Source organism: Lepisosteus oculatus, chromosome 14 (assembly GCF_040954835.1).
Source record: "Lepisosteus oculatus isolate fLepOcu1 chromosome 14, fLepOcu1.hap2, whole genome shotgun sequence".
Lineage (NCBI taxonomy): Eukaryota > Metazoa > Chordata > Actinopteri > Semionotiformes > Lepisosteidae > Lepisosteus > Lepisosteus oculatus.
The window spans coordinates 23732909-23876740 of record NC_090709.1 but is presented as its reverse complement, the minus strand read 5'-3'; the positions used below and the strand labels follow the sequence as shown (position 1 = coordinate 23876740).

The 143832-nt window shown below is 45.4% G+C and overlaps 2 protein-coding genes, 3 long non-coding RNA genes, 8 other non-coding genes and 1 pseudogene across 16 annotated transcripts; 10 read left to right on the top strand and 4 right to left on the bottom strand.

Annotated features, from left to right (window-relative positions):
* Positions 1-8069: 8069 nt before the first annotated feature.
* On the top strand, positions 8070-16617 carry LOC138243101 (uncharacterized). 2 transcript variants are annotated; one of them, XR_011191954.1, is made up of 5 exons: positions 8070-8624; positions 9120-9276; positions 12498-12769; positions 13267-13423; positions 13829-16617. It is a non-coding gene; the product is annotated as an uncharacterized lncRNA (long non-coding RNA). The 2 variants fall into 2 exon arrangements; XR_011191955.1 differs by lacking the exons at positions 12498-12769; positions 13267-13423; positions 13829-16617 and adding an exon at positions 9682-11081.
* Positions 16618-40514: 23897 nt separating this feature from the next.
* Positions 40515-54243, top strand: LOC138243171 (class I histocompatibility antigen, F10 alpha chain-like). The gene is made up of 7 exons (XM_069198688.1): positions 40515-40990; positions 50002-50237; positions 50415-50615; positions 51889-52167; positions 52283-52392; positions 52679-52734; positions 53782-54243. The coding sequence occupies exons 2-6, from the start codon at positions 50096-50098 to the stop codon at positions 52691-52693; spliced, it is 747 nt and encodes a 248-aa protein (XP_069054789.1). The 5' UTR covers positions 40515-40990; positions 50002-50095; the 3' UTR covers positions 52694-52734; positions 53782-54243.
* On the bottom strand, positions 54224-56818 carry LOC138243172 (uncharacterized). Of its 2 annotated transcripts, none has more exons than XR_011192019.1 (2): positions 56534-56818; positions 54224-54505 (listed from the first exon to the last, which is right to left on the bottom strand). It is a non-coding gene; the product is annotated as an uncharacterized lncRNA (long non-coding RNA). The 2 variants fall into 2 exon arrangements; XR_011192018.1 differs by having other exon boundaries at positions 56577-56818.
* A 27-nt stretch (positions 56819-56845) lies between these two features.
* Positions 56846-60239, bottom strand: LOC138243244 (uncharacterized). 2 transcript variants are annotated; one of them, XR_011192065.1, is made up of 6 exons: positions 60130-60239; positions 59046-59113; positions 58784-58863; positions 58482-58544; positions 57781-57873; positions 56846-56933 (listed from the first exon to the last, which is right to left on the bottom strand). It is a non-coding gene; the product is annotated as an uncharacterized lncRNA (long non-coding RNA). The 2 variants fall into 2 exon arrangements; XR_011192064.1 differs by lacking the exon at positions 60130-60239 and having other exon boundaries at positions 59046-59379.
* A 23180-nt stretch (positions 60240-83419) lies between these two features.
* On the bottom strand, positions 83420-83491 carry trnaa-ugc (transfer RNA alanine (anticodon UGC)). Its single transcript has one exon. It is a non-coding gene; the product is annotated as a tRNA-Ala (tRNA).
* Positions 83492-94293: 10802 nt separating this feature from the next.
* Positions 94294-94412, top strand: LOC138244163 (5S ribosomal RNA). Its single transcript, XR_011192777.1, has one exon. It is a non-coding gene; the product is annotated as a 5S ribosomal RNA (ribosomal RNA).
* Positions 94413-100317: 5905 nt separating this feature from the next.
* On the top strand, positions 100318-100436 carry LOC138217244 (5S ribosomal RNA). The gene has a single exon (XR_011180956.1). It is a non-coding gene; the product is annotated as a 5S ribosomal RNA (ribosomal RNA).
* Positions 100437-100973: 537 nt separating this feature from the next.
* On the top strand, positions 100974-101092 carry LOC138244161 (5S ribosomal RNA). Its single transcript, XR_011192775.1, has one exon. It is a non-coding gene; the product is annotated as a 5S ribosomal RNA (ribosomal RNA).
* A 537-nt stretch (positions 101093-101629) lies between these two features.
* Positions 101630-101748, top strand: LOC138217726 (5S ribosomal RNA; annotated as a pseudogene).
* A 537-nt stretch (positions 101749-102285) lies between these two features.
* On the top strand, positions 102286-102404 carry LOC138216669 (5S ribosomal RNA). Its single transcript, XR_011180381.1, has one exon. It is a non-coding gene; the product is annotated as a 5S ribosomal RNA (ribosomal RNA).
* Positions 102405-114628: 12224 nt separating this feature from the next.
* On the top strand, positions 114629-114700 carry trnae-uuc (transfer RNA glutamic acid (anticodon UUC)). The gene has a single exon. It is a non-coding gene; the product is annotated as a tRNA-Glu (tRNA).
* Positions 114701-115145: 445 nt separating this feature from the next.
* On the top strand, positions 115146-115218 carry trnav-cac (transfer RNA valine (anticodon CAC)). The gene has a single exon. It is a non-coding gene; the product is annotated as a tRNA-Val (tRNA).
* Positions 115219-119702: 4484 nt separating this feature from the next.
* LOC138243108 (oocyte zinc finger protein XlCOF22-like) lies at positions 119703-129495 on the top strand. The gene is made up of 2 exons (XM_069198618.1): positions 119703-120334; positions 127304-129495. Exons 1-2 carry the CDS (start codon positions 119947-119949, stop codon positions 128638-128640), a joined length of 1725 nt encoding a protein of 574 aa, XP_069054719.1. The 5' UTR covers positions 119703-119946; the 3' UTR covers positions 128641-129495.
* Positions 129496-134648: 5153 nt separating this feature from the next.
* Positions 134649-134706, bottom strand: LOC138243735 (U7 small nuclear RNA). Its single transcript, XR_011192353.1, has one exon. It is a non-coding gene; the product is annotated as a U7 small nuclear RNA (small nuclear RNA).
* Positions 134707-143832: the final 9126 nt, after the last annotated feature.

The window sequence follows — 143832 nt, the reverse complement described above, 5'->3', positions numbered from 1 at the left end:
ACCGCCAGCAGCTCGCGACGGGTCACGCAGTAGTTCCGTTCAGCCCTAGTCAAAGCCCGACTATAGTAGGCCACTACGCGCTCCCCATCCGGCCCCTCCTGCGCCAACACCGCGCCCACCCCCGAGTCACTCGCGTCGGTATCGAGAACATACGGCAACCGCGGGTCGGGGTAGGCCAGCACGGGGGCCCCCACCAGAGCTTCACGCAACCGGCTGAAGGCAGTCTCACAGCCCGAGTCCCAGTCGAAACGGCGGCCCTTGTCGGTGAGGGGTTGAGCCTCAGGCCAGCACGGCGGATGCAGTCCAGCACCGCCTGGAGGTTCGTCAAGGCCTGGTCGAAGCCCCGGGCATGAACCAGCAGATCGTCCAGATACAGCACACACTGGTTCCGCGGGACAGATGCCAGCACCCTCTCCATCAGCCTCTCGAACGTCGCCGGGGCATTGCACAGGCCAAAAGGAATGACAGTAAACTGCCAGAGGCCCTGGCCGATAGAAAAGGCTGTCTTCGGGCGAGCATCGGGAGCAAGCGGTACCTGCCAGTAGCCGCAGCGGAGGTCCAGGGAGCTGAACCAGGTCGACCCGGTGATGTAGTCTAGGGCGTCATCTATCCTCGGCAGGGGGTAGGAATCTTTCCGGGTGACCTCGTTCAGCTTGCGGTAGTTGACGCAGAACCTCCACGAGCCGTCTTTTTTTTTTACCAGTACAGCTGGCGCCGACCACGGGCTCGCGGAGGGCTCAATCACCCCCGCTGCGGCCATCTCCCGGATCTTTTCCTCGGCGGCGGTCCGCTTGGCGTGAACCATGCGTCCCGGTGGGATGCGGATGGGCCGAGCGTCGCCGGTGTTGATCTCGTGTTGGACCAGGGCAGTGCGGGTGCAGTCCTCATCTATCGCCGCAAAGAGATCCTCGTTCTGGGCGAGTAGCGCCTGGAGCCGCTGCCGCTGGTCCTGATCGAGGCCCTCGCAGCTCCGCTGCTAGAGATCCTCAATGGCGCGCCTCGCTTCCATGCAACGCTCGGCTCCCGCCGCCGCCGCCTTGTCTGGCCCCCCGGCTGACTCGGGAGCAGGATCCAGCACGCTCGCTCCCCGGCTCACAGGCCTAGTCTGCCCCGGCGACTGCCGCCGCCGCCGCCGCCACTGCCTCTTTTTCTCCCAGCTCCGGCAAGCCCGCGTCCCTCGGCCTTCGCCGGGCCTGCCCTCCACCAGGTGAAGTCGCTCCCCCTGCCACACCAACTCCTGCCGGCTCAAGTCCAAACTGGTCCCCACTCGCTGCAGTACGTCCAGCCCCAGAATGCAGTCCTCCTGGATGGGTGCAAGGTAGCAGGGGTGGCACACCGTCGCTGCACCTAGACGGAAGGCAAGCACCCGTTTCCCCCGGACTGCGGCGAGCTGTCCCGTCACGGTCCTTAGCCGCAGGCCGGAGGCCTCCCATCCTGGGGGGTTGGTGCCCTCGGTGTCGGGGAGGACGCCCGGCCGGAGTAAGGTTACCGATGAACCGGCGTCGAGTAGGGCCAGGCAGGGTTGGTCCTCGATTCAGCAGTGGAGGTACAGGCCCCGGCTACAGCCGACTCGCCCCACGGTGACGTGAGGGGCGCCGGTCTTAATAGCGCTCTCCGGAGCGGGGGGTGAGGTGTTCGAGTGGCGGCCTTCCACACGCTGAGTCGCCCCGTGCCCGTTTCCCGACGCCGATCGAGGAGTGCGAGGTTCGGGTGCCCGGCAGAACCTGGCTCAGAGTTCCCTCTTCCTGCAGCGGTCGCAAAGCAGCGTGTGGGGCTGTTCCGCAGGGGTCGCTGCAAGGTCTGGCTCCTCTTCCCCCTCGCTGGACTCCTCCGTCGCCGCCTCGGTCAGCCAGCAGTGTCTGCTGGCGCTTCCAGCCACCCTGAACACGGCCTCAGCCAAGGCCTGCTCCAGCGATGCACTTGGTGCCGCAGCTCCTCGGGTGAGAGGGCCTTGAGAAAGGCCTGGAGAGCCATCTCCCCCTGCGCCTCCCGGGGAAAAGTTGGGTATCCTCGGCGGGCGAGGAACGCGACATCAGCGGCAACCGGGCCCAGTCGCTCTCCTGGTCGGCGCCGCCGCAGGGCCAGCCTCTCCCGCATCAAGTCCGGCGCCTCCTCCACACCGAAACGCAGCTGGAGAGCCGCCGCCAGCGCCGTGTATTCGCCTCTGTCCTCCTCCGGGACGTCCAGGAGCACCTGGCAGGCCACTCCTTCCATCTCTGCCCGGCACCAGCCATTCGTCCAGGCCGCGAGCTGGGAAAACAAAAGGTATTTCTTGGTATGAATCCCAACACTTCATAAGCGGTGTTCGAGGATTTCTCGCTTCAGATAAAGCTGTCAATACATCACAGATTTTTACTCAATCAATATCAGCAGTGTTATCGCTACCGAACACTAAATATAGATCCTGGCAATACTTCGTGAGATCTTCGTAAGAAAATCCAAAAAAGTACAGAAGCAATAAACGCTTTTTTTGGATCAAGAAGAGGATAATTATGAGACTCAAAATATCCCTGTCTTTTCTTTTTTCGAGGACAAATGGATTATTGAGGTGTAAAGATGGGTTCAAAACCAAAATCATCTGCTATTGCTGCTGTTTCTTTGATAGTTTCTTCAAATCCTTCAATTGATCATTGATATAGAGGAATAATATTATACAAATTGTGTTTTTCTGTGAATTGTAATTTTATTGTAATTACATCTTCGTTTACAGATGTCTTGCATGTATCACAAGGTATAATAGTCGCCGTGTGTCCTCAGCTAAAATGTTTTAAAAAGTACGACAAAAGTACAATATGCTTAACAACATTTATGGTTATATCTATATTAAAATGAAGGTAAATATACCAAGATATTAAAAAACAATTGTACAGTCCTAATCTCATAATGCTTGTGAAGTTTTCCAATAAATCCGAACTGTAATTTTGAAATATTATTGCTGAGAATGCGAAGAGAATACAAAGATCAAAATCAATGAGTGAAAATACAAAAGTAGTTCATTAAACTGAGTTTCTTCCCTGAAATGATTTGATTTGCTTGCAAAGTACTAAGCAGCTTTGAACGGATCACGGGAATCAAATATACAGATGGGTTCAGAGTGTGCTTTCCAACTTTTGTGTAACATTTTCCTTTGATAGGGCAGAGTTGTCTTCACAATCTGGGTTACATAAAAAGGAGTGACGTCAGTACAAAACAGCTTTCCTTCTTGGGGAACAACGGTTGTGTTCCATATTTCTAACTATTTTGGTTTCAAGATCTCAATTTAGTGTGAAACATAAAACCACCCTTTTGGTTAACAACCGAGCCACAAAGACTCATGTACATCTTAACACTCCTCGGTCTCAGTGAAAGTAATACACTCCGTAAAATTTCCAGAGATTCATTTATTTTTAAAGGAAAATCACCAACAGCGGCCGAGATCTACTGGAGTTTTTCATTCTATACTGCGATTTCTGAAGGGTACCCTGTGAAAATATGAGTTTTGACGAGAAGGGATGGACATATAAGGCTTGGGGAATTAAACTTTAAGGTGAAGACTGCGGGTTCAGCAGCAGCAGAACCTGATCAGTATCAGTTGACTCCGATATACTTTGAAAATTAACTTCGGGATTTAGAGTCAGACATGCTACCGTTGCACCATGGGGTACTTAATTAAAAAAAATAGAAAAACAGTCAGTGTTCCTGGATCTGTTATCAAGAACAACACCTGCACAAGAGCTGTGCAGGAAGAATAAAATATGGTCTGAGATGAAGAGACTCTCTTCGGAAGAGCGGCGCTCTTCACAGGAGAATTTTTTGTGAAGCTGATTTGTCTCCTTTGGGGAATTCAAAACAGCTGAGAGCTGTGACCTTGTGGCACAAAGGTAGCATTTCTGACTCCACATCAGAAGGCTGTGTGTTCAAATTATGTCGAGGTCTGCTTTTAGTTTTTCAGGTTCTGCTCGTCCTGAACACGGAATTCACACCATGTAGTTGAGTTCTATCTGTACACCACATAGATAATCTAAACAAAATAGAGCCCTACTGGACATACAGTTAGGATCTCCCACAGCGAATACCCTTGAACACAAGAGAGAAGGCACAGTTCACATCTGCGAAACATCACATCCGTCTTTGGAGACAGCTACATCAGAGAATGGAATCCCGGAAGTTTCAAATAATTTCTTTTAATACAGGTTCAAGCAAACCTGAAAGTTAGGGAGTTTCTGGATACTTTTGTTTTATTAAAAAGTGTCTGAAGCCTGAAAATGTAATTTGAAAAAAAAACGCTATTGGACATTAGCAGGTACTTTTTGTAACGATTTGCTATTTCATGCTGGAAAACAAAGGAAACAGACCCAATGTTTGCTTTCAGGTGCGGTTCATTACATAATAGACATCTATTACTGAGGAGCTTGAATAAAATTTACATGAGCCAGGTAGATGTCGAACCTACAATCTTATGATCCAACATCAGATGCGTTATTTATTAAACTGCTGGTATTTCACATAACCTGAATTCCCCAGCCCGTGGTCGGCGCCAGCTGTACTGGTAAAAAAAAAAGACGGCTCGTGGAGGTTCTGCGTCAACTACCGCAAGCTGAACGAGGTCACCCGGAAAGATTCCTACCCCCTGCCGAGGATAGATGACGCCCTAGACTACATCACCGGGTCGACCTGGTTCAGCTCCCTGGACCTCCGTGTGCTCAGCGTTGCTACTAGTAATATACCGCCCCGTCTAAAATTTCAAAGTGAGAAACGTGTGTTTTCTGATTTTTTATGATCATTATATTTTTTAAAATATAATCTCTTTAAATCAGACAAAGGCTTTATGTTCCGCACTGAAATTCCAATTGATTGAGAATTCAAAGAAAGACTGTTTTCTTCCACAACACCGTATAATTATCACATCTACCAGACTCTCCAACTTCTCCAGACCTTGCTGGGTGAGCATTCGCTCCGATAAATTAGGTCACGTATCATGTTAAATCACTTCTTCTCAACACAACATTTCCTGGTACACGTTTTCTCTATGAAAAAAAGACATTTTTCCCTTGCATGATTTCTCGTTTTTTATCAAAGCGTACAGAAAGAAAAAAGAAGAAGAAATAGTGTTGCAAAAGAACTCTGTCGCCCTTGGGAAATGTCAAACGCATTGGACATGAAAAATGCCCAATAAAAGCCATTTCTCTTCGTTTCTTAGTGTCGGGGCTGCTACTGTATGTAAAAGAGGCAATTTGCTCTGAGAGCAGGTTCAACACTTTCTGAACGCAGATGTCTCAGAGCAGTGTGTCCAAGTAGCTGTAAAAGGTGACAGTCATCCTGTCACTGTAGCTTAGTTGGTTAAAGCGCTTCTCAATTAAACAAAAGAACCTATGCTCAAATCCCAGCTGTGTATTTCTTCCTATCTTGTAGTACAGAACGTACCATTTTGGGCAATCACAAAGGGCTTGACTTCGTTAAATGCATGTGTTCATTTCCTTTCTGGAAAACTTGTTTTTGATTAAATTCACACAGCTTGCGAAACATGAAATTCAGTTTTTGGTTATCAGTGCAGAAGAAATATTACCGGCTGGCAAAAAGAACGGTAAGATATTTTTTTTTTGATTCGAGAAAATACTCCACCAGTCAGTCTCTGTGGCACAATCGGTTAGCGTGTTCGGCTGTTATCCAAAAGGTTGGTGGTTCAAGTCCACCCAGGGTCGGGTTTCTTTTGCGATGTAAACATTGTTTTCGCATAGGTCGATTGGATTTCTCAGCTAAATCACAGCCATTTTAATATTTGTAGGAAATGCGATTGTTCAACACGTGTCAAAAATGTCCAATAATGCCCAACATCGCAACTCCCCAGAAAACCATATTCACCCAAGAAAAATGATCGTCGAATCGTCATTTATACTCCCGTCACATCCTCTGCTGAAATATTTTAAAAATACAATGCAGATTTGTTTGAGAACTTGACAAGCATTGTTTTGTTAGCACTGTGCAGTTGGATTTTGATATTTTGACATATTTACCTTAATTTTAAACTGTAAATACTGTACAAACTATTGTAATTGTGTTGTAATATTAAAATATGTTAGCTGAGGATGCAAAGGGGTGAAAGGGAAAGGTCAGAGGGTACAGTAACAACAAGGTTAGGATTGGTGGAGGTGGTAGGGGTGTTGATGGTTTTTCTCTGTAGAGGATGATTGAGTTTTTTATCGTTCTCTGAAGTGAGAAACTGGAAGAGTTGGGAGTTGAGAGATCTGATGAGGTTAGTTATAAAAGGAAGTTGATGTGGAGCTGTTAGCTGTAAGAATTCCTTAATGTCTTTGATGTTGTCATCAAAGATAAACTGCAGTAAGCAAAGATAAAAAGAAAATTATCTTTGCATACTGCCCTGTCTTTCTAACAACTGAAGAAGGCATGGAATAACCTTTTACTTGTTCCTTTGCAGCCTACGCATGCCGACGCAGCTACAGTATAGTTCTGCAAGTCCATCTAAAATAACTTTGTTAATATATGCAGGTGATAAATTAACGTGTCTGAGTATCTTTTCCAGCTTTACTGAATTACATCAACTTGCCCACCGAGGATAAGCGTACCTCCGTTGCCCGAGTAACGTGACGCCTGTGAATGACGTGTAAAGAGCGCATTCTATACCTAGTGGAGACGGACAACGTTTCCAGCGCTGGGTTTCAGGGGCTTTCCCAACCTCTCCTCGACCTTTAAACGCCTTACATAGTAAATTTACATTATCCTGTAATATGAATTTCCCTAACAGAAAAAAAAATGTAACAGAAGAAACTCTCGTAAGGTTAAATTCCCCCCCCCCACGATTACAACCTCCGATTAAACTGCTGCCTGACCGGTGTACGCGTCGCCAGTCCGCTCCGGCTCCGCAGGAGACGGGCTGTCAAACCCGAGACGGGAATCCGGGTCCGGGCTGCCCCACGGGTGAGTGAACCGCCGTCCTCTCCGGGTTTAGTCCGGACGGAAGCTCAGTAGTACCTAGTGCCCTGTTCACTAACTGCTGTAGGGTACGAGAGGTCGGCGGTGACTAAACACTCCGCCTGCAGGGAGAGGGACGGGACGGAGACGGTTATTCTCTTCTGGCAGTTTATTTTAACTGTCACATTTCCACCGTCTCTCTCTCTCTTTCATTTTCGTCCTGCTCTCTCCCGTTTCCTCGTCACATGGCCGCCGCATGGCCAGTCAGAGAACAAGGAAACGCGTGTATCATCATCGTAAACCTGTTCAGAGACGGAAGTAGAGAGCTCTCTTTAACTTAAAAATATTTTAAACTGCATAACCGAATAAAACAATGACAACGGCCCAGGGCATAAACGCGCACCAGTTTCTGACGCGTAGGCGGACTTCAGAGGCGCCTGACTCCTTTTGTCGTTGAACCGACTTCTGTCTTCATTACTTCGGAGTTTCACTCCTACTTCGTATCAGAAATAAATAACTTTCCACACGACTTTACAGGAAGCTGGAAACAACAGGTTCGAGAAGTGATATTTACATGTCTCTATATATAATACTTTCCGTACAAATAAAAGGTATAGATGTCTGGGGGAGGCTCAGTGGTTGTTATTCCTGCCCTGGGATCAGTTCAGAACCTGGGGTGCTGTCTGTGTGGAGTTCTGAACTGTGTTTGTGGGGGTTTCCTCCTGGTGCTCCAGTTTCCTCCCAGTCCAGAGACAGGCTAGGGGGTTAATTGACTTCTTGGTGTGTGTGTATGTGTGTGTCCTGTGATGGACTGGTGCTCCGTCCAGGGTGTGTGTGTGTCCTGTGATGGACTGGTGCCCTGTCCAGGGTGTATGTGTGTGTGTGTATGTGTGTGTGTGTGTGTGTGTCCTGTGATGGACTGGTGTCCTGTCCAGGGTGTGTGAGTGTGTGTGTCCTGTGATGGACTGGTGTCCTGTCCAGGTGTGTGTGTGTGTGTGTGTGTGTGTGTGTGTCCTGTGATGGACTGGTGCCCTGTCCAGGGTATGTGTGTGTGTGTGTGTGTGTGTGTGTCCTGTGATGGACTGGTGTCCTGTCCAGGGTGTGTGAGTGTGTGTGTCCTGTGATGGACTGGTGCCCTGTCTAGGGTGTGTGTGTGCGTGTCCTGTGATGGACTGCTGTCCTGTCCAGGGTGAACCCTGCCTTGTGCCTGTTGCTTGCTGGGATAGACTCCAGCTCCCCCCTGTGACCCTGGACTGGATACAGCTGTTAGAAAATGGATGTCACTGTCCCCGGTCTCTTTGTGTGTGTCAGTGTCCCAGGTCTCTCTATGTGTGTCACTGTCCCCAGTCTCTGTGTGTGTGTGTCACTGTCCTTGGTCTCTCTGTGTGTGTCACTGTCCCTGGTCTCTCTGTCTGTGTCAGTGTCCTCGGTCTCTCTCTCCAGATGCGCTCCAGAGGTGGCAAGGCTGTAGACTGGAGGATGATGGGAGTGTGGCTCTGTTTGATCACTACAGCTTCAATGGACAAGACTTCCTGTCCTTTGAGGTGGACAACATGACCTGGAGAGCAAGTTCCCTGGAGGCAGAGGGCACTCAAAGGGACTGGAACCAGAACAAGATTAAAAACCAGTATACCAGATTCTTCCTGGAGACTGACTGTATGGAAACACTGAAGAGATTCCTGCAGTACAGAAAGAAACACAAAAACCACACAAAGGTGAGACAGAGAGATATCAGATACAATATGAGACAAATGCACCTAGAAGCTCTACACAAGAAGTTCCCCCATGTGCAGAGGAGTGGGTGGCACAGTGCAGTTTCTGGGGTGCTGTCTGTGTGGAGTTTGCATGTTCACCTCATGTTTGTGTGGGTTTCCTCCCACTTGCTGGTGGGTAAATTGGCTTATGGGAAATTGGCTCGTGTGTGAGTGTGTGTCTGTGTCTGTGTGAATGTGAAGCTTGTGTGATCCTGTGTGAATAGGACGTGTCTGCAGTGCTCCAGTTCTACTGTGATCTCCTTTCTTAGCCTGAGGAACAGACAAAGAGAAAATGTGTTTGATTTGTATAATTGTCTAATACTGACATGTTTTGGTTGTAAAGGTTTGCAGAAAGGAGCCACACAATATTTTGTCTGTGCAGCGATGTCGCCTCACCTTGCACAGTGTCCACACTAATTCTCAGTGTGTTAACATTGCTTCCGGTCTCCCTCTCAGTCTCTCCTCAGGTGTTTGTCTCTTCCGAGCATCTGGGAGACACACAGAGCTGTTCCCTGTCCTGTCTGGTCACTGGGGATCTGAGAGAGTAAGATCGAGGAATACAGCTGTACTGTCACTCATCACAGCTCCAACCACAGCGTCACGCTGAGCTGGGGTAAGTGTCTGGAGCAGATCAGTGTGTGTTATACTATATCACACACGGGGGTGAGAGTGGAGCAGATCAGTGTGTATTATACTGTATCACACACTGGGGTGAGTCTGGAGCAGATCAGTGTGTATTATACTGTATCACATACAGGGGTGATACAGGAGCAGATCAGTGTGTATTATACTATATCACACACGGGTGAGTCTGGAGCAGATCAGTGTGTATTATACTGTATCACACACTGGGGTGAGTCTGGAGCAGATCAGTGTGTATTATACTGTATCACACACAGGTGAGTCTGGAGCAGATCAGTGTGTATTATACTGTATCACACACTAGGGTGATAACAGAGTCACATTATTTTTGTTATGCAGCAGGTAACGTCTGAAACTTTTCTTGTCTCTATAACAGATTATGCCGCATGTCTGAACTCTAACCACCTGGATTCCAGACTGCATGTCAGGGTGATTCTGGCACTTCTGTGTGTGATGGCAGCAGGGGCTGTAGTCATCTTGCACCAGAAGAAGCTGTGCTGTGTGCCATTTTTACCACTGTCTTCACAAAGTCTTTTCACAGACCCCAGCTTGCTCTCCATGAGACACACAGACAGGGAGAGAAGCTGGGGGTCAGAGTGCAGGGTCAGCCATTGTACAGCACCCCTGGAGCAGTTGGGGTTAAGGGCCTTGCTCAGGGGCCCAAAGGAGTAGGATTCCTCTGCCGGCCGCAGATTTTTAAAAAAGATTTTAAGATTTTTAAAGTACGCAGGCTGGATAGCCAGTAGCCATATCACCCTGCAACTCGCAACTGGTCAGTACTTGGATGGGAGACCTCCTGGGAAAGCTGAGGTACTGCTGGGAGAGGTGTTAGTGTGGCCAGCAGGGGGCGCTCACCCTGCAGTCTGTGTGGGTCCTAATGCCCCAGTATAGTGATGGGGACACTAGACTGTAAACAGGTGCCGTCCTTCGGATGAGACGTAAAACCGAGGTCCTGACTCTCTGTGGTCATCAACAATCCCAGGGTGTTTCTCGAAAAGAGTAGGGGTGTTTCCCCAGTGTCCTGGTCTAATCCCCCCCTGGTCTTTACCAGTCACAGCCTCCTAATTATCCCCATCTCTGAACTGGCTTCATCCCTCTGCTCTCCTTCCCACTGAGAGCTGCTGTGTGCTGAGCGGACTGGAGCATCATCCAGGTGGGGCTGGAGGGGATTCCCATTAACCTGTAAAGTGCTTTGAGTGGAGTGTCCAGAAAAGCACTATATAAATGTAAGGGATTATTATTAATTTTTATTATTAAGCTGTTTAAGATGGCAACACACTTCAGGCGCATGGAACATGAATGCTGGACACGAATATTAATAAGCTTCCAATGACAACACCACAGAGCAAGAACACGTTTGAGCTGAAAGATGTATATTTCACATTGAAACCGCAGGAAGTCTGATTACAGTGTAATTATGTGGTGAATGTTTCTACCACCCTGGGGGTGTCAAAGCATGGTGTTGTAGTCCTAGATGGTGATGCATTTTTTAAAACTCTGTTTGCTTTTGGACATCCACTTTGTAGGAAGAGATTTAGTTCGAGTTTGCTTTTTATTTTATTTTATAGAAATTGGCCTGTCTCATTATTGTCCAGTGCTTCAGGTTAAGGAGCTAGAATTGTGTTAAGGAGCCTCTGAGACTCCTTATTTGATATATATGGAGTACCTGGGGGACAGCTCTGTGGCTCAGTGGTTTTGCTTGGCTGCCTCGTACTGCAGAGGCCCCGGGTTTAATTCCAGACCCAGAGTGCTGTCGGGGTGGAGTCTGCATATTCTTCCGGGCTTAGTCCGGACGGAAGCTCAGTAGTACCTAGTGCCCTGTTCACTAACTGCTGTAGGGTACGAGAGGTCGGCGGTGACTAAACACTCCGCCTGCAGGGAGAGGGACGGGACGGAGACGGTTATTCTCTTCTGGCAGTTTATTTTAACTGTCACATTTCCACCGTCTCTCTCTCTCTTTCATTTTCGTCCTGCTCTCTCCCGTTTCCTCGTCACATGGCCGCCGCATGGCCAGTCAGAGAACAAGGAAACGCGTGTATCATCATCGTAAACCTGTTCAGAGACGGAAGTAGAGAGCTCTCTTTAACTTAAAAATATTTTAAACTGCATAACCGAATAAAACAATGACAACGGCCCAGGGCATAAACGCGCACCAGTTTCTGACGCGTAGGTGGACTTCAGAGGCGCCTGACTCCTTTTGTCGTTGAACCGACTTCTGTCTTCATTACTTCGGAGTTTCACTCCTACTTCGTATCAGAAATAAATAACTTTCCACACGACTTTACAGGAAGCTGGAAACAACAGGTTCGAGAAGTGATATTTACATGTCTCTATATATAATACTTTCCGTACAAATAAAAGGTATAGATGTCTGGGGGAGGCTCAGTGGTTGTTATTCCTGCCCTGGGATCAGTTCAGAACCTGGGGTGCTGTCTGTGTGGAGTTCTGAACTGTGTTTGTGGGGGTTTCCTCCTGGTGCTCCAGTTTCCTCCCAGTCCAGAGACAGGCTAGGGGGTTAATTGACTTCTTGGTGTGTGTGTATATGTGTGTGTCCTGTGATGGACTGGTGCTCCGTCCAGGGTGTGTGTGTGTCCTGTGATGGACTGGTGCCCTGTCCAGGGTGTATGTGTGTGTGTGTATGTGTGTGTGTGTGTGTGTGTGTCCTGTGATGGACTGGTGTCCTGTCCAGGGTGTGTGAGTGTGTGTGTCCTGTGATGGACTGGTGTCCTGTCCAGGGTGTGTGTGTGTGTGTGTGTGTGTGTCCTGTGATGGACTGGTGCCCTGTCCAGGGTATGTGTGTGTGTGTGTGTGTGTGTGTGTCCTGTGATGGACTGGTGTCCTGTCCAGGGTGTGTGAGTGTGTGTGTCCTGTGATGGACTGGTGCCCTGTCTAGGGTGTGTGTGTGCGTGTCCTGTGATGGACTGCTGTCCTGTCCAGGGTGAACCCTGCCTTGTGCCTGTTGCTTGCTGGGATAGACTCCAGCTCCCCCCTGTGACCCTGGACTGGATACAGCTGTTAGAAAATGGATGTCACTGTCCCCGGTCTCTTTGTGTGTGTCAGTGTCCCAGGTCTCTCTATGTGTGTCACTGTCCCCAGTCTCTGTGTGTGTGTGTCACTGTCCTTGGTCTCTCTGTGTGTGTCACTGTCCCTGGTCTCTCTGTCTGTGTCAGTGTCCTCGGTCTCTCTCTCCAGATGCGCTCCAGAGGTGGCAAGGCTGTAGACTGGAGGATGATGGGAGTGTGGCTCTGTTTGATCACTACAGCTTCAATGGACAAGACTTCCTGTCCTTTGAGGTGGACAACATGACCTGGAGAGCAAGTTCCCTGGAGGCAGAGGGCACTCAAAGGGACTGGAACCAGAACAAGATTAAAAACCAGTATACCAGATTCTTCCTGGAGACTGACTGTATGGAAACACTGAAGAGATTCCTGCAGTACAGAAAGAAACACAAAAACCACACAAAGGTGAGACAGAGAGATATCAGATACAATATGAGACAAATGCACCTAGAAGCTCTACACAAGAAGTTCCCCCATGTGCAGAGGAGTGGGTGGCACAGTGCAGTTTCTGGGGTGCTGTCTGTGTGGAGTTTGCATGTTCACCTCATGTTTGTGTGGGTTTCCTCCCACTTGCTGGTGGGTAAATTGGCTTATGGGAAATTGGCTCGTGTGTGAGTGTGTGTCTGTGTCTGTGTGAATGTGAAGCTTGTGTGATCCTGTGTGAATAGGACGTGTCTGCAGTGCTCCAGTTCTACTGTGATCTCCTTTCTTAGCCTGAGGAACAGACAAAGAGAAAATGTGTTTGATTTGTATAATTGTGTCTAATACTGACATGTTTTGGTTGTAAAGGTTTGCAGAAAGGAGCCACACAATATTTTGTCTGTGCAGCGATGTCGCCTCACCTTGCACAGTGTCCACACTAATTCTCAGTGTGTTAACATTGCTTCCGGTCTCCCTCTCAGTCTCTCCTCAGGTGTTTGTCTCTTCCGAGCATCTGGGAGACACACAGAGCTGTTCCCTGTCCTGTCTGGTCACTGGGGATCTGAGAGAGTAAGATCGAGGAATACAGCTGTACTGTCACTCATCACAGCTCCAACCACAGCGTCACGCTGAGCTGGGGTAAGTGTCTGGAGCAGATCAGTGTGTGTTATACTATATCACACACGGGGGTGAGAGTGGAGCAGATCAGTGTGTATTATACTGTATCACACACTGGGGTGAGTCTGGAGCAGATCAGTGTGTATTATACTGTATCACATACAGGGGTGATACAGGAGCAGATCAGTGTGTATTATACTATATCACACACGGGTGAGTCTGGAGCAGATCAGTGTGTATTATACTGTATCACACACTGGGGTGAGTCTGGAGCAGATCAGTGTGTATTATACTGTATCACACACAGGTGAGTCTGGAGCAGATCAGTGTGTATTATACTGTATCACACACTAGGGTGATAACAGAGTCACATTATTTTTGTTATGCAGCAGGTAACGTCTGAAACTTTTCTTGTCTCTATAACAGATTATGCCGCATGTCTGAACTCTAACCACCTGGATTCCAGACTGCATGTCAGGGTGATTCTGGCACTTCTGTGTGTGATGGCAGCAGGGGCTGTAGTCATCTTGCACCAGAAGAAGCTGTGCTGTGTGCCATTTTTACCACTGTCTTCACAAAGTCTTTTCACAGACCCCAGCTTGCTCTCCATGAGACACACAGACAGGGAGAGAAGCTGGGGGTCAGAGTGCAGGGTCAGCCATTGTACAGCACCCCTGGAGCAGTTGGGGTTAAGGGCCTTGCTCAGGGGCCCAAAGGAGTAGGATTCCTCTGCCGGCCGCAGATTTTTAAAAAAGATTTTAAGATTTTTAAAGTACGCAGGCTGGATAGCCAGTAGCCATATCACCCTGCAACTCGCAACTGGTCAGTACTTGGATGGGAGACCTCCTGGGAAAGCTGAGGTACTGCTGGGAGAGGTGTTAGTGTGGCCAGCAGGGGGCGCTCACCCTGCAGTCTGTGTGGGTCCTAATGCCCCAGTATAGTGATGGGGACACTAGACTGTAAACAGGTGCCGTCCTTCGGATGAGACGTAAAACCGAGGTCCTGACTCTCTGTGGTCATCAACAATCCCAGGGTGTTTCTCGAAAAGAGTAGGGGTGTTTCCCCAGTGTCCTGGTCTAATCCCCCCCTGGTCTTTACCAGTCACAGCCTCCTAATTATCCCCATCTCTGAACTGGCTTCATCCCTCTGCTCTCCTTCCCACTGAGAGCTGCTGTGTGCTGAGCGGACTGGAGCATCATCCAGGTGGGGCTGGAGGGGATTCCCATTAACCTGTAAAGTGCTTTGAGTGGAGTGTCCAGAAAAGCACTATATAAATGTAAGGGATTATTATTAATTTTTATTATTAAGCTGTTTAAGATGGCAACACACTTCAGGCGCATGGAACATGAATGCTGGACACGAATATTAATAAGCTTCCAATGACAACACCACAGAGCAAGAACACGTTTGAGCTGAAAGATGTATATTTCACATTGAAACCGCAGGAAGTCTGATTACAGTGTAATTATGTGGTGAATGTTTCTACCACCCTGGGGGTGTCAAAGCATGGTGTTGTAGTCCTAGATGGTGATGCATTTTTTAAAACTCTGTTTGCTTTTGGACATCCACTTTGTAGGAAGAGATTTAGTTCGAGTTTGCTTTTTATTTTATTTTATAGAAATTGGCCTGTCTCATTATTGTCCAGTGCTTCAGGTTAAGGAGCTAGAATTGTGTTAAGGAGCCTCTGAGACTCCTTATTTGATATATATGGAGTACCTGGGGGACAGCTCTGTGGCTCAGTGGTTTTGCTTGGCTGCCTCGTACTGCAGAGGCCCCGGGTTCAATTCCAGACCCAGAGTGCTGTCGGGGTGGAGTCTGCATATTCTTCCGTGTGTGTGTGTGTCCCTTATTGGACTAGCAGGGTACACCACTATCCATCCTGGATGCATGCACATGATCTCACAAAAGACTTGAACGCGGGTGCCTTGTGCTTCCATTGGATGACAGAGGAGCTACGACCACGATGATTACACAGTCCCTAGTTTGGATGATGTCTTACGCTCATGAAAGTCGACTGCAGTTCCAGATATTGAGCAGGTATATTCAAGATTTATACAACCCTGACAGCCTCGATCCTTTCTTGACAGCCTTGTTAGGAACGAAGGCAATTACTGCTATGTTTAATTACTCTGGTGACCGACACCAAGCTGCATGGTCACTATAATCCACTATTTATTCCATACATGCCAGCGTGATTAAGTAGCACTATAACCCTGAGTATGCACAGATATATACAGTATGTCTCCTTCAAGAAGTTCCTTGAAGTATGTTCCTTTTAAATCATTAATACTACACTTTCTTATATTGATTAAATGAAATGGTCTGAGACACATGTTTGAAAAGTTTAAAATAGGCATGAGGGCGTTATCTACAATACAGTATTTCTAAATGTAAGAATGTGAGAGTTGTGTGGACCTTATCTTTTTTTTACCTTGTTTAGTCTTTTTTTTGGTCAAGTGCAATTGTATTACAGTATGTAGCCCCTGACGGTGTTATTGGTGTTATATGTTATATGTACTCTTGTTTGTACGGTATAAATTTTTGCTGTTGCAATAAAAAAAAACGAAAGTCGTGCATAGCAACGGTCACTAAGGAAGTGCGGCTTAATCCCGGAATTCCGGTGTCCGTGCAGTAGAGGGAGACACTCCCTCCGCTCTCACAGTGGATCAGCTGTCACCCTGCTCACAAGGGGGTGGAGGGGATCCCCATTAACCTGTAAAGAGCTTTGAGTGGAGAGTCCACAAAAGCGCTATATAAGTGTAAGCAATTATTATTATTTATAACAAATCAAATTACTTAAGAACATATGAAACGTTAATGATACCAATAGACAATTCAGCTTATTAGAGCTCAGTGTTTGTTCTGTACACATGTACTTATAATACATGGAATAATTTACAAAGATCCCACTACGTCCCCCTGTGTAGAATAGATGTTCATAATCTGTTTAGTCTATTGTTAGTCTCTAAACTGTCAAAATTGAAAATCTGACGTTTAATCATATTCCACTTACTGTAAGTCCACCTGTTCTGATCTGTGGTTTCAATGTCATCAACCATCAACTAACCAATCATTTTTATTCTCCTTAAAACTTTTGAAATCCAACTTTTGAGCAGCTGGTCAGAAAGTCAAGTTGCCCAGTAAGGCTGATCGAATGTTCCCTTCCAAACATACGTGAGAGGAAAAATACACCAGTGATTGCCAAAGCAAACAATTCTCAAAAAGTATTTCCTTGGACCTGAATACTACTACTACATTTAAATGTGATAATATATATATATATTCATTAAACAACTCTCAATGCATTTTCACTGTACTGAGACCAGACCTTGATGTTTAAACAGAGAACCACTCATAGAGAAAATATTATACTATATCCATATATATTGAACCTTAATATAAATGCTACGGTATTTGAAGCTTGCATTATTCTTAGACGTCGGTCTGTCGCCAGTGGCCAGTCGCCAGTGTTTCACAGAGGAATCCTGTGCAGACTGATCCTCCGACACTCAGTCTCCCATAGGGTGGCACTGCCCTGTGGAGCAAAGACATCACCGATGAAGTTCCTGGCGTTCAGAATGCGCGTCGCCAAGGCTGTGCTGCTTAAGCATCTCACCATCTTCCTCCTTGTCTTTCGAGAACACCACGCCATTGTCCTCCTGGCCCCAGCGCAGGCTGGTGTTGCCCAGCTCGGTGTGCCTGGACAGCTCTCTCGTCACCTGTGGAGGGGACAGTACCACAGCAGCCCGGGTCAGAAATCAGGGCCCGGTACGTCTTCCTGAACGAGAGCCGCGGTCTTGTCGCGGCAGGGAGGACGCGATCGCCGGGCGAAACAGGGAAGCAGCAGCAGACAGCGCCTGTGGTGGGTGATAGTGGTCTGTAGTGGGAGGTGGCAGCTGGAGTGAGCGCTCTGGAAAACGTGGGACGTAGTGGGATTCAAAGTTGCAGAATGAAGCAGGGAGGCAGCCAGATAGGTGATGTCGAAAGCAAGCAAAGCCCGGAGCCGATAGATACCCAAGCGAAGCAGCTAAGAGAAGAAGTCGAGGCGAGAAATCTTCGACGCCAAGGAGCAAACACAAGGGCAATCCAAGAGCAAGGTCGAGGGAAATGGGGTCAAAGAATCAAGGAAAACTTGACTAAGGAACACCAAGGCTCAAGCCTGAACTCCCTAACACTGAGCGAGTGGAGGGCTGACTGTGAGCAGGTGGAACTGATCTTCCACCCAATTGCACTGTCACGGCAACCAGGTGACTGACAGGTGGCCACGTCGGTTGCTGTGGTTACTCGGAAGGGTCTTTGAGCAATCCAACGTGAGCAGGCATGATAAAATAAACAAAGCCAGCAAGGGAAAGGTCAGTGCTTCAATATAACTGCAACTATGATCTCCAGTATTCTCTCTCTTATATTCTAGTTTAAAGCCCTTATTAACTCTATAACTCTACCCTGCACTTTTGGGCCTATTCATATGCTCCCTTAATTCAAAATGCCAAAAGGAAGATAATAGTAATTTCTTCTGTTTGTTTTGTATTGTGTTTATTAATCACTTCCACTCCCCAGTTTATAAATACTCCCAGTCTGTCCACAGCTCTGCGCTAATCTTCTCTTGCTCCCCTCCCTCCATCCTATCTTGACCCTTGCAACTGCCTCCCTGGCTCATTCTTCACAAATGATTTCCCCAGCCAGGTGAGGTAACACTACAATAATAAGTACACTATCCCTTTATATTCATCTGATTGTTTCCTGAATTCCTAAAATGCTGCTTTTTAACCAAAAAAAATCCCCAATAATGATTCATATTGGTAGGAACCCACTGCGTGCAATGTGTGACAACCATTATGATTGAGTGTATTTCTGATTTTTGTATAACAAAGCAATGTGTGGCTCATTATGCATAGCATTGACTGGATGATCTTTTTTGTCTACTGCAGCTCCAACAGTATGATTTGCTTAGTTTCTTCTTTACGAGGAGCCTGGAATATCGCAAGCCACCTATGCACACTGACACAATCTAGTAGTCGATTTCCTATACCTGGACCAGAAGCCACTCTTTAACATCTGGGTCATTAGGATTCACTTCCGAGTCCATTAATATCCTTACTCTCAGCACCACTCTCTTCCCTGTGGAGGAAAGGATGAAAACAGCATAGAAGACAAAAAAAGAGGCAAACCCCATTCTGAAGTAGCATTAGGTGATTCACCCTGCCTGGTCTGAGGGACAGTTATATGGTCAAGGACGTCAAAACATCACTTACAATATTACAAAAGACTGGTGCTCTGAAGGTGGCTCCAGAGTCTATCCCAGCAAGCAACAGGTGCAAGGCAGGGTTAACCCTGGCAGTAATGCCAGTCCGTCACAGGGCACACACCACAGCTCATTTTCCCAGGAGCCGATTCAAAACCTACCAGCATGTCTTCGTACTGCAGGAGAAAACCCACGCAAAGACAAGGAGAACATTCAAACTCCATGCAGACAACAGCCCAGATACTGAACCCAGAGCTCAGGCACTACGAGGCAGCAATGCTAACCACTGCACCCAGTGCACCCTGGGACCGACTCTGGGCCACCACAAGTGCGAACTGGACAAGCGGTCGTGGAATAGCAAAGTGAAGGCGATGTTCCCCGCAAGGTTACCCCCATAAGGCTGTCGAAGTGGCACCGCGATAACTTACCACTGTAGCAGAAGAAAGCGTAGGTGGTGTTGCAATTATAGTCATTCCAGGAGCCTCTCGCACTCCCCTGAAGATTCACGGCGCCACAGCTCTCGATGCAGCCATAATTGTTGGGCTTGCCCACGTGCCAGGGGCGGAAAGTGGAGACGTCCCCATCGGACCACTTCCAGGGCTCGGTGAACAGTCCGATCCAGACCTCCCTGCCTCCGGCCGTAACTCTTACTAACTCATTCTCGCTCTGGCTCCTCACCCGGGTCAGGTCGGTGTAATGTTCTCTGCAAAACGTCAGGGCTTCTGTCCAGTTCTTGGCCTCAGCCACCAGGAAGTATTGATCGGCTGCGCCTTCCCCCCCTGAAGAAGTGAACCCCAGTCAGTAGTCGGGTTGAGGGTCGCGGAGCAGCCTCGGCAAGCAACAGGCAGGATACCACCTGGATGGGACGCCAGTCCACTGCACGGAGGCACAAGCACCGCATACAGTCACACCAGGGCCAAACATTCCCAGCAGCCAATTCACTCACCAGAGCGTCTTTGGACTGTGGGAGGACACTGGAGCACCTGGAGGAAACCCCCACGCACAAGGGGAGAACATGCAAACTCCACCTCGCCACCCCAGGATTTGAACCCAGGGCCCCGGTGCCGCCATCCCATCAGCCCAAGAGCCACTCAAAGGATTCAATTCCGAGAACAATGGGGAATTTCATAAGGAGGAATTACTCCCAAGCCCCCCCCTCCCTCCACCACCTTCACATGCAGTAGTCGCGTGAGAAAGACCGTAAAAGGCCGTAAAAGACTCAGGGGCCATTTACCTTGATAGCAAACGGAATAGCTCGTGAAACTGCAAGGGCGATCTGCCCACAACCCGCCGCCGACCATCGCCACGCAGTTCTCCTTGCCGCCGTAGTTGTTTGGTTCTCCCGCACGCCAGCTGGTAAAAGCAGACCTCCCCACGCCGTAGAGGTAGCCCCCCCCGAGGGACCACTGCCACAGGTCCCAGACATAGTACAGGCCGGTCCAGGCGCAGCCCGTGACCGGCTCGGCGGTGGCAAGGAGCTGCTCCAGGTCGGCTGGCCCACTCACGGTAGCCATGTCCGTGTACTGGCCCCTGCAGTATGCCCGAGCCCCCGCCCACGTCCTGCGCTTGCTCACGAAGTGGTAGCGGTGAGGTGAGACCAACTCCCAGAGGCCTGAAACACAGGAGGCAGGGTTGAGGCTTAGGAGCAGGGGTGACCAGCTCGCGATGCCTGGCCAAGCCTGCGCACGACGTGCCAACGCGTCGGAGAAGCAAATCCGGTCGGGGAATGGCCCGGCACTTCTCAACCCGACATTTGTGGCTGTCGTTTTGAGTGGTTTTGTCTTCCCTGGGGGAGGATTTCAAATGGGTCTGCCAATGCACTGTGAAGTGGCACAGGGGCTTTTGGACTGCAGTTTCTCAGCGTTGGGACGCTGGGTTCAGCTCTGCTTCTGGTCTGGTTTGTATATTCGACACTGTGCTCACGTTGGGTTTCCTCTAGGGTGCTCCAGTCTGCTCCCCAGTCGAAAGGCATGCTGGTATGTTCACTGACGTCTGGGAGAGTTAGTGCCAGTGTGATGGAGTACCACTCCTTGTGCCTGCTGTTTACTGGAATAAGCTCTGGCTGTCCCACCACCCTGAACTGCATGAGGTGGAACAGGTGGGAGGATGGAATATCATATAATCAAGAGCACCGCTGATATCAAAGTCAGGCGGAACGATTCATTGGCACAAAGCAACGGCATCAACAAGACCAGGTGATAATCAGTCTAACATGGCGCCGTGTTAGTGGCAGCCTGCTACAGCAGCTCTGTGTCTTTTTGTTGTCTTTTTGTTCCTTTCAGTTAGTTAATGCTAGTGTGTTAGTGTTTTTTCCTCATACCTTTGCCGGCAACTAAATTTGCGATCACAACATGATGGATACTAGAAAGCTGAGATGCTTTTCTCGTTTTTTCTGATACTCGGACCTCTGTTTCTATCGGGATGCAAAGGCGAAGAGAAGGAGATTTAAACCCTACCTTCCTTCGATCATCCTGGGAAATGTGAGGTCCTTAGCGAACAAGATGGACGAACTGGGAGCATTGGTGAGAAGCCAGAGGGAGTATCATGAATGCAGTATCATGTGTTTCACCGATACGTGGCTGCAGGAACTTATTCCGGACTCAAACATTACCATTGGCGGCTTTCAGACGGTGCGGGCGGACAGAAACACCGAGAGCGGTAAGAGGAAAGGAGGGGGGCTCGTGGTGCTTGTCAACAACAGATGGTGGACATACTCATTTTAAGGAGCACGTCTGTAACCCGGACACCGCGGGAGTTTACATGCGCCATCTTTGTTGTTGTTTACATTCCACCTACGGCAAACGCAGAGGTAGCGTGTGACGTCATAAACACAGTCACAGCCAGGCTACAAACAAAGCACCCTAGCGCTTTTATAGCTATTTCAGGGGACTTTAACCACGTATCTATTTCCACCACTTTGCCTACTTTCCACCAATTTGTTAAGTGCCCGACCAGAGAAAACAAAAAACTGGACTTATTATATGCCAATGCTAAGGATGCATATAGTTCCACAGCCCTTCCCCCCCTTGGCAGATCAGATCACAACCTTGTCTTGCTTACACCACTATACACGCCTATTGTCCAGCGCCAACCTGCGACCATGAGAACTGTGAGGAGATGGTCTCAAGAGGCTATGGAGGATCTACGTGGTGCTTTGGAGGCCACCGACTGGGATGTGCTGTGCGAACCACATGGGGACAACATAGACATCATGGTGGACTGTGTCACTGACTACATTAACTTCTGCGTAGACAACACCATCCCCACCAAAGACGTACACTGCTTTTCCAATAACAAACCCTGGATCACCAGCGACCTGAAGGCTCTTCTGAATGACAAGAAGAGAGCCTTTAGGAGGGGGGATAAGGAAGAGGTCAAGCGTGTACAGAGGGAGCTAAAGCAGAAGTTAAGAGAGAGCAAGGACGCCTACAGGAGGAAGGTAGAGGACAAGCTGCAAAGGAATAGGGTAAGAGATGTATGGATCAGCATGAGAGAGATCACTGGCTTCAAACAGGCTGGGGGTGCAAGAGAGGGGAACCTGGAGATGGCCAACGAGTTGAACCAGTTCTTTAACAGGTTTGATTCTGGGTGCTCTGTGGCTCAACACCCATCCCCCCACAGCCACACGCTCCCTAACCCTTCACAGCTGCGACTGCCTAACACCTCCTCCATCCCCCCACAAACATGGCCGCCTACAGCTACAACCCCCGACAGCTACTCACCCACCCATCCCCCACAGCTGCCACTCCAACACCTCCGCCATTAACACCTGCAGCACTGAAAGCCCTATGAGCACCATCCCCCAGGCCAGGCTGACCATCACAGCTGACCAGGTGAAGAAGGAGCTGAAGAGGCTGCACCAGGGTAAGGCCACAGGGCCAGATAACATCTGTCCCAGAGTTCTGAGGGCCTGTGTTGATCAGCTGAGCGGAGTGCTCCAGCGACTATTCAACCTGACCCTGCGCTTGGAGAGTGTCCCGGTGCTCTGGAAGACATGCCTGGTCCCGGTACCAAAGAAAGGGCGCCCCTCTGTCCTCAACGACTACAGACCAGTTGAACTGACTTCTCACGTCATGAAGACACTGGAGAGGTTGGTCTTATCCCACCTGAGACCCCTTGGTCAGCTCATCACTGGACACCCTACAGTTCGCCTACCAGCCTAGTGTTGGTGTGGAGGATGTGATCATCTACATGCTGCAAAGGGCCTACTCACACCTGGACAGGGCTGGCAACACTGTAAGGATCATGTTTTTAGACTTCTCCAGTGCCTTCAATACCATCCAGCCCTTACTTCTAAGGAGGAAGCTGGAGGATATGCAAGTCGATGCCTCCATGACCTCGTGGATCACTGACTACCTGACAGGCAGACCACAGTCTGTGAGACTTCAGAACTGTGTGTCTGAACAGGTAGTGAGTAACACAGGGGTACCTCAAGGGACAGTTCTTTCTCCATTCCTCTTCACTCTCTATACTTCGGACTTTGAACTTCGGGTTGAACCACTTGGAACTAAATGTAACAAAGACAAAGGAACTGGTGGTAGATTTCAGGAGGAAAAAGGTCAAACCTACTCCTATCTACATCCATGGGAGTGGCGTGGAGATGGTGGACTCGTACAAGTACCTGGGAGTGCACATCGACGATAGACTGGAATGGTCTAAGAACATCGAGGCCATCTATAAGAAGGGACAGAGCCGGCTTTACTTCTTGAGGAGGCTCAGGTCCTTCAATGTATGTAGTAAGATGCTACATTTGTTCTATCAGTCGGTGGTGGCGAGCGCCATTTTCTACGCAGTGGTATGCTTGGGCCCTGGGATTAGAGCTGTGGATTCTAAAAGGCAGAACAAGCTCATCAGGAGAGCAAGCTCTGTCATTGGGTCTGACCTGGATCCCTTGGAGGTAGTGGCTGAGAGGAGAATGGTGTCCAAACTAGAGGCCATCTTGGACAACATCTCCCATCCCCTCTATGACAGGCTTGTAGAAATGAAGAGCATGTTCAGCAATAGACTGATTCATCGACGGTGCGACAGGGAGCGCTACAGGAGGTCATTCTTGCCTTCTGCCATAAGACTGTACAATGCATCCACCTTGCGTCTGGGCAGAGGAAACATTGACAGTGACCTATTTCTGGACTGAACGCATCTACACATCTACTGCTACATCTGTCCTCTTCTTTTCTTTTCCCGTTTACAACCGTTTTTTGTGCAATATATGCCAGGGACCCGTGCAATACATTTATATTTATATCTATATCTATATTTAGATCTATATTTATTTTCATATGTGTGCTACGATTTTTCTGCGTACTGTTCTGTTCTAGTTTGTTCTTTGTGTGTCCGGACTGTGAGTAACTCTTTTAGTGCACCCCTCACTGTACTGATTGTATTGTATGTATTGTATTATTATTTTTATTATTATTGTATCATTCGTTACACTGTGGCTGTGTTGTCTGTGTAAAGCTGCTGTTGCGCTGCACTTTCCCTCACGGGATCAATAAAGTATCTATCTATCTAAGGAGGTACAACCTCCGAGTTGGTAGGCTGGTGGCCACAGGTTCTTTGATGAGCAATCGGCCCCCTGGTCATTTCTGTACTTTGCTCAGATCCAGACTGCAGACGATCGCAGGTGATACAGCGGGATTAGCGGAGGCCGAGAAGCGGGCAGCAAATGAAATTCAAATGATTTAAACCAAAAACACCTGACAGATCATGTCTAAGTGTGGGGTTCTGGCGTGCCGGCAGGAAAAACAAACTTTCTATGCAAAACTCAGGGAGGATACTCAGGGAAAAGACTGAGGTGTTTATGCTGATGCGTCGTTTGCATCCTCGAAACAATGTGAGCGAGCCATAAGCCACAGGCACAAGGCAGGACAGATGAATGACTATGTTAACACAGGGACACCAGCCTATTGCAGGGCACAGATATGCCCACACTCACACCAGGGCCAATTTTCCCAGAAGCCAATTAACCCACCAGCATGGCTTTGGACTATGGGAGGAAACCGGGGCAAACCTATAAGAAACACACATGAACTGGAGGCACATACCAACTCCAGACAGCAGACAGCAGAACTGAATCCAGGGTGCAACCACTCCAGTCATTGGTGAGCCAAGTGCTTATGAGACTTAAGCCATCTTGATCCTGCAGAAAGAGACTGTGTCCCCAACAGAAAAAGTCTTGAACAGTCTCCTCACAAAGGACATAAGTAAAGGAAAGGCTGTGGAAATATGAAGATAACATGGAATGAAGGGCCAATCCTGGCCCTAGAGCTCTGATATTCACTTTTGAGACTATAAGACTGTTATTCACTATTGAGACTTTAGACTGCTAAATAGCCAACCTGCAGCTCCTTTAGCAAATCACCTGTAATGGCTACATGGACACACAGTTTTCACTGTATTCAGCATAACCGCACTACTTGTATATATTGCATACACCATGGACACATAGCAGCTCTACTCATATTGAGTTTTACTCCATTTAAAAAAAATGTAACCCCAATTTTGTGATTTTTGTGTTTTTGTGATTTCTGTGATTCTTGTGATTTTTGTGAGCTCGCAGAAAAAGACAATTCATTGCCAGCAACTACTGCTGCTGCATGCTATTTTGTTGTGCATCTGATAAATAAACTTTGATTTGATTTGATTTGATTTTTGAGCCTGGAGGGCTTTTGTATCTTTTAATCTTTATTCCATCCTAGGCTCTTAATACCTGGATTTGAGCCAGGACTGAGACCTCCAGATTAAGAAACATCTTGAACCTTTCCCGGTGGGTTTTAAAGGGAGCCTGCAAATAATCAAAGGGCATATTGATGTCCTTTCCTGGACTCTTAATGGTTTGAATACACTCTAAATGCAATTAGACTCGATTGGCACTGTTATAAGGCTCTCACTCATAAATTTACCCGTCACACTCCAGGACCAGGAGTAAATAACAGTGCTTTGATCAATTAATAAAGGCCTGGATCACCTGGACTATGATCGATTAAACAGGCGGTCTGTTCAATAAAGTAACTGAGGGATCATTGGGAGCAAACATCAATAAAACCAGTGATTCAGGGTGACCTGTAAGATTTACTAGACCTGAGCTCTCCCTGGGTCAGGATCAGAGAGCCCTGCACTGACTGGACCAGAGTCACAGACCCCTGGACTAACTGGAACAGAGTCACAGACCCCTGGACTGACTGGACTGGGGACACAGACCCCTGGATTAATTGGACCAGAGGTCACAGATCCCTGGACTGACTGGTCCGGGGACACAGACCCCTGGACTAACTGGACCAGAGTCACAGATCCCTGGACTAATTGGACCGGGGTCACGGACCTCCTTGACTGACTGGACCAGAGGTCACAGACCGCCTGGACTAACTGGACTGGGGACACAGACCCCTGGACTGACTGTAAGCGCCAGCCCTTTCAACACCGAAGTTCAGAGGTCTTTTCATCTTCCATCTCTGCCGGTCCATATTGGAAAGGAGAGAAAAAGCCCACATGAGGAGATTACAATACATATACTGTATATAATCATTTTTTTAAAACCAGCCATAAATTAACCTTTGCAAATTGTCTATAACCGTTCACTGTTTTTTTTTTTCCCTATGACACTATATAAATTTGTGACCAATTCTAAATAAAATTAATAAGAAGGCTGGAGCAAACGGTGTATTTGAATGAAGCTGCACACATATTTCTTTGCCTCTTTACTGGAGAACTCCAAAAAGGTCAATCGTGTGCCCCAGGAAAAACCTTACAGGCCATCATGGACATCTCCCATCTTTCCCTCTAAGACATGCTTGGGAGAATGAAGAGCACATTCAGCAACAGGCTGATCCAACCACAGTGCGACAGGGGGCGCTACAGGAGGTCATTCATGCCTTCTGCCATCAGACTGTACCACTCATCCACTGTGTGTCTGGGCAGGAGCAGCACTGACACTGACCTGGTTTTGGACTAAACAGTAAACTCTCTGCTTCCCTCTGTTTTTTTTTTCCCCGTTTACAACTGTTTTTTGTGCAATACATGCCAGGGACAATATATTTATATTGTGCAATACAACTTTTTTGTGTACTGTTCCGGCTTGCTCTTTGTATATTCTGGACTGTGAGCGACTCTTCTTAGCGCACTTCTCACTGACTGGACTGATTGGATTGTGTTTTTGTATTGTTGTATCATTTCGTTACACTGTTGCTGTGATGACTGTGCTGCTGTCGCACTGCAATTTCCCCTCACGGGATCAATAAAGTATCTGTCGATAAGTAACCTTCGTTGTGTTTCAGATAGTTACAGAGAGCTGGTGACACAGTTCTGTTCACATACTGGGGTTGCCCTCCCATCTATCCAGGACATTTATGACAGACGGTGCTTGAGGAATGCTCTAAGCATCATCAAAGACCCCCACAGACCCCAGCTACAGACTGTATGACCCTCTCCCATCTGGAAAACTGTACCGGAGCATTCGGCCCCAGGCTACCAGACTCAGAAACAGTTTTTACCCCCGCACTATCAAACTATTAAACTCCCAGCCTCTCTCACTCTCTCCTCACCTCTCACCTATGATCTGAACCTCACAGTGCCTTCTTTCTTACCTAAAACTCAAACACACATTGAAATCTATCTCTACCTTACATGTCAAAAAGCTCACTCCCCATCATTTCTATCCTTTTATTTCATTCTGTTCTGCACATCTGATGTTGTTTTGCACATTACCTGTTACCTTTTGTTGTTTTGCACACTGCCTGTTGTTGTTTTTGCACACTGCCTGTTGTCTCTGTCTTTCTTTTATTATACAATTGATTTGTTGTTTTTTTGTACTACATATCGTCTGAGAGCTCGCTAAATAGCATTTCATTATACCATATACCTGTATATGAGTATAGTGACAATGAACTTGAACTTGAACTTGAATACTCTGCAGTAAAGCAACATCATCTTTCCAAACAGAGGTTCGGGGTTAGTCCACACAAATGAAAAAAGGACTCACTAACCTGAGACGATTAAGGTGAGGCATATCTTCTTAGCCATCACTGTGGGTCGGCGAATCTGCAATCAGAGAAACACTTAAGAGCTCCTTTCAGATTTCTTCAATTTTCATTTAGATGTAGTTTCCAATTAGGTTCCAGCCTTTAGTGGCCCAGATGGGAACTTGACTTTGCCGGACAAACACAACACATACATAATAAAGACATAATACATGATCAATTTACCAAGACCTGTGATGGAGTGGCGTCCTGTCCAGAGTGTAGCCCGCCTAGTGCCCTTTGCTTGCCAGAATAGGTCCTGTGGCCCTGAATTGGTAAGATCAGATCACTTTTATTAGCCATATTCAATTTCTTGCATTAGGAATTTGTCTTTTCACAGACCCCAGCTTGCTCTCCATGAGACACACAGGCAGGGAGAGAGAAGCTGGGGGTCAGAGCGCAGGGTCAGCCATTTATACGACACCCCTGGAGCAGCTGGGGTTCAGGGTCTTGCTCAGGGGCCCAACAGAGTAGGATTCCTCTGCCAGCCGCGGGACTTTTCATCTTTCTCATCAGGTTCTCCCTGGGTCAACATCGCTTGACCTGTACAGTTTCACTTAAGGCAGAGCCTGGCTTTGGAGTCGCCACTTACTCCAATAAAGCAACCAACCACTCCCTCTTCAAAACAGGTCACATTGCGGGCTTACAGTGAAATAAACGCTCTTTTTGAGCCCTGTCGGTTCGCTTGGTACTTAAAAAAAAAACCTACCCGCTTAAAAGTTCCCAGACTCTCAAACGAACCAAGCTTACATTTCTCGCAGGTTTGGACATTGATAATCTTTAAAATGTCCTGAAATTTCCCTATAATCCTCAAAATCTTCCTCCACACCTCGAAACAGTAACATCGGGATTTCCTAATAGGTCACTCATTACACAGCGTTTCTGAAACTTTGCACTTTTTCTGAAAATTTGCTCCTCGATATTTTTTTCCCCTCTAATTTAGTCACCACTCACCCTTCTTCTCCCCTCTGGATTTGGGGAGTGTCTCCGACGTCCCGGGATGCTGCGTAGACGCGGACTGTTACCAGGCCTGTACAGCCCTCTGATCACCTAGCTGCGGTCCCCATGGAAACCATTTGGGCTTAGCTAGGCCCTATCTAATTGATTCTCTGCAGGGACAATATTCAAATCGGACTCCTCCCCCCACCCCGTGCCAGGTGCCTAGACAAATCAGTCTCTCTGCTTTACTTTGGGCTCATTTAAATTTTAATCCCTGGCAAATCAGGTTTGGATTTATATCTATTGGGGTGGGGGGATAAATTTGTTTTTTTACGGCCAAGGTCCAGCAAAACCAATACGACAAAGACAAAACACTGTCAACAAAGAAGGTGGCGCAACAAAGTTTCAGCAGATTATTTCAGAAAATTAGTTTACACTGTTCAGAAGTGGCACAGTTCTGGTATAGTGGTTAGCATCCTTTGACGGACTGGCACCCTGTCCATCAAAGGTACACTGACAGGCTGAAAGAAGTCTTTAGTCTGAAGGGAATGTCCCACACTGACAGGTCTGAAGGAACTGAGTATCTTTAGTCTGAAGGGTAGTGTTCTACACTGACAGAATCTCTTGAGTCTTGAACATAGATCAAAGTCAACCCATCTGATTTCTTCGGAATGAACCATGAAACTCCAACCACAAGTGGAAACTACCCTAAACTGAGAAGAAGAGGCACCAACATTATATGCACTATTCTAAATGAGATCCTCCTACTCCTACTGTGCGATACAATCTTAACACAACATAGTTTCATCTCTGCTGGCAGCTTTTCCCATATATATTCTAATCTATTTACTTCAGTACCACTTCCCATGTGTCTGCAAGTGTCTTGTTTAGCCAGCAAATACTCGTCTTTTTCAAAAACAGCTTCAACCTCAGTGGGTCCCCTTTTGTAATGACATTTAGTACCAGCATGCAAAAACTCTTAACAACCTAGGTTGAAGGTGCAGGATCGTGGCCATAAACCCTGCTATTTACTTTGCAAATCACGGCAGTGAAGTGGCGTTTCATGTCCTGCTTGTCCCGTGATCACCACAGGGTTAGATCAGCTTGTCCTGAGCGTAAAAGACTAAGCCCACCCAAGAAAAGTGCGATTTCTTAAAAATAAGTTATTGGCGATAAAAAAATCTTGGGTTCCCCTGAAATTGTTCCTTTCTTGATCACGTACATTACGTTGTCATTATGCGACGCGTTACTTCTGGTGCGATAGCACAATCCCCGGTTGCCATCTTATAGTACAGATCGGCACTGGAATCAGTCTTCAAGAGAGCTGCAAACGCCTTACACTCACAGGCTGTGAGCCTGAGCCTTTTTTTGAGCACCGAAAACTCTGAAATCTACGAGGGAAGATTCTCCAAAGCACGGAGAAAGTTAACACAGTTGGGGGATGTAGCCAGATTTGGGGGGGGGGCAAATCAGCTGCCCCCGCCACCGTTTTAGGCGTTACCCCCAAACCCCCTATTGTCTTACATGTACCAACACAAGCACAAGAAAATGTAGAAACGTTTCAACAATTGTGATGTGTCTTCATGTGGGTCTGGCAGTCCCAATTTCTCATACCAGTGATTAAGCCCCAGTAACAAAATAAATCCATGGACAATTTAGAAAAATTGGAAAAAGTCTGAATTAAGCACAAAATCATAAGCTTTGTGAAGTGCCGTAAAGCACTGTGTTGTTGCAAATCCCTCGTCTCTCCACAGGCGAGGGCAAGAGTTCCCACAAAAAGCATGTTGTGATGTAGCCCTTCCTGCTCACGAGATCACTGTGATGACGGATGTAATGCGATGGACGAGTGAACAAGCGCAGGTGGTGCAGCAGACATTTCACTGCAGAAAACACGACCTGCATGCAGAGTTAACAAGTAAGCTCCACGTATCAGCACAACAGCCTGGAGGTTGACAGCAATATTTCTGTTAGATCAAAAGACATGTATCCGCAAGCCTGCTTGTTTACAGTGTAATAAAGGCCGCTTCACCTCAGCCCAAGTCTTGTTGCCTCACTGAATCTATTTTGTGATGCAAATTGGAGGTTTTACAAGTTACTGTGTACATTTTACTTTTATTGTGGTTTGAAGTGCACTCATCAATGGCGATTCTCTCTAACCCAAAACTATAAAAATAGCCGTGCAGCTCCCCTTTGTTTTAAGAGTGCATGTGCAGCCTATATCAGCATCTTGCAAATATGCAGGAGATCACTGCAGATCCCATAAACAGAAACTGTCACCAGGACCTTGTGTTATATTGCAAATAGGGAGTTTTTATTTAAAAAGCTCTTGAACTGTATGACAAAATATAGTGACAAATTACGCGGCCCACATGTCTCTCCTTGCACAGAACGCATGTCCATTCCAGGAGATATCCCTGGTTTTTCGACCCTGAATCGGATAAAGGGGTCGGAAAATGGAAGGATGGAATGAGATTAAAACGTGTGTGTGTTGCTGTAAGGTTGAACCGGCTGCTGTTGACAGTTGGGTGGAGTGGGGGGGGGGGGGGTATATATTCCCTGCCATATTCCCTCTGCTTGCCTGGACACTCCACTCTTTTTTCTCTACCCCTCGGAAGACATATTTTCCCTTTCCAGGGCCTTTTCAATAGCGGATCCTAAATTTCAGCCCTGCTAAAGATTTTTTCTGCCGACTCCTTTTTCCAGGCATTTTCAAAAGCTGGCCTATATGAAGTGAAATGTATTAAAAAATCAACATCAAGAGTTTAGCCCCCCCCATAGCCAGTTAAATCTGCCAGCTTGAGTTTGTGATTTGCTAAAATGGTCTACCCCTCAGCCAGGAATCCAGAAGTAAATTGGATCGACCTCTTTTGCCCTTGAGGGAACTTGTCTTGCACATCAAAAGCTCATGAACACATAACATTTTCGACAATAATAATGCGGTACAAGAACACTGCAATAACATAATACAAAACATTCAATTGCACTGCTCAATCAGAACTCCAGTACCATTAATAATAATAATAATTGCTTACACTTATATAGTGCTTTTCTGGACACTCCATAACTCTTCACAGTAATGGGGAATCCCACTTCACCACCAATGTGCAGCCCCCACCTGGATGATGTAACAGCAGCCATAGTGCGCCAGAATGCTCCCCACACACCAGCTCTCAGTGGGGAGGAGAGCAGAGTGATGAAGCCAGTTCATTGATGGGGATTATTAGGAGGGCATGATTGGTAAGGGCCAATGGGAAATTTGGCCAGGACACCGGGGTTACACCCCTACTCTTTTCGAGAAACACCCTAGGATTTTTAAAGACCACAGAGAGTCAGGACCTCGGTTTTACATCTCATCCAAAGCACCTGTTTACAGTCCAGTGTCCCCATCACTATACTGGGGCATTAGGGCCCACACAGACCGCAGTTTGAGCGCCCCCCGCTGGCCCCACTAACATCTCTCCCAGCAGCAGCCTCAGCTTTCCCAGGAGTCTCCCCTCCGGGTACTGACCAGGCTCACACCTGCTGAGCTCCAGTGGGGGCTGCCAGTGGTGAGCTGCAAAGTGATATGGCTGCTGGCATTAGATTTGAATCAAACAATTAGCTTGTAAAGAGTCTAAAAACAACAGTAGTAATAAGAGGCCTGCCTCTTTTTATTTTAGTGTTCAACAATAGAGTGCTTTTAGTTAGAAAGAAAGTTAATGCTCTTTTAGTCTTGATACAGGGGATCTGGAACAGTGCCTCCTCCCAGAGTGTAGGAGAGCACATTCTAAAAGAAGGCACGGATAGAGAAGATATATTTTTGTTAAGTACTCTTTGTGATAAACATGTCTTACTTGCCAACCGTGAAGATTGTGGTTGCTATGGTGACATTGAGGGGCTTGTAGATCCTGTCGATGATCAAGGGGTCAAAGGTCCCATCTCAGACGATGGGAGCCAGCCAGGGGGTGATGGTCAGCACGTCTCTCCTCCTGGGACACAAGAGAGGCGATCAGAACTCTGGAGACCCCAATTCCGGCTGGCGCCTTATTTTTACTTATGATTGCAGGGATTGAAACCCTGGGGGTGACAGTGTTATGACACAGACCAGCCAGCAGAGGGCAGCAGCTCAGACGCGTTGTCTTTATTTCCAGGCAAAGCCAACAGAAAGTGTAAATACATTTCCTTCACTTATCAAATTTATTACATTTAAGGCCTGTCGAAAACATCTAGTAAAAAAAGAAACGCTTCAGTTTGACCATGTTAACAGCAAGGCAGTCAGACCCAACATGAGAAATATGAGGATTTGAATACTCACGGGGGCTCCAGGACCTTAGTCTGTTTGAAAGCTAACCTGAAAGAAGGAAGACGGGGGTTTTCATTTGACATTTGTAGGGAGCAGATCATCGCTTGGCAACTATGGGATTAATTCTGATACTGAATTATCAAAGGATCATTAAGTATTATGCCAGCAGCCATATCACTCTGTAGCTCACCACTGGCAGCCCCACTGGAGCTTAGCAGGTGTGAGCCTGGTCAGTACCTGGATGGGAGACCTCCTGGGAAAAACTAAGGTTGCTGCTGGAAGAGGTGTTAGTGGGGCCAGCAGGGGGCGCTCACCCTGCGGTCCATGTGGGTCCTAATGCCCCAGTATAGCGACGAGGACACTATACTGTAAACAGGTGGCATCCTTCCGAAGAAACATAAAACCAAGGTCCTGACTCTCTGTGCTCATTAAAAATCCCAGGGCATTTCTCGAGAAGAGTAGGGGTGTAATCTCGGTGTCCTGGCCAAATTTCCCATTGGCCCTTACCAATCATGGCCTCCTAATAATCCCCATCTCTGAACTGGCTTCATCACTCTGAAAGCTGCTGTGTGCTGGAGCAGACTGGAGCATCATCCAGGGGGCTGCACACTGGTGACGGTAGTGGGATCCCCATGACCTGTGAAGAGCTCTGAGTGGAGTGTCCAGAAAAGAGTTTTGTTGCCTTGTTCTGAATCGCAGAACACGGCACTGCGCAGACCTGATGATTCAGTCTGCTTTGGAATGTAAATGGGAGATTTTCCAAGTTACTGTGTACATTTTGCTTTCACTGTGGTTGTCAATGCTGATTCTCTCTAAGCCAGAAACTAGCATTGTAGTCCCCCTTTAAACCAAAGACAGCTTTATCATGTATTAACAAACCTCCTAATAAAGGGGAACTCAACAGATACCAGCGATAACTCTTACGCCTTTGGTTAGGTAGTAACATGTAGTGTGCGCAATGTGTCTGAGATGAAATGGGCAAAAACTGTGTTGCATTGTTCAAGTTCAAGTTTATTGTCATTATACTCATATACAGGTATCTGGTATAACAAAATGCTATTTAGATAGCTCTCGGACATAAGTAGTACAAGAAAAAAAAACAACCACAACAATACAATTGTATAACAAAAGAAAGACAGAGACAACAGGCAGTGTGCAACAAACAACAACAGGCAATGTGCAAAAACAGCAACAGACAATGTGCAAAAACAACAACAGGCAATGTGCAAAAAAAACAACAACAGGCAATGTGCAAAAAAAACAACAACAGGCAATGTGCAAAACAACAAAAGCGTAACAGGTTATGTACAAAAATATGCATCAACAGAATGAAATAAAGGGATAGAAATTATGGGGAGTGAGCTTTTGACATGTATGGTAGAGGTAGATTTTCAATGTGTGTTTGGGTTTTTGGTAAGAAAGAAGGCACTGTGAGGTTCAGATCATAGGTGAGAGGTGAGGTGAGAGTGAGAGAGGCTGGGAGTTTAATAGTTTGATAGTACGGGGGTAAAAACTATCTTTGAGTCTGGTAGTCCGGGCCCGAATGCTCCAGTACCGTTTTCCAGATGATAGCAGATCATAAAGTCTGTAGCTGGTGTGTGTGGGGTCTTTGATGATGCTTAGAGCTTTCCTCAAGCACCATCTGTCATAAATGTCCTGGATAGATGGGAGGGCAACCCCAGTGATGGACTGGGCAGTTTTCACCACCCACTGTAGGGCTTTGCGGTCAGCAGCACAGCAGTTGCCATACCACACTGTGATGCAGGCTGTCAGTGTGCTTTCTGTAGTGCATCTGTAAAAGCTAGTGAGGATCTGGGGACATATCTTAGCCTTCTTCAACCGTATTACGATGTACAGGCGCTGTTGTGCTTTCTTGATCAGACAGGTGGTGTTGAGAGACCATGTGAGCTCCTCGGTGATATGGACGCCAAGGAATTTAAAGTTACTGATCCTTTCCACTTCAGTCCCATTGATGTGGATAGGGGCATGTCTGGTTTGCAGTTTCCTGAAATCAACGATCAGCTCCTTGGTTTTGCTGACGTTGAGGGTGAGGTTGTTGTCATCACACCACATTGTAAGGAGATTGACCTCCTCCCTGTAGGCCCTCTCATCATTGTCTGTGATCAGACCTACAACTGTGGTGTCATCGGCAATCTTGATGATGAAGTTGGTGTTGTTTGGCCTTACAGTCGTGGGTGTAGAGGGAGTAGAGCAATGGACTAAGCACACACCCCTGGGGGACCCCAGTGTTCAGAGTTAGTGTGCCGGAGGTGTGGTTTCCAAGCCTGCCAGCCTGAGGTCTGCCTGTCAGGAAGTCCAGAATCCAGTTGCAGAGGGTGGTGTCAAGACCCAGTGCACTGAGTTTCATGACTAGTTTCTCTAGAATGATAGTGTTAAAAGCTGAGCTGAAGTCGATGAATAGTAGTTTTGCGTATGTGTTCTTTTTATCAGCAGAGTGTATGGCAATGGACATTGCATCATCTGTGGATCTGGTGGGCTGGTAGGCAAATTGGAATAGGTCCACTGTGTCTGGAATTGTGTCCTCAATGTGCCCCATGACCAGCCTCTTAAAGCACTTCATGATAACAGGGGTTAGTGCCACTGGGCAGTAGATGATGGTGGTTGTCTTGAAGCAAGTGGCGACTACAGCTTGGGGCAGGGACATGTTGAAAATGTTTGTGAATACACCTGCCAGTTGATTGGTGCCGGCTCTGAGGACGTGACTGGGTATGCTGTCAGATCCTGCAGCCTTGCGTGTGTTCACTTTTAGCAGAGATCTCCTCACCTCATCTGCAGACAGCGAGAGCACCTGGTCAGCTGCGGAGGTTGCAGCTCTGTTGACTGGTTCTGTGTTGCTCGCTTTAAACTGAGCATGAAAGGTGTTGAGCTTGTTAGGCAGGGAGGCATCATGCGCAGGTGCACAGATGTTCTTCCTTTTGTAGTTTGCGAGGGCCTGTATATCTTGCCACATGCACCGTGGGCCATTAGTGGTGAAGTGTCCCTCTAATTCCCGTTTGAGTGTGTTTTTGCAATACTCTTTTTTAGATTGATCCTGGCTGACTGTCACTTTAAACACATCACAGTCAGTGCATTAAAAACAGTCCTGCAGGACTGATTCAGATCCTTCATGCCAGACTCACCATCCTGAAGGCTGGTTTCACTCGCCTGTGCAGCTGTCTGTATGCCGGGAGGAGAAACAGAGTGAAGTGGTCTGAGTTTCCACAGTGGGGGAGGGGTACGGCCTTGTAAGCATTCTGAATCGTATTGTAAACGTGGTCCAGGGTGTTTTCTCCTCTCATTAGGAAGGTGACATGGTATTTCGGGAGACCGGAGTTGAGATTTGTATGATTAAAGTCACCCACGATGATAAAGGCTGTGTCTGTCAGGGAAGCCGGTTCTGACTCCCGTGAAAATGCGTTGTTTAAAGACCCTATACGAGATGGTATAATCCGGTAGTGACTTGAGGAGGACATCAGGGAAGACACAGCAGGATCGGGTCGGGTAGAAACACTGGGGGTAATGACAGCAGTGAACTGCTGCATGGGGGGAGCGCAGACGAACGAGTCCAAAGGAAGTCCAATAGGGAAAATCAGGGCGCAGTCCAAGGTCCAAGTGCCAGGAGATCCATCCAAGATGAACTCTGGAACAGGGAACTAGGAACAATTAAAAGTTTGATGGGATAAAGCACTCCGAGCCACGGACTCAGTAGGTTAGGGGGCCGTGGTGAAGCCTTTGCCCTTGGGCCACTTCTGTGCCTGGTGGTAGGGTCTTCCAAAGCTGAGCCTAGAACTATGGAGATGCCAGGCTCAATAGGGAAAAGGGGAAGGACATAGCTGGGGCAAATAAAGCTGGGAACACAACAAAAAATGGTAGGAGCACCCTCTAGAGGAGGGATGATGATCGTGACAACGTCGGGATTTGCAGATTCCTATTTGTTTATTGCAGTACAGTACCTCTACATCGGGGGATGTAGACGGCGGTGATGATAATAATTGTAAATTCTCTCATCTGGGCACAACTGGGGTATAAAAGGAGACCCCCTCCTTAATGACTGTTTTCACACTGCCTGTCTGACTGTCCTCTTATCTTCAATCATAAGTACCAGGGTGTATCTTACTGGGCTGTGGGGGTGGGACTGTAGTGGAGGTCTGCTCAGGGATTAGTCTGTTCTGCCTGTGTGTCCTTTTCTCACCAATCAGATTGCTGTCAGCTCACACTGAATCACTGCATCCCAAGTTTGTGGTGCTCTGGTTCCAGCTGCTCCTTCTGTCACAATAATAAGTAAACTGTAGTAATTGTCATTCGATCCCCCAGAAAAGGAGTGAATGTGAATCACAGGGCTGGAAACCTGTTGTTTTGTAGCATCTCTGGATACACAGTGACCTTCCTGCACAGTCCAGACCTCATTCACTGAGTCCCTTGTTAATTTACACCCTGACCTGAATCCAAATAAAATCGTTCAGTGTTTCAGTCTTTTCTAGACAGCGCATCCCTGGGATGACCCATGCTTGTCATCACCAACCCTGTCTGATCTGATTAACATGACAGCCTCATGTCTGTCTGGAGCTTCTAAAACACACAGTTTTTGCCGTCAGCTGTCAGAGAGATCTGTCAAGATGAAGGAGAGACAGACTCAGGAGTTTGAGACAGAAACACAAGATGGTAAAAAACAGCTCTTCAGAGGGAAACAGGGAAGAGATCTCTCTCCACACTGAGGCAGCCAGACCAACTACAAGAGGCAGATGTTGAGATCTCATCACAGGCTGTTAGGAATGTGGAGAAGGAGTGGAGCTCAAGAGAGAAGCAGGAGTGAATCAGGGTGAAACAGGGGCTGTGACTGTCAAGAAGCGCTAATTGTCAGAACACTCTGAGTGGTGCTGATTATGCGGTGGCCAGTCAGAATCGGTTTACTGGTTGCTTCCTTGTATATAAGGTTGATTAACCCTGTATTCGGGGCTCAGCATTGTCAGATCTCCAGTGTCAGCTTGTACAGCCGGACCTGCTCCAGCACTTAAGCTTTCGGTTTCTTGGTTCTGGATCTTCGGCATAGACTCCTGGGTTTTCCTGGTTCAGACGTCTTCATGAATCCTATTCCATGTTCCTGGGTTGCGAAGTTCTTGGTTTTCTGGGTCCTGGTTTTCCCAGTGTGAATGGCCTTGTATCCGGTTCCTGGTGACAGGTGCCTTCGTATGGAGAAGCTTGGAATGTGGGACTCTGTATTTGGATTACATCGTAATCGCACAAGTCTGGTTTGGAGGGACCCAGTGTTTTGTCTTATGCCTGTATTTCAACTTGTAAATCCTGATATCCTGTTCGCCTGATATCCATGACCTTAGACTGTGTTATAGACAATGTTATATTGTAATTTCCCATGGGTTTGTTATAAAAACTTTGTATTCAAATGTATGTTCAGACTGTTGTTTTGGTACTTGCCCTTTAAAGGCTTCTGCTGTGCTGCGCAGGGTCTGTTTAAGTTCTTTAGTGGTTTCTAATAATTTGGAAACCGTAACAGTGACACTGCCAGCACAGCTCAATCAGAGTCACCCTGTCTCACCGGTGTGCTGGATTAATACGACGCTGACTTTCACACACAGCACCAAATCCTGATTCCCAGTCCTGGGTCCCACTGTTCCAGGGCTCCAGACAGGAGGTCTGACAGCTTCATCAGTGCTCTAGCAGTTGCGTTGTATTTCTGTGCTGAAATCCTTGTCAAAGCCAAAGAGAATCACAGAGACAGGGGTGTGATACTCTCTAGATAGAGGTGTCAGGAATAAGAGTTTTTACAGGCACAAGTGAGAGTCACACAAAACAGCTGTAAGAGAGACTCAGTGGAGTTTTATTCACAACATGAGAGAAAATAACCAACACACAAAAACCTTTTCACACAAACAAAATCGATATTTTCTCTGTTTCTCACTCTCATTTTCTGACAGAGGATATTTTCTCTGTCCCCAGACAGAAGGAAAAGACAAAGCCAGAAAGACTCAAATGGGTTTTAACCCTTTACACAGCAAACCAGGATTGTCTGCAGGAATCAGCAATGACCTGTTAATGAATCAACGAATTAACCAAGTTAATGAATCAGAAATTAATTATTCATGATCCTTCATTAATAATAAAGAGGGATGTTTAAATATTGCAGTTTTGAAGCCAGCAAGTGCTATTTTGTCAGTCACAGGCTGTTGGACTCTGCTGTATCACACATTTAAAATCTCCATGAAGATGTGGATTTCTGGTGTAACAGTGCAGGTTCTGGGGAGGAGCCACAGCAAACACCGGTAAAAGTAAATGCCCTGCTTGAGGGGGCTGAGGCAGCAGTGTAAATGGGGAAAAAAAAGAAAGAAAAAAGTGCACTGCTTGGAGCAGCGGCATCCAGCGTGGACTGTCCCTATTCTGCAGTGCCATGACTGGAGAAAAAGGTGAGCGAGGCCTAAAAACTCAACCTGTCCTGGTGAGGATACACTGTCACTGTAATGAACTTGAACTTTATTGCCATATGTAACCGGTACATGTACTGGTACAATGGAATTTTTACTGACAGGAAGTCTCTCGATTGTTAAAAAAAGTGTAAAACAAAGTGCAGGCAGTGTATCAAGACAATATACAAACAAACAGCAGACAATGTACAAGTAAACAAGTAAACAGTTCAAATGCAAACAATGCAGATGTAAACAATGACTGTAGATTTGTAATAAATAAGAAATTATAATGAGGTAGATGGTGTAGGTGTGGTCCAAGGGGCATGGCCAAATGTGTTCGCCAATCGCATTGCTTGTGGGCAGAAGCTATTGAAGAATCTAGTGGTAAGTGTCTGTATGCTCTTGTATGTCTTGCCTGAGGGCAGTGGGGTGAAGAGCTCATGCCCGGGGTGGTGACTGTCCTCTGTGATGGCCAGAATTCTACCACGGCAGCGGTCCTTGTCTCCCCTTGAGGGAGTCTGTTAGTTGAAGCCTTGAATTCGTCTTCTCTCAGCTGCAACTAACCCAGGCAACTAACCTGGTCCCTCTGGGGAAGTGTTCAGTGTGTGACTAAAGAGCTCCCACAGCTGTGGCTCATCCAAAATTAACTGCCCCAGCTGTGGTTGTCAAGGTAACCCATCACCCTTAGACAAGGGCTCTGCCTTCACACAGAACGTGCCACCGCTTAATGCCAAACTGGGGAGAACACTGGGGTGTAGTTGAGAATGACCTGTGAGAAGACAGAAACCAGCCAGCAGGCAGCTGGCTGATCCTGTAGTCATCCGCTGCAGGGCACTGAGACTCTCAGCCCATCTGCAAGTACAATCTGACCACAGGGACAGCCAGGCAGGGACAGAAGCACTTTCTCTTCATGGATCTAAATGCGATCAACATAGTGGAGTGCTGGGTGCTGGTTTCAAAACCACACCCCTTTTTAAGCCACATCCTTTACAAAGGACACACCCCCTGCATCTCCAGGAAGAGAGCTCAGACAAAAAGTTCAATTTCACCTCTGCTGAAACAGCTCTCTAGTTCCTTGTGGTATTTGTGCTGAATGACAAAATGGCAACAGCAGGTGATTTCCTGGATCAAGACCAGTTCAGCTGCTCTGTGTGTCTGGATTTGCTGAAGGATCCAGTGGCTCTTCCCTGTGGGCACAGCTACTTTATGGGCTGTATTAAGGCACACTGGGATCTGGATGATCACACTGGCGTCTACAGATGCCCCCAGTGCAGAGAGACCTTCACTCCAAGACCTGTTCTGCGAAGGAACACCATGCTGGCTGAACTGATGGAGAAACTGAAGCAGACAGGGCTCAGTGCTCCTCCTCCTGCTCACAGTCCTGCTGGCCCTGGAGATGTGCTGTGTGCTGTCTGCAGTGGGAGTCAAGAGAGAGCTGTGAAATCCTGCCTGATGTGTCTGGCCTCTTACTGCCAGACTCACCTCCAACCTCACCATGAAGTTGCCCGTTTGAAGAGACACACGATGGTTAATGCTACTGGACATCTGGATGAACTTGTATGCCTGAATCACGACAAACCCCTGGAGTTCTATTGTCGTACTGATCAAAAATTTGTCTGTTATTTGTGCACAATGGATGAACACAGAGGTCATGATAGTGTCTCTCCTGCAGCAGGAAGGACTGAGAAACAGGTGAGGACTTTTTTTTTACTGAGGGCTTTCAGGTACAGGGGAAACAGGGGTGTTAGGAGTGTGTGATGATAAGGTATGTGTGAGTTGATCTTTACACACCATGTGTTTTGGAGATTTTAAAAAAACAGGTTTTCACTGTAATAGTTCATAGAGGAACAAGGAAGTATTTCTCAGTTTCAGAGTCCATAGAATACTAGCAGTACAGCAGTGACTGACTGCTTTGTAGACACGCCTCACCTGCTCATTATTCTTTTGGAATGAATGGAATGCAACACACCTGGTTCAGCTCTGTACTCCTGTGAACTCCTGTTCATTCAGCTCTGTACTCACCCCTAACTCCCATTCATTTACTGAACTGTCCAGTTAACACAGCAGTTACAGAGCTCTGTTCTCACCTTTCACTCCTACTGTATAAATGCACTAGAAATTAAGTGACACAAATGGATGAAGACACATCATCACACGATGTAGAATCAACATTCTTATTCATTTACATGTTGTTTTTATCATTAATTATCTACATTAGTAACAGAGATGACTAGAAGGTTAATATATACTGTATTTCCAGATACTGTTTAACAATTAGGGAATGTCTGTACAACTCTCAACTATGTCATATCGTTTTGTTTTGTCCAAAGTTATCTAGGTGTTTCTTAGCTCAATCCATGTCCACAGAGATCTGAAATTCTTACACAGACAGACTCATCACAATAACCTCTGACTGGAACAACTAGGGCAGCTCTTCATGAATTCCTTATGGTCTAAAGTCACAGATTAGTAGATCAGTGCTCTGCCAGTTATTCAGATTATTGTGTCACTGAAGAGATTAATGGACGGCAAATTTCATCCTCATCTCTTTGGAACCTGGACAGTGAGTGATCTGGGGTTAGTATCCACAGGTTGGTGTGAGGACAAACTGTTCTGTCCTGCTAGGATTCCTGTTGCCTTCATATGCCAAAAACTGGGCTCTGATTGCCACATCCTAAATAGCAGAACAGACAGAGGAAGATGAACCACCTGGAATGTCTCAGCTGCTGTTCCGATGGGCAAAGGCTGTTAGGAATTAGGAATGAGAGCGTGAAACAATGGGTTTGGGAATGTAATGGGGTTAGCGAGGGTGAGGGCAAGTGCAGGATGTGACAGTATCGGTGCCCTGACCTGACAGGAATTACTTTCTGGGTGTCTGTGTGGCGAAGAAGCCCCTATGATGCAGCAACACTGGGACAGTGCCTCCTGAACATCTGCTCCATCCAGGAGTCCTGAACCTGGGGGTCAGTTCCACCACCTCTGCAGCATCAGTTCAGAGCTGCAGACTCAGTTTCCAGTCTTATTTTCACATCCTGCCCAGTCAGTAAGACCTGTGAGGAGGACATTGTGTTGTAAACTTATCTATAAATGTTGGTATGGGTGATAAATAAATTGATTAATTTGTTGTAACTGACATGGTGGATTGAGATTTATTGAGCTTTAGGGCTCAATCGAATTGTAACGCTACAGTCCAGAAACCACTGCTCCAGTCTGGGCTGTGTCATATTGTAACCCTACAGTCCAGAGATCACTGGTCCATTCTGGATGGTGTAAGTTTGTAATCCTACAGTATAGAGACTGCTGGTCCAGTAAAGGCTGTGTTGTATTATGAGCTTATAGTGCAAAGATCACTGGTTCATTGTTCATTAACATCACACATAAAAAACATAATATTAATATATTATTAACTGATTTGTGTGTAACCAGGACTGTTTTAATGTAACTGAATTGGGCCATTCATTCTCTAATTCATCTGGTCTGTGGGTGAAATGGAGCGGATTTTTAATGTCTAGCAAACTGCAGAGAACTGTGTTAACCTTTACATGTTAAAAGAACACAAAGCGATCTCCTAATAGCTTCTGATTCTGGTTCTCTTTCCATACTCATCCTTCTTGATCTCAGTGCTGCCTTTGACACTGTTGACCATAACATCTTGCTTTCTCGTCTCGAGACTGTGTTTGGAGTCTCTGACACTGCCCTCAAATGGTTTAAGTCTTACCTCACTGATCGCTGTCACTTTGTCTCTCTCAATGGGTACAGGTCTGAAATTGGTCTTGTCAAGTCTGGTGTCCCTCAGGGCTCAATACTGGGCCCCTTGCTCTTCAGCACTTACATGTTCCCACTTGGTCAGCTTTTAAGATCACATGGCCTCAGCTTTCATTTTTACGCTGACGATACTCAAATATACATCCATACCAAACCCGACACTGATGTGGCTGTCTCTATTCTATCTAATTGCATCTCTGACATAAAAATTTGGATGACTCAAAACTTCCTTCATCTTAACTGTGACAAGACTGAAGTCATGCTTATTGGAACCCCCCATCAACTTCGTAAAGCCAGTCCTGTAACCCTGTCTGTAGATGGCTCTGTACTTGAGCTCCAATCAAAATTGAAAAACCTTGGGGTTATATTCGATTCTGGCTTAACATTCGACCCACATGTACAGCATACTGTCAAAACATCTTTTTTTCACCTTAGAAATATCGCAAGACTACGCCCTATGCTATCATTAACTGTGGCTGAAAAGCTGATCAACATATTTGTATTCTCTCGAATTGACTACTGCAATGCTCTGCTCCCTGGGGTATCTAAATCTACTCTGAACAAGCTGCAGTATGTCCAAAATTCAGCAGCCAGAATCCTGACCAGATCTAGTGCAAGTGTTCACATTACTCCTATCCTGGAGTCCTTGCACTGGCTTCCGGTCAAATTCCGCGTAGACTTTAAAATCCTCATGCTCACCTACAAGGCTTTACATGGCTTGGCACCTCAATACCTGTCTGAACTTTTATCGCCCTACTCCCCACCTCGCAACCTCCGCTCTTCAAATTCTGCCCTTCTTACTGTCCCCCAAGCCCGTCTACATTGTATGGGCGACAGGGCCTTCTCCTGCTATGCCCCCAAGCTCTGGAACTCCTTGCCCAAGGATATTAGAGAGTCACCTTCTCTAAACTCCTTCAAATCCAGACTCAAAACCCTCCTTTTCAGAAAAGCCTTTACTTAACTGGTTCCATTCTTCACCCCTCTGCTCTTCTTAATACCATCTTTCACGGTCTCCTCTATTGTTATTGTTGTATTGTTGTAATTATAATTGTGTCCTGTCTTGTGAAATTTTCTTATTTATTGTTGTAGTCTTCTTATTTATTGTTATTGTCATCCTGTAAAGCGCTTTGAGAAGCCACCTTTAAAAGCCACCTTTAAAGGTATTATTATTACAATAATAATAATAAAATAAAGTTTATTATTATTATTATATTAAAGGTACTCACGTTCAGCATATTCACAATGCTTATTTAAAAAAAATGGGAGTAAAATATGTCAAAATGCCACAATTATTTCAATTCAGTTATTATTTGGAAAGTAACAAAACAAATACCTCATTCACAAATTCACATCCAGAACTCAATGGCAACATTGCACATTTCAACCTTCTCCTTGAGTCTTTCAATAATTGCATTATGGGTCCGTTAATCCTGCTTTGACCTAAAGTCAAAATTAATTCTACATTTCCAGTGTTATGTCATTTGTGTCACCATCCTATTGCTTTCACTCTGCACACAAATTCAGCAGTAATTGTTGGAATCCATGCTGATATGATATGCTCCCAAAATTGGCAAACAACTGAAAAGGAAATGTTAGCAAGCATCTGTACAGAAAGTAGTGACTGACAGTAGTAAGAATGTAAATAGAGTACATACAGTATGAATTAATGAAGGAAGTCAAGAAGCCTCTATTACAGAGCATGTTGTATCTTGCTTTATAAGGATCTTCCTTGACTGAAATTTGGGGCATTGCGAAACCTGCAAATATACATCAGAGCATTTTTAACAAATAAATATATTTCATGAAGACAATTTCAATTAAACATGAGACAAAATCAATTTCAACAAATTATAAAACCTGCCAATTTTTCAAAATCCCAAGACATTCCAGGCCAGTAGTATTTGTCAATATTCTGATTATACAGTTATGCTTTTGAGAAAACGATGCAAATCGTTTCTATCAAACCAGCTAAATTCTAACTTGTAGTTTCCGGTAACGATTTTATTGTTCTCTTCGGTGTGGAGCCAGCAGTCAAACATTTATTGCTTCACCTTCTCGAATACTGTGCTAACATCCCCGTATGTGTAAAAATCAGACCAAAATGCACATTTTGATTTAAAAAAATGGAAATCTAATTAATACACCTTGAAGACGATAATTTCCGCTAGCAAAAAAAAAATCTGTCTCTGCGGCGCAATAGGTTCGCCCGCGCTCGTCGGTTAACTGAAAGGTTGTGGTTTGAGCCCACCCAGGGATGTGATTTTTTTTTTAATATAGTGTAATAATTCCATATGATAATTGCTTACATTCACCTATGCCAATACTCATCGTTACCCCTCATGTGGAGTCCATTTATGATTCTCCTAGAAACAAATAAAAAGTCCAGAACCAGGAAAGTAATCCAGGAAGTCAACAATTGAACAGAAACCAATAACAAAGTCAAGAAAAATGCCAGTCTAAAACCAGGTAAGGAATGCAGGGAGAAAAACAAAACACCAAGAGCATGGCACAACAAACATGTAGATCGGGTACAGACATCTGCTTAGTCTGTGGGTCTGCTGTGCAGCTGGAGTAGCAAAGGGAGATTGCAGTGCCCTCTGGTGGCGACATGATGGAACCATAACATTTAAGGGCATAATGAACGTCATCTTTGAAAGAATAAACGTCCAACCTGTAGAAGTATCAGGAATATTCAAGGAAAAGGGGAAACATAAAAGTAGAAATAATCTGAACATTTTGGCAAATAGAAAGAATTGTTAGTGTTTTTATTAGTTTTTATTAGTTCACAGTATTTGGTAAGGGACTTGATGTTGAGATAATAGCTGTGATGTTTGGGAAGGCAAGAACATATTGACCTGAATAATATTGACTCCTCAGTTATCAGTGAGGAGGAGAGCAGAGTAATGAAGCCAATTCATAGAGGGGGATTATTAGGAGGCCATGATTGGTAAGGGCCAATGGGAAATTTTGCCAGGACTCTATGTCACGATTATTAGTTCCCCCTCCTTAAGGGTGCTCCAGCCCTATCACTCAAGACTTTATTCTCTGCACCTGCTCCCTATTCCCAGCCCACCTTAAAAGCCAGGCGCTGACGCTCTTCGGGGCTCTGGATCTGATTTCCATATCGTGCGAGTCTGGGACCTGGAAGCGCCTGGTCCCGTTAAGGTTTTAACCTCTGTTCCCGTTCCCGTTCCCCATCCGCCGGTTCCGACCCGGCCTTCGTGGTTTTTAACTTGTTCTGATGGATCTTCTGGTTTTGGACTTACCCTTGTGTTTTGGATACTCCCTAAGGACTACTCTCTCGGATTGTTCGCCTCGGCCACACCTCCCCCGTGCACCAGCGCACCATGGACACGCCCCCCTGTCTTCTGCCCCGTATTCCTGCATGACGTTTCCCTAGTGTTTCCCCACTCCGTCGGATTGTGTCATCCGCATAGGGTCCGGAAAGAACTGTTCGTTACACTCCAGGGTTATACCCTTACTCTTTTCGAGAAATGTCCTGGGATTTTTTATGACCACAGAGAGTCAGGACCTCGGTTTAACGTCTCACTGTCACTATACTTGGGCATTAGGACCCACATGGACTGCAGGGTGAGCACCCCCTGTTGGCCCCACTAACACCTCTTCCAGCAGCAACCTTTTCCCAGGTACCCAGGCTCACAACTGCTTCAGTGGGTTGCCAGTGTGAGTAGCAGCATTGTTTATATTACAGGCGCCAAAAAGAAAAAGCATGAGGTGGAAGATGAGTGTGTGGGGCAGTGTGGATTGTCTCTGTCCTATCCAGATTAGGAATGAATGTGAAGAATAAAATATAATATTTTACTCTGTGATGGTTGTGGTCTTGGTGGAACAAGCACTTTCCTGTACTAGATATCTTACTCACAAAACCTGATGTATCTTTCTGTTTCTTTCTGGTAATGTTGCTCCAGTAATGGAACTTTTAGGCTAGATATATGATGTAGGATGTCGGAGGTGATATGTTAGCAGTCAAGAAGAACCTGTTGTGGTAATAGCTCTGTACAGACTGGTAATTGGCTGACAGACCTGGGACATGATAATATACAGGAATTCAGGCAGAGAGTCTTTCTCTATTTTAACAGAGCAGTGATTTGCTATTGTGAAGACTGAGTCTGTCCAGAGACTATTATATCCATTGAGACAGTAAAGCTCTTCGGTATCAGATGACTGTTCGACTAACAACGCTATAAAAACAATGCAGTATCGACCATGAAGATGTCTCAACAGCCGAAATGTTGTTTCTCTTTCTCTCCCGTTCATTTGCGGGATCAACATGCTGTAAACGAGTCACATGTTCACGGTGCTCCGGGATTTCTGTACGTCGGCTTGTTCAATGTGCTTTCCCCCGGTTGCCATGACGACAGGAGTCCAGCAGCCACGGAGCCCGTGAATCGTGTTTGCAGTGACACCGCGCTCTCGCGTTTGATAAAGTTATTTTAGACACTTCCCACCCTTTTCTGAATACAACAAATACGCAAACAAATACACAATTAAAATTAGGAAAAGCCACTGACAGGACAAACCGTGATAAGTAAAACATACTGATCACAGAACACGTACAGTAACTAAAAGGCTAAAACCGACGCGAGACCGTGTTTACCCTACTCGGGTAAATTACATTCACTGACTAAAACACAGCGAGTTCGGGGTTCCCAGTCCTGGTCCCTGGGTCGCCTGGCTCTAGGTTAGCTGTGTCCCAGGCTGATGGTTCAAGCTGTCTGTTTCACAGGCGACAGGTGCGTCTGTGTGAACCTGCGCCCAGGTGTGTCGCCTGCTGTCACTCAGAGCTGTCTGTCCCGCGCGCACAGGTCAGAAATAACCCCACCAAGGCGTTTTAGTGCTTTATCAACAAACTGTAATAACTTTTATTGTATACAGTATCTTTCCTGGGGCCTCTCATGATATCAGTTTGTATATAATTTCCCTATGTCGTTTTTTTTTACCAGTAAAAACAGTATCTGCGATACACACAAGCAAATACACGGGCTTTCTGAGCACCGCCAACGTGTAAAATGAGTCTGACAGGTTACTGAAATCGAAAGTACTTGAGTGTTATGAAACACTGGCGTCCTCACCTGCACAATCACCTTCGCTTTGGTGTTTTAAGGGCTCTTTTTCTTTTTTAAGAGCTCGAATCAAACAGAGCAGGGGCATGATGATGCTGTTCGCGGCTCTGGTGGTTTTGGGTCTTCCAGGTCGCTGGAGGTGAGTCCTGCTGGTGCTTTTCCAGATGCACGAGTACTAAACTCGTGATAAAGGCTCGCTTTTTTATGTTTATGTATGGCTAAAGCTATACTTTAATCATTATTTTATTGTCGTCACTTAGTTTGCATCTGTACATTTCGGTTACAGCCTTGGGGGTCATTAATTATGATAATTATGATACGCTTTCCGTGAACAACAACAAAAACATAATTTCCTCTTCACGTCTCAATTCCATAGATTTAACGTACAAACAGGCCTGTTGTCATAAATGAGTGATTTCTAGCAATTTGTGTCTTGCCAGACTCACCTAGCTGGGTAATTTCATAAAGGTCCAAGGAAAGTGTGCTCATATTTGGAGCAAAAGTGTCTACAGCGCTGGAAATTGACAGACCTGAAAAGCTGGGAGAGGCAGTGACAAAAAGGCTTTATTTATATACATGAACTGATTTATGTTAAATCAGCTGATTTGGAATGAAAAAAAAATGCAAACAAACCATCTCTCCAGGACCACTGTTAATATAATATTATATTATATTATATAATACATTATATTATGTATTATATTATACATAATATAATGTATTATATTACATATAATACTGAATACACACCTGAAGAAGGCTCCACGGCCAAAACGTTGTGTTCTCTTTCTTCTTTTTTTCAGCATGGAATAAACCTATTACTTGTTCCTTTGCAATATAATATAATGTTGAGTGTGTCTGTATTAACCTCTCTTAATGCAGTGTAATGTCCAGTCAGTGTGTCTGTATGAACCCCTCTCTCTCAGGTCAGTGTTAATGTACTGGAGTGTCCAGTCAGTGTGTCTGTATGAACCCCTCTCTCTCTCAGTGCAGTGTTCATGTACTGGAGTGTCCAGTCAGTGTGTCTGTATTAACCCCCCTCTCTCTCAGTGCAGTGTTCATGTACTGGAGTGTCCAGTCAGTGTGTCTGTATGAACCCCTCTCTCTCTCAGTGCAGTGTTCATGTACTGGAGTGTCCAGTCAGTGTGTGTGTATGAACCCCTCTCTCTCTCAGTGCAGTGTTCATGTACTGGAGTGTCCAGTCAGTGTGTCTGTATGAACCCCTCTCTCTCTCAGTGCAGTGTTCATGTACTGGAGTGTCCAGTCAGTGTGTCTGTATGAACCCCTCTCTCTCTCAGTGCAGTGTTCATGTCCTGGAGTGTCCAGTCAGTGTGTCTGTATGAACCCCTCTCTCTCTCAGTGCAGTGTTCATGTCCTGGAGTGTCCAGTCAGTGTGTCTGTATGAACCCCTCTCTCTCTCAGTGCAGTGTTCATGTCCTGGAGTGTCCAGTCAGTGTGTCTGTATTAACCCCTCTCTCTCAGTGCAGTGTTCATGTACTGGAGTGTTCAGTCAGTGTGTGTGTATTAACCCCTCTCTCTCAGTGCAGTGTTAATATACTGGAGTGTCCAGTCAGTGTGTCTGTATGAACCCCTCTCTCTCAGTGCAGTTTTCATGTCCTGGAGTGTCCAGTCAGTGTGTCTGTATGAACCCCTCTCTCTCTCAGTGCAGTGTTTATGTCCTGGAGTGTCCAGTCAGTGTGTCTGTATTAACCCCTCTCTCTCAGTGCAGTGTTAATGTACTGGAGTGTCCAGTCAGTGTGTCTGTATTAACCCCTCTCTCTCAGTGCAGTGTTAATGTACTGGAGTGTACATACTGTGCAGTAAGTATTAACATACTATTTCTTTTTTTTCCAGAGAGACATATTTTGGTAGACTCATATATGGTTGAACTTGGTTCGGAACAGAATGGGAATTCCAGGGCTTAGTCTCTCTGGATGGGGAGCCCTTGATGGAGTACAGCAGTGGAATGAAGCGAGTCATGTTCAAGCAGGACTGGCTGAAGCAGGTCGCAGTAGGTTCTGCAAACCAATGCATTCTGGAGGAGCTTTTCTTCTTTGAAATGATGAAAGAGCTAAAAAACGTAACTGGTGGTGAGAGGAAAAACCTAATATTTTGTCACAAATATGTGATATTTTGTCCTCACATGTATAGAACTCTTTGTTGACACATAATGTTGATTGCCTGTGAATTGTGTATGTTATTTCTCTGGTGGTCTCTCAGGTGTTGAATAGAGATAACAGTGAAGCTCATTCTTGTCCATCTCTCAGGGGTTCATGTCCTGCAGAGGTTTGTGGGTTGCTCAAAGGATGAGAAAGGAAGGGTGGAATCATTCGACTGGATTGGGTACGATGGGGAGGACATGCTCGAGTTCGACAGCTTCAACACCCAGTGGGTGAATCTCTCTCCAATCCACCAGTCTCTCAAGATGCACATGGACCGCTACCTGAAGTTTAGGGGACATCACTCAGGTGAGTGTGTGAAAGGAAATTGTGCCAAAATATGGGCCAGGACTTAGGTGTGCATAAATGTGCCAGTAGCCACATCACCCTGTAACTCACAACTAACAATCCCCTGAAGCTCAGCAGGCATGAGCCTGGCCAGTACCTGGATAGGAGACCTCCTGGTAAAGTTAAGGTTGCTGCTGGAAGAGGTGTTAGGGGGGACAGTAGGAGATGCTGACTCTATGGTCTGGGTGGGCCCTAATGCCCCAATATAGTGATGATTGTGAAAAGGCACTGTCCTTCAGATGACATGTAAAACCAAGGTCCTGACACTCTTTTGTCATACAAAATCCCTGGGCATCTCTTGAAAAGAGTAGGGGTGTTACCCTGGTTTCCTGGTCAAAAAATGTCCCATGGGCCTTTATCCATCATGGCCTCCTAAAACTCCACATTTATGAACTGGCTTCATCACTCTGTTCTCCTCCCCACTGACAGCTGGTGTGAGGGGAGTGTTCTGGCACACTACGGCTGACTTTGCATTGTCCAGGTGGGGGCTACACTTTGGTGGTGGTGTGGAGGGGAGTCCCCATTACTTGTAAAGTGCTATGAGTGGAGTATCCAGAAAAGTGCGACATAAGCGTAATTATAGAGGGAGTGTGCTTTGGGTCTAGAGTTTTAAGGAGCCTCTACCCTCTTGACCCTGTCTGTTTAAAATGTAGTTTCCTCTATGCAGGAAGAGAACTATAAGTCCCAAGATACCTTGGGGGGAAACAGCCTGCTCATTTTTGTTCTGAGCTGTGAGGAATTATCCGTCTTCTCTCTGGCTCCAAAGGTGGTGGCTTACAAGTCGGGGCCTTTTGTTTGAAGAGAACCTGAGAGACAGTCTAGCTTTTGGTGATGGTTTATTTTAGACTCTAGAGAGGACAAAGTGAGTAATACTGAAGAAGTTGCTCATATTATTCCTCCTAAAAATAGGGAGCTGTGTTTTTATTTTTGGTTGGTTTTACATATGGTTTTGTAAAGCTCTCAAGGCTGATGTACTTTACTGACCCTTCTCTGGTAATACAATGTTAAGATCCTTGTTGGTTGTGACCCAGCGAACTCTGAAATTATTCCAGAATAAACAGATAAGAAGCATGTTTGTGTTCAGTCAGTGTGTCTATATTAAAACCTCTCTTTAAGTGTAGTTGTAATGTACTGGAGTGTCCAGTCAAAGTCTGTATTAACCCCCTCTCTCTCAGTGCAGTGTTAATGTACTGGAGTGTCCAGGCAGTGGGTCTCATTAATCCATGTCTTTCAGTCTTTCCTCAGGTGTTTGTCTCTGCCAAGCAAACGGGATTCTTTCAGACTCTCTATCTCTCCTGTCTGGTCACTGGTTTCTACCCTGGAGACATAGTGGTCAGTCTGTCCAGGAATGGAGAGAACGAGACAGAGGAGGTGCAGTCTAGTGGGATCAGACCCAACGGTGACGCCACCTTCCAGCTGAGGAAGACTGTGGAGATCAGAGCCAGTGAGAGAGAGGAGTACAGATGTACTGTTATTCACCGTAGCTCCAAATACAATGTTACATTGACATGGGGTACGTCACTGGAACTCTTCAGATTATATTGTACTAATTCTGCACTGAAGCTCTCCAGTCTCCTGTGCTATAGACATTGACACACTGTATAACTCTGTGCTGTGTGTGTTGTCAGGTGGATCCGAGTCCCAAGATCCCAGAGTTGCCATCAGTGTAGCTGCAACTGCAGTTTGCTTGGTACTGCAACAGGAGCGGTTTGCATTCTTCTCTGGAAGAGGAAGATGGGTAAGAGTTCATTGCCAGTTTACACATAGCAAGTACTGCACTGTCACTTCACATTACAGTATCTGTCACTCATACTGTCAGTGCTGTCTCTCTGTATTCTGGATGTGTAGTTCAGTATTATAGAATGGTCTAGGGTCACACATGAGAAGTGCCTCTCTGTATGACAGTGATATTGGACTGTATTAATATAGTACACAAATATGAATTTAGAGATTCAAAGTTACAAAACTCCTGGTGACTGTGTTGTCTGCAGACTAAATAACATGACTTACTGCTTCATTCCCAGGTAGAGAGATGCTGAGTAAAAAAGTCTCAGTCCCCCAGTGGACAGTGGAGACTCAGGTGAGACTCTGCTGAAAGGGGGAGGGTGATGGGAAGGGTCTGTGGGAGCGGTGATGGCCAGTGTGTGTCTGTATTTGTTGGTGGTCAGGAGCAGGTGGCTGTGGGAGCAGTGATGGCCAGTGTGTCTGTTGTTGTTGTTTGTCAGTAGTCAGTGTCTGTGGGATCGGTGATGGCCAGTGTGTGTGTTGTTGTTGTTGGTCAATAGTCAGTGGCTGTGGGAGCAGTGATGGTCAGTGTGTCTGGTGTTGTTGTTCGGTAGTCAGAGTGTGTAAGCAGTGATGGCCAGTGTGTGTCTGTTATTGTTCAGGAGTCAGTCTGTGTGGGAGCGGTGATTGCCGGTGTGTCTGTTGTTGTTGGTCAGTAGTTGTGGCTGTGGGAGCGGTGATGGCCGGTGTGTCTGTTGTTGTTGTTCAGTAGTCGATGGCTGTGGGAGCAGTGATGGTCAGTGTGTCTGTTGTTGTTGTTTGTCAGTAGCCTGTGGCTGTGGGAGCGGTGATGGTCAGTGTGTCTGTTGTTGTTGGTCAGTAGTTGTGGCTGTGGGAGCGGTGATGGCCGGTGTGTCTGTTGTTGTTGTTCAGTAGTCTGTGGCTGTGGGAGCAGTGATGGTCAATGTGTCTGTTGTTGTTGTTGGTCAGTAGTCAGTGTCTGTGGGAGTGGTGATGGTCAGTGTGTCTGTTGTTGTTGTTGGTCAGTAGTCGGTGGCTGTGGGAGCAGTTATGGTCAGTGTGTCTGTTGTTATTGTTGTTGGCAGTGGTCAGGAGTCTGTGGCTATGGGAGCAGTGATGGCCAGTGTGTCTGTTGTTGTTGTTGGTCAGTAGTCAGTCTCTGTGGGATTGGTGATGGCCAATGTGTCTGTTCTTGTTGTTGGTGGTCAGTAGTCGTTGGCTGTGGGAGCAGTGATGGTCAGTGTGTCTGATGTTGATGTTGTTGGTCAGTAGTCAGTGTCTGTGGGAGTGGTGATGGTCAGTGTGTCTGTTGTTGTTGTTGGTCAGGAGTCGGTGGCTGTGGGATTGGTGATGGCCAGTGTGTCTGTTGTTGGTCTTTCAGGTGTTTCTTCACACATCAGTTCGGAGGGGAGTACCAGTTCCTGTGTGACAGATAGAGGAGCTTGCGATCACGCTGAAGAATTTGACCCCATGCTGCAACCTAAAAGCCAGAAGCTAAACAGTGATGTTGAGACAAAGCAAATAAGGAGGTTTAGAAGAAGAAGGTTTATATGTTGAGGAAATTAATTATGCACCTGCTTTCAGCCTAACCTGAAGCCCAATGTGAAAGACAGGAAGTGCATATTGGGATCACTTCCTGTATTACTCTTGATAGTTTACGGATGCTGCTCATTCCAGCTTTCACTCATATCTTGGTTTAACTTAGCAACCTCCAGTTTAAACCAAAACCAGCTTTGAAAAAGGACGACACTAAGGGTAGTGAAACCTCTTTCCTGCACTATAGCATCTTAACATTAAAGTCTTATAAAGAACAAATAAACATCTTCCATGTACAGATATTAATTTTTAATGAGTGGATTGAGTAGGATGCTGTTTAAAAAAGATTTAGCATGTTTTCCCAAGCCTGTGGCCTGCGCTGTAGCTCAGAAAGGCACAGATTATCTCCTCCATAGCCTAAACTCAACATGCAGCCTCCCATCCTCCCTCAGTCAAGGAGCTTAAAATTGAAAGAACTTGTTTTCCACTGGCTGATGTCCGAGTTGAGCAAGGTGCGCTCTGTAAAAGTGACATTCCCATTTGAGTCAATGAGGATCACGGTGTTAGTCCTGCAAAACAGAGGAAAGGAAAAATAGTAATATAACTTAATTATATTAATTAAATCACATTAAATGCACCAAATGCACATTAAATGCACCAAGAAGAGAATCTGAGAACTAAATGCATGTTTCTCAGCTCTCAAAAGCCTTTCTAGTCTGTCTGTTTGAGAATTTTGCAGGAATATGTTTTGAAACTTTTATTGTAATACTTTTTCTAACCAAGGTCTTCAATAAAATAAATCAGACTTTAATATTTGAGGCTTGCAAGCAATGCTAAATGTTAATGACTGAGTAATGGTTTACTAGATGCTTCTCTACTTGCACTATGAACCTCAGGAGTGAAGACTTGATTTAAAGTGTTTGCTGTCGAAAGGGAACAGTTTAAAGTGAAGAGTGAACAGGGTGCACAGTGTTTTGTTTGATATGGCAGGTTGGTGATGGGAGAGAGGTGGAGGTGGGGCTGGACAGGAGATGTCAGAATGGCGGGAAGTTTGGGTGAGGCTGTGCAAGTACTGAGTGCCCTGTAAACAGATATCTGAGATAGCTACTGTTGTGGAATTTTATCAAAGAAGAGCCAGGAGAGGTGTTCTCATTCACTCAGTAAGGTCTTTATTCATATTTGCAATATGGGAAAAAGCAATCACTGAGAAGTGAAGGCTGATTCAAAAGCAAGCAAGGAGAACCCCTTGTTTTATATCCTTTTTTAAGCTGACGCAACACTTTAAGGACAGGCGAAGCAGTAATTTTCCATTCCTTATAGGTTTCTGCTTCAAGCAAAGAAGAGCAGTTAATAAAATAGTTTATCATACTCCCTTCTTCAAGCAACAGAAATAAACATTATTAAAACATCCAGTGCCCTTGATGAGTTTGGTGCTATCACACTTTGTTCTAAGTATCTAGCTGCTTCTGCAGCACAGCTCTGTCCGTAAACAACATTTTTAGGATAAAACATTTTTTCTCAGTAACTTTCCATTACACTACAGCATGCAACTGGGAGAGAGTCACTGTGCCAGGGCTCTGGGATTTAATATAGGTCTCAATCACAGAAGAGAGGTAATACATTTTACCAGGTGAGAGAGTCATTGTCTCAAGGTGAAACTGTCTTCGAGGGTAGTTGCATCCAAAATACAATGGAAACTATCACATTTAAGCTTTTTTTTTGGATCGAGAAGACGATCATGGTGAGACTCAAAACATACCAGTGTTTTCTTCTTTCGAGAATGAGTGGATTATTGAGGTGCAAAAGTATTGGTTCCAAATAAAAAATCCACTCCTGTCACTGTTTATCCTTTGATAGATTCTTCAAATCCTTCCTCTGAACGTTGATATTTAGTGATAATATCATACAAATTGTGGTTTTCTCTTATTCGCCAATTTTATTACAATAACAGCCTATTTTACAATTGTATTGGATGTAACAAAATATTGAATAGCATTTGTCTTTAGATTCACATTAAAAGTAAGATAAATATGCCAAAAGATTATAATAGAACTCTACAGTCCTAACCTAATGACACCAGCGATCTGTCGTTTTTACTTGTCAAGTTCTCTAACAAATCTGCACTGTATTTTTAAAATATCTTAGCTGAGGAGACAAAAGGAGTATAAATGAATTCTTCCGCCACCCACTCAATGAATATTTGCATTAAACTATGACCTATGTTGTCCATGATGATAAATTCTGTACAACAAGACGGAAAGAAAGGCACCACTGTGAGTGGAGTTTCACTTCATGACATCATCAGTAGGCAGTGAGTCAATAGAGGGGGAGTCATCCCACTGTTATCCTTATCCATGATCAAGAGTCTCACCCCCTGCTTTACGCTGTCCCTAGTGGTGATCTGTAGACAGTGTGTCTTCCACCTCACCCACCTCCTGAGGCAATAATCTTGAATAAACAGAGGGCTGGAGGCCCAGCCCGGCTCCTGTCTCTCTCCCCTTGGGGACGGGAGATTTTCTCAGAACCATGTTGAGGTGAAATGGGAGTGGGATGACGCAGGTGTCTTGGAGAGGTGAGTCGCCCCAGCCCCTGCGTACCTCAGTGTGATTCAAGCAAGGGGGAGGGGTTTAAGGGATTTACCAATCCCGCGTATGCACCCTCTGATTCAAAGTCAGGCAGGACTTCATTGTACAGCGCCAGGCAGTCCAGCTGGATAGATGATATCATGTTCTGAGCCCAGGTCCGCACCCGTATCTCCTCCTCCTGGAGCAGCCCCTCCAGCTCGACCTGCAGGCCCTCCCTGAGCCACCACAGGGCCGCTGGGGTCAGGCCCGGGTGAGCAGGTGTACCAGGGGGTGTGTGAGAGGGCGAGCAATGGGGTATGTGGGCTGCCAAGGAGGAGGTGCTTGCCCTGTCCTTCTGCAGATCCCTCTCCGGGCCCTTAGGGTAGTTCCACAGCTGGGTCTCGGTCTCCTGCCTGGTGATTGGCTGGCTGGCCTGAGGGGACAGGGGCACAGAGAGGGCATGAGGAGGACAGAGAGAAAACTGAGAGGGTCTCCAGGAGGACCAAGCCCTGCCCCTGGTCTCCCAGCAATCACAGTCACCATCATTGCAGCTGAAACCAAACTTTTGACAGACGTCACAGACATATCAGGCTCACAGACTTGCAGCTCTCGGCTGCTCGGGGTGAGACGCAGGGGGAGTCTGCTCCCTCTTCCTCTGACAGTCCTATCAGATGACAGCGAGCTGACCTGATCCAACCCCACCTTCCCTTTCACACTCAGCCACACACAGGCATGACTGTGTCACCATCATCAACACCTCCACCATTATAATCTCCACTATCTTCGTCACCATCATCTTCATCATGACAATCATCATGTCCACCATCATCATCATCAACACCTTTCCATCAACATCATCATAATAACCACCTTCATTATCTACAATACGATCTGCATCACCATCATCATCCTGAGCAGAACACACTGCTCAGAGCCTCAGTATCGGTTGCCCCTCTCCGGCCTTTCAGGGTCACGTCCACCTCTGTCAAGACCTGTCAGCAAGTTGACTGCTTTAGTCTCACCAGCAGAAGCCAACCAAGTTTGTGTCTCAGTACAGGTTTATTCTTAGTCTAACAGTATTAATACAGTATTCTTTACATAGAGGAGGGTGGGGGTGTGGAACCAGCTGTCTAGCCATGTTGTTGAAGCCGATAGGGTGGCTTATCTTAAGAGAGAGCTGGATGAGACCCTACAGTCAGGACAGGAGGCACTACTGTATGTAGAGGGTGGTGGGTGTGTGGAACAAGCTATCCAACCATGTTGTTGAAGCCAATACTCACGTTCCTGTGGGATCTGCCCCAGGTCTCGGTGTGACACCCTTCTCTCTGCTTGGCCATTCCTCTCTCGACTTGAGCGAGTTTCTCCAGGCGGTGCTGGGGAGGAGAAAACAAAGTTACCAGCCAGTCACACAAACACACATCATCATCATGGGCCAAGATGACCCTACATGACAGTGGCCTCGATCCAGAAGCAGTGTCCAGCCCTCAGCTATCCAGCTTCATGATCCCCAACATCCCTGTCGAGACCTGTTGAGGGGCCAGTTCTGCTAGACCAGGGGTCTCAAGCCCAATCACAATCCCTGGAGAGCCAGGTGCATCTCTAGGTTTTCTTTCCAAACGGGGCTAGCCAATTAAACAATTAATCTAATTATTTTCATAAGAAGATGTGGAAATAATGTGTTTAATAATATATTTTGATGTCTCTCACTGTTGAAGACTCAAAATATTCAAGGCACAGTTGGATATTTAAGGTCTGGATAAAGGTACAGTATTAGAATATGTTTTGTTTAATTAAAAAATGAGATCAACTTTGTAACCAAGACCTCTGGGCAGGAAACCAGATGATGCACCAGACCCTCTAGGAATGGAGTTTGAGACATGCTCACCCTCTCTCACACACAACCTCACACACACTCACCCTCTCACTACTACTACTACTACTAATAATAATAATAATAATAATAATAATAATGCAGACTTGCTTTTCTTGGGGTCTTGGGTCTGGCTCCTGTGTTGGCTGAGTCTGCTGTTACCTCCTTCCTGATCTGGGGATGTCAGACACAGTTCTGTTACAGACACGGGCTGGACTAGACTCACAAGCACACACACCCACAGACACACACTCCCACACACTAACATACACGCAGATGCACACACTGTCAGGTAGAGTCTTTCTCCTCCTCAAGAGAAGACAACAGAGCCCTGCTACTGCGATGAGCTTTAATTTCAGAAGGAGAAAGAAGAGGAAGAATCACAATATGAAGAAGACCAGCAGTGGACTCACAGCTCTCTGGGTCCGGGGCCTGACTCTCAAACTTGTCTCCAGTCTCTGGTGGGTTCTTCTCTGTTTACCTCTGTTGACATCTGTGGACAGGACAGTTCAGTTAGACAAACAAGTTCGACCAGACTTCACTCTCATAGTCAATCAATCAATCAATCAATCAATTTTTTTCTTATATTTTGCCTTTTAATCCAGAACATCAAAGCACTTTACAAAACATACTGTATACTGTATTCTAAGTATCATATAAAAACAGAGCACTCACAGCTCTCTGGACGTTGGTCTGGAATCTAGAAAGTGGTTCCATTCTCAGGCGACTCTGGACCTCAACACCTGTTGATGGGTCACTTCTGTCAGACACACGAGTGGAGCCCAAGCCCACCTACACACACACTCACACACACTGACAGATATACACCCACACAATCACACACATTATCACACACTGACAGACACCCACCCACACATATTCACACACAGACATTACACACACACAGACATTACACACACTGACAGACACACACACAGACACAACACACACTCACAGACACGACATACATTTATACACACAATCAGACACTCACACACATACTCGCACACATTCACAGACACACACAAAGACTACAAATACTTATAGACACACACCAACACACACACACAAAAACACACACACTCATAACTACAAATACAGTATAACTAACACTAACACAAATGCCACTAACATTAAAACAGTAACACTATCACTAAGAGTTACACTATCATTATCACTGACACAAACTACTACTACACTACTAATACTAATAATAACAGTAATGCTATCACTAAAACTAACATGACTACTAGTGTAAATACTCTAACAGTAACTCTATAATTATAACTAATATTAACATGAATACTGGCATCAAAACTATCAGGAGCGCAATCACCATTAATACTGACATGAACACTAGCATTAATATTAAAGCTACCGATTGTACTCTCACTAATATTAAATATGAATACACTCGCATTAGTATTAGTCCGTGACGTCAAACCACTCTTTGTGACGAAGGTGAGACACCTAGTCGGACACAGTGATGTGGCACGTGTCGCCGTGGATACCATACTTATAATTTATAAACGGTGGGAAAAATGCATTTAAACTGTTACCTACACAAATTTATCAACTTGGAATATAATTTTCAAGCTCTAGAATACAATTTCTAAACAATCATTTGAATAATCATTCTTTAATTTGGGATTGAACATTATGAACACTAAACGCACAATGGTATTTGATCGATACAGGCTGTATTGACTGTTTTCTAGATATTTAAATAATTTAAAGAAAGAAAAGAATCAGTACTCACCAATCGGTGAAGTTAATTGATGATTCTAAGGTTTTTTAGTTGAATTAATTGGTTGTCGATGGATAAGTGATCAATATCTCTCCTCCGTGCTCTCATTGCTCCTCCCGCGGTCTCGCTCTCTGATCCCGGCGCTCTGGCTGGTGTCTGTGACGTCACAGCGCTCTTTCTGACAGATCAGAGCGCATCTCCGCTGGAGGAGACTCCTGTCCAGAGGCCGGGGGGCTTTTCTTACAGATATACTGTAACATCTCCAAAAGAAAAAACACCAGGCTGTGTAGAGGGGCGATTCATAACAGCTGGAGAAGGAGACCGACAAACCGAGGAATACAATTTATTAAACAAAAAAATAGTTTACTTCACAGATTAATGCGTTGTAAAGCATACTCCCGTAGAGCAGAACAGAAAGGGCACAAATCCCTGTAAAAAGCGCTTTTAAGCGTTTTACACGAATCTCCACAAAACAGAAGCCAGGAGGATCAGACTCCTGATCCTGGAGGTTGAAGAGTATCTCCTGGTTTTATTTCCACTCGAGCTCTCAGTTCCTCAGCCAGTTTGGTGATTTAATTAACTGTATAACTGTTATCAGACTCTGTTTAACTGTATATACGACTCCGTGAGAGACGTGTGGGAGACGCTGGAATCATACACAGACAGGTCTTCTGTGTGATCTGAGTCCCACTGCTCAGAGGTACAGACTGGTCAACTGGTCACTATTGTAGACAAGACCATCGGTCTGCTGCTGCTGATAATCATATTACACTTATAAGAGTAGCAATACTGCTGTTCATTAAATCAGTAAAAATAATAATAAGAGATAAACACATATTGCTCAATTTTCAGTCAAACACTTCTGACAGAGGGATGGAGGCTGACTTACAGTAAAGACAATGAATCAGGGCAGTAATACTGAGGGGCTGGAGGTTCTGTAAAGGGTTAATAGAAGCTTCTTGATTCTGATCTGGAACAGAGCCCACAGCTGCCAGATCAGTGACCCCTGAGCCCAGTTCACAGAGAGGAGAACCAGGAGCTCTTCTCTGTCTCTAAGAGGCTGTGAGGAAGGAGAAAAGGGGGAGATGTGACCTGAGTCCAGGCTGTTCTGTCTGATATTATTCATGTAGCAGCACTGATTGTCTGAATGTCCTCTGGTTCTGGATTGTCATGATAAAGAGAAGGATGGAGATGAGCTTCTGTCTGTTCAGGAGGTAAAAGTTTGGGTAAAGTACTAAGGGACTCAGAGCTCTGTGTGTGAGTCTGAGCTGTGAATCTGACTGAGAGGAGATACTTTTTTTTATTCTGCCTCTGAGAAGTCTTTTCCTTTGCCAAGCAATGTTCCATCCCCTTCAGATACTCTGCACAGACTGTCAGAGTAAGCAGAGAGGAGAGAGAGATGGACAGATAAGAGCACACACTGCGAGAGAGACAGGAAGGGGGAGAGAGAGGAGAAGGAGCAGGAAGACAGTGCAGGTGTTCAACCACACTGTGACCACAGGAGACAGGAGGCTTTTCTCAGCTGCTGAGGAGCTCAGTGCTCATGGCCACTCAGGCTCAGAGGCTCTCGCAGCAGTCAGGTCTGAGAGCGTCTCCTCATACTGACACTGGAGCTCTGAGAGTCAGCCTCCATTCTGACAGGAACAGACCCTCCTATTCAGCCCTGAGAGACACACTGAGAGAGCTGTGTGGGGAGAAGACCTGTCACCCTGTAGAGCTCTGAACACTGGACTCTCCTGTGTCTCCCTGTGCAGCACTAGAGCTATGAACACTGGAATCCCTGTGTGTCTCCCTGTACAGCTCAGCTCTCAGCTGCCTCATCACACTGACACCCACAGCCTCACAGTACAGCCTGGCTTCCTGTGCTGGAAGAGCTCGGAGGAGCAAAAACCACAGACTCACTGCAGAGCCTGACCTGTAGCTCCAGTGAAGCTCTACCTTAAATCGCCGCTGTATTAACAAGGACTGAACTTTTTTTCATAATTTTGTTGCTTTTTCAAATTTGAAACTGACTCCTGCTGCTGCAGCTATTATGGTGAAGCTGTAACACAAGAACTCTGCTATATTGAACAGGAGAGTTTAAATACAGCATAACTGCTAATACTACTACTGCTACCACAACTGCTGCTGCCACTGATACTACCATATTCAGGACACCAGTCACTGGACACTGCCTGACACAGACAGCAAGACAGGACCATATTCAGGACACCAGTCACTGGACACTGCCTGACACAGACAGCAAGACAGAACCACGTTCTAGACACTTCCTGATACAGACAGCAAGAATTACAGGACCATATATACATAATTGATTATCTTGATACTGATTTTCAATTATAATACTTGTCTAGAACTGCAAAGATTTTTTTTTGTTTAATATCTGATCTCTTCCTGCCCCTGTAGCACCTGCGGCCCTGCTGTCTGTATCTGTATCTGTGTTTCCTCTAGTGAGACAGGAGAGCTGCTCCTGTCTCTCCTCTCCTCCGCGCTGCTGGGAGTGTCTTCAGGGAGAGGAAACAGTGATGTGTCTCTGATATATATGGAGAAGACTGAAAGGGCCCTGTGTGATTGGCGTCCCGCCTGTGTGAGAGGTTCCTGCTGTCAGTCTGAAAAGGCAGTGCTGTGTGTGATTGGCGGGGCGGGGGGCTGTGTTGTTACTGGGGGTCCGGGGTGCGGAGCAGCAGCTCAGTTGCCCTGTGGGCTCAGGGGTAAAGACAGGGGTCTCAGCTGCACTCTGTCCTGATGACAATGGAGAGCTGCCTGTCCATCTTCTCTCTCGCTGTCCTGGTGCTGCACAGCTCAGCCAGTAAGTGACCAGTCTTCTCCTGTCCAGACAGACAGACAACAACTGGAATTAAATTAAGTAAAGTTTTGATGTAAATGGAGCAATAAGTGGGTTGAACAATTTTTAAAAGTTAATTTTACATTCAGTTTGTGGGTATTCATAAAAAATATTATAACTGTATTTTATCTTGGTCTGTAAGTAAGGAAATATAATTAGTTGTGTCTAAATATAATTAGTTGCTTTTAATTTTTATTGGATTTTATTAAAATATTCTTAAGATTTCTAAACATTATATAATAATAATGTTATAGATGGATAGAGCAGAAGCTGGCCATTATCACCCTCTATTGATAATTTGTGAAAACATGGAGTGTATAAAATCTTTAAAAAGTTATTTAACTTACTTGTTACTGTAATAATAAACTTTATATATAAGTGATAATTTGAGTGATATGCTGTGACATGTGAAAAAGTCTTCATCTATTCGAAAACAAAAAAAGTGTGAGCAATAAAAAATGTTTCTAGAATAATATCATATTATACAGGATGATTCAGAAATACCCTGGGTTGTTTATTATTTTATTGTGTTCAATTCTGACTCCTCTGTATTGTCTTATTACAGACTGGTGCATTAATAGAGATACACGTGTTTTTAAATAGTGAATTATATTTGTGACTCATATTAAATTATTACAGACTGATGAATTAATAGATATACAGTAAATGTGTTATTACCACCTAAAGTGTTTATGCTAGAGAAATAAGACTGGAGTTTTAATGCTGCCATTATATCTTTGGTGTATTCAGACAGTCCAGGTTTCTATCGTTAGGCTGTGTGATATTCAGTTGCTGTGAAAACAAGTAGTTCCTCTAGGTGTTATAAGAATATGTGTTCCAATATGATAGGAAGTTATGAGTGTGAATTCTTCATTTTAAAGACTTACAATTACATTTTGAAAATGTAAAACATTTTCAGTCATAGGACAATTAGCTCTTGTATTTTTATAGTATTAAAATAAAACTGATATATGTATTACCTGGTTCATAAAGACCAGGTTTGCTTGTTTTCACATTGAAAAGGACAGGCTGATAAAAGTTACATTCTTTATTGCTTTATAAGTTATAAAATGAAAAATATTAACACAATTGTGAAAATTCTTAGTATTGTAGGTGTATTATTATTAACTGGGGTCTCATCAGAAACTGAGGTGTAACATTAATAATTTAACAACTACAAGACATTGTGGCATTACAGCAAGAATTAAAAAATGGTAGTTGTGTTTTGTGTTTATACAGGATTTGTCTATTATTTAACAGCTAAATAACTTATTTTGTGTTTTTAGGTAAGTTATCTAATGACAGGTTTTTTTTTGTAAATTGTGAAGTTTTAATAAGAATGCTTTATTGTTTTTGACTACATTCGAAATCTGAAATTATTATCAAATGCAATTATATAAGTATGAGTTATACAAATTAAATATTTAATTACATGTTATCATACAAATGCAATATTTAAAAAATAATTCGTAATCACAGGACTCAAGTTTAGATTTTTGAGCAGTTGCTCAGGACAACATCATAATAAATGTATCTGTGCCTATATGTTAAACCTGTCTGGTATTTTTGAAAAATGTTGTTCTTTAATATAATTTAATCTGATGATCATGTGTTAAGTTTAGATGTTGGCAGGTAAAGGCTAGAAAATCATTGTCAACAATTCATATACAGACAATGGGAATATACACCTCACACACATTTCAGCACAACATGTGAAGTACCTGTCAGCCTCTGACCACTGTTGTGATCACAGGTCCCAGTAACACAGAAACACTGGTCCCAGGACTTGGAAGCCACAGAGTTAGTACAGTGTCCAGTACAGTGACCACAGTCTCCTGGAACCCAGGACCAGCCATCTGAGGTTCTACAGTCATTACATCCACTGCCCGCCGTAGTGACCACAGCATGCAGAAGCGCTTTTCTGTTTAATTTAAAACTCAGCTTTATGGATATTCCTTAAAATTATAATTGATTTTATTCTGGTGCTATAAATAAGGAAAAATAATAAACAATTTGCAGTATTAACAAGAATTTCACCTCGACAATTAATCATAATATTAATTCAGCTTATATGTTTTTTAAACTATTTTCTATTAATGCTGTATTAATAGTTTTATATGCAGTTATACACTATTACACACAACACAGACTAAGGATAATGTTTTTTAAGTACTAACATATAATTATTATAACTATTAATATTGTAGATATTAGCAACCTTATCAAAAATGTTGTACAACTTGACAATCCCTTATCTATTACCACAGTAATAAAATACAAAATTTTGGTTGTAATTTGAGTCATGTGCTAGGAAATTTTCCCATTTGCAAACAAAATGGAATATAAATGTTTTAACAATAATACAACATCTTCAAAATATTTACCAGGGGTTGTTTATTTCATTGTGCTCAATTCTGCCCTCTCTAACAGGTATAATAACAGACTAGTGTATTAACAGAGATCAGTGTGTTTTTAAACACTGTTACTCCCTGATCATTCAAACTCTGAAAGAGCTCAAAGTCCCGCGCCTGGGTTTCAATTATATCTCCTGCTGCAGATTTTCCATCTTTCTGCAGCATTACACTTCACATATTGCAGCACAAGTTGTGAAGCATCCATCTATTAAGAAAATATTTTTATTGATTCTGTTTTGGATTTTATAACTTATTTTCAATGTAGACCATTAAAAAGACTTATCAGTGTTTAAATCAGTGTCTGATACAGACATGTGGTCAGTGTGCACTGCTAAGTACATGTGGGGCCTGAGACCCAGATACACCAGATACACCAAACCTGGTTTCAGTCATTCAGCCTTCTGACACCACAGCCACTGTCCACTGTACTGACCACAGCTTCCAGAAACCCAGAACACCATCATTACAGTCATTGTCCACTATACTGACCACAGCTCCCAGAAACACAGGAACATCGTCATTACAACCACTGTCCACTCTGACCACAGCTTCTAGAAACACAGGAACACAGTAATTACAGCCACTGACCACTGTACTGACCACAGCTTCTAGAAACACAGGAGCACAGTCATTACAGCAACTGACCAATATACTGACCAATATACTGACCACAGCTTCTAGAAACTGAAGGACATGGTCTTTACAGGTCTTTACAGCCATTGTACACTTTACAGCCATTGTCCACTCTACTGACCACAGCTTCCTCAAACACAGGAAGACCATCATTACAGCCAACTGACCACTTCCAGAAACACAGGAGCACAATCATTACAGCCACTGTCCTGACCACATTTTCCAGAAACACAGGAACACCGTAATTACAGCTACTGACCACTGTACTGACCACAACTCCCAGAAACACAGGAACACACTCATTACAGCCACTGACCACTGTACTAACCACAGCTTTTAGAAACATATGAGCACAGTCTTTACAGCCACTGTCCACTGTAGTAACCATAGCAGAACAGCCCTCTGCAGTCACACAGTGATATGGACAGAGAGATATATAACAGGATCTGGACACAGGTGTGTGGAGGGAGAGGTAAGATGGCTGCTGGTGGACTTCCTGTCACTCCACTGTCTCTTCCCCATGGGAGAGACTAGCAATCCAATCAAACAGGTAAAACCAAATAAAAATTCCAGGTGTATTTCTAAAATGTCTTAATATAAAAATATCCTGTAGACATGGTGATAGGGATTGTTTCTCTCTCTCCGCAGGCAGTGCTGATGTGAGGCTGATGAATGGTGCCAGTCCCTGTGAGGGGACAGTGGAGGTGTATCATGATGGAGAGTGGGGGACAGTAGCTGACTTTGGCTGGGATCTGGATGATGCTGCAGTGGTGTGCAGACAGCTGGGCTGTGGATCTGCTGTATCAGCACCAGGAGGAGCTCACTTCGGACCAGGGTCTGGATCAGTCCTGTTGGGTGGGGTTTCCTGCGCTGAGGGACTGTCGAAACATTGAAGTGAAAGACTGGGGCTTGAGTCATGACTCTGATGCTGGAGTGAGGTGTTCAGGTAAGAGACAGAGACTCTCTCCAGTCTCCAGCTTGAGGACAATGAAAACTCCTCCACTGATCTAGAGTCCATCATCATGATCCATTTAATTAAAACTAAATAAATTAAAATCTAGTATTGATAATATGATGATAATAATAATTAAAAGCAATATACGTTATAAACATATTATATTAAATTTATATATTAATTTAAGTGTGTCTTTTTTCTGTGTTTCCTCTGTGTTTATGTAGCAGGACAACAGGAAGTGTCTTCCTGTAGCTCATCCTCTCTCTCCAGGCACTTCAGTGTTGTTCAGTGTTGTTCAGTTTAAACAGGCAGACTGTGCTCAGTGAGTCTGTATCTACTTCACTTTGTCTTTACTGTTTTAGCACTGGTGAAGTGAAAATCTGCTGTGCTGTTGGGTGAAATGCCTTTTCATTTTCAGGTGTTTTAATGGTATTTTGGTGTCAGTGTCAGTGGATCTGGTCAGTTTCAGGTGTGTTTTAATGGTATGTTGGTGTCAGTGTCAGTGGATCTGGTCAGTTTCAGGTGTGTTTAAATGGTATGTTGGTGTCAGTGTCAGTGGATCTGGTCAGTTTCAGGTGTGTTTAAATGGTATGTTGGTGTCAGTGTCAGTGGATCTGGTCAGTTTCAGGTGTGTTTAAATGGTATGTTGGTGTCAGTGTCAGTGGATCTGGTCAGTTTCAGGTGTCTTTAAATGGTATGTTGGTGTCAGTGTCAGTGGATCTGGTCAGTTTCGGGTGTGTTTTAATGGTATGTCAGTGTCAGTGTCAGTAGATCTGGTAAGTCTCAGGTGTGTTTAAATGGTATGTCGGTCTCAGTGTCAGTGGATCTGGTCAGTCTCAGGTGTGTTTAAATGGTATGTTGGTGTCAGTGTCAGTGGATCTGGTCAGTTTCAGGTGTGTTTTAATGGTATGTTGGTGTCAGTGTCAGTGGATCTGGTCAGTTTCAGGTGTGTTTAAATGGTATGTTGGTGTCAGTGTCAGTGGATCTGGTCAGTTTCAGGTGTGTTTAAATGGTGTGTTGGTGTCGGTGTCAGTGGATCTGGTCAGTCTCAGGTGTGTTTTAATGGTACATTGGTGTCAGTGTCAGTGGATATGGTCAGTCTCAGGTGTGTTTTAATGGTATGTTGGTGTCAGTGTCAGTGGATCTGGTCAGTCTCAGGTGTGTTTTAATGGTATGTTGGTGTCAGTGTCAGTGGATCTGGTCAGTTTCAGGTGTATTTAAATGGTGTGTTGGTGTCAGTGTCAGTGGATCTGGTCAGTCTCAGGTGTGTTTAAATGGTATGTTGGTGTCAGTGTCAGTGGATCTGGACAGTCTCAGGTGTGTTTTAATGGTATGTTGGTGTCAGTGTCAGTGGATCTGGTCAGTCTCAGGTGTGTTTTAATGGTATGTTGGTGTCAGTGTCAGTGGATCTGGACAGTCTCAGGTGTCTTTTAATGGTCTTGTGGGGCTCAGTGCTGTAGTGGAGTTCAGCTGCACTACCAGCTGTCCAAAAGGCTGATCCTTGGTGGTGGAGTGACTGTCGGTCTGATTCTGATGAGCCCAGAATTTAAGAATCCAAGAAACCAATGCAGCTTTTGATATAAATAGAGAAGAAACAGTTCTGTTGGCTCATTTATGTAAATTAATGATTTCAGGTTTGATATTTCAGACTAGACATCTAACATCTAAACTGCTCTGCCATATTTTGACTTCTTTACGGCACTGGTGGTCATGTATTTTCTTGTGATGCACTGTAGCCTGTTCCGATCCCTGCCTCCCGGCAACGGAGGAGACAGAAGAAGGCGTAACCTTACTCCATCAGTTTACCTATCAGTTTACTTATTCACCACTACACCCCCGTCTTATCCTGTACTTAAACACCTGTCTGTTCCTACCTCCTGGCTCAGTATTGGTTTTCCTTTCGAGCTTCCTAGTTGCGCTACTCCTTCTTCTGCTTTGTGTCTTTCTTGGTTTTCGGATTACGCTTTTTCCCCCTTTGACAGCGGTTTTTCGGATCACGGCTTGGCTTCGGTACTCACTCTCTGTTTTGAATCTCTGGCTTCCCCTGGACTCCCGGATTGCTCTATTGTCTACGGTTTCGGATCACAGTTTGGCTTCGCTAACTTGTTCCCTGTTTGGATCTCTGGCTTCCCCTGGACTCTCGGCTCGTTTCTTCGACTACGGCTTTCTTCGGATCACGGCTAGGCTTTATCAGCTCCTCCAAGTGGGTTCATTCACTGGTTTCGGTTTCTCTTACCGAATCCCTAACATAGCCAGGAGCTGACTGCTAGACCCAGCTGTGCGTACGTGGAGCTGAACTCCATGAGAGTGTGTCATTCTCTGAGATCTGCTTTCATGTGGAGAAGCACAACCCTGGATGTGTCCAGAGCGTCTGTCAGTGCCCAGGTCAGACAGTCCTGCTCCAGCAGTGCCAGACTGTGACAGTCCTGGTCTTGTCCAGAGTGTGTGTCAGTGCCCAGGTCTGACTGTCCTGTTCCAGCAGTGTCAGGCTGTGACAGTCCTGGTCTTGTCCAGACTGTCTGTCAGTGCCCAGGTCAGACAGTCCTGCTCCAGCAGTGCCAGGCTGTGACAGTCCTGGTCTTGTCCAGAGTGTGTGTCAGTGCCCAGGTCAGACAGTCCTGTTTCAGCAGTGCCAGGCAATGGGGAATCTTTTCTTTGAGTATATGACATGCCATTCTGCTTCTGTGAATTTGGTGATATCGATCCGTTTTTTTTCTTCTGTATTTATTAAGTCTACATCCCTGGCTACACTGGGAATCATGAATTGTAAGAAGCAGTTTGAAAATGGATGGATGGATTCGTGATCAGTTTCTATTTTTACTTATTGTACAGTTGAATGTGTTCCACAGGTGGCATCTTCAGCACTGTGGTTATTGCTATGAACATGTGGAACAGCTGGAATTATGGTGATAGTTTGATTTGTAGTATTACACAAACTGATTAATTTAGTGTCTCTGATTTTCATATCTTGTATTTGCTCCAGCGTACAGGTAATGATGCACTGAACACCTTATTTAGAGGCACATGTTAGGGCACAGAGGTGGAGATTGATGATTTAGAGTCTTTGATCTTAACAGAGTTTAACATTCATCTACAATTATTAGATGTACATGTATCTACATTATTTCTGGAGGAAAACAATCAATTTTACATTCAGTAAAAACATTCAGCCCTAAAATATGTTTTGGTTTAACTATCTGACGTTGACCTTTCAGATTTTCTTCTGACTCTCCTCTCTTTCATTTCATTTTTATTTATTTCCTATTATCTACTTTTTTTATCTATATCTATCCTATTATCTATATTCTTATTGAAAGCACTCTGCATTATTGTACAATTGATTGTAATAGTGTATGTATTTCTAAAATTTAATTTTCTATGCCAAATTGTAGGTGTAAATCTGTTTATGAATGGAACATTAAGAAGTCAAGATTTAAATTGAGAATCTATTATATTTATTTTTTCACATGAAGTTGGTTTATTTTCATAGGGTAGTAAGTTTAATTCTCACAGGCACCAGGTGCAGTGACAGTGAGCAATGAGCTGTACTATGAGAGATTACCTGCTGAGACTGACAGCCTGTAGTTCTCTATTGCAGGTTTCCTGAGGCTGGTGAACGGACACAGTCTCTGCTCTGGGAGAGTGGAGGTGAATCTCAAGAACACCTGGACCTCAGTGTGCGACTCTGACTTTGACTGGCAGGATGCAGAGGTTGTCTGTCGGGAGCTGGACTGTGGGGCTCCTTCAGTGATACACAGATGGGCTCATTACGGACAGGGCCAGGGTGCAGTCAGGTCAAAGCAGTTCCAGTGTAGAGGACAAGAGTCCAAACTACTGCACTGCCCCACTGCAGCCAGGCCAGAGCACAGCTGCTCCCAGAGTAGAGCTGTAAGTCTGACTTGTACAGGTAAGATTGTCACAACGTTTTCACTCATGGAAACAATTGTTATAGAGTCATAAATTATACATATTTTGATTGGGTGATCTCTGATGTAGACTGAGTGATCTCCAGGGGAGAGTGGGTGATCTCCTGAGGAGTGTCGAGTGGGGCAGCACGCAATCGGCATGTTCTAGGCAGGGTCCCAAGCACACACCCCACACACCAGACTTAATTTAAAACAGTGATTTATTAGCTGGAACTTACAGTATATGACCTGGACCGGGCACACTAGACATAGCTGCCTGGGCTGTTTTGTGAAACGTATATCTACAGCCTGTCCAATTGCCAAAACTATCCTTCAGCCTTGAGGCTGGGAAAACTTATCAGCCTATGCTGTGTCAAAGCCTGTTTTAATATCAGAAACCTATCCTTCAGCTCTCAGACTGTGTGGGGAAAAAAGTACAGTTAGCAGGTAGTAGGTAGATTTTTCAATTGTAACAAAGCTGCTCACTGATGAAGCTAGGAAAAGTAAGGTAAACAGCCAGTGTGATGGCAAGGACTGTTACAGAAATATCAACGCTATTCTTCAGGCCTAAGACTGGAATTGTAGAGATGAAAAATGTAAGTGAAAACTTTCATCTTGGGGATGATTTATTAATACTTTATTTCAATATGTGCCAGGCTGAGGCAATTATCGGGGAATTTTTCTGTCTTCTCCAAATCCTTCCTGGTTTCATGTGGCCTAGAGCAGGGTGCTAATTGTCTCCTATGAGCTGCACATCGTTATCTTACGTATGGGGAAAACTTTGAAAAATGAGTCCCCAGGGAAAGTAGCACCCTTTGAGGAAACAATCACTTATGGCATCACAATATCTGTTCTTATTATATGCCTGCTATTGGTTTCTCACTCACTATGTGCTGAATCTTATAGTTTTTTTCACTGTATTGGTACTTTAATTTGTTGTATTTCTTGTAGCCTGCTGTGGTGTCATGCTGGTGAAGTTCTCTCCTATCTGCAGGATACACAGGGTTCAGGCTGGCGAACGGCTCTGACTCCTGCTCTGGCCGAGTGGAGTTACAGTGGCTCTTCAAGGACTGGGGGACAGTGTGTGACCTGTACTGGGACCTGAGAGATGCCAGTGTTCTCTGTCAGCAGCTGGACTGTGGGGAGGCTGTAGCAGCACCAGGACAGGCCTGGTTTGGACAGGGCAGTGGACCAGTAAGGGCTGATGTGTTTGAGTGCCGGGGCAATGAGAGCCGTCTCTCACACTGCGCTGTCTCTACATGGGGGAGAGCAGGGTGCTCTCATGGACAGGACGCAGGAGTCATCTGCTCTGGTGAGAATTATGTTTAAAAATCATGTGCTTACACACAGCAGCACACTGTCTTCATGATTTACTGAATACCTGCTCTGTTACACGCTGCCAGTAAAAATATATTCCTTAAAGCATGTGAGCATATTTGAATCATATCATATATAACTCAAATATTAACTAAAGGGGTAATCATTTTCATTGTCATTTTTCTTCAGATGATTAGGTACAACAATTCACTGTGGACATAAATCTGTTTTACATTTATATTGAGATCACTGTCCTAAAAATGAAAGAAAGTATTGGATCTCAGTATCCCGTAATTAACACCTGAACTGTTTAATTAGTTTAATTAATGGAGCCCTATTTAACAGGAGGCTGAAAAAAAAGTGAGTCTCAGAAAGTCAATAATTACAGATGTTATGTACAGTTGAGCCCCACACACAGCTGACCCTGCACTGGTGAAACATCACTCCTGTGGACAGAAATGAGCTCCTTTCTTCTGTTTTACAGACTCAAATATGACCAGAGATTCACCTGGAGAAGGTAAAGAGAGATTGAAGACTGTCTTAATCACATCAGTGCTGTTTTAATTCTAGTTTCATTTCTGGTGCTAAACTGCACCTCTCACACATGGTTCACAGTCTGTTTTCTCTCTCTCTGTTTGTTTCACAGGTTTCCCTTCTTCAGCTGTTCCCTTTTCCAAAACACCAGGTATGAATTAGCCCCTGTTCTGTATCTCCAGGGCTCTCAGTGTGTGTTGATGTCTCTGTTGCTCAGTGGAATCCCAGATCAGTCAGTGAGGCAACAGCTGTGTGTGTGCAGTTTTTTCTGTGTGTCACAAACACACTAGGGTCTTTGGGATCTACAGCAAACGCATCTATCTGAATACTGCAATTTGTCACCGGTGGAGCTATTGTCTCTGTGCCCAGCAGTGGGTCAGAAAAGTAACTTATCTGGTATACTGCTTATGAACAATCTGTTACAATAAGTATATATTAAATTAATCAAAAGTCAAGAAACATTGTACTTGAACTGTATCTGCTGTGCCTAGTGGGCCGAGATAATCTTCAACTTGTAACAGCAGGTCATGGTGATCTCTTAGTACTGCACTGACCTCTGACCCCTAACCTCTAATTCTCTGCTCCTAGATCAGCTGTCCCTCAGGCTGGTTGGTGCAGGAGGTGACTGTGCTGGGAGGCTGGAGGTATATCACAATGGTTCCTGGGGGACAGTCTGCGATGACTCCTGGGACCTGGCAGACTCTCAGGTGGTGTGCAGACAGCTCCAGTGTGGGACGGCCCTCAGTGCCCCAGTGCCGGCCTCCTTCAGCCAGGGAACTGGACCCATCTGGCTGGACGAGGTGGGCTGTCTGGGGAACGAGTCGTCTCTGTGGGAGTGTCCCTCAGCAGGGTGGGGACGGCATGACTGTGGACACAAGGAGGATGTGAGAATCCTGTGTTCAGGTAGGGGAGATAATTAAAATTACAATGATTCAGATTCTTTAATCCCACATTGTGGATATGGCTTGCATCTAGAGTGCCTAAATATGTTTGACTTGTGAGAATGTGAGAATCTTGTGTTCAGTAAGTTAACTAAATAAAATAATCCACATACTGGAATTCCACATTGTGGATATGGTTTGCATCTGGAGTGCTTAAATGCATCTTGTTGAGGAAAAGACTGAGCTGGATGCAGAATTAATTTTAAAATAAATATTTATATTTATGATACAGTTGTGAATGCACATATTCACATCCCAGCAAAAATAAATAAAGAGAGAAAGAAACTCAAGAGAAATTCCCCTCCACTAGTGAATGGGGATATATTCATCTCAGTCCTCCAGTAAAATCTAGGGTCCAAACTTTAAACTTCTCACATCAATAAGACCTGTTGTCTGTTTGGGTGTATTTGTCTTGGCCATTATCTTTCATGATTTTCTGCCTCAAATGTTTCATTTTGATTTGTTCCAAGAATGGCTTCTGGTCAGATCCTGATGACCCACACAATGTTAAATGTCACCCTGAGCCACGTTTTCTCCATTCATAACGCTGCACCGCTCATCCTGAGCCAAGAGTTCTACTTTCATGCCTCAGTCTCTTAGTTGTGCTGCTGCTGAATAGCCAAGCTGATCAGAATGATGTTTTGGGTCAGAACCTGATCATGTAATGGGATTTAAAGTTCTGTGTGATGTACTGTCCAGGTTCTGAATGAACAGAACCACACAGTCCTGCCTGTCACCTTCATGTCAACTGTGTTATTGTACAGCTGTCATTGTTTCATTACATGTTCATTTCATTTCATTGCTAGTTGTTTCTTACCAGTTCAGAATGAAACGTTGGGCTGTCTTGTCAGGGTTTGTTTCCTTTAACTTTCCCTGCTGTCTTGACAGATTACACTCTGCTGAGACTGTCTGCAGGCTGTTCAGGACAGGCAGAGGTTTACTACAATGGCACCTGGGGCAGTGTGTGTCAGAACGGCATGACTGACTCCACAGCCGCAGTGATCTGTAAACAGCTGGGCTGTGGAGACAAGGGCACCATCAGAGAGACAAACTCCAGGCTGAGCCCAGATCCCAAATGGCTGGACTTTGTCTCCTGTCGCAAACATGACTCTTCCCTGTGGCAGTGTCCCTCCTCCCCCTGGGGTCAGAATGACTGCACAGACCAAGAAGTGGCTAATATCACCTGCTCAGGTAGAGAGTGAAGAGTAATGCTGCCTTCCTCTTAAACAGCTCTGCAGTGATTGTCTTTATCTCGAACAGCTCTGTGGATTAGTGTTTTGCCAAGTTCAGAACATAATAAGAGCTTTCAATTGAATTATTATAAATGTATATCCAAACATGTATAAAAATGAAAGCAATGTCATTGTTATTCATTTTATAATAATAATGTTTTTATATGACTATTAATCTTTGAAGGTCCTAGAAAAGAAGCTGACAGAAGCACTCCAGCCCCTCAGGAAGAGCAGCCTCAGCAGCACTGCCCAGGTGAGTTCAGTGTGTAAAACAGTCAGAGACACTGCAGCCCTGAGCTGAGGAACAGTAACCATACAGCTCTCTTCTAGAGCCACTCAATACCTCACTAACCTCTACTACAGTCACTGAGCTGAAGTAACTCTCAGTAACCTCTCTGCTCTCATCTACAGTCACAGATCTAATGACACTGAATAACCTTTCTGTTGACTTTCAGTCCCACTGGCTCTGCGCCTGGTTGGAGGCACTAACTGCTCTGGCCAGGTGGAGTTGCGGTATGAGGGCTCCTGGGGGACAGTCTGTGACGACTCCTGGGACCTGCAGGATGCCCAGGTGGTCTGCAGACAGCTGGGCTGTGGGGATGCAGTGAGTGCAGCAATAGAGGCCTCATTCGGACCAGGAAACGGCGCCATCTGGCTGGACGAGGTGAACTGCACAGGCAGTGAACTTCACCTGTGGGACTGCTGTCACTCTGGACTGAATCAGAGTGACTGTCGACACAAGGAGGATGCGGGGGTTACCTGTACAGGTGAGGATAGTCTTAGAACTGTAGATGAACAAGGTAGCAGATCAATGGAGAAGTTAGACTGATGTCACCCATACTCTATCACTGCTTTATATCTAACTAATCCAACTAAGATCATCAGTCACAAGATTGGGATGTTTTGTAGCCCTGTGTATGTGAACAACACTAAGCTTTAATTCCGAACAAGACACCATTCATCCAGCAATCCTAGATTTGACCTCAAGGAACAAATGTAAAGATTTTCTTTTTAAGACCACTGTGGATATAACCTGCTGTAAAACCAAAGGCAATATATTGACAGCTCTCCTATCTCTTTTACAGGTTTGTCAGAGACAACAGCCAGTCCAACAACAGCTACAGGTGAACATAAATCCTCCTTGTCATTGATAACTCCTGTCTTTCTGTCTCTTCAGATTCCCAGTGTTGCTGTAGTGTCTCCTCTCCTCCCTCATTGTGAAGATCAGTGTTTTCAGTTTCCCGGTGTAGATCTAGTGCTAGTGTCCTCTCTTTCATCACTGATTTACTGACAGTCCTGGTGGTTTAGATTTGGAATTCTTAACTATTCTTCGTTGATCTTGGGTTCACCCTGAAGCCATGATAGCCCCATATGGGAACATGAGGAGAACAGGACATTCCATCTGTCGAAGCATATATGAGCCCAAGAGCACCTCTCCTGATCCCTGTTCATCCATTGTCTCCCCCTCTCTCAGGCAGAACCAGGACAACACCCCAGACACAGCCGCTGGGAGGCCTGTCTGCCTCGCCCCTGGTCCTCCTGCTGCTGGGGGCTCTGCTCTTCGTGGTGCTGGCTCTGTTAGTGGGGCAGCTGATCCAGAACAGGAAGCTGAGGAAAGGTAGGGAGGGAACTCTCCATCCACATAGTGACCTCTAGTGGTCAGTTCTGTCACTCACATGGAACTTATATTTACATAATTACCTTGAGGAATAAACCTGCTTTAAAATCACAATTGCCTGAGGTAAAACCTGTCTAATTTAAAGGTGTGCTGGATGTGAGCAATTTTAATAGGGTAGAGAAATCCATTTGTAGTTTAAGAAAGATTATTTGAAAAAGATTAGCAACAATTACAGGTGGAGATATCAGGAAATTTGCAAATCCAGAATCATAACATTTGTGTGCTCAAATGTCCAAAATAGGTTTAGGAGTGACATTTTTTATCTTGTACTCCTCTCCCTGCATGTTAACCCTGAGTGTCTGTTTCCTCACACAGCCCTATCTAAGGGAGCACTCGCCTCCAATCATGATGCCGTCTACGAGGAAATAGAGTACAAACTTGCCAGAGAGGGAACCTACAGCGCCCCCAGGAGAGGTGAGTGGAGACAGTCTTCAGGTGTGATTAGTCTCCACCCTCTAAGGAAAATCTGAGGACTTACACTTGTAGAAAATCTCACTCAACTGGTTTCTGACAAAAAGGGTATTTTTTAGTTTTAAACCTGTAGGGTTTTTTCTCAACTGGTGTCAAACTAAGTGAAGAAAATCAACACAGCACGATTCTGGATCTGCCTTATAAACACAAACTCACACACTGGCTTCTCTTCCAGTAGAGGACAGTGAGGCTGCTGTCTGACTGCAGGTAATACTGATCTGTCCTCCTGTTCACAGGGAGATTCCTCTCTGATGAGCTGCCCTCTGGATATGATGATGTGGAGGACAGTGAGGGAGACCCAGTACCAGGTGAGGGGAGGTTGAGTCAGGGGGCTCAGTGTGGGAGTGAGGAGGTCTTCAGTTCAGTACTCACTCTCACCTCAAACCACGCTAACATTTAGAGAACTTATGTAGAAAATCCTGAATTATATAAATATAACCACACGTGTTTGATACTTTATAAAGTCTGTTTTTCAGTGTTGCCTCACACTAGCATTATCTCAGCAAATCATAGATGCTGAGCAAAACTAGACCTGGTCAATACTGGGGTGGTAAACAGGGTGCTGCTCCCATTGGTTTTGATAGAAAAGGAGACTGCGGAACAGCATGCTGCCTTTCAGATCAGATAAATCAGCGACCCTAGAGTTTTGGCTTAACTATACACCATAAAACATTTAAAATCACACTTTCCAATTACTTTGCAGCTCTATGGTCAAAGTAAGTCTGAGTCCTGAAGTGTAAATTCTCTGTCTCTCTGTGTGGTTCAGGAGACTCGATAACTCCTCTGAAAGAAGAGATCCCAGAGTACTATGATGATGCTGTAACTGTACCTCAGAGTCCAGATGCCTTGTCAGGTGGGTTATTTCAGTCCAATCACATGGGGAAACTCTGCACCAATCCCACAGAGTCTGAATCTCTCTACTCTTTCTTGGATCTCAGCCTCTGAATACGGAGTCTGTACTACTCTGCACCAGTTACATGAATCTGACTCTCTCCCTGTGATCTCAGCCCTGCACACTCACTCTGGGTCACTGCTGCCAGTGTCCGGCTCCTCTTCAGTATCTCATAGGGTTCACATCACCACCCTCACTGTCCAAATACAGCCAAACTTTCTCTGCCTTGTTTTCCTTCAACATCTTATTTGAAAATCTAGGAATTGTTTTACATTTATTACAGTTGTGAATAGGACTGGAAATCAGGTTCCCCCTGATCTCCTGTACTTAGAGCCTGGAGTTTTAGATCCTGTGTGATGTTCAGTTAATCAGTGTGTTCTGATGAGCTCCAGCAGTCCTGCGCTCTAGATAACTCAGTGTGCTGATGTGTGACAGTGAAGCTGTGCTCTGTGTGCTTTAGGAAAGCTGATGTCCTCTGTGAAAGAAGAGGCCCCTGAGTACTATGATGATGCCATCACTGTGCCCCAGAGTCCAGACACTGTGTCAGGTGAGTTATTATAAAAAAGACTAAGGAGTACCCCCAGTACCAGCCCACAGTAGCCTTTGTCATTAGAAATTAGTCTCAACCTAATTTCATATCTGCAAATAAACACTACCTGGAAGAGAAAAGGTCTCTGACAGGTCAGTCTGTGTCAGAATGACAGAGCCATTACTGACCTGCTCTTCTGTTCACAGGGAGACTCCTCTCTGATGAGACAACCTCTGGGTACAGTGATGTGTTCAGCAGTGAGGAAGACCCCACTTCAGGTAAAAGGGGCTACAGCCAGGGGGCTCAGTGTGGGTTAGGTAGTTCAGGGATGGGAAAGATAACCTCAAGTAATCCATCTCTGTTGCACTGTCATCCAAGACAGGGGGGAATCAGGCATTTTGAAGTAGCGGTAGCTTCACTCTATCATGTCCTACAAGGATCAATAACAGCCAATAAAGACTGAGTGACCTGAATTGTACAAATTTAGATCACAAAGATCACAGTGTCACTGAAACCCACCTACTGACACACCTAGCCAATCAGATTTAAATTGATTTAAATTGATCAGCAGCTGATTAATGATGAGTGAATGAGGTCTGGGCAGAACAAAGCTTTAGATTCCCGAAGACCAGGAATTCTGTTCTCTGACTGCAGAGAGAATTACTAGGCTCAGAAATTACTAGGTCTTCCTCACTGTGGTTTTAGAGCATTGATACTTCATAAGTATAAGTGAATTCTACACTGAATCATCAATTCTTCCAAAAAGATACAATTTAATTTAAAAAACCTATTAAACGCTTTTTGAGTACAATATTGTTACATCTATTCTGTATACTATAACTGTTAGTCCACTAATAGCCATTGATATCAAAGCAGAGTACTTCTCAGATACAGTATGTTCTATTATGCTTATTGTTTGTTATGCAAATTATGATTATATCAATAAATTGTATTTTGTATGGTTAGAATACATGAGTGAGACTATAGATAATTATGTTTGATTAGTTTCTAAAAGTCTACAAGTACTCTCAAAATATACTGCTATAATTTCTTATTGTTACAGAAAATTAAAATCCCCATTCACTACACTATTGTGACTATGTAAGTGTTTTAAAAAATCTAGGTACACCTGGGTAATGTCATCAATTCCAATTCCAATTACAGTACATGGCTAGTGGCTGCAAAGCAAGGCGATGTTTGCTGAGATGCTGAGGTGTGAGATTCAGAGATCAAAGCAACCATAAAGTTCTGGGTAAATGATTGTCAATCAACTGTCCAGGAATGATAGAAGGCGAGAGCTACTTCTTGCTTCTACTACTTGTCCAGATCAACTGGAAAGACCAGACTGGAGTTTAGTCTTTGACCCTCATAAAGAGAGCTTGCCTTTCTGTTGTTTTTAGAAACTTTTATTTCTTATTTAGAGAATCCCTTAGTTAAAGAGTGCCTCTCCTGGCTAGTGGGAGCATCTTTAGAACAGGGAGATAGGCTCCCATTCATTTTGTAACAATTGGGTTCACAAAGAGAGATTTAACTGAAGTTGTAATATCTTAGGTTTAGAAGGTTTGGTTTCTCTTTCTTTCATAAAGGTGTTCTGTAAAAGCTGAATACTTGGTAGCAGTTTGAGGATTTTCTGGGTGGTTAGGATGTAGGTGTCTAAAACACCTTGTTAGCAAATTTGTAATTGTGTGCTGTATATTTATGTTGTGTGTAATTTCGTGTGTGTAGTGTTGTTAATAACAAATATTTAATTAACAAATCTCTTATGTGCCTTTAACTATACCAAATGCTTGGGTATATTCTTGGCAAAATCTTTAAAAGTAGGGGGTTATGATTAATTTATTTTTTAATTTATCTACTCAGTCATTTTTGTTATTCACAATTTTCATAATCCTAATATGTAACAATATTATTTCAATAACTGGCTCATTTGACAAATCATGAGTCTGTCTCTCTGTCAGGTGTCCTCCAGCCTGGCCCTGGAGTGGACAGGGTCCTGCCCACACTGCCCTCTGAAGAAGGAGCCCCTGCCCCTGCTAGGACTGACTACGATGATGTTGGGGACGAGTCTCAGGGAGAGGATGGGCGCTGTGAGACTGACAGAGCTGTCTGGGAGAACCTCCTCCAGCAGGTCTAGACACAGAAGAGCTTCACCAACAGAGTCACACAGTCTTACAACAGTTCTGAGCACTGAGACTGTCTGTGACCTGAGTCCACTTCACTCCACTGCTTCCACACTGACACTGTCTGTCACCTGAGAGCTCTGACAAGTGAGTCACTGTCCTCATTGACTTTGTCTACAGGACCTGCAGTTTGTGTTTTAAAACAGGGAGATCTTAAAGTTCCCTATTCCATTCAGTCTTTTTTTCTTGTACAATATGATATGTTTCTGAAATAAAACTATTAATTGATATAGAATTCTGAATGTAAGATTTCTGATGTGCAGAAATGTATAGACATTTTCTTAACGTTTCCTTTTTAAAAATAAACTTTTTAAAACCATTTTGTCATTCATTTGTAATTTCTTAATTTTGTACAATTAAAGACTTTTAATTAAATATATAAGGAACCTTTGGCCACTCACAATGATAAAATCAACCCCAGAAGGAGAGAATGCCTAAATGTTTGTGATCAATTCATAAGTATGATTTAATCCACACAAGGAACAAAAGGCACTGTCGACAGAACCAGATACAACACAACCAAAGAGACAACCTGGCTGTTATTTACATTCCCTTCAAATCAAAAGGTTAAGATAGATAGATACTTTATTGATCCAATGAGAAGAAATTGCATCTATCTATCTAAGACTCCTTGTCCTGCCTTCAGGAGCTGCTCAATTTAAAACGCAGCATCCCACAGCACTAGAGACACCCCAATATTCACTTTATACTGCACCTCAAACCATAGGTATTTTATAGCACCCAGATTGACCAGTACAGAGCACTAGATACAGTAAAACATCTTCATATTTGAAAGAAATGTGAGTGTTTTGCACATTTCAAGCTACAACAAGTAAACATTTGAGTACCTAAGTCAATATCACCTGGAATGATCAATAATGACCAACATCGGCAACTTCCAAGAAAATCATTTTCACTCATTGAATTTGATCTTCATACTCACCTTGCATTCTCAGCTATAATACTTCAAAATTACACTGCAGATTTGGTGGAAAACTTCACAAATCTGTACAATTGTATTTTAATATCTTGGTATATGTACCTTCATTTTAATATACATGTAAGCATAAATGCTGTTCAGTATATTGTACTTTTGTTGTACTTTTTAAAACATTTTACCTGAAGATGCAAGGACTGTTATATCTTGTGAAACATGCAAGACATCTGTAAAAGAAGGTGACATTTTAATAAAATTGGTGATTAAAAGAAAACCACAACTTGTATGATATTATCCCTCGATATGGAAGATCAATTGAAGGATTTGAAGAAACTATCAAAGAAACAACAGCGATACCAGATGATTTGGGTTTTGAACCAATGATTACACCTCAATAATCAATTCGTCCTCAAAAAAAGAAGAGACAGGCATGTTTTGAGCCTCATAATGATCCTCTTCTGGATCCACAAGAAACGTGTTTTGGATGTACTTATAACTTTCATCGAAAAGAGATCTCATCAGTTGCATGCAATTGAAACTTTTGACTTTTTGGATGGTATTAAAAATATTTGTTTTAAATAAAATAAACAATTTTCCAACGAAGATCTCACGAAGGATTGCCAGGATCTATTCTTAGCGTTTGGTAGTGATAACACTGCTGATATTGATGGAGTAGAAACGTACGAGTGGAGTAGAAACGTACGATGCGTTGACAGGATTTCTGAAGCGAGAAGTCCTAGAATGCCGCCTATAAATGAGCTAGGATTCATACCAAGAAATACTTTTTGTTTTCCACCCAGAAGGCTGCTATTGCATTACACATCTTGTGAACATTACCAGTTTTGGTAGCTTCTAGGCGCGATTTTCCAAAACCGAAACTAATAAAATTATTTAAGATGCACAATGTCCAAAAATTGTAAATCGAGACTTGTATTACTACAGAAGAAAATATTTAACTGAAATATTAATAAGACTATGTAAGTATAAAAAGTAGAACAATTCAATTTATATAACTTATTTTTTATTCTTATTAGAAATGGGCTCACACACCGGAAGACACTAACGTTTATCTTCGTTAGAGTGTGTGAATAACAGTTTAACCCAAAATGTTTGTAATTGTGATTTTGTTAAAATGCAATAAATCGTCTATCAGCAGTAAGAAATTATTAAGAAAGTAAGAAATTGTTTTATTTCACAAACGGTAAGACGTGAAGAGAGTTTACAGTCCGTATCCTTCGCTTTGTCTTAACTTAAGCGTTCAGGATCCAACCCCGTGTGTGGATGGTTGTGTTTCTTGAATCTCTTGTAATCATCAAAAGTTGTTGTTTAGTCCTTCAGTACTTTCTCGAGTTGTACCATGGATATTTTAAACGATTAATACTATTCATGCTCTTTTGCCTTTTCCTTCACATATGGAAAAAGTTCAAAGTGTCCTTATGGCTGTGCTCCACATCTACACGACAGCACCTGTAACAGTACAGGACACGCAGTGAGGAATTCGCGCAGCTTTCAGTTTAGTGCGGAGTCCAGAGGGAGGACTCACTCGCTGAATGATTTCTCAAGAAATCCCGGGTGAGATTTAACAGGTGATTTCTTCAACAGCCACGACAAGTGTGGAGACGTTCTCTGGATTTCCTGAATATGACGTTAAATTAGTTCAAATCATTTGGTAGTTAACAGAACTAAATGCTTTGGAGGTACATTTAAAACAGCAGAGCAACACTGTAGCACTTTGTGTGTGACTGAACTTAATTGTGTAAACCTGGCTCTCTATGAACACCGACAAAGAGTTCTCACTCAACAGAAGATTGCGATGTGAGCACAATAATGTAAAGCACATGGAGATGCCAGGGATTGAACCCGGGACCTCATACATGCAAAGCATGCGCTCTACCACTGAGCTACATCCCCACTGGTGTGTGCTCAGGGAGAATGCCTGCAATTTCCCACTTTCGTGTTTCCTCTACTACAGAGTAAATTCATGGGAATGAAGAAATAAGGAAGGAAAAATAATCGCATTGAAGCTTCCAGAGACTGGGCAAAAACGAATCAGTTATTTTTATATCCAGTCACACGGGCGACAGTGGTTAATTCCTCGACGGGGAAGTGCTTTTTTACCTCCTTACTCTGCTGTCTTTTAATTCTGTTTTCTTTGAAAGCTTTTTGCATCTTTTAAGTGCTCTCGGTTAAACTATGCATAGAACAACAGCAGTACTGATGATTTTCATGGACCGATGCACACTTCTGTACAACTCCAGTGATAAAGCCCTGTCTGTAAATATTGTTGAAGAACGAAAAAGGGTGAAACAACGCTCCAACCACAGGAATGGTAACCAGAAGGATCGTGTTCTAATTTAATATGTCATTTTGAGATGCCTTGTCAACGCAGACAGGTGTTAGAGCTGAACAAATAATTTATAGTGGTGGTTGTAAACATGGAACATGTTGTTTCTATACCAGGAAGAAAGGAGCAGACTCTTAAACTCTTTAACTCTTAAGTTAAAAGAGACAAAAACGACACCTAATCACAGCTAACATTAATTAAAATGACATCACAACAAAAGAGCAGAGCCTTAAGTGAATCAAATTCGTTTTCATTAAATGTCTGTGTCTTCATCACTTTGACCGGGGTAAAGTTAGCTTGAAGTTCGAAAACGATTTTGGCATGCCTGTAGCGTTTTTATGAAACAATTGCTTTGTATATACAATTGTTTTGTGTATAAAGTACATTGTGAATGTTCTCACAGCCTTCAGTTTGTCTTTTTATTCCACACACGAATATTCTTGTGCCATATCACATATCATATAACACAGAACGCCTTCAAACCAAATGCATTTTAAAGACCACGACTTTGAAAATTTTCACAACCCCTCCATAAACATATCAGTGAGCTAATTATCCTTTTCTGACAGTCGGGGTTTTGATTGATGCGCAATTACACACCATCTGGAACACTGGGGGACCGCTGTATACATACATACGTTCACAACGCAGAAATACTGCTCAATAGAGTTTCATGCGAAAAACCCATATATGACCATAGGAAGCAGATCAGCAGTTTCCAATTACCCAGACTGTCAGCACGGGAATAAAGCTTTGTTTTATTTCTGAAACCCTTTATTTCCTGTTTTCATTCTGCATGAAAATTCCTATTCTTAACTCAACAGCTTTTTAAAAACAGCACCCATGATGTTCAAATCATGATGTCCATGATTGTTTACACAGAAGACTGGGAGAGCTTTGGGTTGTGAATCTCTTTTTCTCATGGTTTTATTGAATGTGGCACTGTGCACTAGGATAGGGGGATGCTGTTCACAAGCCAATAGCATTTAAACCACAGCACCCACAATGCTGCAAGTAAGTGTTTTACACACTAAGCAGGTCCTCTGACCTTTCCCAGCCTTGCTTTGGGTTGTGAAACCTCCTTCAGTTTTTTTATGATTTTTTCCAATACGGCACCATTTAGACATGCAATACACTGGGATAGGGAGGTCCTCTTCATGACTCAATAGCATTTGAAGCACAACATTCACAATGCTACAACCAAGTGTTTTACACACCAGACAGCCCCCCTCACCTTATACAACCTTGTGTTGGGTTGTGAAAGTGTTCTTTCTTTTTTATGATTTTTTTTAATATGGGGGTCTTCTTAATACATGGGGTACATGCGGATAGAGCCTTAAAAGGTGGCTTCTCAAAGCTCTTTACAGAATGACAACAACAATAAATAAAAATACACAAGATAAAACACAATTACAATATATAGAGGAGACCGTGGATGGTGGTACTAAGAAAAGCAGAGGGGTGAAGAATGGAACCAGTTCAGTAAAGGCTTTTCTAAAGAAGAGGGTTTTGAGTCTGGATTTGAAGTAGTTTAGAGAAGGTGACTCTCTAATATCCTTGGGGAGAGAGTTCCAGGGCTTGGGGCATAACAGGAGAAGGCCCTGTCACCCACAGAATGTAGATGGGCTTGGGGAACAGTTAGGAGAGCAGAATTAGAAGAGAGAAGGTTGCGAGGTGGGGAGTAGGGCGATAATAGTTCAGACAGGTAACGAGGTGCCAAGCCATGCAGAGCCTTATAGGTGAGCATGAGAAATTTCATGTGCATTTTTTCCCCTCTGTAACAAGAAACATGTGCACTCTGAATTGAGTAGGTGTCAAATTTGTAAACCTGAAATTATTTTTTGGTCATATAGTCATTAAGATCCAAAAGACTTGGACAGAGATTCAACGAGCCCAGGCATAGAGACTGAGTGTCAAGCGAGCAGGAGCGGTGAGGAAGGAGACTGCGAGAGCATAGATATAGATATACAGTACATTTAGGACTCAGTACCGATAACACTGCTGCTATTGATGGAGTAGAAATAAGTGTATTGGTAGTTTTACCTGAGGCAAGAAGTACTAGAACACCTCCTATACAAATGTTAGGATTCAGAGCAAGAAATATTTTTCCACCTCACCCAATGGTATTGCATTAACGAAGCTGAATCTGGCTTCTTATTCGCCAGCTTCTTCTGCCTTAAATGCTGCTGCTGTGATGTTATGCCGCCTTTCACCTGTAGATGGCTCTTTACAGTAATTTTTAAAAGTACTAATCGGGATGGATTACTGTATTTATCCTCAGCAAAGGGGAATATGTAAGTAGTGAATATCCAAATAGAATTTTTGTGTGAAACACATTTCAGAAAATTGTAAACCAATTTTCAAAACTCACAATAACACAAACACAATAAGTAAATAAGACAAAGGCAAAACATAAGTTCACAGGCACTTTCTGCATATTTACCACGACCTTACCTTCTGATCATAAAAAGTCTTAAAATCTTGCATTTTACAAGAAATTCTAATATAAATGGGACATTTAGAACATGGCATATGAGAATATATGGTTAACCAAGGATGAGCAACAGGTGATGGCACTTTCTGCTTCTTGCTATAAACCTACCCCCTGGTTATAAAAATATCTAAAAAGTCTGACATTGAGGTGTGAGAGACAATTGAACAGACTATCAAAATTCTGAACTTTAGGAAATTTTACTGTGCCATTTTTTTTTAAATATGACCCTGTGAACATGGCATGTCCCTCCTTCCTCATTACCAAAACATCTCAATGTTCCGACACTATGTACATTACAACACTTCACTGTTGCATTTCAGTTGTGACATTCTGAACATGGCATGTTAAAGTATATAGAAAATCTAGATCAGTACAGGCTAAATGCAATTCATAGTGATTTATCATTTTCTTACTTTCTAAATAAAAAAATTTCAGTGATTATGACACTTCGATATGACATAAAATATGCTTCAATGACAGAATAAATAACCATGGAAAAAATACCCACAGTGGACATTCATATTTGTGATTATAGGAATGTTAAATATCAGGTGAGTAGCTGCGTCAGCATGCGTAGGCTGCAAAGGAACAAGTAAAAGGTTATTCCATGCTGAAAAGAGAAGAAAGGAAACAACGTGTTGGCCGTGGAGCCTTCTTCAGGTGTTAGAAAGACAGGGCAGTATGCAAAGATACATTTCTTTTTAGCTTTGCTGACTGCAGTTTTTCTTTGATGACAACAAAGACATTAAGGAATTCTTACAGCTAACAGCTCCACATCAACTTCCTTTTATAACTAACCTCATCAGATCTCTCAACTCCCAACTCTTCCAGTTTCTCACTTCAGAGAAGGATAAAAAACTCAATCATCCTCTACAGAGAAAAACCATCAACACCTCCACCAATCCTAACCTTGTTGTTACTGTACCCTCTGGCCTTTCCCTTTCACCCCTTTGCATCCTCAGCTAACATTTTAATATTACAACACAATTACAATAGATTGTACAGTGTTTACAGTTTAAAATTAAGGTAAATATGTCAAAATATTAAAATCCAACTGCACAGTGCTAACAAAACAATGCTTGTCAAGTTCTCAAACAAATCTGCATTGTATTTTTAAAATATTTCAGTAGAGGATGTGACGGGAGTATAAATGACGATTCAACGATCATTTTTCTTGGGTGAATATGGTTTTCTGGGGAGTTGCGATGTTGGGCATTATTGGACATTTTTGACACGTGTTGAACAGTCGCATTTTCTACAAATATTAAAATAGCTATGGTTTAGCTCAAAAATCCAATCGACCTATGCGAAAACAATGTTTACATCACAAAAGAAACCCATCCCTGGTTGGACTTGAACCACCAACCTTTTGGATAACAACCAAATGCACTAACCGATCGGGCCACAGACACTGACTGGTGGAGAATTTTCTCGAATCCCCCCCAAAAAAAAAAATCTCTTACCGTTCTTTTTGCCGGCCGGTAATATTTCTTCTGCACTGATAACCAAGAACTGAATTTCATGTTTCGCAAGCTGTGTGAATTTAATCAAAAACAAGTTTTCCAGAAAGGAAATGAACACATGCATTTAACGAAATCAAGCCCTTTGTGAGTGCCCAAAATGGTACGTTCTGTACTACAAGATAGGAAGAAATACACAGCTGGGATTCAAACCGCAGTTCTTTTGTTTAATAAAGAGGGACTTTAACCAACTTGTTAGGAATCCCTGGTGAGAAGATACACGGATCCTGTGCAGACGCAGGCACGGGTGATAGATGAGGCAGGCGAACAAACCAGAACGAGAGGCAAGGTCGTAGTCAAAAGGCGAAAGGCAAGTCGTAATCCAGACAGTCCGAGTCGAGAGGCGAGGTGCAAAGTCGAAAAGGCAGAAGGGGAATCCAAAATCCAGAATAAACGAGGTACGGGGAAAACCGCCAGGTAGAGCTCTCAAGGAGTAGACTCAATACCGAGCAGTGGGAAGCAGGTGAAGATGGTTTAAATAGCAGTGCGCACCGCAATGAGTGTGCGCAGGTGGTTTAACTCGTGCGGCGGCGTTTGTTAATAATCACCCGCTGCTGGGTCTGATTAGCTCGCTTACGCTTTGGTCTTGACTGCCTGGTGGTCGTGACACAACTAAGCTACGGTGACATGACATCCAACCCCTTTTACAGCCACTTGGACACATCGCTCTGAGACATCTGCATTCAGAAAGCGCTGAACCTGCTCTCAGAGCAAATGGCCTCTTTTACATACAGTAGCAGCCCCGACAACGAGAAACTAAGAGAATTGGCTTTTATCTGGCATTTTTCATGTCCAATGCGTTTGACATCTCCCAAGGGCAACAGAGTTCTTTTGCAACACTATTTCTTCTTCTTTTTTATTTCTGTCCGCTTTGATAAAAAATGAGAAATCGTGCAAGGGAAAAATGTCTTTTTTTCATAGAGAAAACGTGGACCGGGAAATGTTGTGTTGAGAAGAAGTGATTTAACATGATACGTGACCTGATTTATAGGAGCAAATGCTCACCCAGAAAGGTCTGGAGAAGTTGAAGAGTCTGGTGGATGTGATAAATATACGGTGTTGTGGAAGAAAACAGTCTTTCTTTGAATTCTCAATCAATTGGAATTTCAGTGCGAAACATAAACCCTTTGTCTGATTTAAAGAGATTATATTTTAAAACTCATAAAAAATCAGAAAACACATGTTTCTCACTTTGAAATTTTAGACAGGGCGTTATATTACTAATAGCGACGCTGAGCACACTATGGGGGAATTCAGGTTATGTGAAATACCAGCAGTTTAATAAATAACACATCTGATTTTAGATCATAAGATTGTAGGTTCGACTTCTACCTTGCTTGTGTAAATTTTATTCAAGCTCCTCAGTAATAGATGTCTATTATGTAATGAACCGCACCTGAAAGCAAACATTGGGTCTGTTTCCTCTGTTTTCCAGCATGAAATAGCAAATCGTTACAAAAAGTACCTGCTAATGTCCAATAGCGTTTTTTTTTCAAATTACATTTTCAGGCTTCAGACACTTTTTAATAAAACAAAAGTGTCCAGAAACTCCCTAACTTTCAGGTTTGCTTGAACCTGTATTAAAAGAAGTTATTTGAAACTTCCGGGATTCCATTCTCTGATGTAGCTGTCTCTAAAGACAGATGTGATGTTTCGCAGATGTGAACTGTGCCTTCTCTCTTGTGTTCAAGGGTATTCGCTGTGGGAGATCCTAACTGTATGTCCAGTAGGGCTCTATTTTGTTTAGATTATCTATGTGGTGTACAGATAGAACTCAACTACATGGTGTGAATTCCGTGTTCAGGACGAGCAGAACCTGAAAAACTAAAAGCATTTCAAAACTAAAAACATAATTTGAACACACAGCCTTCTGATGTGGAGTCAGGCATGCTACATTTGCGCCACAAGGTCACAGCTATAACCACAGAAACCAAAATAGTTAGAAATATGGAACACAACTGTTGTTCCCCAAGAAGGAAAGCTGTTTTGTACTGATGTCACTCCTGTTTATGTAACCCAGATTGTGAAGACGACTCTGCCCTATCAAAGACAAATGTTAAACAAAAGTTGGAAAGCACACTCTGAACCCATCTGTATATTTGATTCCCGCGATCCTTTCAAAGCTGCTCAGTACTTTGCAAGCAAATCAAATCATTTCAGGGAAGAAACTCAGTTTAATGAACTACTTTCGTATTTTCACTCGTTGATTTTGATCTTTGTATTCTCTTTCCATTCTCAGCAATAATATTTCAAAATTACAGTTCAGATTTATTGGAAAACTTCACAAGCATTATGAGATTAGGACTGTACAATTGTTTTTTTAATATCTTGGTATATTTACCTTCATTTTAATATAGATATAACCATAAATGTTGTTAAGCATATTGTACTTTTGTTGTACTTTTTAAAACATTTTAGCTGAGGACACACGGCGACTATTATACCTTGTGATACATGCAAGACATCTGTAAACGAAGATGTAATTACAATAAAATTGGCAATTAACAGAAAACCACAATTTGTATAATATTATTCCTCAATATCAATGATCAAAATGTATAAATTGATTGCTTCCTTAGTATTGCCAGGATCTATATTTAGCGTTCGGTAGCGATAACACTGCTGATATTGATTGAGTAAAAATCTATGATGTAGTGACAGCTTTATCTGAAGCGAGAAATCCTCGAACACCGCTTATGAAGTGTTAGGATTAATACCAAGAAATACCTTTTGTTTTCCCACCCAAAATGCTACTATTGCATTACACATTATGCAAACATTACCAGTTTTAGTAGCTTCTGGGCACGATTTTCCAAAACTGAAACTAAATACAAATGATTTAAGATGAACCATGTCCAAAAATTGTAAATCAGGACTAATACAATATCAAATGAAATTACTACAGAAGAAAAGGTTTAACTGAAATATGAATAAGACTATGCAAGCCTACAAAATAGAATAATTCAATTTATATAACTTATTTTTTTCTTATTTGAGAAATGGGCTCACACACCGGAAGACACTAACGTTTCTCTTCGTTAGAATATGTGAATAACAGTTTAACCCCAAATTTCTGTAATTGTGATTCTGTTAAAATTAAAAAAAGCATCTATCAATAGTAAGAAATTATCAAGAAAGTAAGAAATTGTGTTATTTCATAAACTGTAAGACATGAAGACATTTACAGGTTATATCCTTTGCTTTGTCTTTTAACACAAGCGTTCAGGATCCAAGCCCATATTCGGACGGTTGTGTTTCTCTTGTAATCATCAAATGGCATTGTTTTGTCCGTCAGTTCTTTCTCGAGTTGTACCATGGATATTTTATTCCATCAATACTTTTCATGCTCTTTTGCATTTTCCTTCACATACGGAAAAGAACTCAAGGCATTCTTCTCACTGTGCTACACAGTACAGGACACGCAGTGAGGAATTCGCGCAGCTTTCAGCTCAGTGCGGAATCCAGAGGGAGGACTCGCTCGGTGAATGATCTCTCAGGAAATCCCAGGTGAGGTTTTTCTGCAACAGCCACGACAAGTGTGAAGACGTTCTCTGGATTTCCTGAATGTGACTTTAAATTAGTTCACATTCTTTGGTAGTTAACAGAACTAAATGCTTTGGAGGAACATCTAAAACTGCAGAGAACACTGTAGCACTTCGAGTTTAATTGTGTAAACCTGGCTCTCTATGAACACGAGCAAAGAGTTCTCACTTGACAGAAGACTGCGATGTGAGCACAGTAACATAAAGCACTTGAAGATGCTAGGGATTGAACCTGGGACCTCATACATGTAAGACAAGCACTCTACCACTAAGCTACACCCCCGACATAGAGAACTTCCGAAGATGTGCAGGTGCTCACAGACCACAATCCATCTTTTGCATCTTTTAAGTGCTCTTGATTAAACTATGCATAGAAAAACAGCAGTACTGATGATTTTCATGGACTGATGCACACTTGTTCTGTACAACTCCAGTGATAAAACCTTGTCTGTAAATATTGTAGAACGTAAAAGGGTGAAACAACGCTCCAACCACAGGAATGGTAACAGAAAGGATCATTTTCTTATTTAATACCTCCTTTTGAGATGCCTTGTCAACGCACACAGACGTTAGAGCTGAACAAATATTTTGTACACAAGACGGCAATATTAGAATTCCTGTCTTCTTGATGGATTCAGACTGGTAGCCAGAGGACGCCGGGACAACGCCCATTGGACAACTGCTGGAACAGAGGCTGCAACAGAGCTTGTCAGCTGGTTTGGTGTTCGTGCCGGGAGATTCCAAATCCATACACAGTGGATAAGTAAACCCCATGTTCTACATTCTGTCTCGAGAATTCAGTTGTACCTCAAAAAAAGTTGTTATCAATTTAATTCATGAGTAATGTATTTACTTCCGAGTTTAGAGTAACAGTGGGTAATAACACTGATTAGCGATTTGGTAACCGAACGATATATATTGACATATATTCTCTGCTGTGTATCTTTGTGTTTGCATCTCTTCGAGATTATATACCTTGTATATTGATAACCCTCACAGTAAGGTCTGCCGCTCATATCCAGGCAGACTAGTATATGTTTGGTGCACAATTTATGTTAATAAATGTATCTCGTGTATTGAACCCGTGTGTGTGCGTTGTTAGTTGTTCTGACGATTGATTTTCTAAAAGCCACAACGAACAACCTCGTGATTACTGCTACAATTAATAATTGTCTCAGTAAACCCATCAAACCTCTACAACCACGATACACCACCATAAACTATATTAATTTAGGAACATAAACATATAGTGTAAACTGTATATGGCTGGTATTGGTAGTTTAAAGAAAAAATACACACCAGTATTCCACTTTCTTCCTAAACATTTTAAGCATCAAAGTCTTACATGTAGTAAGATTTTACCACGTTTCGGAAACGTTTTTACATGCTCCTTCTGACCATCTTAACTTTATATACTTTGTGAAAAGTCATAAGATATTCACATTTTCTGTGAATGTGCTCGTTATCGGAGTAAACAAAAGCATACTTTTAGAATTTGATTAATAGGGAATATAATATGGAATCACGTACCTAAAGAAATTAATAACGATATAATTATTTTTATGTACTGTAGCTCAAATAGTAGTATAATACACTTTCTATGGATACATGTGCTTCTACGCAACGCAGAAGCACATCCACAAGTAACATTACCTAGCTAAGAGAGGACATTGGCTAGCCATTATGATAAATACAGTGGAAAAAAGCAATTGGGAAAATAAGACCTGCTGATCTGTTATACATACCAGGAAGAGAACAGAATATGATTTTTTTCTGTTCGAAACGTGTGTTGTCTTTATGAAATTCATGTATTTTAAACGTTTAATTAAGAAGAAAAAAACTTACAGAAAGATACTAAGCTGATCACGAGATAGAAAGATCACCCGTTTTTCGCGCATAAAAAGTGGCTATTAACTGGGTGAACTGTTATTAACTGGAGTCAACTGGGTGAAAACACATAATATGAACATGAAACAAAACAAAAAATAAAAATAAGATACAATCTACAGACATTAAAACCGGTGTCATGGAAATATAACTATCAAGGAAGCCACAAGAGAGAGTTCTCACCTGAGTAAGGTCTTTATTTCAATATTGGGAGCAACCAGAGACTCAATTTGTTACAAGCAGTACAGGGTTTTCATAAGACGTTGCGCTGTAAAAAAGCTCAGCGCTTTCTCCATTCTAAAACTTCCACTTTCCCTAAGAGAAAACAGATTACATCAAAAAGCGAAAGAAGAAGCACTAGATATGTTATTCAAAGCTTATCAGTTACTTTCAGCTAATTCTAACGACCCAGACAGCATATATTGTTTTGGTACATTGTCTTCTAACGTAACCTAAACAGTGTACGTTGTTGACGCACTGTTTTCTAAAATTTTGCACGTACTGTAGCACAGCAATTACATCCTTGAAATATATTATCTAAAAGCCCCAATATATTTCTTTGCAAAGCTCTCTACATTTTAAGAATCAATTTACTTATTAGATTTCCACTTAAAGACTTGTTCGGCTGGCGTTCGGGGAGTCGCGTTTTTCAGAATTGTATTGAGATCGTTTTCCACAGAGCTCAGATGTCAAAGCACAGCAGCAGCTCTCCACAGCGATCCTCTATAGCGCCCTTTCTCCCGCAGCTCCGTCCTCATTGGAAGGAAGCAAGAGTGAAAGGCTGAAGTGAAATAGAGCGGGGACGAAGGCAGTGAAGAGAGAGAACGTGGGAAGAAGAGAAAAACGCAAGGGAAAAAAAGCAGCGTCGTAAAAGAGGTGACGGAGCTGTCCTCTCAATAAGAAGGGTGCCAGCGAACCTTGCTCTCGCTTACGGCCACACCCCCTTGAGCACGCCTGATCTCGTCTGATCTCGGAAGCTAAACAGGGATGGGCCTGGTTAGTACTTGGATGGGAGACCGCCTGGGAATACCAGGTGCTGTAAGCTTTTAAGCGCAGGAGGCGCCCTATCCCCGCTCGCTCGCTCATTCCCCTGTTCACACGTGCAGTGCGGCTTGTCCGTCTGTTTATTTGTCAGCTTTGGCGAGACACGGGTGCTTGTGTATTAGCGTGAGCGTTTTTTATTCTGATCAGGAACAGTTTGTAGCGTATTGCAGGTTCTTTCTCAGAACTAAAGAACAGTGGAGACGCGATTAACCAAGCACTGGCTTTATTTTACAACCACACCAAAACCAAACACGGGATCTACACAAACATGAGGAGACTGACGAACACGTACACACATTTAGGGTGGTAATTACCTAACAACACACTCTACTTTTACAGGACTACACAGGGCACTAGAATTACTAGGACATTATTTACACAGGTAGGGTCAGCCGCTGGTCATCGTGCTGACCCTCAGACTCTTCCCGGCTACCACTCCCAGCATGCCCAGCGGTACTACGAGCGCCTAGGGGCGCTTCCTCCTTACCACCAGGCGAGGGCGTTACACTGCCCCCACCTGAAGCGTCTGGCGTCTCGCCGACGTCGAACACCCCCCTCAGGCTGTACTCGTATTCGGCCAACTGCTGCGGAACCCTGCGTGAGCGGCCGCTGCGCCGCGGTGACGGCTGGCGATCCACGGACGCCCCACTATCGGCCGGCTCCGGCCCCGGCTGCTCCTCTGGAGCCTCCCCACACGGCTCCTCCTCCCGGGCCCGGTAGGGGGCCAGGCGGTCTCGGTGCAGGACCACCACTCTCCCCCGTGTTCGCAACCGGACACGGTAGCAGACCTCGCCCACCACCCCGAGTACCTCAGCGGGCCCCTCCCACGACGGCGCCAGCTTAGGACTGAGGCCTTTGCGGCGCCGCGGGTTGTACACCCAAACCGAGTCCCCGGGCTGGAAGGCAGGCCCCCTGCAGCGCAGGTCGTAGTACCGCTTCTGCCGGACCCCCGCCTGTGTCAGGTGGGTCCGTGCAAAGCTGTGCACCCGCTGCATCCGCTGCCGCAGGTCCCACTCGTAGTCCGGTCCAGCCGGCGGTGCCGACCCGTCTCCGGGCGGCGGGCCGAAGACCAGGTCCACCGGTGTTCGCATTTCCCGGCCCAGCATGAGCGAGGCCGGGGTGCACCCGGTGGATTCCTGGACCGCGGTCCGATACGCCCAGAGCGCAAGGGGGAGGTGGCGGTCCCAGTCCCGTTGGTGCCGGGACACCAGGGTGGCCAGCTGGGTGGCGAGCGTCCGATTAAACCGCTCTACCAACCCGTCGCTCTGGGGATGCAGCGGGGTGGTCCGCGTCTTAGTAATCCCCAGGCGCTGGCACACTCTGGCGAAGACCTGGGACTCGAAGTTACGCCCCTGGTCACTGTGTAACTCCTCCGGCACCCCCAGCCTGGCAAACATCCCCTCCAGCAGTGCATCGGCCACCGTGGGGGCACTCTGGTCCGGGAGGGCGTAGGCCTCCGGCCACTTCGTAAAGTAATCCATAGCCACCAAGACGTAGCGGTTCCCGGCCTCGGTGCGCGGAAACGGGCCCAAAACGTCCACTCCCACCCGCTCCATAGGAGCCCCCACCTGGTGTTGTTGGAGGGGGGCCCGAGAGCGCTCGGGGGGACCCTTCTGCGCCACGCACACCGCACACGTTCGGCAGTACCGCTCCACGTCCCGGTGGCAAAGACCCCAATAAAAATGGCCTCGGAGACGCTGCAGGGTTTTTTTACCGCCGAAGTGCCCCACACCCGGTTGGCCGTGCACCGCTCGGAGCACCGCCCCGCGGAGCGACCGAGGCACCACCAGCTGCCACCGTACCTCGCCACTGGAGGGTACCCGCCACCCCCGGCGCAGCACCCCGTCCCTTACCTCCAAGGCCTCCCACAGGGCGCAGAGGGCCTTGACGGACTTCGGGTGCGGGGCGAGCTCCTCTCGTGTAGGCCGCACTCCTGCTGCCCTCCAGCGGAGCACCGGGCCCACGTCAGGATCAGCTGCCTGACGCTGCGCCAGGTCTGGCAGGCCCACCCCCAGCGGCCCCTCCCGGGCCGTGGCCGCGGCGCTCACCCCCGCCACGGTGCGGACAGCCTCCTCACGCTGCTCCCGCCGGGCGCAGTGATGGCAGTCCGCGGCCTCGCAGGGGCGCCGCGAGAGAGCGTCGGCATTGAGATGGCGAGACCCCGCACGGTGCACGACAGTGAAGTCGTACTCCTGCAGGATCTCTATCCATCGCGCCATCTGTCCCTCTGGCTCCTTAAAGTGGAGCAGCCAGGTGAGGGACGCATGGTCGGTCCTCAACCGGAACCGGGTCCCGAACAGGTACGGCCTGAAATGGTGGACCGCCGCCATCACCGCCAGCAGCTCGCGACGGGTCACGCAGTAGTTCCGCTCAGGCCTAGTCAGAGCCCGACTGTAGTAAGCCACTACGCGCTCCCCATCCGGCCCCTCCTGCGCCAACACCGCCCCCACCCCCGAGTCACTCGCGTCGGTGTCGAGAATATACGGCAACCGCGGGTCGGGGTAGGCCAGCACGGGGGCCCCCACCAGAGCTTCGCGCAACCGGCCAAAGGCAGTCTCACAGCCCGAGTCCCAGTCAAAACGGCGGCCCTTGTCGGTGAGGCGGTGCAGCGGGGCGGCGATGCTGGCAAAGTCCCGGACGAACCTCCGATAGTACGAGGCCAACCCCAGAAAGCTGCGGAGCTCCGCGACGGTGCGTGGAGTCGGCCAGCCCCTCACTGCGGCGACCTTACCTGGGTCCGTAGCCACCCCTCGCGGTCCAACAACATGTCCCAGGAAGGTCACCTCCCGCCGCAGGAGCTCGCACTTGCGGGGGTTGAGCCTCAGGCCAGCACGGCGGATGCAGGCCAGCACCGCCTGGAGGTTCGTCAAGGCCTGGTCAAAACTCCGTGCATGAACCAGCAGATCGTCCAGATATAACACGCACTGGTTCCGCGGGACCGATGCCAGCACCCTCTCCATCAGCCTCTCGAACGTCGCCGGGGCATTGCACAGGCCAAAAGGCATGACAGTAAACTGCCAGAGGCCCTGGCCGATGGAAAAGGCCGTCTTCGGGCGAGCATCGGGAGCAAGCGGTACCTGCCAGTAGCCGCAGCGGAGGTCCAGGGAGCTGAACCAGGTCGACCCGGTGATGTAGTCCAGGGCGTCATCTATCCTCGGCAGGGGGTAGGAATCTTTCCGGGTGACCTCATTCAGCTTGCGGTAGTTGACGCAGAACCTCCACGAGCCGTCTTTTTTTTTAACCAGTACGGCTGGCGCCGACCACGGGCTCGCGGAGGGCTCAATCACCCCCGCTGCGGCCATCTCCCGGATCTTTTCCTCGGCGGCGGTCCGCTTGGCGTGGACCATGCGTCCTGGTGGGATGCGGATGGGCCGAGCGTCGCCGGTGTTGATCTCGTGTTGGACCAGGGCAGTGCGGGTGCAGTCCTCATCCCTCGCCGCAAAGAGGTCTTCGTTCTGGGCGAGTAGCTGCTGGAGCCGCTGCCGCTGGTCCTGATCGAGGCCCTCGCAGCTCCGCTGGAAGAGGTCCTCAACGGCACGCTTCGCTTCCACGCAACGCTCGGCCCCCGCCGCCGCCTTGTCTGGCCCCCCGGCCGACTCAGGGGCAGGATCCGGCACGCTCACTCCCCGGCTCGCAGGCCTGGTCTGCCCCGGCGACTGACGCCGCCGCCGCCGCCGCTGCCTCTTGTTCCCCCGGCTCCGGCAAGCCCGCGTCCCTTCGCCGGACCTGCCCTCCACCAGGTGCAGTCGCTCCCCCTGCCACACCAACTCCTGCCGGTCCAAGTCCAACCTGGCCCCCACTCGCTGCAGTAGGTCCAGCCCCAGAATGCAGTCCTCCTGGATGGGTGCAAGGTAGCAGGGGTGGCGCACCGTCGCTGCACCCAGACGGAAGGCAAGCACCCGTTTCCCCCGGACTGCAGCGAGCTGTCCCGTCACGGTCCTCAGCCGCAGGCTGGAGGCCTCCCATCCTGGGGGGTTGGTGCCCTCGGTGTCGGGGAGGACGCCCGGCCGAAGTAGGGTCACTGATGAACCGGTGTCGAGTAGGGCCAGGCAGGGTTGGTCCTCAATCCGGCAGTGGAGGTACAGGCCCCGGCTACAGCCGACTCGCCCCACGGTGGCGTGAGGGGCGCCGGTTTTTACAGCGCTCTCCGGAGCGGGGGTTGAGGTGTTCAAGGACGGCCTTCCCCGCGCTGAGCCGCCCCGTTCCCGTTTCCCGACGCCGATCGGGGAGAGCGAGGTTCGGGTGCCCGGCAGACCCGGGCTCGGTGTCCTCTTTTCCCGCAGCGGTCGCAAATCAGCGTGCGGGGCTGTTCCGCGGCGGTCGCTGCACGGGCTGGCTCCTCTTCCCCCTCGCTGGATTCCTCCGTCGCCGCCTCGGTCAGCCGGCAGGGCGCACTGCGTCTGCTGGCGCTGCCAGTCACCCCGAACACTACCTCAGCCCGTGTAGCAAGGGCCAAGGCCTGCTCCAGCGATGTTGGCGCGGCCAGCTGCACGTGGCGCCGCAGCTCCTCGGGCGAGAGGGCCTTGAGAAAGGCCTGGAGAGCCATCTCCCGCTGCGCCTCCCGGGGGAAAGTTGGGTATCCTCGGCGGGCGAGGAACATGACATCCGCGGCGACCGGGCCCAGTCGCTCTCCTGGTCGGCGCCGCCGCAGGGCCAGCCTCTCCCGCATCAGTTCCGGCGCCTCCTCTACACCGAAGCGCAGCTGGAGGGCTGCTGCCAGCGCCGTGTAGTCGCCTCTGTCCTCCTCCGGGACGTCCAGGAGCACCTGGCAGGCCGCTCCTTCCAGCGCCGCCGCCAGGTGGCCGGCCATCTCCGCCCGGCTCCAGCCATTCGTCCGGGCCGCGAGCTGGAACTGCGCCTTATAGGTCTCCCAAGGCGCCTCACCATCGTAGCGACCTGGTCGCACCCGCGCCGATGGGTGTGGGAATCGCTGATCGGCTCCGGCAGGGAGGGCATCCTCTCTCCGGGGCGGCCGCCCCAATTCCACTGGCGGGACCACTACTGGGTAGCCCTGGTAAGGGCTGTGGCCACCTGTCGCACCCAGGAGTTGCTCAGGCTCCCTATGTGCGCCGCCGATGGGTTCTGCGTCTTCCAGCGTCAGCCGGCGCTTTATGGAATCGGGTAGTGTCTGCCACGAGTTGTTCATTCTGCCCGCTTCTGACACCAATGTAGCGTATTGCAGGTTCTTTCTCAGAACTAAAGAACAGTGGAGACGCGATTAACCAAGCACTGGCTTTATTTTACAACCACACCAAAACCAAACACGGGATCTACACAAACATGAGGAGACTGACGAACACGTACACACATTTAGGGTGGTAATTACCTAACAACACACTCTACTTTTACAGGACTACACAGGGCACTAGAATTACTAGGACATTATTTACACAGGTAGGGTCAGCCGCTGGTCATCGTGCTGACCCTCAGACTCTTCCCGGCTACCACTCCCAGCATGCCCAGCGGTACTACGAGCGCCTAGGGGCGCTTCCTCCTTACCACCAGGCGAGGGCGTTACAAGTTTAACAAGTCCGCAAAGGATCGAGGAAAGGTTTATCGCCAGCTGAAAAGAGACACAGCGCTTCGGCTGTGGAGACTTGTTCGGCTGGCGTTCGGAGAGTCGCGTTTTTCAGAATTATATTGAGATCGTTTTCCACAGAGCTCAGATGTCAAAGCACAGCAGCAGCTCTCCACAGCGATCCTCTATAGCGCCCTTTCTCCCGCAGCCCCGTCCTCATTGGAAGGAAGCAAGAGTGAAAGGCTGAAGTGAAATAGAGCGGGGACGAAGGCAGTGAAGAGAGAGAACGTGGGAAGAAGAGAAAAACGCAAGGGAAAAAAAGCAGCGTCGTAAAAGAGGTGACGGAGCTGTCCTCTCAATAAGAAGGGTGCCAGCGAGCCTTGCTCTCGCTTACGGCCACACCCCCTTGAGCACGCCTGATCTCGTCTGATCTCGGAAGCTAAACAGGGATGGGCCTGGTTAGTAATTGGATGGGAGACCGCCTGGGAATACCAGGTGCTGTAAGCTTTTAAGCGCAGGAGGCGCCCTATCCCCGCTCGCTCGCTCATTCCCCTGTTCACACGTGCAGTGCGGCTTGTCCGTCTGTTTATTTGTCAGCTTTGGCGAGACACGGGTGCTTGTGTATTAGCGTGAGCGTTTTTTATTCTGATCATGAACAGTTTAACAAGTCCGCAAAGGATCGAGGAAAGGTTTATCGCCAGCTGAAAAGAGACACAGCGCTTCGGCTGTGGAGATTTGTTCGGTTCGCGTTCGGAGAGTCGCGTTTTTCAGAATTGTATTGAGATCGTTTTCCACAGAGCTCAGATGTCAAAGCACAGCAGCAGCTCTCCACAGCGATCCTCTATAGCGCCCTTTCTCCCGCAGCTCCGTCCTCATTGGAAGGAAGCAAGAGTGAAAGGCTGAAGTGAAATAGAGCGGGGACGAAGGCAGTGAAGAGAGAGAACGTGGGAAGAAGAGAAAAACGCAAGGGAAAAAAAGCAGCGTCGTAAAAGAGGTGACGGAGCTGTCCTCTCAATAAGAAGGGTGCCAGCGAGCCTTGCTCTCGCTTACGGCCACACCCCCTTGAGCACGCCTGATCTCGTCTGATCTCGGAAGCTAAACAGGGATGGGCCTGGTTAGTACTTGGATGGGAGACCGCCTGGGAATACCAGGTGCTGTAAGCTTTTAAGCGCAGGAGGCGCCCTATCCCCGCTCGCTCGCTCATTCCCCTGTTCACACGTGCAGTGCGGCTTGTCCGTCTGTTTATTTGTCAGCTTTGGCGAGACACGGGTGCTTGTGTATTAGCGTGAGCGTTTTTTATTCTGATCATGAACAGTTTAACAAGTCCGCAAAGGATCGAGGAAAGGTTTATCGCCAGCTGAAAAGAGACACAGCGCTTCGGCTGTGGAGATTTGTTCGGTTCGCGTTCGGAGAGTCGCGTTTTTCAGAATTGTATTGAGATCGTTTTCCACAGAGCTCAGATGTCAAAGCACAGCAGCAGCTCTCCACAGCGATCCTCTATAGCGCCCTTTCTCCCGCAGCTCCGTCCTCATTGGAAGGAAGCAAGAGTGAAAGGCTGAAGTGAAATAGAGCGGGGACAAAGGCAGTGAAGAGAGAGAACGTGGGAAGAAGAGAAAAACGCAAGGGAAAAAAAGCAGCGTCGTAAAAGAGGTGACGGAGCTGTCCTCTCAATAAGAAGGGTGCCAGCGAGCCTTGCTCTCGCTTATGGCCACACCCCCTTGAGCACGCCTGATCTCGTCTGATCTCGGAAGCTAAACAGGGATGGGCCTGGTTAGTACTTGGATGGGAGACCGCCTGGGAATACCAGGTGGTGTAAGCTTTTAAGCGCAGGAGGCGCCCTATCCCCGCTCGCTCGCTCATTCCCCTGTTCACACGTGCAGTGCGGCTTGTCCGTCTGTTTATTTGTCAGCTTTGGCGAGACACGGGTGCTTGTGTATTAGCGTGAGCGTTTTTTATTCTGATCAGGAACAGTTTAACAAGTCCGCAAAGGATCGAGGAAAGGTTTATCGCCAGCTGAAAAGAGACACAGCGCTTCGGCTGTGGAGACTTGTTCGGCTGGCGTTCGGAGAGTCGCGTTTTTCAGAATTGTATTGAGATCGTTTTCCACAGAGCTCAGATGTCAAAGCACAGCAGCAGCTCTCCACAGCGATCCTCTATAGCGCCCTTTCTCCCGCAGCTCCGTCCTCATTGGAAGGAAGCAAGAGTGAAAGGCTGAAGTGAAATAGAGCGGGGACGAAGGCAGTGAAGAGAGAGAACGTGGGAAGAAGAGAAAAACGCAAGGGAAAAAAAGCAGCGTCGTAAAAGAGGTGACGGAGCTGTCCTCTCAATAAGAAGGGTGCCAGCGAGCCTTGCTCTCGCTTACGGCCACACCCCCTTGAGCACGCCTGATCTCGTCTGATTTCGGAAGCTAAACAGGGATGGGCCTGGTTAGTACTTGGATGGGAGACCGCCTGGGAATACCAGGTGCTGTAAGCTTTAAAGCGCAGGAGGCGCTCTATCCCCGCTCGCTCGCTCATTCCCCTGTTCACACGTGCAGTGCGGCTTGTCCGTCTGTTTATTTGTCAGCTTTGGCGAGACACGGGTGCTTGTGTATTAGCGTGAGCGTTTTTTATTCTGATCATGAACAGTTTTACAAGTCCGCAAAGGATCAAGGAAAGGTTTATCGCCAGCTGAACAGAGACACAGCGCTTCGGCTGTGGAGACTTTATTAATAAGGCCCCTCAGTAGTTGAGATCTCTGTTATACCCATCTAGAAACATGCAATCAGCATGTTATTGCTGAAGCAATAGTCACAACATTATTCCACACCTGGGTGAGAAGCGGGTTATGATGACAGTCATGCTTTCTACACCTTATACTGAGCTCAGAAATGGACCAAGCGGACATCTCACGAGCAGATCCCTCCGCGTATAAGAAAGGCAACTTGTCTCAGCAAAAATACCACGGATTCACATCCAAAATATGATAAAAAGGCAAAAACCCCACACTTGGAATGCAAACGTACCCTAAAAAGGAAACACGGTTTTAAAACGAACTTTATTTTCCCCTGGAGAAACCTTTTTATGGACACACATCGCATCTATTACACATGTAGAACTAAATATAAAGATAAAACTTAATATAAGAAGTCATGACATATCACACATGATGAAGTCTGGTCCAGAATAAACAGTTTACACTGACCCACCTTTATTTACCCTGGTCACTCACTTCTATTAACTGTTTAACTGGGTAACAAATTAATATTTCAATTTGGGATCTACACCTGGGAGCCCTGAAATGTTGGCCAGAGGGGAGAAGCTGATATTCAGACGTGTGAATATATTAAAAAAAAGGATCTGATGTTGTTTTTCACCTGTCTAATCAAAGCTTGTTCAAAAATTATCTGATTATAGGACACACGAGTTTATAATCATACTCATTCCACTTTTTAACCCCGTATATATGCACAATATGAAACGTATATACACTAAATCTCACGTGTGTCTCCCATAATATACATTTCTTTACGAAAAATAGGAACACTTACTACAATTATCAACCCCCCATGACGAGGCAATATTTCATACCTTTGTTTCTTTGTGGGTTCAAAGTTCTGTCCTGTCGTTTCACACGTAATGTTTTGGTAGTTATCTCAATTTTCCTTTGCAATTATCTCCAAGATCATCATCAACTTTTTGTAAAACGCTATGCACAACTGATATTTAAAGAAAGTCCTGTACCAAAACGTCTTCGTAGGGAAAGACAACTTTTTTTCCTTACGTTAGTTGCTACACGGTTACTCAGAAAATCCATTAACCGCCTTTAAAAAAAAGTTTCGTTTTTTATTGTGGTTCACTGACATTTCTGTCACAATTCTGAGGGACCTCAAATAAAATTCACTTGCGGACGTTTAAAATAAAAAAAATGGCGTGTAATGTTGCGAAGGGCTACTGTTTTTTTTATAGTTTGTCGATTGTAAGGGACGTGGGCCGCGATAGAAATACTGGACGGGGTGGGAAAAGGTTTATTGATGGTTTATTGTACCGCAACGGTCACAATTGACTCACCAGCAAAGATGGCGCCGAGGCCACATCGACTCCCTCCCGCCCTGCCTCGCACCGAAGCTCGAGCTGCGGAGCGCGACGCCAAACCGCCGGTCCACGGGCGCGGGCGCCGGACATAGACGTCATAAACCCTTCCGAGGCGCAGGAATTATAGATCACTGTAGTTTCTTCTGGACCCGGGTTAGGGACAGTGTGCCCTCCGTGAGAGTCTTCTGAGGAAGCCAGTGTCTCATGGGTGTCCAGGCTTGGTACCATCTGTCCATCACAGGACACACAGACACACACACCCTGGACAGGACACCAGTCACTCACAGGACACACACACACACTCACACACCCTGAACAGGACACCAGTCCTTCACAGGACACACACACACAACCTGGATAGGACACCAGTCCCTCACAGGACACTCAGACACACACACTCACTCACACCCAGGACAGGAACCAGTCCATCACATGACAAACACACACTCACTCACACACCCTGGACAGGACAGCACTCCATCACAGGACACACACACACCAGGGCCAGTTTTCCCAGAAGCCAATTAGCCCAAAAGCCTGTCTTTGGACCCGGAGAACACAGAGAGAACATGCAGACTCCACACAGACAGCCCCCCGGGTCCAGACCCAAGCCCGGAGCCCCCCCGCGCTGAACCCCTCCGTACAGACGGCCGCACACAGCTCCGTTGTTCCCGATTCCCGAGGTGATCTGTTAAAAGAAGCCGGTGTGTTGCCTCCAGGTGACATTTCCTACTGTAGTCAGGACAGGAGGCTCTTCTGTACACAGAAGGGGGTGGGGGTGAGGAACAAGCCGCCCAGCCCTGTGGTTGAAGCCGATACCCCGGCTTCTCTCCAGACACAGCTGGGTGAGCTCCTCCAGTCAGTACAGGGGGCTCTACTGTACACAGAGGGTGGCGGGGGTGTGGAACAACTCCTTTGTTCGGGGCCTTGGGGCATTCTTGTTGTGAAAGGCGCTATATAAAAAAACTGAATTGAAATTGAATCTTACAGGTTTGGGTTTTTCGGAGATCTTGTCAGAGATCTTGTCTGACGTGCCATTTCAAAAACGTAACGACACTCCTCACGTCTGAGCGCCGCCTGTCTGTGACGTAACGTATGCTTACACAACCATGACGGTTTCATCATGGACAGCACGAAAGCCCGAAAAGTGGTTGACGTTTTAATTTGGCAACGCCACGATGGATCCCAGTTTTTTTTTTATTTTGGGGGCCAAAGAGGACAAAAAAGGAAACGTCCGGAGGTGGATCGATGGTAATCTCTGCGGTTGTTCTGATGTTCTGGAAAAAACAAAACAAAAAAAAAACGGCTCGCTTGCCCGGTCGTGTAGTGTTTCCACACCCCACGCAAATCAACTTCTCTTCGCCCCCGGGGGCTCGTCGCCCGCCGCACCCCTCTCACGTGATAGGGGCTTCCCCCGGCTTTGACGTACTTACCCCACCCCCTTCGGCCAACATCATACCGAAGGTCGCGCTTCGGGCCGCGGCGATGTTGACGGACTGTCTTGTAGCGTGAGAAGGGTTTAAATTTCGACTTAAGGAGTTGCCCATCGTTATATTTCGCGAGGTATCATACGGGGGGAAAAAGAACATTTATATTTATCAACCTACTAGTAATACTGGGTGGATGTCACGTTCCCCAAAGTTCAGTGCCTCTCTCTAATAAAGTAGAAACGCGACATTAAACTCCGTTCGAAACGGGAGAAATCACCAGGACACGATACAACGTCCGGAAAAGAAAAAAAGAACTCCTATTCCCATTTGTAATGACCCCGTCGTGTTTTTCCCGGTGTGCGCTTACCTTTCGGAGACCGTTTCTCTCTGGTGTTGTTTTGCTGTTGGAATAAATGCCGAGGTGACCCTTCTGTGTGGAGTCTGCGTGTTCTCTCCAGCGGGTCGTTTCCTCCACCGCAGGGGCTGGTCGAACCGGGGTCTCCCAATCGTCACAGAAGTGTGTGTCGTTTTGGGTGGTGGTGGGGGGGTGCATCGGGGATACTGCGCCCCGAGGGGGTGACCTCTCACCTTACTCCGGACGAAGGGAGAAGACCTGTACCTTCACGAGTCCGGGTTGTGAAAACTTCTTCTGGCAGTTCAAAACGTTTCGAAGGGACTACAGCGCTACCCTGTTTTCCATTCCTATCGTGTATTATTAGACAGTCATAAGTATCTGTACTGATCACAGAGTCCCCCTCTCACTGCCAGGACAGGAGCCCAGTGCAGCACGAATAAAAATAATAATTAATAAGTCTGGACTCTCCACTCAGAGCTCCTCCCAGGTCAGGGGGATCCCCTCCAGCCCCCCCAGTATGCAGCCCCTACCTGGATGATGCTCCAGTCCGCTCAGCACACAGCAGCTCTCAGTGGGGAGGAGAGCAGAGGGATGGAGCCAGTTCAGAGAGGGGGGTGATTAGGAGGCCATGATGGGTCAAGACCAGGGGGGGAATCAGGCCAGGACACTGGGATAACACCCCTACTCTTCTCCAGAAACACCCCGGGATTGTTAACAAGCACAGAGAGTCAGGACCTCGGTTTTACGTCTCATCCTAAGGACGGCGCCTGTTTACAGTCCAGTGTCCCCCGTCACTATACTGGGGCATCAGGACCCACACAGACTGCAGGGTGAGAGCGCCCCCTGCTGGCCCCACTCACACCTCTCCCAGCAGCAACCTTAGGGGGGGGGAGGAAAAAAACAAAAGCTAAACAGATTGATGCTTAACAAAAGGTCATCAGTCCAGTCTGGGGCCCCTCAGCTTCAGTCCAGACCAGTCTGGGGCCCCTCAGCTTCAGTCCAGTCTGGGGCCCCTCAGCTTCAGTCCAGTGCAGTCTGGGGTCCCTCAGCTTCAGTCCAGACTGGGGTCCCTCAGCATCGGTCCAGCACAGTCTGGGGTCCCTCAGCTTCAGTCCAGCACAGACTGGGGTCCCTCAGCTTCGGTCCAGTCTGGGGTCCCTCAGCTTTGGTCCAGCACAGACTGGGGTCCCTCAGCTTCGGTCCAGTCTGGGGTCCCTCAGCTTCGGTCCAGCACAGCCTGAGGTCCCTCAGCTTTGGTCCAGTCCAGTCTGGGGCCTCTCAGCTCCAGTCTAGTCCAGTCTGGGGCCCCTCAGCTCCAGTCCAGTCCAGTCTGGTGTCCCTCAGCTCCAGTGCTGTCCAGTCTGGGGTCCCTCAGCTTCAGACCAGCACAGTCTGGGGTCCCTCAGCTTCGGTCCAGCATAGACTGGGGTCCCTCAGCTTCGGTCCAGCACAGTCTGGGGTCCCTCAGCTTCAGTCCAGACTGGGGTCCCTCAGCTTCGGTCCAGCACAGTCTGGTGTCCCTCAGCTCCTGTCCAGTCCAGTCTGGGGTCCCTCAGCTTCGGTCCAGCACAGTCTGGGGTCCCTCAGCTTCGGTCCAGTCTGGTGTCTCTCAGCTCCGGTCCAGTCCAGTCTGGGGTCCCTAGGCTGCAGTCCAGTCGTCTGGGTCCCTCAGCTCCGGTCCAGTCCAATTCAGTCCAGTCCAGTCCAGATCTTAGCAGGCACAGAACCAGGAAAGGAACCTGGAAAGAATATTGTTATTGCAGGTGTGAGGGACACAGACACAGACGTCACCATGACATCAAACAGCAAGAGGAGACTCCTCCTTGAATCACAGACACGACCGGGCGGCGCCCCCCTGTCTGCTCACCTGCACCTCCTCTTCCTCTTCTTGTCCTTCCCGGCAGCCTGCTCCTCCTCTCCCTCGCTCTTCCTCTCCTGACCCACGGTCTCCGCCGCCTCCATCGGCTCGTCCTGATCATCTGTCTCCACCGACACGCAGCTCAGAGAGTTTAAAAAGACGCACCAGCGCTTCTGAAGCAGAGACAGGAGAGTCACATTAAGAGTCGGACTGGACACTCCAGTACATGAACACTGCACTGGGAGAGAAGGGTTGATACAGACACACTGACTGGACACTCCAGGACATGAACACTGCACTGAGAGAGAGAGGGGTTCATACACACACACTGACTGGACACTCCAGTACATGAACACTGCACTGAGAGAGAGAGAGGTTCATACAGACACACTGACTGGACACTCCAGTACATGAACACTACACTGAGAGAGAGAGGGGTTCATACAGACACACTGACTGGACACTGGACAGGAGTAAAGAGAGGATCAGAGCATTACCCACCTTCTTTTTCTTCTGTCTCACAGGAGGTGGTGATTGGACCTCCTCCAGCTGGAGTCCGAGGAGGGAGAGAGGGGGCAGGAGAGGGACAGCACAGGGAGAGAAAGAGAGAGACAGGTGAGTCAAGTGTCCCAAGAGTACAGAGACTCTGCTGAGATCACACTCGCAGTGAGTGACACCGACACTAACCAGCCTCAGGACAGCACTGCTAGAGCACCACAACCCAGACTCAACCACATCACAGCACAGATCAAACAGCAATATCTCACACATTGGGACACACACACACAAATACAACATAAACTGGAATGCTACAGAACCTTAAACAGACAATACACACTAGCTGAATATTTGACCAAAATAAAAAATAACAAACAGAAACAGACCCTGACGAAGTACAGGCTCAGTGACCACAACTTGGCCATAGAAACTGGGCGACACAGGCAGACCTGGCTGCCCAGAGAGGACAGGCTGTGCTCCCACTGCCAGCGGGGAGAAATAGAGACAGAGGTGCACTTCCTACTGCACTGTGACAGATACTCTGGGATTAGAGAAACATTCTTCCCGAAATTCAGAAATCTAATCCCAGAGTTCCCACACCTGCCAGAATCACAACGGGTCCCAATCCTACTGGGAGAGGGAGGAGGGAACTCAGTTGATCTGGCAGCCCAGTATGTGATCTCCTGTCACAGCCTGAGGAACAGTGAGTCTGTCTCCCAATAATGCTCCAGCCGCCTACAGTATATGTCAATATTTTATAATATGTCTTTGTTGTAAATGTCTGTAACATGTCTGCTTTACGCAGAGAGTGGCGGGGGTTGGATATCAAGGCCTGACGATACCGCATTATGCAGAGAGTGGAGGGGTGGGATGTCAGGGCCTGACGACACTGCTTTATGCAGAGAATGGAGGGGTGGGTGTCAGGGCCATACGACACTTCTTTATTCAGAGAGTGGAGGGGGTGGGATGTCAGGGCTAGATGACACTGCTTTACACAGAGAGTGGAGAGGTGGGTGTCAAGGCTATACGACAGTGCTTTCCGCAGAGAGTGGTGGGGGTGTGATGTCAGGGCCATAGGACAGTGCTTTACACAGAGAGTGGTGGGGGTGGGATGTCAGGGCCATATGACACTGCTTTACACAGAGAGTGGCGGGGCTAGGATGTCAGTGCCATATGACACTGCTTTACACAGAGAGTGGTGGGGGTGGGATGTCAGGGCTTGACGACACTGCTTTATGCAGAGAGTGGAGGGGTGGGATGTCAGGGCTATACGACATTTCTTTACGCAGGGAGTGGCAGGGGTGGGATGTCAGGGCCTGACGATACTACTTTACACAGTTAGTGGTGGGGATGGGATGTCAGGGCCATACGACACTTCTTTACGCAGAGAGTGGCAGGGCTTGACGACACTGCTTTATGCAAAAAATGGAGGGGTGGGTGTCAGGGCTATATGACAGTGCTTTCCGCAGAGAGTGGTGGGGGTGTGATGTCAGGGCCATACAGCAGTGCTTTACACAGAGAGTGGTGGGGGTGTGATGTCAGGGCTTGACAACACTGCTTCATGTAGAGAGTGGAGGGGAGGGTTTCAGGGCCATAAAACACTGCTTTATGCAGAGAGTGGAGGGATTGGTGTCAGGGCCATATGACACTACTTTACACAGAGAGTGGTGGGAGTGGGATGTCAGGCCCTGACGACACTGCTTTATTCAAAGAGTGGAGGGGTGGGTGTCAGGGCTATACGACAGTGCTTAATGCAGAGAGTGGAGGGTTGGGTGTCAGGGCTATACGACAGTGCTTTCCGCAGAGAGTGGTGGGGGTGTGATGTCAGAGCCATACGACACTTCTTTACGCAGGGAGTGGCAGGGGTGGGATGTCAGGGCCTGACGATACTTATTTACGCAGAGAGTGGCAGGGGTGGGATGTCAGGGCCTGAAGATACTGCTTTTCTCAGAGAGCGGAGGAGGTGGGATACGACCTCTCAGTGGGGCCAGCAGGGGGCACTCACCCTGCGGTCTGTGTGGGTCTTAATGCCCCAGTGTAGAGACGGGTGACACGATCTGGCCCACCAGCGACGAGCAGGTTACCAGATCTAGACAAAGGGAGCAACTCTTAGTCGTATGAGCTTAGTCACACATCGCAGCGATTAAAAAAACAAAACAAACATATTATGTCTGTTACTAACGACTTTTTTTTCCTACATTGAAAGTCACTTTCCCGGGTGATTTTCTAGCACGACTGGGGCTCTTCATTTCTCCTCGGTGTCTCATCGCGGGCGGATTTGAAACAGACCACAGAAGGTGGTCACACACTATATTATTATTTAGAGACAGGCTCACTGTCTGTATCTCAGGCTGGGACAGTAAATCACACTGTATTATTATTATTATTAATATTATTGAGAGTCTGGCTCACTGTTCCCCAGGCTGGGACAGGAGATCACATACTGTATTATTATTGAGAGACAGGCTCACTGTTCCTCAGGCTGGGACAGGAGATCCCACACTGTATTATTATTATTGAGAGACAGGCTTACTCTCTGTTCCTCAAGCTGAGACAGGACATCACATACTATATTATTATTGATTGACAGGCTCACTGTTCCTCAGGCTGGGACAGGAGATAACACACTGTATTATTATTATTGAGAGACGGGCTCACTGTCTGTTCCTCAGGCTGGGACAGGAGATCACACACTGTATTATTATTATTGAGAGACAGGCTCACTGTCTGTTCCTCAGGCTGGGACAGAGGATCACACACTGTATTATTATTATTTAGAGAGAGGCTCACTGTCTGTTCCTCAGAGTTGGACAGGAGATCCCACACTGAATTAATATTATTGAGAGACAGGCTCACTGTCTGTTCCTCAGGCTGGGACAGAGGATCACACACTGTATTATTATTATAGAGAGACAAGCTCACTGTATGTTCCCCAGGCTGGGTCAGGAGCTCACACAGTATTATTATAATTATTGAGAGACAGTCTCACTGTCTGTTCCTCAGTCTGGGACAGGAGATTACACACTGTATTATTAGTATTGAGAGACAGGCTCACTGTCTGTTCCCCAGGCTGGGACAGGAGATAACACTGTATTATTATTGAGAGACAAACTCACTGTCTGTTCCTCAGGCTGGGACAGTAGGTCACACTGTATTATTATTATTGAGAGTGTGGCTCACTGTTCCCCAGGCTGGGACAGGAGATCCCACACTGTATTATTATTATTTAGAGACAGGCTCACTGTCTTTTCCTCGGTCTGGGACAGATGGTCACACACTGTATTATTATTGAGACAGGCTCACTGTCTGTTCCTCAGGCTGGGACAGTAGATCACATTGTATTATTATTATTAATATTATTGAGAGTCTGGCACACTGTTCCCCAGGCTGGGACAGGAGATCCCACACTGTATTATTATTATTGAGAGACAGGCTTACTCTCTGTTCCTCAAGCTGAGACAGGACATCACATACTGTATTATTATTGATTGACAGGCTCACTGTTCCTCAGGCTGGGACAGGAGATCACACACTGTATTATTATTATTGAGAGACAGTCTCACTGTCTGTTCCTCAGTCTGGGACAGGAGATTACACACTGTATTATTATTATTGAGAGACAAACTCACTGTCTGTTCCTCAGGCTGGGACAGTAGGTCACACTGTATTATTATTATTATTGAGAGTCTGGCTCACTGTTCCCCAGGCTGGAACAGGATATCCCACACTGTATTATTATTATTTAGAGACAGACTCACTGTCTTTTCCTCGGTCTGGGACAGATGGTCACACACTGTATTATTATTGAGACAGGCTCACTGTCTGTTCCTCAGGCTGGGACAGTAGATCACGTTGTATTATTATAATTAATATTATTGAGAGTCTGGCACACTGTTCCCCAGGCTGGGACAGGAGATCCCACACTGTATTATTATTATTTTGAGACAGGCTCACTGTTTGTTCCTCAGGCTGGGACAGGAGATCAGACACTGTATTATTATTATAGTGAGACAGGCTCACTGTATATTCCCCAGGCTGGGACAGGAGGTCATATATTATATTATTATTATAGAGAGACAGGCTCACTGTATGTTCCACAAGCTGAGACAGGAATTCACACTGTATTATTATTATTGAGAGACAGACTCACTATCTTTTCCTCAGTCTGGGACAGTTGGTCACATACTGTATTATTATTACTGAGAGTCTGGCTCACTGTTCCCCTGGCTGGGACAGGAGATCACACACTGTATTATTATTATTGAGAGACAGGCTTACTCTCTGTTCCACAGGCTGAGACAGGACATCACATATTGTATTATTATTATTGATTGACAGGCTCACTGTTCCTCAGGCTGGGGCAGGAGATAACACACTGTATTATTATTATTGAGAGACGGGCTCACTGTCTGTTCCTCTGGCTGGGACAGGGGATCACACACTGTATTATTTTTATTGAGAGACAGGCTCACTGTCTGTTCCTCAGGCTGGGACAGAGGATCACACACTGTATTATTTTTATTGAGAGACAGGCTCACTGTCTGTTCCTCAGGCTGGGACAGAGGATCACACACTGTATTATTATTGAGAGACAGGCTGGCTGACTGTCTGTTCCTCAGGCTGGGACAGGACATCCCACACTGTATTACTATTATTGACAGATAGGCTCACTGTGTCTTCGCTTGGGCTTGAACAGGAGATCACACACTGGATTATTATTATTGAGAGACAGGCTCACTGTCTTTTCCTCAGGCTGGGACAGGAGGACATACACTGTATTATTATTATTGAGAGACAGTCTCACTGTCTGTTCCTCAGGCTGGAGCAGGAGATCACATACTGTAATATTATTATTGATTGACAGGCACACTGTTCCTCAGGCTGGGACAGGAGATAACACACTGTATTATTATTATTGAGAGACGGGCTCACTGTCTGTTCCTCTGGCTGGGACAGGGGATCACACACTGTATTATTTTTATTGAGAGACAGGCTCACTGTCTGTTCCTCAGGCTGGGACAGAGGATCACACACTGTATTATTTTTATTGAGAGACAGGCTCACTGTCTGTTCCTCAGGCTGGGACAGAGGATCACACACTGTATTATTATTGAGAGACAGGCTGGCTGACTGTCTGTTCCTCAGGCTGGGACAGGACATCCCACACTGTATTACTATTATTGACAGATAGGCTCACTGTGTCTTCGCTTGGGCTTGAACAGGAGATCACACACTGGATTATTATTATTGAGAGACAGGCTCACTGTCTTTTCCTCAGGCTGGGACAGGAGGACATACACTGTATTATTATTATTGAGAGACAGTCTCACTGTCTGTTCCTCAGGCTGGAGCAGGAGATCGCACCCTGTATTATTATTATTGACAGATAGGCACACTGTGTCGTCGTTTGGGCTGGGACAGGAGATCACACACTGTATTATTATTGCTGAGAGAGAGGCTCACTGTCTGTTCCTCAGACTGGGACAGGAGATCACACACTGTATTATTAGTATTGAGAGACAGGCTCTCTGTCTGTTCCTCAGGCTGGGACAAGAGATCACACACTGTATTATTATTATTGTGAAACAGGCTCACGGTTTTTTTTCCCGGGCTGGGAGAGAAGATCACACTGTATTATTATTATTATTGAGAGACATGCTCACTGTTTGTTCCTCAGACTGGGACAGGACATCCCACACTGTATTACTATTATTGACAGATAGGCTCACTGTGTCTTCGCTTGGGCTTGAACAGGAGATCACACACTGGACGCGGAGCCGATCATTTGCAATTGGGCTGTGCCGACAGACCAGGACGAGCTCTGTCGGCTCAAAAGCAGCGCAGGACCTGCAAGAACAACAGAAAGATTAGCATCCAGCGGGGGCTTCATAGTGAGCCCAAGATCTCATCAAGAATCGGCTCCAGCAACAGGGCTGGGCGCATTGTTCCATTCTCCGACCACTCTCGGTGTAAACAAGTCCCTCCTGGTCTCTGCTTGAATTGCACTTTCCTGCGTTTGCTTTGGTGTAACTGGCTTCCCCTGCATGGGCGAATGTGTAGAAGATCCTTAGTAAGTCATTGAAGAAAACCGAGAAGAGGTCGGAGTGGCCTCTGTCGTTCATCAACAATCCAGTCAGGCAGTACTCCTCTGTAAAGCGCCGTTCGTTCACATCGATTGGCTTTTTTTTGCCTTCATTCGTACAAGTAGTAAAAGCAGACGCCCCTATTCTGCCGTGACTCGGTTGCGGCTACAACGCAAAGTACTGACCACTATACGATCACGGCGAGTTAACGAGACACACGTGGCAGGGCGGAAAAGGTGTGCTCTCTTCGTGTGACATAATTCGGAAAAGTCCTGACGTTGCATTTCAACTGAGCCCCAGTATACATCGACCCTTCGACACTCTGAGTGACAACTCTCTTGCGTGTTTTCTCATATTTATGTAGTTTGCTTGCATGATGCCCGGAACAGCGGGGTTGTGTGTTCCCATATGGTCTAGCGGTTAGGATTCCTGATTTTCACCCAGGCGGCCCGGGTTCGACTCCCGGTATGGGAACGTGTCCGTTCTGCCTCCTGCTTTCCAAAAGATCAGCACCGTGTACGAAAGAGCCGCATTAAAACCGCTCGAACGTGCAAAACGTGCGAGAAGAGGGGGCGCTTGTTTCCAACCGAAACTTCTCGCGTGTGAGACGAGCTGATCATCGCTGTGGTAGTGTTACTCTGGTAGACAGGGCTGACCTTCGGCAATAGGATTTATACTCTCCAAGATGATATTTGCACTTTCTGGAGAGGCGATTTTCTCCACTTCAGTAGCCCGATTTCGTCGATTGCGTGGAGAGGGCTGTAGAATGTGGCGCCGCCTTTCCTGCTCCATCCATGACAGGCGTGCTGGTCTCTGGAGAGAGAGCACGGTCCATCAGCGCACTCCAATAAAGGCACTGGAAGCAGCTGAATCGCATTGGCGAAGCTCAGCACTGGGCCGCTGGGCACGTCTTACCACCGTTTCCGTAGTGTAGTGGTTATCACGTTCGCCTCACACGCAAAAGGTCCCCGGTTCGAAACCGGGCGGGAACAGTCTTCTTTTGTCGCCACGCACAAAAGGGGATTGGGGATTCGCCTAGCGCTGTGATCGAACAGACCCACTCACCTCTTAGTGTGGCGGGATCTGCACAGTGCATGTCGCAGCGCATCCTGCTTTCACTTCAATGCGCGTCCTGATGTACCCCGGTCTCCCGCGTGACAGGTGGGGACACGTGACAGGTCCTATACTAACGAGGAAGACATCGCTCTCTCCGACCCCCGGCATCATGTCCCGACCCACCGTGCTGGAAGCCGACGCGTGCTGTGATTCCTTTACGGAGCAGAAATGACAACCGAGGAGCCGAGAGATCATTTCAGCATTTCGCGTCTGAACGGAAAACACAGACGACCAACTCGGAATGATTTGCCTTTGACGCTTATCAAAGCGTTCTTTGTGCATCGAACAGACCCACTCACCTCTTATTGTGGCGGGATCTGCACAGTGCATGTCGCAGCGCTTCCTGCTTTCACTTCAATGTGCTTCCTGATGTCGAGTCGTGTGCCGTGCGGAGGCTCTGAAAGCGCGAGCAATGAAAAGGTGCACGGCGCTGTGGAAAGAAACACAGAGAAGTGAAAGCAAAAGGAGGTAGAAAGCTCCTGACAGCCGCTTCCTCTTCCCCCCCTTGCATTTTTCCCGTCTTGTTGTGCTAGCTGACAACGGCATGAAGAGGAAAACGGAGAAACCGTTTTTTATTTGAACAACAAAAATAAATATTATACAAAAAAGAGCACATGTGACGTATCAATAACATCGTCAGGGGCACGTGCTATAATCCAACTACACTTTCTGAAAATTCTACTGTCCAGACAAATGTACATGCTGATCTGCACTGAGCTGCTCAATTGAAATCCAGAAGGCAACACAGCCGCGCTCCTATACCAAGAGCCAAACCTGGACCGCCTGGGTAAAAAAACAGGAAACCTAAGCACTTATCCATAGTGACAGCTTTTGAAAAGGAGCTCTAATATTCACAAATACGAAGACAAGGTTTAAAATACTCCATAGGTTTAAAATTCAGGAATATGAATGGTCAATTGTTTACAATTGGAGCTTTTATGTTTCGTATGATTTAGTGACTTTTTTTACAACATGTAGAAAAAAACAGCACACCTAAATGACAAAGCCTTAGAACTACAGAGAAAAACAAATTGCGTTTAAAGTAAGTTTAAAGGCTCGAGATAACAGTGCAATATAAACGCAAATGTTTGTCGTCTTTGTGGCGCTTACTTTTTGTTGCTTTATCGAATTTCATGCAGTTTATTTCTGACATAAGACATAACAAGCTTGTGTATTTATGAAAAAAAAGCAGGGCAACAATTTACGTTAAATGCACATATAGTAAATGTATTTTCTCATATAATGGTGTGCTTTTTTGTATAAAAATCGTTCATGAATGGTTTAACAGACACTTTGCATGATTAAAAAAATATATTTATGAATCTTAATGTTTTATACAATAACGTTTTATTGTGAACATCGGCCCTGTTTATCAATATCACCAGTACAGTTCTGGATTTTATTCTGCCTTCCTACGCACATATGAATTTCCTTTCACTCAACAGCTCGCATGTGTGGTACTGTAGCTTATTAGCGCCAGGGAGAAAAAGAACGTCGTTGGCTTTTAAATGATGAACCATTTGCGTTTATACAAAATGACAAAACGTTGTCGCTGACATTTGGCCATACTCTGTTTAAACACCTGTTGTTTTCTCTAATATTGGCTCCTGTGCTTCGGACCATTTATGAGAGGAGAAGACACTGAAAAAGTCGTGAGAAAGTGGATTTTACACCTGTGCCAGTGCTGTAGTGGTATCATACAGACGCCCATACAAATCCATCACAAGCTGGAAGCTCTGGAAGGCAACATAAAAGATTGCTCTGTCTGTTGGTGGATGAGGTATGCTCGTTTTTTTCAATGTAAAATGTAATGTACAAAGATCAAATTTGATTCAAAATCCACGAGAGGAAGGGAAGATATCACTTAAAAAAATAAGAACTGAATATTTGGATCCGGGACCTCATACTTATCAAATTATTAAAATAATACTTATTAAAATATCAGATTGTGTTTCTGCAACATTTCGTGCACAGGACGCCGTATTTAACAATAAAAAAACAGTCACAACGAGGGCTTTACACGCAGTCCGGGGTATTTTCCCCTTTTATATTTTTGCCACTTTATATCGAACCTGTTACACTCCCAAAAGTGCAGAGTAGCTTGTAAATAAAAATGTACAATTCACCGCTGGTATAAACAGATGTGGGCCTTGTTTGCCTTTGTAAGCATTTGTTTAAAAAATAAGTTCACAATACGTTAAAAACACAAAAAAACACAAATTTAATCATATAACGATACAAACTCAATACCAAATCATTATGCCAATTAAGTACCTATCCTTTGAAAACAGAGAACACCTTTATATCTACAAAAAAAAACGTGACATTTGTGTATACTTTTGAATTACAATGCAGGCAGAGTAGTCCTCTGAATTCAAAGATCAGATTTTGGCCAAAACAAGACAATCAGACGGGAGTTGAATTCGGAACAAGAGCCTCTGCTTCGTGGTTTATTGAGCTTTTGATCAACGTCTGAGTTAAAAAAAATTGCTATTTCAACTCTTTGATTGAAGTACACAAGAAACACATTCCTCCAAGCCAGAGTCAAACCAGCAACCTAAGGATTCTTCATTATTGCCACTACAGTCCTCTGCTCTATCAACTGAGCTATCTGTTTCTGGCACATACTGCCCAATGTTGTGCAATGTTTTGGGTGATTTAAATCACAGTTCGACATCAGGTTTTCAACTCGTTTCCTTAGTCTTGTTTACCTTGAATTTAAGCCACGAATCAGGTTTCTACAGTATGAGCTTCTGGAGATATTACAAAATGTTTGATGGGGCATCAATCATTCCAGGCGGATATTGACACCTTTTTTTCTCGAGGGATCATATTAAACATTTCATTAGGATCGAGAGGAGGATCGCCATGAGACACAAAACAGTTTCTTTCTGTCTTTCTTAGAAAGTAGCATTTGTGCTACATTAATAATATTTTCGTGGAATATAGAAGTTGTCATTTTTAAAACTTATATTTGAATCAAAATGTGGTTTTGAGTTAAATATTAGCGTGTTCATGGAATTAGTTTGTGTTTGTCATTACTATATATATATAGCCATGTTACCAGAATTTGTAGCTGAAGTTTAATACTTGTGTTTTTTATGATGATTAGCCATTTGTTTATTACAATATTGTATAAAATGCATAATTTGAACTATATATTTTTCAGGGGTGAATAATTGTATATTCTCAGAATAAATTTCTAGACCAAATCATTGGCTTGATTTACTAGTTTCTACAACTATGAGACCTATCTTTGATGTATAATAGACCTTTAACTATATAGGTATAATAGTCCTCTAAATGTTTCCGTATAATAAAACTCCAACCATTTATGTATAATGGACATACTGTATAATCAGAGATGTGTAATTGACGTATAATGATATACGTATATTAAAATTTCATTCTAGACCAATTACGGACCACATTTATACATCTAAGGTATGTGTTTAATCAATGTACTGTACATGAGGAAAATAAAGCATATGCTCAGTAGAGGGGTTGTCATATTTTGTCTGTTAATCAAACATAAACAACAATTATGGACAACCATTTTTTGCCAAGGTTGTGAATATTATAATGCCTTTAAAGTCACGTTTAAACTTTCTGTAAAATTAAAAAAAAAACACAGAAATACAAGCGGGCACTGATTTGTGTTCACGATACTCAAATGTAACAAATCCTGCTCTGGAAATTGTCTCTTCTCCCCTTGTGAGCCACAATCCCACCAAAAGGTCTCTGTGTGTCTCTGTTTGGGAGATGTCAAGATGCTGAGCCTGTGCTGTGCTTCAGTGGCAGGTGTAGAAGACACGCTGTTGTACACGGAATGCAAATTGAGCTCCTTGGACATGAAAACTGACAGATGGTTAAACCTTCTCTCAATAAACAGGAGATCCTGTGTCCGAAGTCCTGAGGTGTCTTTCTTCCTGTCTTGTCATACAGAATGTATCATTAAGGACGGCCACATATGGCTTGATTTTGTTAAATGCAAGTATTTATTTCCTTTCTTGGAACCACTTGTTTTTCGAGAATTTCTAACAATTTGTGAAATATGAAATAGAAATCTTGCTTATAAGTGCAGAAATACTGCCAGTTGGCAAGAGAACGACACCATTTTTTTTTTCTTTAACCAAAAACCTGCATAGGGAGATAAAAATCCAATTGAAAAAATCCACTTGAGAAGTTTTCGTTGGGGAAGATGGTTGTGGAAGGGCAAAAAAATCGCAGGTGATTCACTCCTCTTGACTAGGTGGCGCTAGGAAGTGCAGAGTTTATATCCGGCTGAAGAAACTCCTCTTTCTCAGCTCCGCTTCTCTATTGTTTTGAAGTTGCGGCCGCGCTAACGAATGACGTCATTATACTACGCGACCCTGCATGTACTTCAACTACGTGTGGGTGACTGAATAATTTTCTTTAGATAACGAAAGTTGTTGTTTTTCTTTAAAATAACTTCAGGTTCTGAATACGTAACGTCTTGTCGACTGTGTTTATGCTTGAACAGAGCACAGCCCTGACAACAGGATCTGTGAAGAATAAAAAATAAGTTGTTCTGTTTAAACTTCGGAAGTCAGTCTTTGTTTCTGGACCGACTCTGAAGAAGGATGGCGGAGTGCTTGTTAAATCTGCAAACCCAGCTTGACTCTTTCATGCACGTTTTGCTCAAATCGATCGTGTATGAAGTGTCAGAAGTTTTTGGAAACAGGATGTCTGACTCCGAGAACGAGTTTCAAGACAAACTCCGCAATATCTCCCAGATCCTGGTGAGACGGGCCGTGTTTAAAATCACACAGTGTGTGGAGGACAGTGTCGGGAGTGAAATGGCGCAGCTGAAGAAGGAAAACGAGAGCTTGAAGTGGAGATTGAAGCTGTGGGAGAAGGAGTCGGGAGCAGAAGGATATCAGGGACCGACAGATCATGTTGGATACACGCTTCCCTGTGAAGTGACTGCAGGAATAAAAGAAGAAATGGACACGAAACTAGAGCTGTCAGGTCAGTGTGGTGACTTGTATGTAGTCGGGATCTGTGCGAGTTTAAAAACAGTGTCTTTAACTTCCTCACTGGTGAGAGTATAGTGGAGAGATGCAGAGTGAAGTGGGAAAGACTTGTGTGTTGTAGCAACGGGATTTTTTACTGGAAACTAAACTGTTTTGTCTGGTTACGGTAATAAACACCTCGTTCAGATTCAGCAATTGTTTCACTGAATCAGTGAATAAATACAACGTCATTAGGAAAGAAAACGTATAGATATTGATTTTACGTCGTATTGGCTTTTTATATATTTACTGATGAATGTGTATATAACAATAATTTTAATCGGTTTAAGTATTTCAGTCCTCCGGTCCTCCTCTTCTCAATGCAGTCTTAATCTTAATGTACTGTAGTGTCCAGTCGGTCAGTGAGTCTGCATTAACCCCTCTCTCTCAGTGCTGTGTTATTGTACTACAGTGTCCAGTCATTGTGTCTGTATTAACCCCTCTCTCTCTCAGTGCAATGTAAGTGTACTTTAGTGTCCAGTCAGTGTGTCTCTATTAACCTCTCAGTGTCAGTGCAGTGTTAAATGTAGTGTGCAGCGTTATGTGTAATGTTGTTGTGATATTATTCCAGTAGACTCGCATTTTATACAGCAGTTTTGGTCCTGACAAAGCCTGTATATCCAAAATTGCATATAATCAGAACACCATCCTTAAATGGAGCGGAGGGGCGGAGCAGTGGCTCTGTGGCTAAGGATCTGCGCCTGTGGCTGGAAGGTCGCAGGTTCAAATCCTGCGGCTGGCAGAGGAATCCTACTCCATTGGGCCCCTGAGTAAGGCCCTTAACCCTAACTGCTCCAGAGGTGCTATACAATGGCTGACCCTGCGTTCTGACCCCAAGCCTCTCTCCCTATCTGCTTGTCTCATGGAGAACAAGCTAGTGTATGTGAAAAGATAAATTCCTAATGCAAGAAATTGTATAGGGCTAATAAAGTAATCTTATCTTATCTTAAACAACTCATCTGTCACTGTACTAGCATGTCCATGTATATAGTGTAAATTACAATAAAAACAGTGATACAATTTAACTTTTCTTGTCTTGCTTTTTTTCCCTCTTTGTACTTATATTGATGTTCATGCTGCATGATAACTAGTGACTAGTTCCCAAAGAGCAGCTCAGCTGCGTGCTGTTAAGACTTGAATTTTTGGGGATTCCCACATCTTTATTTATAGTATTTGATTTTTTTTTCACAGCTGACTGGCTATACATGAATTTGTGTAAAAATACGTAACGTAAAATATGAGTCTGCTGTATTTTAAATCCTTTTTCAAGTTATGTGTTCAGAGATGAAGTGTGTTTGAATCTGTGATGTATATCAAGTTCTGAAAATGAGTTTTGAAAAGTTAATTTACTTACTACTGTTGTGTCATACAAATGACAAAGTTCAGGTGTCAGTGAAGCAGAAGTCTCTTTATTTCATATGCATATGGAAGTCTGGCTTCCAACCACCGGACTTAAAAATAAGTAGCTAAAGATGTTATTTTATACCTTTAAACAAACAAGTTACTATGACGCATTCTAAACAAATGATAAGACACATGCCGATTAATTATATCTAAGTTGCAGACTAGACAACAGTTAGTTCTTTTCACATTCTGGGCGTACAGCCAGCTTACCAAATACATGCCCTTTACCTTACTGACCAAGAACAGGCAGCATCTTTAAATATTTGGGCACAAAGCTAACTTCAAGACACTAGACTGCATAGTTTGCAAAATACAAAAGAATACAAAAACAAAAAAATGATATTATCATCTCACTTCCCAGGTCTCTCCCTTATCTCTTCACTGCTAAATAACGTCTTTGCTATCTGAAATTTAAATTTTAAGCTAGTACTTTTTGTGTGGATATTACTTCCTTTTGAGCACTACTTGAAGCTCGTGTTAAAACTCAGGGCTCAATACTTGACCCTTTACTTTTCAGCATTTACATGTGTCCACTTGGTCAGCTTTTAAGGTCACATGGCCTCAACTGTCATTTCTATGCTGATGATTTTCACCTAGACGTCCATACCAAACCTGACAGTGATGTGGCTTTCTCTATTTTATCGAATTGCATCTCCGACAGAAAAAAACCTATGTGACTCAGAATTTCCTTCATCTTAACTGTGACAAGACTAGAGTCATGCTTATTGGCACCACCCACAAACTTTGTAAAACCAATGCTCTAGACCTATCCGTAGATAGTTCTGTACTTGAGCTTCAGTCTAAATTGAAAACCCGAAGATATTTAACTCAGACCTGACATTGGACCCATATGTGCAGCATATTGTCAAAGCATCTTCCTTTCACATACTATACAGCCACCTTTGAAGGTTCTATATACAGATGCAGCCATTCAAAACGCGTGAGGTACACCATGGTACAACATGGTGGGCGTGTTGCATCAAAACACGGTATGATGCAGTGTAACATGTCATATGACGTCATATCGGAAAGTATCCGGAATCACCTTGTAAAACTGCCAGGAGGAGCTATTAAAGGTTAACTCTCATGTACAGCATTTGAGCTTTTAAATTTAAACTGTGTATTACAGCATGTTAATCATCAGTCATTAAAAAGTTAGTATATTTTTTGAATGCAAGATTGTTCAGTTGGGCAAAAGTACACAACACAACCTTTATCATAAATATTTTAATTATGCAGAAATATTTTATGCATCAAAGCCTTTACCGAAGATATCACTAATAGTATTAATGAATGACCTTGGATAAGCTGTAAACTCAAAGTATTACGCTGGTCCACATTATTTGTAACCGTCATTTTAAATGAAAATACTTTTAATTTTTCATCGACAAAAAGTAACACCACAGCATTTCGTTGATCTAACTAACAAGAATGGGACATTAGCTAGACAATATGATAAAGGAATAAATGACTTTTTTGGTTTATTTCTTTAACACATTTATTTGAACATTTCCATCGATTGTACAAGCACTGAAAAACTGCCAAATCCCTAGTTCGTCGGGCATTTTCTTTTACTATAACAGACATAAAAACTCCCTTGCTTTTAACAGAGCGTTTCATAATTTCTAACAACGAAAATTATTTAAACTGCGACACTTTTATATCAAGAGCTCAAAATATCACAAGGATCCTCAAGAGATCAACAAAGACAACAGAAAAAGATATGTGTATCAGATACTGTACATGAGAATCCAAGCTTTTTTTATCTACGCTAAGAAGTAGTCTTTAAAATTTCTTCATCACACAGTGAAGTCAAAATTCCGGGATGTGCGTATATTAGAAAATATAGGACTTCTTCGAATGTGTGTCAGGCAATCAGACTTTGAGACCAGAATTATCAGTTTTATTAAATGTCTTTTTGATACAATCAGACAAATGCAACATAAATTGTTATCTTTGTCTTTTAAGTATCTTAATAAACTATGAGCATAGCTTTCTCCCCGTTTAGATTTATTTTTCTTGGGATTTTGGGATCAAACGTGGGAAGATTAGATTGTAATCATTTTTATTTTTTAAATACATTTTAGGAAAGTGTAATCTATACTAAAAAGCTGTATTTATTTTAATGATTCCCTCTCGCACTCCAAAACATACTGGTAGGTTAATTGGCTTATGGGAAAACTGGCCCTGGTTATGTGTGTTTGTGTCTGTCTGTCCTGTGATGGACTTGCGCTATGTCCAGGGTGTATTCTGCCTTGTGTCCGTTGCTTACTGGGATAGGCTCCAAATCCTCTGTACTGGATAAAGAGATTAGAAAATGGATGGAAGTAAAGGCACTGTGTGGATGGAACTATACACAGTGTTAGAAACCCACTGTGAGATGGCAGCATCTCACTGAGGCTAAATTATTTTATAGGGCTGGCTTAAGGAAACAGCCTTTCCACCTCTCTTGCACATCAATAGCCATACCTAGTTAGTTATTTCAACAAATCTTAAGATGCTGGCTCTGTGGATCCGCATCAGCTATGTTTGTCCATTCCTTCAATTCATGTGCATCCAACACACAGTTCAATGCTAGCAACTACACAAAATCTAAAATACAATCCTCATTTCAGTATCTATGTAAACATACAGTCTGTTAACTTCATCATCTTCATCAAAAGTATGCCTAACCCCATCAGGTTGTGTTCTTGTTATCAGTGTATTCCTCAACTTTCCTCAAATTATCTTTTTCCTACCAACATCTCTAGTCTTATATCCTGCAATAACTCAGCCAACACTTAACCCCTCAAAAGCTGCATGTGTTAATTTCTTTAAATCACAAATATCATATGTAAATACTGGCCATGTAATACTCTGCATGGTGGAATAATAGTTTATTTTAAAGGGAACTAGAGAAACTAGGAACTAGAGAAATCAAGAAAGCCATTTCTTTCTAGAATTAATAAATGCACATCCTGTTCACTGGGGAAATTAAATCCACACTTTAATATGCATCTTTAATATGTTCAGAATTTGACAGCGAGAATCCTGATCGGGATGCATTACGCCTGTCCTTGCACTGGCTTCCTATCAGGTTTCGAGTCAACTTCAAAATCCTCATCCTCATTCAGTACCTATCTGGCTTATTATCTGTCTACTCCCCACCTTTGTCCGTCTGACTCTGGTCTTCTAGCTGTCCTCAAGAACATCTACATTCTGTGGGTGACAGGACCTTCTCTAGCTGCACCCCAGAGCTCTGGATTTGTATCCCCAGTGATATCAGTCACCTACCCTGAGTGCATTTAAATCTAACCTCAAAACCTTTTTCAGACGAATTAGTGTCTGTATCTGCTTCATTTTCTAATTGTGGTAGCACTTCTAACTGCTTGTCTTTCTTTTATGTATTTACTTTGTAATCTGTGGTCCTTATAACTGTTTTTACATCTACTGTATTGCTTTATTGCTTTGTCACTCTTCTCATTCGCTCTTTGCTAAATGACTTTTCATACTAATCTGATCAATCTAACTGCTTATTTTCTGTGCTTTCTCTATCCTGTTAGATTTACAATTATTCTGAAATTTTTCTTCTTGAAATGACTCATTTTTAAATACCTTTTTTCACTGTTAATATCTTGCAGCAACTATGCGACAAAATATACACTTAGCTCAACCTGACAGTTCATCCTGCTACCAACATTGAATAAAAAAATCTTTAGATTTCTATATTTGTCTTTATCTAGTGGTTTCATTAGTGACACAGGCTAAACTTTCTTGGAAAAATGTATTTTATGTGTTGCGAAAAACTGACTTGCTTTAACAAAATATATTTACAGATCCTTTCGCCTGGCAATCTACCTGAATGCCCAACTATCTGTGAAGCCCTCCATGAAACCATGTTTGCTATTAATTCATTTGGATCTCACTGACAGAATTGCTGTTTTTTATGCGTGCTAAGTTTCTGATTCCTCACTCTGTTTCATGTTTAGAGATGGATAAGACTTTATTGATCCCAAAGGGAAATGGACGTACATGTTCATGAACATGTTTGCATGTTCTTTTGTAATATACACTTTTTGTGATTTTTTTGTATATCTAAGCAAGTGTTCCTGCATCCCTCTTCTGCACTATGTATAGTCATGGCTTTTTTCTGTTTGCTTATTTCAAAGTAACACCTGCTCCATTTCTAAAACTTTTTGCTCTTGTGCATTTTTGTATTTTTTACACCTCTAGCACTTTAACGTCCTGAATTTATATTTGCCTTAATTTGTAGGACGAATTTTAGTTTTAGCCTTAAAAAGCTTCAGTTTTCACTATCTTTTGTTTCTTGTCCTTCAACTGTTATTATTGATCATCGAAGTATTGTACTTGACATGACTTGATTCACCCTTTCCTGAACATCTGTGAGTGGCAGAGATAGTGCTGTCTCTGGTGCGATCTTTTGCAGCTGACATTTCACTGTTTTAAATGAATAAGAAATTAGATTGCTCATAAATCACTTATTCTAAATAAACACAGTGTAATTGCTCTCTGAAAATGTTTGATTTGGAGACCTTGATCGAAACTGATTTTAGATGTCAGAAAGGATTTATTTTCTCTGTGTATTTCTGTGTGCGTATTTCCTACATTGCTTTGTCGAGATTTTAACTTTATATTTAGGCTCAGATTTCAACTATAAATCTCACACTAATTACTAGCGGTAAATACTGATGTTTTGCTCCCTCTTACCACAAAAATCTATATGTATTGTATCTGGGATGACCTAATTTTTGTACGTGTACCTACTGTGATTCGGAAACGGAACGGTTAAAGATGGCGACAAGTCAGGCACCCAGAGGGAGGGGGAGAGGGGGTGCGTCTTCCTGCCTCCATAACTAAAATGCCAAATAGGAGTGTCTTAAGCGATTTACACAGTCATGTAACTGACAGTTTGAGGTAGCCTATCGTATAGATTTCGCTTTGTTGCTGATAGATTAAGCTTTCGAAACTCAGCCCCAAATTCATGTGACTGATTTTTCACCCTGTTTCATTGGTTAAACGCAATGATCACATGCACCACCATGGTAACTTGGATGTGTAGTTTTTAATTCAGTTTGAATTATAACTGTACGTACTGTCTTCATATTTGGCAAGGGCTTTAAAGAGAGGGCGCGCGAAAAATATTCGATGCCGTCGTCCTGGAAGAATTTGACCTCAGAACGTTTGACTAGCCTACTGTATGTTCCTAAATTAATATCATTTATGACCTTCTATCTATATACCTTCTTCTGCTCCTCTTCTTTTTATGCTCAGCTACTAAAATTTCCCTTTAGCGGTAAAATTTCCTATAAATATTCAATACTAAGCGGATTAAAATGTGCACAGTAAAGAGATTAAATGATTAAATCTTTTCACTACCGACTAATGCACCATGAGTGCCCGTCGGTACCGTGCATTTTGAATGGCTGCATCTGTATAATAAAGTTTATTATTATTATTATTATTATTATTATTATTATTATTATTATAATAAAGGTCTTGTCTTCTTGTCCTGTGTTTTCAGGCTCAGAGGCCAGTGTTCTCCCTGATGCTGGGGAAAGGGCTCCTCTTGAACAGCAGCACAGTGAGGAGGAGGAGTGGAGCTCCAGTCTGATGCAGGAGACAGAGATCACTGCTGCAGAAGGGAAAGAGACACTCAGTGAGCAGCACACAGAGAGCAGACAGAGTGTGGAGGATCTGGACTCTGTGCCCATGATGAAGACGGAGCCTGAGAGTGGGACACCTGGACTCTTAGTATGTGATGCTTTTACAGAGAAGATTAATAATCAGGACACGAACAATATGTCACAAGGTTGTAATGAACTTTACTGTGTCTCTGTACAAGAGCTCAAAGAAGAACTGAGTGAGTTTAATCTTACAGATAAGGACATGGAGCCCCAGTTGATTGACCCCGCAGAGCTGAAGAAGGAGCCCCAGGTGATTCAGACTGCTGAGCTGCACACTGAAGGACACGATGGAGAAAACAAATCTCAGTTTCAGAACAGAGAGCAAAATCATTCCATGAAGGATTTGCAGAATAAGAAACCCCAGCATGATCAGACAATGAGGAAGAATCACTCAAAGCCTTGCTCAGATGGAGTGGACAAACTGCCATTACAACACAGGGATGAGCAGCCTTTTTGTCAGTCTAGAATTTCAAAAAACCTTCGCTCAGGAGAGAAATCTTTCACTTGCCGTCAGTGTGGGAAGAGTTTTAGTCAGTCACACAACTTAAAAAGACACCAGGGTATTCACACAGGAGAGAGACCATTCAGCTGCAATCAGTGTGAGAAGAGTTTTAGAGACTCAAGTGCCTTAATAGTCCACCAGCGCATTCACACAGGAGAGAGACCATTCAGCTGCAGTCAGTGTGGGAAGAGTTTTAGTCAGTCAAGAACCTTAATAGTCCACCAGGGCATTCACACAGGAGATAAATTATTCAGCTGCTGTCAGTGTGGGAAGCGTTTTAGTCAGTCACACTACTTAAAAAGACACCAGCGTATTCACACAGGAGAGAGACCATTCAGTTGCAGTCAGTGTGGGAAGAGTTTTAGAGTCTCAAGTGCCTTATTAGCCCACAATCGCACTCACACTGGAGAGAGACTGTTCAGCTGCAGTCAGTGTGGGAAGAGTTTTAGTAAATCAAGTAACTTAAGAGCCCACCAGCGCACTCACACAGGAGAGAAACCATTCAGCTGCAGTCAGTGTGGGAAGAGTTTTAGTCAATCACATGACTTAAAAAGGCACCAGCTTGTTCACACAGGAGAGAGACCGTTCAGCTGCAGTCAGTGTGGGAAATGTTTTAGTCTTTCAAGTAACTTAAGAGCCCATCAGCGCATTCACACAGGAGAGAGGCAATAGAAAACACTAGGGAGGAGATCACACACCTATCTACATCAGTGGAACTGCAGTGGAGAGGGTCAGCAGTTTCAAGATCCTGGGAGTTAACATCTCAGAGGACTTAACCTGGACCCACCACACTAAAACCATGGTCAAAACAGCACGGCAGCGCCTATTCTTTCTCCGTAGGCTAAAGAGGTTTGGCATGCCATCACATATCCAGGCCAACGTCTACAGGTGCACTATTGTGAGCATCCTGACTGGTTGCATCACTGCCTGGTATGGGAACTGCTCCGCCCGGGATCGCAAAGTACTGCAGAGGGTGGTGAAGTCAGCACAGCTCATCACCGGCTGTGAGCTACAAAACATCCAGGATATCTACTCAGCTAGATGTCTGAAGAAGGCCAGGTCCGTTCTCAAGGACCGCAGTCATCGCAGTCACAAACTATTTTCCCTCCTACCATCCGGTTAACGGTACCAAAGTATTCGGTCCAAGTCCAACAGACTACGGAACAGCTTCTACCTCCAGGCAATCAGACTGCTAAATAGCCAACCTCCAGCTCCTTTAGCAAATCACCTGTAATGGCTACATGGACACACAGTTTTCACTGTATTCAGCATAACTGCACTACTTGTATATATTGCATACACCATGGACACATAGCAGCTCTACTCATATTGAGTTTTATTAAATTTCTATTACATCTGTTATTATGTAACCTTATTTTCATAATCTCAATTTTGTGATTTTTGTGTTTTTGTGATTTCTGTGATTCTTGTGATTTTTGTGAGCTTGCAGAAAAGACATTTCATTGCCAGCAACTACTGCTGCATGCTCTGTTGTTGTGCATTTGATAAATAAACTTTGAAAATAAATTGTTGCAGTCAGCGTGGGAAGAGTTTTAGTGACTGAATCACCTTAAGACACCACCAGCGCATAAGATAAGATCACTTTCTCACATTAGGATTTTGTCTTCTCACAACACTCTCACTATGAGGCCCACAGATAGGAAGAGAAGCTAGGGGTCAGCATCTCTGGTGTAGTTGTGGTTAAGGGCCTTGCTCAGGGGCCCACCAGCATAGGATTTCTCTGCCAGCTGTGGGATTTGAACCAGCAACTTTCCACCCACAGATATACATCCTTAGCTACAGAGCCACTGCACCTAATCACACCAGAGAGGGACCTTCCAGCTGCAGTCAGTGTGGAAAGGGTTTTATCCAGTCAGGTGACTTAAAAATACACCGCTTTAGTCACCACTTTAGTTTTTGATTTAATCATAGTCTTAGTCAAGTCAACTGAAATGTCTATTAGTTGAAGTAGGTAACTGCGTCAGCATGTGACATCTGTTAAAGGTTCCTCAGCTGACACTTTGCGTTTTCTTCTCTTTTCAGCATGGAACAAACCTGTACTTGTTCCTAAAATGTCTATTAGTTACTTTGTAGTCACCCACTTTTGATTTAGTCTAGTCAACTAAATGTTGACTATAATTACTCTTACTTATGGTTGATTAGAACAGAATTGGTTCTAGTCATGCAGTTTACTTTATGTGTATAATAACATGTATAAAGATTTACATGTTAGGATGAGCGATTATATGAGCGATTACATTAGGATGAGCGATCCCTCCTCAGCAAAGGGCTCAGTTTTGTACCAGTTCCAAGGAAGCTGGACATCCCCCAGACCAATGTCGACCTTAACCGTTTTTACCGCAGGATCCGTCTCAGAGCACATTTTGCCGACAATTCCTCTTCACAGGCAGCTGATAACAACCCGGTTATTGATGTCATTAACAACATTAATCCCAAACAGAGCTGTTGGACTCCCTCCTCTGGCCGTTTTCCACCAGTTGATTATTTCATCAACCAATGCACTAATCAAGCTCCCAAGGCACTCTATATACCCAGTAAACATAGGTCTAACCTCACCCAAGGAGAAAATCAGGCGCTCCAGTCTCTTCGCAACAGGGATGATATCGTCATCAAACCAGCGGACAAAGGAGGTGCTGTTGTGGTGTGGCATAAGGATCTGTATGTCTTTGAAGCCTAAACAACTAACTGACACTAACTGACACTTCTGCCTACCTCCCTCTCCAACAGGACCCTACCACTGACTACCAAAAGGAAGTGGTATCCACCATTTCCCTTCTTATCAGCGGTAACGAGCTCCCCCAGGAGGCGAACCGGCTCATCATGGAACATCCACAGGTATCTCAATTTTACCTCCTCCCCAAAATCCACAAACCGGACACCCCTGGACGGCCCATCGTATCAGCATGTAACTGTCCAACTACTTACATCTCAGCCTTTCTCGACAGCCTCATGAGACCGCTGGTTGAAGATCTTCCCTCATACATCAAAGACACCAACCACGCGCTCCAACTTTTCAATGATTTCCAATTTCAGGGTACCGAATGCCACATTTTTACCATGGACATCACATCTCTGTACACCGTCATTCCCCATAATGATGGCCTTACAGCCCTCAAGCACACGCTGGACAAACGCACAGTGCTTGATCCACCCACCCACACCCTGGTACGCCTTGCAGAATTGGTCCTCACACTGAACGCATTCTCTTTCAATAATCTTTATTACAAAAAGGTCAGTGGAGTTGCCATGGGCACCAGAATGGGACCCAGCTATGCCAACATTTTTGTCGGCTGGGTAGAAGAACGCTTCTTCGCTTCCTACACTGGCTATGTCCCTGACTTCTATAAACGATATATTGATGACTGCGTTGGTGCCGCCACATGCTCCAATGATCAGCTTGAGTTCTTCCTGCACCATTTCACCAACTTCCACCCGTCCCTCAAATATACGGTTAACATATCTTCCACCACTCTTCCGTTTCTAGACATCCACTTGTCTATCAACTACCCCCGTAGACATCCACTTGTCTACCAACTGTCCACTCGAAGCCCTCGAAATGTACTCATTTTTCATCAACAGAGAATACCCCAGCAGTGTGATTGACAGGGCCCTTGCCCGAGCCAAAAACACCCCCCGGACCATCAACCTGATCAGGAACTCTCGCCGTAACAACCGCATTCCTTTCGTGCTTCCTTACCACCCTAACACACTTCCTATCCCCAGGACCATTAACCACAACTTTTCCATCCTACAGAATGATCCCTCCATTGGGGCCCTCTTTTCTGATCGCCCTATCATCTCATATCCGCCGACCACCTAATCTGCGTAACCTCCTTGTTCACAGCTCCCTTGACCGCCCTCAACAACCATCCACACCAGGCACTTTCCGTTGCAACAGAGCTCGCTGTATCACTTGCAAGTACACAGCCACCACCACACTCATTCAAGGCCCCTCAGGACAATTCCGGATCACCCAGACAGCATCTTGTACCTCCAGCAACCTTATTTACTGTATCTCTTGCAGTAAATGCCCAGCCATCTACATTGGAGAAACAGGAAGGAGACTCGGAGACCGCTTCAGAGAACACGTCAGGGCTGTGAAGATTAAAGATCTCTCCAAGCCCATTGTTTCTCATTTCACCTCTGACGGCCACGACCACTCTAATCTCTCCGTCTGTGTTCTCAAAGACGGTTTTCCGAACTCATACTGCAGCTAGGATCACACATTCTCCCTTCCCTTAACGACAGACTACTGTTCTTTTAAATTTTCTCCATTCATTGGAAGTTTCATTTCACACCTCTCTGCACCCATTCTGACTTCACACCTCTTGATTGGCCTCTCTTTCTGTCCCCTGCTCCCGCCTCTCACTCCTCCTCCCTCCCAACCTTTGTTCTCCCGCTACTTTACCTTTGCCTACTGCCCTGTCTCTCTCACACCTGAAGAAGGCTCCACGGCCGAAACATTGTGTTCTCTTTCTTCTTTTTTTCAGCATGGAATAAACCTATAACTTGTTCCTTTTTTAATCAAAATAATATTAAGACCTGTATGTATTCAAATAGTATTATCATTATTTATACTTACGCATCAAAAGACGATTGCTGAGAAAAACATGACAGTATTTAACCTAAATGGCAAACAACAAATATCAGCAATGCATTGTGGTATATAACCAGAAAAGATGCTGTGTTAGATGTGTTTTCAATTTCAATTATATATGCATTTATTAACGTTGTCAATATTATTACGGTTGCAATTTAACCATGGTGAGAATCCCTGCCTGTCATACAAGAGAGTGGGGTTTGATTCCCGACAGGGAGCTAAGGAGCTTTTTCTATGACCTGTTTACAATTTAAACTGTAGTGTGAGACACCTTTCGTCTACAGAAATCTATTTTTTTTAAAGGAGATGAATTGGTTATAACAACACAAAACATCAAAGTGAAGTTGCTTTTCAGCAACTCCTTGGCTACATGGGAATTTTGTTTTTTTGACAGTAGGGTCATTTGCAAAATTAAACAAGGAATTGATTCACTCCTGTGGAATACTGTATAAAATGGAAGACAGGTTTGATACGGAAACAACTACACACATTTTAGTTTTTTTTCCAATTGTACTCCCATCAAAGTGACATAAGAAAAGTCATTGTCAGAAGTGGGATATGAAAACAAGCCACCAGGGGAGACGGCTGTAATAACGTCACCAGAAATATATTGAAAACAAATGGGCTGTCACTAAGGAAATTCATAGAGAAATACAGGTCCCACCATAAAACACCATAAGGAGTGCAAAACATGTTAAGTTATTTCTGTACTTCATCAGTGTCGGTAAAAGAGGGACTCAAGGACACAAAGACTCTAGTTTGGGATTCAGGCTGAGAAAGGGAAGTGTGACTTTGGACACAGGGCATTGCAGAGAGGAACAAATGGCGCAACGAAACAAAATGCCAAAACCCCAGATTGAACCAGGGACCTTTAGAGCATCAGTCTAAGGCTTTCTCAGCTGAGCTATTTCAACCTCTGTGTACGATCCAACCTCTGCTGTCTGCAGTAGCCTCCCAAAGTTCCAGCATGAGTGCACGAAGAGGAGTGGTAGAGTGTTACTGCAATGTCATTCAGAAGGGTAGTGATCCAGCTCAGCTCTCTGAGGTTTGGTAGATACATCTTCTTCATGAGTAATGTAGGATCAACGTCTTCAGGCTGGAGGAAGGGCTTGCATTTTGGCAGTAGTAACTGACTGAGTAGTGTCTTCTAGGACCTGGTCTTATCAGGTTGCTTTGCCACGTTTGTCAGTTCTGCTGAAAAGACCTGTCTCTAGGAAATTTAGGAAGCAGAAGAATGACTATGTGAAAGGTGACATGATCTGCTGGCTGTTTGATGTGATCATGAATGACACAGGAAATTCGAATTCTTGCAATAAAACAAAACAAGATCCATAAAACACTGGTGGGAGTGCAAAATGTGAGAAGATAAAAAGACACCTGTTTCTGCCCAATTTCAAACAGGGGATCTTGCACATGTGTGATGAACGTGATAATCACAATATTACAGAAATGACAGCAGCATTGAACATGGCGAGACGTAAAAGATTGTTAATTCCCTTCAAATACTCACAGTGTGTTTATTCTGCTGTATTAATTTACTGTGCTCATCCGGCAGTAACAAACCTGTTACCTACACTGTTCCCAGGTGACTCCACATTCTACAGCTCTCTAGCAAAAGAGGAAGTCAGACTACAGAAATGGAGAAAATCTCCTCTTCAGAATGTGGAAATATATTCCTGAGAGAAGTCGTTTCTTGAAGTTCAACACTCTCTGCAAGTCACCCATTCCCACCTTGCGCAGTGCAGTGGTTATCACATTCTCTTAACACACCAAAGGGTTTCAGTTTGAAAGCGGGCGACACTTTTTGCACATTTGTCACTGCTGAGGTTGCTTTATGGGTCTATTTTCTATACTGTGCTGATCAATTGGAAATCAAATGGCAAAAAAGACCCATTCCCACACCTAAGGTCAAATATTAGGAATCAAAACTGCTCGATTGTATGGAAGCACACAGCTTTATAAAGATGTCCAAGTGCAAGATCTTTTTATTCATAGAAGACCCTATTTATGTTGTATGAGCAATATTAATATTAATACAGAATCTTTTTTCACCAAATAAATGGGCTTCCTGACTTCAGAAAGCCTTCTAGACAAATACTAAAAGAGCAAAAATTCCATTTGGTCAAAGAAATGAAAACACATACCCTACCAAACCGTGAGTACAGGCCATTCAGGGTGATAATACAGAAACATTTATAATTCAACAAATAAAACCTGTCAACTGGTAATCACCACTTATCATAAAAAATAAGTAGCAATACACAGTAGGGGACTCTTGAGTGCAAGTTAAATCCATGCAAGAAGGGGGTTTAGTGTTGTATTTCCAAATCAGATATGCAAATGAGAGATCTGGCCCAGCCAATCTCAAAGCTCCCTTGGTCTGGAATGGAGCTGCTCCCCTCTTCTAGTTATTCACACTGGAGTTAGGTTACATATCAGCACATTTCATCTAACAGTTGCTCCAGAAACAAAAAACGTAAACAAATGACCTGGAATGTGACCACACCTATGAGAATGTAGTTCAACAGATAACTTGTAAACCTTGTCATAAGATTTTTTTTGTTCTACAAAATATACTTTATTCCGCAAAAAAAACATCTCAAAAGGAACATCTCACACATATTAACACTCCATGTAATAAAAAACAACGGCGGAACGGAGATTGATTGTCCGTTATCAATCTTTGCAAGTGGGGGCGAATTTGCGCAATTAACAGAGTCCCTCCAAACCTAGCACTTGCTATTGTCCTTTAATCCCTGTATAGGGCCCAAAGTCCTTTCCAGCGCTCCCTCGCCGTGGGGAAACCCCATTTGGCGACTAGGCGCTTCGTCCTCCTCCTGAGGTCTGATGGGCTCCCGCAGCGCCCGACAGAGGTTGCAGTAGAAGATGCAGTCGAGTTTCATGGGGAAATGTGGGACATCTCGACCCCCTTCCTCGACCGGCTGACACATCCGTGATGTACTCATACTTGCCGCCCCAGACGAAGCCGAAGTTCATCCCTTGCAGCGCTCGTCTGAGTCTGGCCGGCAGCGTGTACACCACCGCCAGGTAAACCAAAGCCGGCAGGATGTCTGCTTTCAACACCATCACTTTCCCTGTGTAGGACAGCGACCGCGTTTTCCACAGACCCAGCTTCGCGTTCACCTTGGCGATCCTCTTGGTCTAGTTGTTGGTCTCGTTGTCCTGGCTCTGGAAGGAAACCCCCAGTATTTTGAGGGGCTCCGTGCAGAGCACGAGACCCTCCGGCGCCGTCGTCCTGTACTTCCAGGGCCCGAAGAACTTCAGTTTGCTCTTTCGGCGGTTGAGTTTCGACCCCGAGGCTCTGGAGTATTGCTCCATGACCTGCAGGGCCCTCCTCAACCCCCTGTCCGACCTCAGGAACAGCGTCGTGTCGTCGGCGTACTGGGAGATCTTCTGGGTTTCCCCCGCGCCTCCCGGTATCTCCAGGGTCCCGTCACACCGTCTCTGCTAAGGGCTCTTGAAAGCAGGGAGATGATGCCCTCCCTCATGGTGTCTCCGAGTTTCACCCAGCGGAAAATCTCCTGCGCCACTTCCACCAGATCTGCCGCCAGGGTGTCCCAGAAGCAGGTGTAGAATTCCTTGGGGATTCCGTCCGGCCCTGGCACCTTGCCATTCTCCATGGACAAGAGCGCCGCCTTCAGCTCCTCGGCCGCGATCGGACCCTCCAAGTCCTCCCTCACCTCCTCAGGTACTCGTGCCTTCAGCTCCTCCAGAAAAGCATCGCCTGCCTCCACCTCCGTCTGCTTTTCTGAAAAGAGCTCCGTGTAGAAAGCGGTGGCCGCTTCTACCTTGTCGCTCTCGTCCAGCACTTCCTCTCCATCTCCCCGTCTCAGGCCGTGGATCACCCTCTTTTTCTGGGCTCCTCGGACCTGATTGAGTTTGCGGAGCCTCTCCTTCAGGTCCCGTGCCCGGGCTGAATTGAAGGCTCCTCCCCCGTTAGCCGAGCTGTACTCCTCCTCTAGTTGTCTCTGGAGTCGTGCAGCTTCCTTCCTCTCCCTGGCCGCCTTCCGTCTGCAGTACGTCTGCGCCAGGGTTCGGGTCCTGTCTTTCACTGACTCCCACCATTCCACCACGGAGCTGTAGCCGTCTCTCAGATCGCCCCAGCTCGCGTAGTCTTTCCGGAACAGTGCCCTGAAGTCGTCTTCCTCCAGTATCTCCCGGTTCAGCTTCCAGTACCCACGACCGAATGCCGGCAGGCTGGTGTTAGCCACCACCGTCAAGCGCTCGTGGTCGGAATACCACGCCGGGGACACCGTCGCCGACTCCAGGGAGCAGGTCGTGTGCAGGAAGATGTAGTCCAGGCGGCTGCACACTCCCCGGGAGTTTTTCCAGGTTGTTCCGGCGTCGTTAGGGCGACACCGTCTGAAGCCGTCTACTAGGGAGAACTGCTTAAGTAGCGATTCCAGCTCTGCCGAGCTAGCGTCGCTCCCCTTCTCCCGGTCGACGTTGAAGTCCCCGCCAAGCACCACCTGTCTGTTGGTGGTGCAGCAGCTGGCCAGGTCAGCAAACACTTCCTTCAGGATAGAGGGTTCTGTTGGAGCATAGACGTTAATTGCTCTCAACTTCTGCCCCCTCCAGTCGATGTGTGCGACCAGGATCCGGCCCTGCACCACCGGGAAGGAGGAAACCAGCGTCATCTCTGGGTTTCCGAGGAGGATTCCCACTCCGGAAGAGTGGACCCCTCCTACACTCCAGCATGATTCTCCCTTCATCCATTCCCTGGTGAATGTCAGCTTGTCGCTTTCATCCTTCAGGTGGACCTCCTGTAAGAAACAAACTGAGAGGCCAGATCATGAAAGACTCCCCGTCTTTTCAACGGGTCTATTAGCCCTCTCACGTTAGTTGTTAGAAAGGTAAGTTTCACAATCATGATTAAACAAGTGAAAGTTGAACCTCCTCTCTTTGTGCTTACAGTGGAAAACTTGGGAGTCTACATCTGGGCACTGTTTAGCCTAGATGTAGCTCCTCTTGTCTGGGTCCTGGGGGGAATATGCTGGGCTCCCTCCAGGTCTCGCTGGGGACTGAAAGGTAAACATGCTGGACAGGTCCAGCCCTACCATCAGTCCCGGCTCCAGGGCGGCTTCAAAGTAATCCTCGTCTTCCTCGAGGATACTCTCCGCCACCGCTTTGGGAAGGCTTTTTTCTTCCCTTTCTCCAGGAGTTTCGGGGACCTCCAGTTGCTCCTGGGCCTCGGGGGAAGGGGGCTCCACTTCCTGGGCTGCCTCTTCCTGTTGTTCCTGGGCCTCGGGGGAGGGGGTTCCGACATCCTGGGCTGCCTCTTCCTGTTGTCCCTGGGCCTCAGGGGAGGGGGTTACCTCTTCCTGGGCTGCCTCCTCCTGTTGTCCGTGGGACTCGGGGGAGGGGGGTTCTGTTTCCTGGGCTGTCACTTCCTGTCGTCTTTGGGCCTTGGGGGGGAGGGTTTCCATTTCCTGGGCTGCCTCCTCCGGTTGTTACTGGGCCTCGGGGGAAGAAAGTTCCGTTTCCTCTAGGACGAGGAAACGGTTCTCCCTTACCACTCTTTTCTTTTGTCCTTCCGAAGGTGGATCCGCCCTGCATCTCTTCTCCCGCTTTCTCTTTCCCTTCTTGCTGGGAGTTATTAGGGCCCTTTCTCCGGTCGGCCATTTTGTCCGTCGTCCTGGCAGCCATCTTGTGGCACTGGTGCAGCTGGGGGTGTGGCCTCGGCAGTTTCGGTTCTCTGCGGGGGAGGTGCGGGTTCTTTGTTCTCACCTCTCTCCCTTTGTCTTGAGACCGGTTTCTGCCCGCCGGCTTCCACCACCTGCGCAAATGAAGGTTTGCTTACCTTGCATTGGTGAAGGAGGTGCCCCTCTTTGTTACAGTTGTGACATCTGACGATGTCACACGTGTTCTCCTTGTGGCATCCTGGGGAAGTAAAGGTACCCCCTGTCGGCTCCGATGTTGAAGCGGGCCGGGGGGTGCTGGAAACCGTCGACGCCCTCTGGGTCCTCTTTCAGGAGGACTCGGTACTGGCGTTTGCCATACCAGACGCCGCAACTGTCCCTGATCTCCGTCGGTTCGCCCACCACAGTTACATACCTCCCTAGGTACGCTGTTACCAGTTCCATTGGTTCATAGGGGTTGTATGTGAGGACTGTGATGGTCCTCTGGTTTGTCTTCCTCATAGGCTCCGGCCTGAAATCAGAGAAACCGGGGTGCTTACCTTTTTCTCTGATCATTTTCGTTGCCTTTTCATATGAGGCGTCCGTGGCCATGTAGGTCTCCATGTATCTCTTTGCCTTGTTGTCTTGCAGGCAGTAGAGATCTCCGGCCACCAACTGCAGGATCCCTCTCAGGAAGGTAATGAAAAAGGATTTCGCAGTTGGCATCGTCTCTGTTTTCTTGGTCCAGTGGAACCGGATCAGTGTCTTCTTGTCTGCCATCTGGAAAGGAGAAAAAAGAAAAAAGGAGAGAAAGAGAGAGAGCAAGGTCCTGTGGAGAGGAGGGTTTAGCTGCTAAAGGAGCAGCGAGGGAGCCCTGGCCTTTGTCCTTGTGGGCAAAGCCCAGCTAGGTGCAGGCGCAGGAGGAGAGAGAGAGAGGGAGCGGATAATGCTTCCGAGTCTCCAGGAAGAAACTAAGAACTGCGGGCAGGCCACGAGTACCTACTCCCCGCCAAGAGGCCAAGGAGGCAGAGAGAGAGAGAAGAAGCGGATAGCGCTTCCGAGTCTCGAGGAAGAAAGCAAGCACTGCGGGCAGGCCACGAGTACCTACTCCCAGCCAAGAGGCCAAGGAGGCGGAGCAAGAGAAAGGGGGAGGGGAGAGGAGAGAGCAGAGAGAGAGAACGTTGCTGCCGGATCCCACCCAGCTCAGCTGCTGCTTGGCCTTAACCCCCTAGGCTCAACCTAGGGCGACACCAGCTCAAGCACTCTTCAGGATCTTCGATCGCCTTCTAGAACTTTGGAAAGACAGGAACGGCGGGCATGCCACTTGAACTTGATCTTAGCCAAAAGGCCGATAAAATTGGATTCCAGCTCACTGGCCCTGCAAAACTTAGTTCAAGACTTTAAACTCTCAGACACATATAGATGTATATATCCCACAACAGCAGGATATACATGGTCAGGGAGGAATAGCAGCTCCAGAACTGACTATTGCTTTGCCTCAGAGAGAGTGAAAGTTGTTGGGGTCACTCTTCAGCCTGTCTTCTTCTCAGATCATCAAGCTTTAGGGTGTAGAGTGGAACTCCAGGGCGGGACTTTCTTTGGCCCAGGCCTCTGGAAACTCAACACAAAGCTGCTAGAGAATGACGGGGTAGTATCCTGCTACAAGGAGAAACTATCACAGTGGCTGTCCTTGCAGTGTCTGTATGGGTCAGTAGGAGGATGGTGGGAGGAGGTGAAGGTGAGGACGAGGGTCTTTTTCATGGCTGAGGGAAGGAAGGCTGCCAGACGGAGAGGAGTGTTAGCCAGGAAACAGAGGCAGCTGCAGCGTCTCTACACGATGCTGCACAGTGGCTTCGATGTGCTCGAGGATATCACCCTTTTAAAAAAGGATGTCTGGAGCATAGCGGAAGAAAGTAGTCGAGGAGTGCTGTTAAGAAGCTGAGTGCAGTTCTTGGAAGAAAATGAGAAGTGTACTCGCTTCTTTTTCAGGAAAGTGGTAGGCTCCAAGTCTGTCATGGAAAGTGTAGTTGATGAGGAGGGAAGAGAGAGTACAGAGCTGAGTGCTATCCTCTCCTGCATTGAGGCCTTCTTGTCACGGACGTCCAAGGGGCCTAACCGTAGGTAGCAGGAGGGCGGAAAAAGACCCATATGCGTAGCGGCGAGACGGGAAAAAGGCCCGGGCTCATTAGTGCAAATAGTTCAGGAATGCCGTATAGAAACCTGTGCCCTCAGGGAGCGGATGTGGGGCGCCCTGGTGCTAGGCGGGTCTCAGGACATCCAAACGTCAGTGCTGAGCGAGGACAGAGTGCAAGACCCGGAAATATTTAGCCAAAGGGAAAGAGAGGGACAGGAAAGACAGCAGACCAGAAACAAGGGACAGGACAGAGAAGGACCGCCCTCTGGCTGCATAGGGCGTGACACTTCTACACAAGACTGTACACCTCTACAGAGGTAAAGGATGAAGAAATTCATTTTTTTACCTCAAAGCTAGAAAACATTTTGAGTGAAGAAGATAGGGAAGTACTTGAGGAGGATTTGACAGTAGAAGAGCTGAGAGGCTATTTAGAGCTTACAGAAGGGGAAAACTCCGGGTACTGACAGGCTCCCTAGAGGGGCGTCTGCTTTTACTACTTGCATGAATGAAGGCAAAAAAAAGCCAATCGATGTGAACGAACGGCGCTTTACAGAGGAGTACTGCCTGACTGGATCGTTGATGAACAACAGAGGCCACTCCGACCTCTTCTCGGTTTTCTTCAGTGACTTACTAAGGATCTTCTTCACATTCACCCATGCAGGGGAAGCCAGTTACACCAAAGCAAACGAAGGAAAGTGCATTTCAAGCAGAGACCAGGAGGGACTTGTTTACACTGAGAGTGGTCGGAGAATGGAACAATGCGCCCAGCCCTGTTGCTGGAGCCGATTCTTGATGAGATCTTGGGCTCACTAAGAGGCCCCCGCTGGATGCTAATCTTTCTGTTGTTCTTGCAGGTCCTGCGCTGCTTTTGAGCCGACAGAGCTCGTCCTGGTCTGTCGGCACAGCCCAATTGCAAATGATCGGCTCCGCGTACAGAAGGAACGTGCGTTTGGTACAAGAGTGCATGAAGGCACCGGAAACACATTGGGAACAAATGACCGGTCGCTCAAGACCTCTGTGAAGTACAGGAGCGTGCAAAACAAGGCTGTTTCCACCTGGTCTCGAACCGGGGACCTTGCGCATGTGAGGCAAACGTGATAACCGCTGCACTACGGAAACAGTGAGAAAAGGGACGCCCCAGCAGTGAGTATTCAACCTTATTGTATTACTGCTCCCAACCAGTTGATATCAATTTAATTCCTAAGGGTTATGTACTTGTTTTGAGTATCTCATGTAGAAGTTGTAAACAAGTTCAATTACGAAATGGTCTAAATGAATGATATACCGAACTTATGTCCTCTTGATATGTGTAACTCTTTGTAACTGAATGAATTTATATCTTTTGTATTCTGATAACCCATACGATAAGATCTGTTAGGTTTGCATGCATATTCTATATATTAACAAATGTATCCTCGTGTATTTGTACCTGTGTGTGCGTTGTTTGAGTTATGTCGCATGGTTGGATTCTAAGACCATTAAAAGAATCAATTTTGTGATTTACTGCCACAAAAATAATTGTCCCAGTAAATGCCCAAACCCCTACAGAACTGGTGCCTCGTGAGAGAACACTACAACAGTGTGTGATATCCTGTCCCAGCCTGTGGAGCAGACAGCGAGCCTGTCTCTTAATAATACTAATAATACAGTGTGTGATTCCCTGCCCCAGCCAGAGGAACAGACAGTGAGCCTGTCTCTCAATAATAATACAGTGTGTGATCTCCTGTCCCAGCCTGGGAAACAGTGAGTCAGCCTCTCAATAATTATAATACAGTGTGATCTACTGTCCCAGCCTGAGGAACACACAGTGAGCCTGTATCTAAATAATAATAATACAGTGCGTGATCTCCTGTACTAGCCTGAGGAATAGACAGCGAGCCTGTCTCTCAATAATGATAACCTAGTGTGGAATGTCCTGTCCCAGTCTGAAGGACAAACAGTGAGCATGTCCCTCAGTAATAATAGAACAGTGTGTGATCTCCAGTCCCAGCAGGAGGAACAGACAGTGAGTCTGTATCTCAATAATAATAATACAGTGTGTGATCTCCTGTCCAAGCCTGGCGAACACTGAGGCTGTCTCTCAATACTAATAATACAGTGTGTGATATCCTGCCCCAGCCTGAGGAACAGACAGTGAGCCTGTCTCTTAATAATAATAATACAGTGTGTGATTTCCTGTCCCAGCCTGGGGAACAGTGAACCAGATACTCAATAATAATAATACAGTGTTATCTCCTTTCTCAGCCTGGGGAACACTGAGCCTGTCTCTCAATACTAATTATACAGTGTGTCATTTCCTGCCCCAGTCAGAGGAACAGACAGTGAGCCCGTCTCTCAATAATAATAATACAGTGTGTGATCTCCTTTCCCAACCTGAGGAACAGACAAGAATGAGCCAGTCTCTCAATAATAATAAAGCAGATTATGATCTGCTGTCCCAGCCTAAGGAACAGTCAGGAAAGAGCAGGTCTCTCTATAACAATAATACAGTTTGTGATCTCCTGTCCCAGCCTGAGGAACAGACAGTGAGCCTGTCTCTCAATAATAATAATACAGAGTATGACCTCCTGTCCCAGCCTGGGGAACAGTGAGCTTGTCTCTCAATAATAATAATACAGTGTGTCATTTCCTGTCCCAGCCTGAGGAACAGTGAGCTTGTCTCTCAATAATAATAATAATACAGTTTGAACTCCTGTCCCAGCCTGAGGAACAGTGAGCCTGTCTCTCAATAATAAAAATACAATGTGTGATCTCCTGTCCCAGCCTGCGGAACACTGAGGCTTTCTCTCAATACTAATAATACAGTATGTGATATCCTACCCTAGCCTGAGGAACAGACAGTGAGCCTGTCTCTCAATAATAATAATAGAGTGTGTGATTTCCTGTCCCAGCCTGAGGAACAGACTGTGAGCCTCTCTCAATAATAATAATCCAGTGTGTGATCTCCTGTTCAAGCCCAAGCAAAGACAGAGTGAGCCTATCTGTCAATAATAGTAATTCAGTGTGTGATCTCCTTTCCCAGCCTGAGAAACAGACAATGAGCCTGTCTCTCAATAATAATAATACAGTGTGTGATCTCCTGTCCCAGCCTGAGGAACAGACAGTGAGCCTGCCTCTCAATAACAAGCCAATGTGTGATCTCCTGTCCCAGCCTGAGGAACAGAGAGTGAGCCTGTCTCTCAATAATAATACAGTGTGTGATCCTCTGTCCCAGCCTGAGGAACAGACAGTGAGCCTGTCTCTCAATAATAATAATACAATGTGTGATCTCCTGTCCCATTCTGAGGAACAGACAGTCAGCCTATCTGTCAATAATAATAATACAATATGTGATGTCCTGTCTCAGCCTGTGGAACAGAGAGTAAGCCTGTCTCTCAATAATAATAATACAGTGTGTGATCTCCTGTCCCAGCCTGGGGAACAGTGAACCAGACTCTCAGTAATAATAATACAGTGTGATCTACTGTCCC

Bases quoted from the DNA above. Each gene is read 5' to 3' on its own strand.
- LOC138243171 (XM_069198688.1), top strand. From the start codon at position 50,096: ATGGAGTACAGCAGTGGAATGAAGCGAGTCATGTTCAAGCAGGACTGG. The intron at 50,616-51,888 runs GTGAGTGTGTGA...CATGTCTTTCAG, and splicing joins GTTTAGGGGACATCACTCAG to TCTTTCCTCAGGTGTTTGTC. The intron at 52,168-52,282 runs GTACGTCACTGG...GTGTGTTGTCAG, and splicing joins CAATGTTACATTGACATGGG to GTGGATCCGAGTCCCAAGAT.
- LOC138243108 (XM_069198618.1), top strand. From the start codon at position 119,947: ATGGCGGAGTGCTTGTTAAATCTGCAAACCCAGCTTGACTCTTTCATG. The intron at 120,335-127,303 runs GTCAGTGTGGTG...CTGTGTTTTCAG, and splicing joins CACGAAACTAGAGCTGTCAG to GCTCAGAGGCCAGTGTTCTC.